At 40.2% G+C, this 144179-nt stretch overlaps 4 protein-coding genes and 1 long non-coding RNA gene across 8 annotated transcripts; 2 read left to right on the forward strand and 3 right to left on the reverse strand.

The window, feature by feature from the left end:
• Positions 1-3822: 3822 nt before the first annotated feature.
• Positions 3823-5242, reverse strand: LOC147180924 (uncharacterized). The gene is made up of 3 exons (XR_015094345.1): positions 4787-5242; positions 4648-4710; positions 3823-3918 (listed from the first exon to the last, which is right to left on the reverse strand). It is a non-coding gene; the product is annotated as an uncharacterized LOC147180924 (long non-coding RNA).
• Positions 5243-7713: 2471 nt separating this feature from the next.
• Positions 7714-63911, reverse strand: LOC147180925 (dynein axonemal heavy chain 8-like). Of its 2 annotated transcripts, XM_086074951.1 has the most exons (93): positions 63889-63911; positions 62958-63039; positions 62737-62868; positions 62067-62151; positions 61846-61988; positions 58297-58474; positions 57728-57888; positions 57462-57638; positions 56375-56488; positions 56188-56295; positions 56014-56112; positions 55772-55918; positions 55022-55219; positions 54620-54696; positions 54426-54525; positions 54234-54353; positions 54008-54143; positions 52464-52651; positions 52300-52380; positions 52058-52174; positions 51711-51830; positions 51494-51632; positions 48237-48313; positions 47882-47988; positions 47732-47801; positions 47353-47479; positions 47120-47292; positions 46809-46935; positions 46015-46250; positions 45839-45943; positions 44577-44690; positions 44435-44497; positions 44240-44340; positions 44035-44172; positions 42852-43092; positions 42556-42755; positions 42213-42366; positions 41719-41882; positions 41013-41115; positions 40746-40850; positions 40466-40627; positions 39859-40083; positions 39597-39769; positions 39320-39498; positions 37897-38084; positions 37735-37821; positions 37552-37659; positions 37246-37380; positions 36065-36226; positions 35745-35991; positions 33897-34138; positions 33181-33324; positions 32887-33118; positions 32403-32545; positions 31820-31954; positions 31524-31646; positions 30947-31160; positions 30762-30871; positions 29328-29491; positions 28679-28871; positions 28474-28596; positions 27211-27341; positions 26433-26586; positions 26181-26345; positions 25126-25352; positions 24911-25029; positions 23517-23620; positions 23261-23437; positions 22310-22477; positions 22027-22242; positions 21711-21848; positions 21502-21629; positions 20221-20389; positions 19985-20140; positions 19761-19916; positions 19157-19339; positions 17973-18078; positions 17641-17893; positions 17331-17521; positions 16028-16149; positions 15836-15951; positions 14592-14794; positions 14434-14507; positions 13985-14137; positions 13031-13186; positions 12174-12290; positions 11995-12096; positions 11632-11792; positions 10282-10438; positions 10048-10200; positions 8946-9135; positions 8344-8465; positions 7714-8078 (listed from the first exon to the last, which is right to left on the reverse strand). In XM_086074951.1, the coding sequence occupies exons 2-93, from the start codon at positions 62985-62987 to the stop codon at positions 7791-7793; spliced, it is 13599 nt and encodes a 4532-aa protein (XP_085931077.1). In that variant the 5' UTR covers positions 62988-63039; positions 63889-63911; the 3' UTR covers positions 7714-7790. The 2 variants fall into 2 exon arrangements, with proteins under 2 accessions (XP_085931077.1, XP_085931078.1); XM_086074952.1 differs by lacking the exons at positions 57462-57638; positions 57728-57888; positions 61846-61988; ... (2 more) ...; positions 62958-63039; positions 63889-63911 and having other exon boundaries at positions 58297-58410.
• Positions 63912-64726: 815 nt separating this feature from the next.
• Positions 64727-68714, forward strand: calr3b (calreticulin 3b). Its single transcript, XM_086074953.1, has 9 exons — positions 64727-64912; positions 65167-65268; positions 66434-66637; positions 66715-66809; positions 66890-67099; positions 67261-67374; positions 67613-67756; positions 67826-67918; positions 67989-68714. Exons 1-9 carry the CDS (start codon positions 64816-64818, stop codon positions 68151-68153), a joined length of 1224 nt encoding a protein of 407 aa, XP_085931079.1. The 5' UTR covers positions 64727-64815; the 3' UTR covers positions 68154-68714.
• A 1336-nt stretch (positions 68715-70050) lies between these two features.
• On the forward strand, positions 70051-94714 carry eps15l1b (epidermal growth factor receptor pathway substrate 15-like 1b). Of its 3 annotated transcripts, none has more exons than XR_015094858.1 (23): positions 70051-70175; positions 70476-70517; positions 70616-70705; positions 71818-71865; positions 71971-72066; positions 73704-73763; positions 73893-74018; positions 75124-75183; positions 75258-75500; positions 77537-77694; positions 79588-79765; positions 82249-82331; positions 83451-83523; positions 83623-83784; positions 83857-84054; positions 84785-84943; positions 85030-85138; positions 85206-85276; positions 85347-85407; positions 87582-87667; positions 88341-88404; positions 91235-91379; positions 93303-93425. XR_015094858.1 is itself a non-coding variant. In XM_086076318.1 (23 exons), exons 1-23 carry the CDS (start codon positions 70149-70151, stop codon positions 93447-93449), a joined length of 2376 nt encoding a protein of 791 aa, XP_085932444.1. In that variant the 5' UTR covers positions 70051-70148; the 3' UTR covers positions 93450-94714. The 3 variants fall into 3 exon arrangements, 2 of the variants coding, with proteins under 2 accessions (XP_085932444.1, XP_085932456.1); XM_086076318.1 differs by having other exon boundaries at positions 91345-91379; positions 93303-94714; XM_086076330.1 differs by lacking the exon at positions 91235-91379 and having other exon boundaries at positions 93303-93454.
• A 2159-nt stretch (positions 94715-96873) lies between these two features.
• klf2b (Kruppel like factor 2b) lies at positions 96874-99080 on the reverse strand. The gene is made up of 3 exons (XM_086058926.1): positions 98750-99080; positions 97699-98623; positions 96874-97591 (listed from the first exon to the last, which is right to left on the reverse strand). The coding sequence occupies exons 1-3, from the start codon at positions 98819-98821 to the stop codon at positions 97416-97418; spliced, it is 1173 nt and encodes a 390-aa protein (XP_085915052.1). The 5' UTR covers positions 98822-99080; the 3' UTR covers positions 96874-97415.
• Positions 99081-144179: the final 45099 nt, after the last annotated feature.

Genomic DNA, 144179 nt, shown 5'->3' on the forward strand with positions numbered 1-144179 from the left:
AAAACCAACTCGGATTTATCCGACTTGCGACCATTCGCGAATGCTACAGAAGTCTCTCATTTGGGTTTGAGGCAGCCATTTTTCAGTCATTTTGCCATTTTTCAGTCATTTTGCCATTTTTCAAGGATCCATCAAAAACATAACCTGGCATGAGCCAGATTGATATTGTGATTCACTCAAGGAAGTTCTCCACAATATCAATCTGGGGCCGCTCCAATGTGATCTTCTCAGCAAAGGCGAGACATTCAGTACAAGATTTCAAGCTGATTGGGCATTATGCAACTTGTGTACGTCTACTCGTCGTATAAGGTTGAAAAAAATGCATGAACACTTGAACCAGTTAAAAATGCATGAAGCGCCTCTCGCTGTTCTTCATTCAACAAGGAAACTGAGTCATTCTGCGAGAACAGAATTAATTGCAGTGTCCATGCTAGAATTTTTTTGTTTCCCACGGTTTCAGCGCATATCCCTCCCCCCAAACACAATACCGCTTGGCAGGTTTGGCGCGCTGGGTCATGAAACTTTTTAGCCAATGTGGCAAAACAGTATAAAAATCTCTTAGCCACATTTGAGTATAGCTAGCCACGACATCACATGTTTATGTGGCGGCAGTGCCACCTATTTTGCCGCTATGTCATTACGTGCACTACTCATGCACGCACACGGCAAAGACATTGTAGCCCAACTAACAAACACACTTCTAGGAAGATGGATTTTTGGAAGGGGGTTCTGGGCATAGGTTGATGACTAACTGCACATTGTAGTGGTAGGTTGGCGTGGGTTCGCCTCGCCGCCTAGGAGACCATGTTTGTATATATGCGTGTTGGTGTGAGTGAAAAAAACAAACATTGTAGTGGTAGCAATGGGCAAAGTTCTTAGAAATAAAAGTAGCAATTGTGCCAAATCGCCACAGATGAAAGAAATGAGAGCACTTTTTCTTGGTTGCATCAGCTCATCACCATTTTAGCCCCACGCAAAAAAATTTAATAAAAAATATATTTATTTTTTTAAACACTCACACACACACAAAACGGACAATTGAGAGAGAGAGAGGAAGTTTCCCGAAATACCTCAGCTATTCCGCGCTAAACTGATCTTAGTCTTTGCACCTTTTTTTCTTTAAAAATATTTAATGTATTAACAAAAAATAAATAAATAAATAAATAAAAATAAAAAATAACATCTCATATGCTTTTTACAGGTAATTTAATGTTTAGGGTTTTATTTTTATTTTTTTTACATTATCAATATTCTCAATACATCCGAAAGTAATCGGTACACTTATTTTCCTACACTCAAGTACAGTGTTAATGTGCATGTGTTGCAGTGGTCTACAATAATAAATACAAGCGTATTTTAGGAATAAAACATCCATCCATCCATTTTCTTAACCGCTTATCCTCACAAGGGTCGCGGGAGAATAAAACATCGACCTATGTTAGTGTATTAAGATGCTGATCCAAATGGTGCAACTTGTAGAATGATACTTTTTTTTTGTCTGTATACCGCTATATTTTTTGCACATGTAATTAAATGTAATTAATACATACAGTAACGTTTTGTCACGATTACTGCATTATTATATTCAACTGCAGTTGCAACTGAAGACAATTACGTCGCGTAAATCGGGGCTAGACTTTATATGGGAAAATGTGCGCACTTGACGACACACGACAATAAAATGAACCGGTTACAAAACACAGTCCACGTACCTGTGATGTTCTACTTCGTGCACATTATCCGGTCCCACGGCGAGCCTGGCCGACTTCCCGCTCGTAAAAGCGATTACCCTTCTTTTAAACACTTCACCAAAAATGTTAGCATATTCCTCTTGTTAAAGCTAGGCAAAGATTTGACAAGGGTGCGCGTCCTGGACTGGCTAAATAGTTCGTCTGCCGTGTCATCCTTCGGCTTTTTCCCGACATGTGAGCGGGCCCGGCGGCAATTCACAGTTGTTTTACGCGACTCTGGGGTAAATAGACACAATATTCCATCCTTCCTCGGGTCGCGACAGAACGGCTTGCTTCTTAATGATGCTAATGCTCGCTAGCATTAGCATGCAGCTACCGGTAGCATTGCTGTCATTGTTGATTGTACTGGAACCAATCGTGTGCGTCACTGGACACATCGAGGACTGTGGGATAACTGTATGCAATTTACAGACGGTCTTTTTTTTTTTTTGCATACGGACACTCGTGCCTGGTATATCGATATTCCCCCAGTGCAATTTGGACAAAATTGGCCGCGCCAATGTGGCGAGCGTTGGGGATATTTACCTCGCCACTCCTTATTTCACCTCGTCATTGGCGACGTGGCGAACGGAGAGCGCGCACCCTGACCTAAGTGGCATTTTGAGATTCATCCGTACAAGAAGTGTACAGATCGATGAAAATCAGCGGGCTGGGCATGAGAATTCAAATTGCGTCGTCAAGTCATCAAAGGCAAACTACTTGATATTTTGTAAGATTACTGCTAAATTTGAAACATGTATACTTGCCAGGTAAGTCACAGACGGTGAAAAGTGAGCAATTTAAATTTTTGGGGGGGCATGGTGGCAGACTTGATGACTCAACATTCTCTGAAAAAATGTTATGCATTCAACAACATACTACTTAAACACAGCATTGAAGATGTATCAATATTTTTGATGAGTCGCCTGACAAGAAGAGTTTCAAGAGCTCGAGCCTGAAAAGCCATTTTTCTTTTAAGCAGACATTTGATGGTAAAATTCTGTTACTTTGTAGTATCACCCAGAATTTTTGAATAAATTCAACCTGCGGAGCCCATTTAAGTCAACAACATGAAATTTGGCAGGCTTGTCTTTCCTGAGTAGACCCACAAAAAGGACTCATGTCCCAAAAGACCAGGAAGTCTGACATTTTGGTTTGAAGCAGCCATTTGCAGATTCCGTCCAATTGCTACTCAATTTGAAACATGCATACTTGAGAGATGGACGAAGTTCAACTGTGAGGAATTTGAGTTCTTGTATGTGGGTGAAGTACAGGACCAGAGTTTGACCATTTGAAAATTTAGTCCGTTTTCCTGTAATTTTTAAAGAATTTACCCCCTGAAGCCAATTTCAGACACAAAATGATTTGCACATGAAAAAAAGTCTCAAGAACCCATGCCCCAAAAGACAGTTGACCATTTTGGCTTGACCACAACCCAACAAGAGGAGGCCTGCCGCAAAGTTAAAGAGTGTAATCTGGCCACTCGGAGTCTAATTTAAACAGACAAGCCTGCCTCTTAACACCTAATTACTGCTTTTAAAGCGATTAAGTCCAGATCCTCAGTCATAGACGGAATGTCCTCAGATGCCCCTGAATAAAAAAAAGCCTTTTCATGACCTGATTGTCAGCCGAGACCCTTTAGATTAATTTTAAATGTGATTATCTTTCAACATTTAGATGATATTTAAAATGACAGAATCAATCACAATAAGGTTTCAATGTTTTCGAGTTGTATTGCATTATTGCAAGTCTGCATTACACAAGTGGGAACAAAAAGACAAAACAAAGTTACAGTAGCTCCACTGTAAGCCTTGTTTTTCTTGATTCGGCTGTTCTTAATGAGAGGCCGTGTACAATGGGTGGGATGGCGGCCCACCATGGATATTTGCCAGGCTGTTAGGCAGATGAGGCTCCACTCCATCAGGCCCGAGAGGGGGTGTCACAGGAACCCCCATCCGGTCCGCTAATTGCCCTCCGATAAAACTTCAACCACCGGCATGTTGTTGTCCATTTTTTTCAAAAAGTTATATCTGTCCTAGAACTTTTGTTTGTACACAAAGACTAAATAAAAAAAAGTAATCAATAGATATGAGATCATGTTCAAGTCATTTTACCTCCACCATCCAGAAAAATGGACGACTTGTTGGGGCGGAGCTTATGTGACATTGCGTCATTTTGGTCCACTGATCTGAAGAGCAAAGGCGGAAAAAATAAATAAATTAAGATTTATAACAACAAATTAATCAATATATACAAGGTCAGAGACCTTTATATTTGCACTGATACTTGTGCTCATTTTTTTATAAAAAAAAAAATCAAATAAATACACATCGTTAAAATCTGAAATAAAAATACTGAAATTTTATTAAAAAATTAACGTGCTGATTTTTTAACTTACCAAAATGTATCCAAATATAATAATTTTTAAAATTGCTGTTTTGTACAATAATAATAATAATGTTTCCCAATTTTATGAGTTTTTACATACAAAGAAAAACAATTTTGTCATCAAATTTGGAAATACAATACACGAATATTGTCATTGCTCTAAAAAATGGTGGTGAGTTTTTAATTAAAAAAACGTGCACATATAGGTGCTTTCTTTGTGATATGGACATGAAAAAAAACTTGCAATATGTATGTATCTCCAAGTTTTCAATTTTGATTGGAATGCACAAAGATATTTTCACAATTTATGTTCCTATCAAATAATCTAAAAAAATTGTTTTAAATTGTTTTGACTTTTTTGGGAGAACATAAATTGACAGGTGAAAATATACAGTATATATATATATATATATATATATATATATATATATATATATATATATATATATATATATATATATATATATATATATATATATATATCTATATATATATATAAAGAATAAATAATATCCAAGTGTTTCCATACTTTGATGTGGGGCAGGCAGGAAGTTTCCCATTTGAGCTTCAACACTGCAGCCACAGGATTCTACTATTAAGAGGAAAGAATGAGGATTAGAAAAAGAGTCAAGATTGGTCTAAAATTAGTGAAAACTCCACAAACGCACCTTAATTTAGCAACAGGCTCCATTAATGACGCACGCGCAGTGATGTTATTTGCTCGGCCGAGCGTGAGCCGGGTCTCCAGTTAACAGGCCCATGAGCAGACGGGGTCCGCGGTGCAAATAATGAGAGAAAGGAGCGGAATTAATCAGGTTTGATGAGGAGCACTTCTCAAAGGGGGACACCGGTTGACATAATTGGGGATCACTCAGGAGGGTCGGGGAGCGCTTGATGGCTGGCGCCACTTGCATTTCTGCTGTCCGGTTGAAACACCAAAACAAAAAATGGACTGAGGACAAAAATGGGGTTGATACTTTACAGCAAATCACCGCAAAATAATAATAAAAAAAAGGCACTCTAGTTCCACTATATCATGGAGTTAATAAAAATATTTTTACTTTATGTTAGCGTAGATTGTTTTTCATCCAGATCATTCATGGTGACTCGTAAAGGTTAAATTGAGGCAACTGAATTTGTTGTCTTTTCATGTTTTCTGAACATATTCAAAAATGACTGGGGCACTTATGCTATAAGCCAAATGAAACAGCTCGTAGTATGATGCAGTGCTTTTCTACACAACTGCAAAATGTAACCACAACTGTGATCATGTTTTGAATAGGTAAACTTTTGACGCAAATATTTTTTTCCCTATAATTTTTCTAATCTGAAACAAAAACTACTGTATTTGTGTTAGGTTGTTAACGTTTAAAAAAACAAACAAATCTGTGACAATAACAGCTGGCTTGCTACCAGGAAAGCCGGCCGAAGTAAAAGAAAAAACATGCTTTGTTCCGAGTTTTCCGCCGGCCTGGGTGGGTGGGGGCCATGTTTGGAGCATAAAAAAAAAAAATGGGGGTGTGGGGTGCTTTTTGGACAGTAGCAACATGCTCATATCTCCAAATTTGGTGTCTTAAATAAATAAATAAATAAATAATTAACCATCCCAAACACACAGAAAATAAAAAAAGTAAATTAAAAAAAACAGGAAAAAGAGTTTCCGTGTGATACAAACACACTACTTGGAGATACGTAAATGTTTTTCTTTTTTGGGGGAGGGGGGCAAAATTCCCAAATTTAGCATAAAAAAAACCCAGATTATTATTATTTTTTTTAATAATTAAAGAAATTTAATTTTTGGGGAGATACATGCTTTCGGTGATTCAAAATGTGATTTTGTAATCAATAAATCAAAAACCAAATTTTTAAAATAGAAATTAATCTATTCACAATCCAACCCACTTTTCCACTCTTTTTAATTATTATTTTTTTTAAGATAGGCATGTATCCCCAAACTTTCCTTGTATTTTGTTTATAGTATTTTCATCCCAAACACAAAAGGAAATGGGGGAAAAAGTTAGTTCCAAAAATAAAAATGGAATTTTTCAAATTGTGAAGGTTCATGCTTTTGTTTTTTTTTGTCTGGAGAGCTCAGTATTGTTCATTCGGTAATTTTACCCATTTGACATGTCATCATCATTACTCTCTTTTTTTATTTTTTATTAATTTTTATTTTGTATTTTGTGCAAGTGCGTGTGCATGTGTGTGTGCGTATGAGTGTGTATTTATTAGTTCACCTAAAGCCTATTAAAAATCCCATACCGTTCACCTAAATTGAATACTTCAGAATCCAGTCGTGAGGTTGTCAGGAGACCCGAGGAAGGATCAAAGAAAAGAAAGGAAAGTGAAATCCAGCACCCGACCAGCCATTACCTACTACCCACCGGGTTACCAACCAGAGTCTTTCACCAACCCCAGAAACATCTAAATTCCAACAAATTAGGGTGACCTCAAGAGACCAAAGGAGAGACTGAGGAAAGGAAGGAAGGATAGATGAAGCAGGGTGAGATCCACAGACATCAGCCTCCACCGATTCAACGACCAGAGGAAGAAGCAGATTGTGTTTGAGTTTCGATAGATGCTGGTGTGGTGGATCTGGCATGCATGAAAATCTCCACCAAAGAGGGGAGCCGTCGACCCCGGCCAGGACAGAGCAAGCGCAACATCTTAGGGCCCCTCAGGCCACGGCAGCGCCAAGGGACAACCCCCGGGCCCCGCAGGGGCCACTGGCCGGAGAGCAAACCCAGGAGCGCCCCCCACCCCAACACGGCCCGCGCCCCCAACCCAACGCAGCAGGACGGGGCACGGCAGGCCCGCCAGGCACCCCACCGGTCCACAGCCTCCGCTCCCCCCACGACATCCCCCCACCCCCAAGACCCCCATCCACCCCCGCCATCCATCCCAACCCAGCCCCAGCCGCCCCCAAACCCCCAGACACCCCCAATACCCCCCCACCCAGCCAGACCACCCACCCCCGCCCCACCAACCAAGCCGCCACCCCCCCAACCAAGCCGCCACCCCCCCAACCCCATCCCCACCAACCGCCAGCCACCAAACCCCGGGGACTCTCCGTACCCAGGCATCGGGGCCGGACAGCGGAGCGGCGAGAGCACCCGCGCCCACCCCACCTTCTGCCGCGTGGAGGGACGGAACACCGGGGGCAGAAGGGGAAATGGGGGCACCGGGGGACGGGCGGCACCCCCGAATCCCAGGCCCAGCGGGGAAAGGCCCCGGTCGTCACTCCAGCGTTCATGCTTTTGGTAACTCAAAACTGTGATTTTGCAATTAATTTTTATCCGAAATGCAAAGAAAAACATATTTGTTAGAGTTTTTTTTTTTTAAGTGATGATATGCATGTATTTCTGAATTTTATGAGTTTGTATTATTTCACTTTTTAATTAACCCCTGGGTGGTATTGTGACTCGTTTTGGGCTTTTTGATGGTTTTGACCAGGCCATTTAAAAATAAAATACCACCCACTACTCACAAAAATTCAGGATACTAGGCTTAGACTAATTTATGATGAATTGCTGTGACAAACACGTGTAAAGAAAAGCTGTGCTCTGCACACAAAACACATCGGGCGGATGAGGAGTTGGATGAATATAAACCATATTTAATAGAATAAGCTGACAAGAAACAACGAGACAATGAAGACTGATGTCCATACACTCATTTGATATCGCAGAGGAGGGCGACGCCCCGCATGATCCAGTGGTCGGGCGGGTGAAGGGTGCCCAGCACCACGGCGGTGATATAATTGAGGTCGGTACGCTTGGGTTTCTTATAAATTGGGCACACGTAGTATTTGGGGTCTGGTGGGGCGGTGGAGTTGATGGCGAACATGTGGATGACGGGCAAGGGCGTAAAGAGCACTTTGGGCGCCGACTCGCAGAGGACCGACTGCTTCTTGTCCCAGTCGGCGCCCTCCAGGAATAGGCCGTGAACGTACACACCTTCCTGTTGAGCGGGGGCAATCGTGTGAGTATGAGTGAGGAATTTTCAAACTTGGAAACTTTCATGGGAATGTATGTGAATATATTATATTAACAGTAATAAACTATAACGTAAATGAAGTGACCCCCAATTCCCACAAAGACAATGGAAAGTTACCTTTTTTTTTCCACCCATGAAAATTTACCGGCAACTTTCCAACTTCAACAGAAATTGTCCTCGCTTTTGCAACCCTGGTTGATCGTCATGTGTTTGTGTGTGTGTAACTCACATCTGGATCAGCCTTGAGCTCCTCCTTGGTCTTCTTCAGGACTTTGTTGTTCAGCGTGACCGAGTCCAGAGCCCAGCCTTTGTTTGCCCGAGTCACCTCTTGCCTCATAGCAGTGAGGAAACCTGCACCGCACATGGACATTAGAGGGTGTGAATTTGGATCAATTTACCAGAAAGTTCATCTTTTCAAAAACTGCTTTTTTAAAGTTATTGAGATCTATCTATCTATCTATCTATCTATCTATCTATCTATCTATCTATCTATCTATCTATCTATCTATCTATCTATCTATCTATCTATCTATCTATCTATCTATCTATCTATCTATCCATCCATCCATCCATCCATCCATCCATCCATCCATCCATCCATCCATCCATCCATCCATCCATCCATCCATCCATCCATCCATCCATCCATCCATCCATCCATCCATCCACACAAGAAAAATATGATTTTAAAATCAAGTCCTCATATTTGCCTTGATTTAGTGATTTTTACAAGAAATGCAACTGTAAATGTAATTTCAATTATTTTTTGGGGTAAAAACAAATCCTGATGTGTAGTTTACATCAGTAGTTAGTTGAAAGTTGATCCCTCACCCTGCGGGTTGAAGAAGCCAGTCATCCAAAAGGTTTTGGGCCGCCGGTTAAACACCCAGGTGTGAAACTGTCTGTTCCTGTCCAGGAGCTCGGTGAACCAAAAGCCGATTGTGGTCGACTCCCATGAGAGCCTCCTCCACAGATTGGGCACGCGGGCGTCATAGATGTTGTCCAGGGCGTCACGCAGGGTCTGCGAGGAAAACACAAAAGACAATTTTTTATTATCGTGGGATAAGCCCCTTGAGATGCAACATTTCCTTTAGGAGGATGTCCTTCACAAAAAAAGTTAAATGAAAATGTAAACTGTTTGCGAACATCTTTTCAACCTTCAGTGTTGGGAAAGTTTCTACACCAACTAGTTCAAAGTTCAGCTCACAAATTTTAAAATTAACTAGTTCAGTTCACAATTGATAACGGAATTTTTTTGGAATAGGATTTAAAAAAATGTCTGTTCCTGACCGTGTTGGCCTCTTAGGGGCAGTGTGGTGCCGTGCATGCATGGAGTACACACTAACAATAAGATAGAAGAAAGTTGCATTTGAGCTCTATTAATATAACTCGTTTTTTAACAGATCGAGGAAAAAAAACATTGTGCTTTAGTGTTATCTAACCTGTGTGTATGTGTTTCCACAGCGTTTTGTATGTGAATACTCGTTATTTGAAGGAATACCACTCCTGGAGTCGATGCTCATTTCCCGTTAGCATTTGAATGGGATCCTCCAATCACTTTAGCATTAGCGCTAGCGATGTTTTATAAACGAAGCATGTTTTGTTTTTAAAAATACAATGTGTGCAATTATTTCTTGTTGTGCATTTAGTTTTACAGTAAACTCCAATTGGGGTGCTAAGCTTAAAGTACACTGGCAGAGCAACATCGGGCAACCGCGCATTATATCTTCATGAAGTATGCTCCTGTTGGTGTATTTACCCAAGTTTTGTCCTTAAACATAAATGAACTGTGTTCAAAACCATTCCTTGGCCCCAGAATGAGCTCGTTCACAGAAACGTTCACTAAGCAAAAATACACTACATTCAGTTCTGTATCCATCTGCAGTGGAAAAAAAGGCCACAAGCGCAAACATAATGACCGTTGTGGACCAACCTCGCTCATGATGATGGTGCCCTCGATGGCCAGCTTGAGGTCCTGCAGAGTGCTGCGCACCACAGAGATAATCCTCTGCATGCGGTCCACCTCCTGGCGCAGGAAGATGTTCATGGGGTTGAAAGCCCCCATCCTCTTCAGACAGGCTCGGACCTGGCGCCGGCAAAGACGCACGCTTGAATGACAACATCGGCTCCGGTGCCGACATTTGTGATGAAAGCAAGCCCGACCGACCTCGTGAGGTATGTAGTCGCGCGGCAGCTTTTCCAGCATGTCCTCCGCCATGCTGTACACGATGCTCTCTCGGGTGGCCCCTGAACCGCCGCCACCTTCCTTGGGCTGGATGTTGGTGATGGTGTCAAGCACCTCGGCAGACGTATTTCTCTGGTAGCTGATGGGAAAAAAACGCAAAGGATCTTTTTTTTTTCATTTTGATTTCAATGTAAAATTGTTGGTTTGTGTTTTTGTATTTAAAATGTTGAAATTACCTCATTATTAATTAATTAATTAGTTTATTTATTTATTTTTGATTGGAATTGTACTGTATTTCAATGTAAAATTGTTGGTTTGTGTTTTTGTATTTAAAATGTTGAATTTACCTCATTTTTATTTAATTAATTAATTAATTTTTTTATGGAATTGTACTCTATTTCAATGTAAAATTCTAGGTTTGTGTTTTTGTTAGAGCTGTCAAACAATTAAAAATTTTAATCAGATTAATCACGTCTTAGAATTTTGATTAATCACGATTAATCGCTTAATAAAAATGCTTTTTTAATCAACATTATTTGCCCGCCAAATTTAAAGAGCATCTGTTATGTGTTACTGCTTTTGATATTTAATGTTATGAGGACTTCTTCAACAATTTTTGATCCACTGCACACATCCTCTTTTTTTATTCAGTTATTTACTTACATAATTTAAAATGGGGAAAAATGACCACAATAGTTTGACATGAACAAATACTGTGAATGTCATACACAAACATGTATTAAATGCTTTACTTTAATGCATGTAGTTATGTTTATTGCTTAAACACAACATGTGCTACCTTTAACGTAATCATCCGTAAAGGATCATCTGCGGTCAAAAATAATAGTGTGATTAATCTGCGTTAATACATGATTATTGCGATAATTTTTTGTGATTAATTATTAATTAGTTAACGCTTTAACTTTGACAGCACTAGTTTTTGTATTTAAAATGTTGAATTTACCTCATTTTTTGTTCTTTGATTTATTAATATTAATATTTATTTTTTTTAATAAAAATAATATATATTTCAATGTAAAATTGTAGATTTGTGTTTATGTATTAAAAATGATGAATTTACCTCATTTTTAATTCATTTATTTATTATTATTATCAATATTTATTTTTTAATTAGAATTGTAATATTGTATTTTAATTTAATTCATTTAAAATTCAGTATTATTCTTCATTTCTATTTTAAATTGTACATTTAAAACAAATTGATTTAAAATGGCTAAGTAAATGTATTTTTATTCAAAATGTTTAAATTGTAATTTTTTTTTATGTTTATATGCAGTGTATTGTATTTCATTTGAGAAAAATCTAACGTACACAATGTCAGCGTTGGGGTGCAGCCCCAGTGCTTGCGTGGAGTCCACAGCAGGCAAGCCCTGAATGTAGTCCACGTACTCCTCGATGGTCTTACATATCGGGATTTGGTACTCCGTGTAGAAGCAGAAGGACGGGTCTAACATTTTCTTACTGAACCATACCTATAATAGGGAACACAGGGAAACAAGAGTTTTACTAAGTAAAAAAATAAATACAGAGACAGCAAACCTTTTGAGAATGCTTGTTGCAGTAAAGTCATGCATTTTATTTGACCTCACTGCCAATTTATTTAATGTATACATCGATGATTATGCCCACCTCTAGTATCTACAGATAGGATCAAAAGTAGAAGGAGGTTCTTACCCGGGCAAAACATTTGAGCAGGCGTTTGTCAAAGTCGTCAGTGACCCTGCCTCCGTACTGCACTTCAGCTAGCATGTAGCGCAGAGTCACCCAGGAGACATCCTTAGTGAGGGTGGAAGGTTATGAAAAGACGGTAACAAAAGTGTGGCATTTTCCCGTGTGTCCATGTTTGTGTTCACCTTTCTGGGCCCGCAGTCATCCAGGTGTCTCTCCACAAACTCCACGCTGGCTGTGAAGTCCGCAGAGTTGAACTCGTATGGAATGTTCCATCCCAGCGGTCCAAATTTACGCCGTTCCTGCGACCATCAACTCAACGAGTAAACAATTATGTCAAATGATGAGCTTATTATAATGTTTTCACACAAAACATATGAGGTAAGGTGCGAGAAGTGAAAATGCCAGCCATACGTTTGTTGTTGTTGTTGTTGGTTTGTACAAATGCAACTTCCAGTGGCATTTAAACCTCGACCTGGCTCTTCAGATGGAGCCAAAGTGTGATTTAAACAGTCTAATAATTTACTGTTGCACTTGCCTATCTGTATTTATGATTAAATTGTATATACTGTATTTGTTTTTTATTTCTTGCCTCCTGCTTTATTTTTGTGTATGTTGTTAATAACTGATTCCTTTTAATCATAATTAAATCTGTTCCCGTTTGCACAAAAGTTACGCAGGTTTCTTTTCGCACATTTTGTTCTCACACTGAACCAAATCAGGAAGTTATAACCCTTAGTGTTGGAATAGATTTTCAGTTGAGAGGGGTAAAAAACAAAACAAAACAAAAACGCGGAATCAGAGGGCGGCGCCGCGCACTGCGCTTCCCCGATTGCCATGGTGACTCGACGAATCGGGGCTCCATTGATGTGGTCTTTTTAGTGTAGTGGCAACGCCAGGTGAAACTACTTCCTCTCTCATGTCATGTCAACTCAGCTGTTCAGGATTCGTCTCGATGTTTGTTGAACATGCTTTGTGAAATGGACCCCAGAAGATCTAAAAGTAGTCGTGTGGCTAAATAAAGCTCTGCCGAGCGTGGTACCTGAACGGCAGAGTGGAGAAAGGCCACGCCGTACAGCAACGGCTTCCATGTGGGCAGGTTGCTGACTTCCAGCTGGTTTTGTGAGATGCTTACAAAGGTTCGCTTCAAGCTGGCGCGAAGTCCCTGCGGTGGGTCGTTGGTAAATTTGATGGAGGACTAGAAGGACACACATTTCCAAGTCAGGGTTGTGTTGTGGCAATAGTGTCTATATTAATGCAATAAACATTGGGGAATATCAAGCGTCATCTTTGTAGTCTATCCCTTGGAAGTAAAAGAGATTGCACATAACAAATGCGGTAATGCAGGATACAAGATCTTCAAGGACATACACCAGGAACTTTCAGTTTATGTTGATTACGGCGGCGCCATTTGGACAAAAACGGTAGTGTTTTGCCTGTAGGAAGACCACATTTCCCATGAGGACCAGCGCATAGCGTCATATCCGGGTAGCCCTTTTTTTTTGTCTCATCAGACAAAACTTTTCAGTTATTTTGCAGATTCTGCTCTGACAGCAGCAATAGCACAAAGACGTTTGAATTGTCCGTCTTTGTAACGAATGATGAAAGGGGGACGTGACGTAGGCCGTAAAGCAGTCCACGTTTGTAGCTTTTTTTTGTGTGGCAGGGTCTCTGCCACCCTCCCCAAAGTTGCTTAAAGCCAGTAAAATTGATAGAGACTCCCTCAGAAGAGGTTGAAAAGTTCCCAAGTGAATAACATCCAAATTATCATTTCATTGTGTGACAATTTTTTTAACTTGCAAAATGTAGACAATTATTGGAAAAACTCATTGCTGTAGGACATTTTTTTTACTACAAATTTGGAGAGGAAAAACCTAAAAACAAAGAATATATACGTGTCAGATAAAATGAAACAACAACAAAACTATTTGTGATTATAAAGATTTCATTTATCCTCTCATTATTTGATCAATACAAAATATGATAAAATGTCAACCTGTAGGAGAGTGATGGAGAAGAAGTCGTGTGGTTCGGTGGTGACCCACACCCTGAAGGTTTTGTGGACTGTCTCTGTGTATATGACGGTCTCCAACAATTCATCCATGAACTCCAGGCCCAAGTGACAGTTCTGCAGGAGCACCCAGCCTCCCTGCAGACACCAATGTGGGGATAGATGAGCCATTGAAAACACTGGTTCATGTCACGTGACAATGAGGTGAAGTGCTTCTATAAATATATTGTCATTTAAGAAAACTCTCAAAAACATAAGAAGTCTTTTTTTTTTTTGCTTAAAGTGGGTACGTTAAATGTTTTGTGTGCTTTATGTTAAGATTAAAAAAAATGGAGGTTTGAACTAAATCATGAATATAATTTGTGACAAGCTTATAAATGTAGCCGGAAAAATAAGAGTATTTTTAAGTTGGTCCAAAGTATCATTACACATACCTCTGCCATTGAGCAATTAACGAGCTTCCTCGCGTGCACCTCTTGCCCTTGCCCCATGGAAATGCCCTTACATCCTGGGAGACACAAGGGGACCATGACATAGGAGCATGACTTAAAAAAAAGAAAGAGATATACTGCATAAAACTCAACGGACTCACCAATATTAAGCTTCTTGGCGAGGGCTTCTATTTGGTTGGTGGGATCCGAGCCCATTGAGAGGAAGCAAATGAGCGGCGTGCGGATGTCGCTCTCTTCCCACGTGCCCTGCAAGTTGAGCAGGACAGGCTCGGCGAACCTGGCGCCCATGGACTCACCCACGTACTTCCTGGCCTGAGCCAAAGTGCGATCTGGACACCAGGACCTGCCGAGGGAACCGAGACTCTTTTTCAATATGTGCATGTTCTTTATAAATATGAGAGAAAATTCTGGTTCTTTGTAAATAGAGTATTTATTGGTCCTTTTGAGCAAACAAAACTTATTTTTTTTAAATCAACTTCCACATATGACTTTTGATTTGTGTCATATTTGATACATCCATGCACAATGCTTTAAATTCGTACATTTATAACTGTCAAAAATATTATAATAAACAGACATATCAAACATATTAGTATTCCCAAAAATCAGAAAGAACATTTCCCACGATTATTAAATTTAGGTGTCTCTCCTTTCTCAATTGGAGCGATCTTGCAAGGTCGCTAGAAAAGCCATCCGATGGGTGATACTGCCCTCTAGTGGATTATACATGCAATGCATGTGTCAGATCATATACGTCAGGGAATGGGAAAACCAATATTATACTCAAATAGAGGGCTCTTGTACTTAACTCATTTGCTCCCAAAAACGTATAAATACATTCTATTTTAAATGTTTTAAGTGTCCCAAAGACATATTTATACATTTATGTTTTTTTTTTATGGTAGAGCATACAGACGGCTTTGATGCAGCGTCTCAACTGCAAAGAACAGTTGAAGAAATGGTAGTTATTACACAAACGGTTAGCAGGTGGCAGCACAGCAAAAGAGATCAACCAGGGCCATGTTGAAAAAAAAGCTCCTTTACTCACAATTCTAAATAGATTTGTGAATAATGATGAAACTTAGCTATATTCTAATGCTGCAAAACAGAAACAAATAGAAACATACTTTTTTTTTCCTGATGAAAGAAGAGACTATCTTTCTTTTGGTAGGTTCCATGTTTTTATAGCAATAGAACACAATATTCTGTGGGCCTTGCAAAATCAGTCAAAATCCAGTAAAACAGCCAAAAGTGAAGGGGGTTGCTTCAGTGAAAATGGCTGGGAGTGAATGAGTAAATATATGTTTGGCGTTACATATTTGTTGAAATTGAAGCTTGGGCTGCCTCAGTTACTAGGTCTGTTGGCTGAAAAAGATTACAGTACCTTATTAGCATGAGTTTATTGAAAATGTCCAAGTTGTTGTAATTCTCTGGGATGACAGTTTCCTCCGGGGCATCGCCGTTGACCCAAACTTTCCAATATTTTCCACTCTTAGACACCTGCAACACGGAACGAGCGTCACAGTGTGACGACACACTCATGGAATCGGCAGCTGTGAAATCCAGGAAAATCCACCTGATTGAGGATGTTAGCAAACTGAGGCAATTTACTGAGTTCCACAAGGTTCAGCCACACAATGTCGAGGACCCAGCTGTAAGGCTTCGGGGGGCACGCCTTCAGGTCGAGTGCAGCGCCACCTGCAGGAAAAACACTTTGTTAAATGCTTTTTGATTTACATTTTCAGCTTAACACAGTCTTCCTCAAATAGTGGCGTGTGCCCTATTGTGATCCTGGAGAATGCACTTTTTAATTTTTTTTACTAGGATAGTGTAATTGCACTACTACTACTATACAGTAGATGGCAGTGGTGCTCATTGTCAGCATGTACACAAGGAGTGCTAAAGATCTCAAGCAACCGATCCCCACGTGCATTTGTTTACGTAGGCATGCTGGCAGGATAGCGGCGGCAGGCGAAGGATTTACAATAGATAGTACAGTAGTGATCAAATTTACGTTTATTCGGTAACATTTAGTCCAAGTGAATTCAAATCTTTAATGAAAAAGGACATAATGAGATACATGTGCAAGCTGGACAGATTGGATATTACAGATCCCTATCAAGCGCCAGGAGTGCTTTTTACAATGATCACAAAATGGTGCGTCCTTGTCATCACCCCGCTTTGAATAGTTGCACACTGCAATTTCTCATTTTGATAAAAAAAAAAAAAACGGCATAAATTGTTTTATTTGTTTTTGTTTTGTAGGTTAAAGTGTTTTAAATATTTTGTTCCTGAGGTAATGTTGCTGTTCAATTTATATTTATAAATAATTGATTTTATGAAATTTTGTTTTCAGTATCTTCTATCAGTTCAATTAGCTGGTCAAAAAATGTTTATAGCTTAAATAGGGATTTAATATTAATTAGAATTTCAGGCAAATTGATGCATTCTATATATTTTGTTACAGACAAGACTTTTTTTCTTTTTTCCATTTTCTTTCATGTTAATAAGGATCTAATGCTGAGCTGCACTTGCAACACTTTTCCTGACAAATGATACTCTAGCTGCGGTGGAGAGTTTGGTGGGGGTTCTCCAGAACTCTTCATCCAATTTTCTAAATTCTTGCTGTATTGTACTCAGGCTGAAATGGCCAGACTTTGAATTTTGACACATTTTCCTTTAAAAAAAAAATCCTACCCCAATGCCAGTTTCAGCAAATTTGGAGATAAGCAACCAAAAACAACCAAAATATCTCATTGTGTCTGCGATAAAAAAAATGTTGATGAAAAAAATATATATATATGTTTTGCGTGTTTGGAGAGAAACTAATTTAAAAAACAAAAAAAATAATGACAGATTTTTTTTTATAGCACCCATACCTTTGATAAAAGTTTGAAATTGGCTGTGTTGTATCCTGCCATTCTGCAGGTCGATCTTAAGGGCCATAAGCATGGTGAAGATGAACTTGTGGTTTTCGTACAGCCCACGCACCGTGTACCTGAAGACTTCATACGTCAAGTATTCAATGATGTTGATGATTCGTTTGGACGTTTTGGACGACTTTTCCGACCTGCAAATTTCACATTTATTATCAGAAACAGTAACAAAAGTGGGACAAAGGGGAGACAACATCCTCCCACCGGCCCTCTAGCATACCCCATCCCCACCTCCCGACATGAGCAACTTTACCTGGCCAACGAAATGTCGAAGATTTTGAGGAACTGACTGAGGGAGGTCTGGTACATGACGTTGACCATGCTCATCTCGGTGATGAGGAAGTAAAGGATGCTCCCTCGGCACGCCACCGGACGATACTCCGACTGAGCCGCCTTGATTTTCTCCTCCGCCTCGGCCGCAATGTTCAGCTTTATGCTAACCTCGGCAGCCGTTTGCTTGGTAGTGCTCAAAATGCCGATCATGGAGTCGTCGTCCACCAAAGAACCTGCGGGCCACACGGAAGGAGAGACTCCCAAACATATTGCTACTCTTACAAGCAGGAATCCACAGGAGTGATGTTGGACCTTTTGTGGTGCTCAGTTTGTACAGCAGGTTGTCCTCCAGCTCCTGCATCTTCCTCTTGTTGGAGGTCACGTCCTCAATGAGCTTCAGCCTCTCGTTCTCGAGTTCCTGTCAAATGCATCGCAAGAATGTAAGGCAGCTCAGAACAGCACATTAAGCATACTTTATAAGGTTGGAGATAGACAGAAAAAAACAATAAAAAAGCCAACCAAAATGCCAAAAACAAGAACAAAAGCATTTGTATTTTTTTAAAACTTTTTCTGGGTGGTGGAAAACCCCTGCAATATCTGAAAAGAAATAACCAAAAAACATTAATTCCCCTATTTGTGCTTTTTGTTCTGTATCTTGAGCTACCCACTAAAAAACTCACTTACAGTGGTGTCTTGAGATACAAGCTTAATTTCTTCCATTATCATGCTTGGAATTAAAAACAACTTGTATCTTTCCTCTTTGAATAAACAGAAATTCCTTTTAACAAATTGTAGTGTGTTTTAACTTTTTTTTTATTAATAAAAATTGTACTCTGTGGTACTTCATAAAAAACTCAGTAATAACATATTTAAATAGAATATAAATAACTAAGCTTTTTTTTGCCATATTTTTTGTTTCAATTCAATAGACATTTTACTGTTTCTTATGGTGTGCCTGCCTTGGCCACCAGGGTGCAGTATAATACAGAAATACAGATTACTAAACCACAGTAACATTAGCCGTTCTTTGCAGATAAAGAAAATATGTCCGTGAGTATTATATCTGTCTACATGTTTTGCTCTACTGTTTGTGGTCAAATATCCGTCTATGGTGTTTTTCATTAAGAGTTAGCATTAAGCTAACAGACTTAAATTTAAAGCAAAGTTATGTGAGTGTGTGCTATGTGTTGTTTTAAATATTCAATGCATAGTTCTCTTTGTTTTATGTTTAGTATGACAAAAAAAAAATCAGCTGGGAGTGGCAATAAACAATTTGAAGGCTCTTTTTTGATGAATCTGCCAGACTGCTGCTTAATGTGAAGTGAACCAAATTCACTGCCACCATACAGCGCTCGTATCGTATGTTTTTGCTCGCAAGTGAAAGCAAAAATTCTGCCAAACATAAAAAAATATATATATAAAATTAAAAAAAGATATACTTTTGATTAAAGATGAAACAAAATATGGAGAGAATGGATGTTGGAAGATGGACAAACCTTCTTCTCAGCGAGGATGACACGGCCCAGCAGCTGGTCCTCCAGGCCTTTCATATTGACAGTGAAGTCAATGATGGACGTCTTGGCGCTCACCTCTGGAGTGTACGAAGGATTAGGCAGTTTGGTGGTAATGTAGAGCCGGAACTTGTTTGACACGTCCACATCCTTATCTCCCACTTTCACCTCCACAGAGACAAATCCACAAGATTCCTTTATATAGCACAATTTTTGAACTACCACCGACAAAATATGTGTTTGTTAGTAGTTTACAGAAACAACACTGAACTGATTTTGATTTGAAACAACCCAAAAATAAATACGTTTATGTTGTACTTTGTACCCCAAAAAAATGAAATAACTGAAGAACTACAAAAGTAACCTATCTTTTTTAATGTAATGAAACATTCCCCAAAAAATTGAGAGGAAATGATTGGTGATTTGGATAAAAATATATTTGGAGACGACTGTACACCTGAAAAAATACTAAAGTACAGTATTATATCAACACTCAAACGACAAACAACTAAGTATAGTATCTGTGTGTCAGAGAAAAATATAAAAAACTCACAAAACACTCATCTTAGAAGGCATTAGATAGAATTACCTTCAAGTTGGAGCCAGATTTGAAGAAGTTTTTCTCCAGAATGTTGTCAAGAGCAGGGTCCAGCTCCTCACCCACATCCTCAATAAGTAATGGTCTGCCCAAGGATATGGAGTCCTCTAAATGCGTACGAAAGAACTTGTGGTTGAGGGACGTCATCTGGAAGCGAAACAACACTCGGCGTGAGATTTTAGAGTTTCATTTCAGCTGTGGTGAATGAACAATACCTGCAGGGAATTGGCCTTTTCTTTTGCGGCGATCCAAGTCTTTCCTTGAGTCTGCGGATCGACCAGGAGAGGATACCTTGACGCTTTGGTGACGATAATGCCATTCTGCACTGAAAGGTCATCTCCTGGAAGCCCTTGAAGATTCCACTCGCTGATCTAGAACAGAAAAACACACTTTGTTTCCCGCCCACCCACACCAATGAATCCAACTGTTGGCTCATTTTTCTTGTTTTTACTGTGGGAGCGTCCACCAGCGCGGAGATCAGGTTGAGATTTTCCGTGAATGGGATTTTATTGCATATGAGCTCATTCTTCCACATGTCCAGCAACATGTCGCGGAAATTCTGGTTGAAGGGGCCGCAGTATGACAGGAAACCGGTGAGCTGCAGGATGTCGCCCACCAGTCTAACCAATGAAAAGAAATTCGGCTTTAAAGTCTTTCTGAAGAGTCCTGCTAAATGTATAAGGGAGCCATCGTTTTTTGCTTTTCCTTTCATTTTTTTGGGTGAGTTAGTTGTATTCCAGATAAAACGCAACATTAGAGGATAAGTGAAAACAACAAAATATTATAGATTAAAAACGCTCACAAAATTCAAAGAGACGCAAAAAAATTTTAACTAACTTTCTTTTTGTTTCGAAACAAGCAACATACAAAAATTGGAAACAACAAAAATATAAGAAATAAGAAAAGTTCACAAAAATTGAGAGAAAAAAAAATGTTAGCCCTTTGTGTTTCAAATAATACTTATCCAAAATAAACAATTGAAGGAAACAATGGAAAAATAACATTGTTTTGTGTGTTTTCAGTGGTTCTCAAATGGGGGTACGTGAAGGCACTCCCGGGGTATGCAAGATTTTAAAATACATTTAAAAAGTACCATCGATGCCAAAATCATTTAAAAATAATTATTAAATTATGTAAATATTTCAGGGAAATATAAGTTCACAAAATGAATTTAATAGTGAGTAGGCTATTCAGTTGTCTCCTCAAACCAGAATGGTTCAACCCAACCTGTAATAAATAATAAATAATAACGCATCGGATTTATATAGCGCTTTTCTAGACACTCAAAGACGCTTTACAATGGAGTGGTTGCATTATTCATGCACTCACACATTCACACTGTGGTGGTGGTAAGTTACTTAAGTTGCCAAAGCTACGGCCCCTTCGACCACCACCAAACATTCTCACCTTCCATACACCAGTTTGACTGACTAGCACTGGAGGCAATGTGTGTGAAGTGCCTTGCCCAAGGACACAACGACACAAGACTTGGGGAGAACTGCACTCTTTCTGGGCGTGATTGGTGGTATATAAAATTAAACAGTTGAAAAATAAAAACATTTAGAAACAACTAAATTGAATATTCGTGTGTCAGACTAAAAAACGAAATACGCATAATTTGTTGAAAAACACCCAAAAATCAAACAATCATTTTTATGTTTGGGATGTAAAAAAAAAAAAATCCCAAATTTGGATAAAAACAGCTAAACCGATTGTTCTTCTTTCTACCTACCTCTTGATCTGAGATTTAAATTCTTTGCTTTGTTGAGTCCAGCGAACCTTCTCATTACTCAGCCCACCAATTAGATCTGAGGCGGCCTGCATTTTGTTCTTACACATCTCGGAACGATCCAGCAATTCCTGAAAGAAATTGTTCCAAGTCAAAAGTTATCAGCAGGATGCACTTTCGCTACCATAAAGTCTATCAGTCAAGTTGCCTACCTGCTTCTCTTTACTAGCGGCGTCACTCTTCGCCTGCACCAGGGCCAGCTCGGCTTCCTTTTCAGCCAGCGTGGCCTGGGCCGCCATTTGTTCACCACTGGCTTTTCTGTAGCGCACTTCCTGAACCGCCAGATTAGCCTAAGAACAACGAGTATGTTCAGAAAATGCCAACACTTCGCTCTGTTTGTTTCAATTGTGCACGGTGTTGCTAATATTTCGTAAGCTAGTGGTTATCATGCTTGGGAGTGCAGTTAGTGATGCATTTCATGCATTTGTGTGTGCTTTGTGACTTAAGACGCTGTTGTTTCAAGCTTACTTTGAGCGGCAGCACTTCCTTGTTGATGTCGAAGAAGGTGGCCATAGCCCTGGTCCACGCGAGCAGACCGGCCACGCTGCCGCACACCTTCTTGGCGTTTTCCATGGTGTAGTCCTCCATTTCAAAGTAGGGCTGCAACAGCTCCACCGTCTCCCCGTTGATCTTGTCCTTGACGAACTGCTGCAGCGACGCCAGGAAGCCTGTGCTGCCCATAAGCTGAAAGACAGAGGAAGGTGAGAAACACAGACATTGGGAACAAAAAAAGAAACGGGATCAGACGCACCCTGAGGGCATCCGGCCACGACGGCTTAAGACAGGGCAAGTTGGGATCCACAACGATAGTCTCCAACTTTCTTTGGAACAGCAGCAGGCAGCAGTCCATGATCCTCATGACCAGATGTGGTGGCTTGGCCAGTTTCCTCACAGTGGCGATATCAGCAGGTTTGATGGTCTGTGGGTCACCAACAAGCAACTCAAAATATGCCTTGAAAATAACATTTTATTTTCTGACCCAGATGATACTTTTTTTTTTTACGCTCTAGAAAAGCAAATGACAATGGCATATTCAAAACTTGGGTGATGTGAGTACTTTATTTGGGAAAACTATACGGATGGGAATCTTTGAATGTCTCACGATTGGATTGGATTCAGATTTTTGGGTCTGTGATTCGATTCAGAATCGATTTTCGATTAAGGACGATTTTGGATTCAAAATGATTTGATTGACAATGATTTTTGCTTCAATTTATAGATGTTCAAGGAATCATAATGATCTACTGACTCGCTAATGCTAATTAGTGCTCTACTTGCGGCCCTTTTATCACTCAAAAGAACGGCTCCACTCTGCAAAAAAACAAAGTTTATTGGAATAACTTGATTGTGACTTTTTCCTTCTACTCTCTAATGTGGCTACAACTTAACAGTGTATCAGACCGTGTGGAACCACACTGCCCCTAAGTGGCCAAATCGGGTACAACATGAACAGCGCTCCAAATAAAGGCACACACAAACAAAGGGAAGACAGTATAAAATAATTGAAATGAAATCGATTTTGGGGCATTTAAAATCGATTCTGAGTCGTACAAAATGAGAATCGCGATTTTTTGGCACACCCCTAGTAAACTATATTATCATCTCCCTCTTTGTCAGTATGTCGTCAGTGTAAACACTGCGGTTGATGTAATCGATTAATCGCCCAGCGCTAATTCAAAGGATAAAAAGAACGACGACTCACATTGAGTGCATTTTCAGCCTCCTGTAACGCCGGCTTGGCCGCCTCCAGTTTTTCCTCGGCGATGGCCCTCTCAAACGTGATTTCATCCACGATCATCTGGGCTTTATCGCTCACAGTCTGGACCTCGTTCTTAATTATAGTGGCCGCCGCGGTTCGGACCATCACCTCGGCTAACACCTAAAACATACATCTCATGTCGTTGTTGTGAAAAAGCAGAACCCGTGTCTCCCTCTGGTGATGAGCGTTGTTTATTTACCTTGTCAGCTTTGGCGGAGGCCACCACCAACTCTTTCTCACTGGCTTCCAGCTCTTTGGCGAGCTTAGCCACAGACACGCTGGCCTCCATCAGTTTGCTCAATCCTGACATTAAGATGTATAATAAGCTTATAAGAGAGACTTGGGACATTATTTTGCAATTCATTTGAGCCCCAGGTTGCTCAACATTTGTGGCCCCCAAACTGTTACTGCCCCTTTCTAAGATCAGCCAAGTGTGCGGTCGACCAATGCATTCATCGTGTATGTAAGACTGCGGGTGCACGAAGTGGCTGTTTTACACTTGGAATGCGCCACCTTTAATTGAAAAATGTTGAATTCACTTTTTGTTGGACCAGGACTTTTCTGCATGCCAACGATACGAAACCAACCAGGAGAAAAGAACAGGCCCTGAAGTCATCTGTTGTTTTCGAGCATTTGTTCATGTAGCATGTATACTGGACGACTAACACAAGTTATTATGCTTATTTGCAATTGCCATTACTTGAAGAATGTGATATTCGAGTGCTTTATTAGTACTACATGATTTTTTAGGGGTGAAAGTTAGGCATATTTATTTAGAAGTTACTGAAGCCAAATTGTATCTGAGGCTGCATTTCCATCTCAACTTCTAAGAACTTTTAGTTCTTTGTACCTTCACTTTAAGGGAAAATAAGACAAAACAAAGTATGAATTGTGTCTTTGGATCCCTGTACCTTCTGATTCTGTACCTAATGTTTCCTGCCAGTTTGTCCTTTCTACTGTATTGATTTTATGCCTTTTGATTTTCGATTTTTCTCTGCCCTGTAAAGTGTCCTTGGGTGTCTTGAAAGGCGCTGATAAATTACATCTATTATTATTACTATTATTATCATTATTACTATTACTTGGTCTGTGGCTGTATTTTGTCCTACAATCTTAGGCACTTGTGGCCCTTCACAGTAAATTTCCTAGAGTACATTTTATTCTGAAAAAGACTATTCGTCCCAGTCCAAACAGAGTAATATTATATATAATTAGGGTAAAAAAAATAAAAATAAAGGAAAAAAACCCTCAATGGTTTAGGAACAATCCCACAACCTTCAGCATGGGAAACGGCCACTCTATCACTTGAGCTATGCCATGCCGACTGTTGGATAACATTGTTGGTGTGTTCAAAAGGAGACCAAAAATGGTGGGAGGTATTAAGATTGGCCATCTCCCAACTTGAAAGTTCTGTGGCGCGTTCCTCAACCCTTGAGTGTGTTTTTTTTTTGTGTGGAACATTTTACTCTCTTCCAAGTGTAAAGTTTACTCTAGTTTAGACTGGGACCGAATATAGTCTTTTTAGAGTAAAATTTACTCTACAAAATGTTGGTGCGTTTGGTTTGGGGTTTCTGTCTTTCTAATTGTCCTTACCGACATTCATGCGCTGGGCCAGGGTGTTAATGTTCTCATGGTTTTGATGATAGAGTGTCTTGTAGCCGTTGATGAATGAGAGGTACGATTTGGGGGTGACATGAGTTCTCCTCCTGAATCTGTAAAAAAATAAATAAAAAAGACATGGTTTCAACCTCTCCACCCCATCAAGATGAGAAAAACTTCTCGCTGAATTGCATCAAAATGGTTGTCACCGTTCGAAGTAGCTTTCACACGTCTCAGACACTTTACGGTGGTACACGCCCATGGTGGTCACCATGGAGGCTTTCACCTCTGGAGAGCAAACCACGGGAAACTCTGATAGGAAGTGATGAGCCACCGCCACCAAAGCCTCCTCTGGCCATGGGGCAAACCAGTCCATTGTGCAACCAGATATCAAGCCCGGGAACTTCAGAGACCTAGAGCGAAACTTTGGTCCCACCTGTATGGTTGATAGACAGATAAAATCCTTGCTGCAGTTTACACACTGCAAAAAATAAAATCTTAAGTAAGTAATCATTTCTTAAATTTAACCTAAATTTGCTTATTTTGATTTGACAAGTTGAAATGAAATTGTCAGGTAAGATCATTGTGCTCATTTTAAGATACTTATTCCTTGATTATCTTATTTGATCAAGCAGTCTTGGCATTGAGTGTTAATTTTAAGTACTGTGAGGATTAAAACAAGCATTTCCCACATTTTAAGATGACAACTAACCAACATCAAAGGCCCTGAACTGGGGTTTCATAAGTTTTCTTATTTTAAGATTTTGCATAACCTAGTAATAAGATAAATGGAACAAAAATACAAATATGAAATATGGTTCATTTCGTTATATTTCCTAAGCTAATTTTTCCTTCTTTCAGTACCAAATGACCCAGCCAGTTCAATTCCTGGCTGGGTCATGACAAAGAAAATGGGACCTGTTACCTCCCTGATTGACACTCAGGCTAAGTTATCCAAGCATAAAAAATAATATTCATGTCATTTAAGAAAATAGTTCTATTTATTACAGCTTGAAAAAATTACATTACTGGTTTTTAGTCTGAAAATATTATTTTCAATACCGCGGTGGTTGATATGGGCCTAGTATTATTGTTTTATTTTTCAAAATCTTACAGGTAAATTTAAGTAAAATGTTCTTGTTCTGTTGGCAGATATTTTACTATATATTTTTTTTAATTCTACAGTCCTTTTTGCAGTGCATTCATGCATTCTCTCTCTCTCTTTCTCTCTCATACATAGTATTCATGTCATTTGAGCTTTTACCGGGGAGAAGCACAAGACAACGTGCAGATTCTTCCGCGCCCGTGATATGAAGTAGTCGTAGAGGTTGTCGAAAGTGGGTGGAATGCGAGGAAATTCCTTTTTCATTACCAGGACCAAGTTTTGTGTAATCTCTTGGATCTCGTCCTTTGCAAAAAGGTTGGAGACCTACACAAAGATGAATGATTGGAGGTGAAGACAGATCAAAGAGGACATCATATAAAAGTGAAAATATTCCCTAAAACGGGTAATCACCTCTCCGGACGACAGAACGTTGTTGAGGTACTCGAGGAAGGCCTCCTGTTTTATTTCATTGTCAGTAAAAAGGAAGGTGATGCCGCGGCCTTCGGCCCCGCTTGATTTATACAACTTTTTTAGATCATCCATGAAATTAGATATGTTGTAAGACCTAAAGGGAAAGACGGAAATTGATTAGTACGTCATTCATAAATAAATTGAATACATTTGCACGTGATGCTTGAGTTTTGTTTCATTTTTAATAAATTAGCAAAAAATTCCCCCACTGTCATGAGAATTTTGTGCAGAATTTTAAGGGTAAAATATATGATTAATTTGTGAATACTGTATGGTTACAGCATAACCTATTCTACAATTAATTCATTCACTGCCATCGACGGCTATAGATGTCAAAAATGTATTTGAACTATTTCTATTAGTTTAACATTTTTCCCACATTTTTCCTGACGCCCCTAATTTTTTATAATATTTTCTTAAAAAAAACACACACACAAAAAAAAAGATTATTTAAAATTAGGTGCATCAGGCGATTAAAATTTGTAATCGTAATTAATCGCATGACATCACTAGTTAACTCACGATTAATCACAAACTTTATATCTGTTCTAAATGTACAAAAAATAAATTTCTAGGCTTTCATACTCTTGTTAACAACAATTTAATTTTGTTTTGAACTAATAGAAATAGTTCAAATTAATTTTTGACGTCTATTGCTGTCAATGGCAGTGAATGAGTTAAATCCTAAAGAGTTTAGTATATTTTCTGTTCTCCTTACTTGGTCAGTGTGATCTGGTTCACTTCGTAGCCAGCAATGTATGAAGCAAGACGAGTCAAACTCTGCTTCCCGGATCCTCCCACACCCACTAGAAGGGCGTTGCCAGTGTCCGTGCGGATGATGCGTGAGATCTATGGAAAGTGGCAGGAAGTAACAAAATATATGTACTTTGTTACTGTATTTAATAGGGGTGTCAAAATGTTTTATCCGGCAATATACCGCGATATTACGGCGCAGAATTCTCACATTGATTCAACATGCGGCTGAAATGGTACATTAAGCCTTAATATTTTATTTCAATGCTGTTCAAAAATGAAACAGATTGCATCCTGTTTGTTAAATACAGTGGCTCACAGTTATACGCCTTAAGTCTTAGATAAATAAATACATTTTTATACAAATCTTACAGTGTGCATGTACAAGTTCACTGATTAGTATTGTCTAAATTTGAGTAAAAAAAATCGCAATAATCGGTTTATGGATTTGTATCGGGATTGATCGGTATCGAATCAAATCGTGACCTATGGATTGTGATACGGATTGAATCGCCAGGTACTAGGAAATTCACACCCTAAGTATTTAAGTAGATTTTTCAGGTATCCATATTGATCTTTTATTTATATTTATTTTTCTCAGAACTTTTTCCTTTTCCTATTGCCTCTTTTCTTTTTGTCCCTGCCTGGTCCTTGACGACCTGCGCCGTTGTACCGTGCTCTTGGCCGCAGCACGCAATGATCAGGCGTGGTCTGATCTGTGTCAGATGTGTGGTGTGGCCACTTGCCTGGTCCAAGATACACAACAAATGTATCTGGTAATCTGGCATAGTGACCGTCATTAACAACAACAAAAGTTGTGTAGTTTGAGCTCAGCATAAGGTGTTTTTTGAGTTATTATCATTTAGCTAATTTCTCTTTTTTTGTTAGTCAATTTACAACATTAGCAAAGCTATGTGAACATGCTGTTTTCATAGTGATTTTTTTCCCTTTACTGTACGAGAACTATGCATGCTAAAAAAAAAAGAGTGAAACTATTAATATTTTTCCCAGTTGTGCCAAATTATGAAAGCTGGTATTGTACAATAGTGACAGTAAATATTCATTTGTACTTTTTCTTTTGTATTTTTTCTCTTACTTAAGTAAATGTGTTGAATCAGTACTCTGACTTTTACCAATCTTTTTACACAAATACTCTACAGTAACTGTACGTCTACTTAGTACCGAGTGTGAGGACTTTTGCCACCTCTGCATGTGGACTTAATCTGACCTTGACGAGGTGAGTCATTGCATCTGTGAAGAACACCAAGTCCATTTGAGCGCCCCTCACTTCCTCGTTGTGCTTCAACTGATAGAACCTTAGCTTCTCCTCTAGGAATTCATAAGACGGCACCTGACAGAAACATCACCCAAGTTGAGGACGAACAGTCGGTGGACACAAAACAGTCTGAATAGCAAAGGGGCGTTTTTCATACGAGCTCGTAAATTTTGGGGGCGTCTAAAGATGCGCTTTCATCCTCCTCGCCGGTCGGTTCGGGAGCCTCTCGCATGAAGTCAACAAAGTACGGGTCCTTGTGGATTGATGCGCCGAGGCTGGTGTCAACGTGCTCTTTGACCACGCGGGTTATAGAGTTCTCAAACCAGTCTTTGTCCTCAGGGCAAATGAACCTAAAAAGACAAGCAATAACAAAAACTTTTCAATCTGACTTTCCAAAGGGAAGGCCTGATTTAACATAAACAATGACCCCGTGCGTTGACCTATTTAGTTCTATTGGGAGAAATGTCAGTTATCATTACTAACTAATGTGAGAAGTGATTAATTCCGACTAGTAGATTGACTAGTGAGTGTGCTGTGGCCTTTATTTATTTTTTATTTTTTTTATTTTTTAAAGCGCTGACTATCATGAATAACCGGGAAGAGGATTACGCATTACATATGGCTGAACCTATTGTGCAGGGTGGTGGTTATCATGAAATCTTGCAAGCCTGCCAGGTGTAGAGAAGTGCGCCCCAATCTTGAGTATGAATCAGAGCACACATGCATGCCAAAGGTGCAGGCCATTATGGGTTACGTGGGCTCGAGCGTGGTTCGATTGGCACAAGCAGGTCTACCTATCTGTCTACCTGTCAGCGATGACGCGCGTGCATTCGCACTTGAAGAGGGACACAAGGGTTTTTAAGTCGTTGCACTGATCTGCCTCCACCTTCAGCATTCCTTGCCAGATCCTTGACAAGTCACGCAAGTTGAAGATGTAGTGGAACTTGGAGGGTGTGGGAAGCATCTTTATCTAATGTAGATAGATATACACAGTACATCAGTAATTCTCAAACCTTTTACGCCAACTACGACCTCAAAAAGTTCTCAACTCTCCAAATATTGACATATTGCAATTAGTGTAGAAGGCCCAATTGTTCATCAAAACAAGGTAGAGAATAAATACACTTGATATTTGTGTAAGGTAAGCCACTGTTTTGTGCACAACTTTACAAAAATTGCAACAAAAAAACAAAAACAACTGAACTTAAATAATAATTCAATCAAAATGTCTTGAATATAAAAGTTCAAAAATTTGTTTTTTGCTCCACCGTTAAAGCTTTATGCATAACACTAGTACTTTATGCAAGTGAGGTGCAGGTGTTACCGTACCGTATTTTCCGGAGTATAAGTATCACTAGGCCAAAAAATGCATAATTAGGTAGAAAAAAAAATACATAAGTCTCACTGGAGTATAAGTTGTCTTAAGTATATATAGAATATTATAGTATAAGTCTAGAGTGCCCTCTTGTGGCTGTCTGTCAAATTATATCTACTACAACACCCCCGGAATATATATATATATTTTATGAATAAGTCGCTCCGGATCGGAATGTAAAAATGGCTGGCTGGAAACTGGCTAATCATTAGTCACTCTTGGCTTGGTGCGGTACACAGTAGGTTGTGTGCATGTATGTGTAATATATTTTGTTCCTTTAATTCAATAAAGCAATTAAAAGTGCACCGGCAGCAGTGTCTATCCTTCTACTGGTGAAGGGATTACAATTTGTTTGAACTAGAGGTGGTAGGCTAGCTAATGATGTTTACTTATTCATAGATGTGAATTGGGGAACTTAAAGGGATACTTGACTCATTGAGCCATTTTCAACAGTAACAAGATAAGATTTTGTGTATAATTAATGTGATAACTTCATTATTTTTCATGAACAGTTAATAACCTTTAAAAACGAATTTTGCAACTTAATATGACTTAAACCGTGCTCAGGAAACAGGTAATGATTATGGTTCAGTTTGCTGACCAATATACAATATGGACATCTTTCATTATGAAATGTGAAATCCCAAACTCTGGACACTTCTTCCTCCTTGCTTATGCTTATTGCTTTGCAGTAACAGTCTGTGTGGAAAAATGATCACCGCAAAATCCCGTGATATAGCAAAGAAGCACGATAAAAAAAAATACAATGCAGTAAAGTCACAAAAAAAGTGAACCGCAATGTAGAGATGAGATCACTTAATACAATTTCCATACCAAATAAAAGAGCATTTTTGAAAGAAACTACCTTGGTCCACTGCCATAAAATCCTCCCAGCTGACACAAGCTTCTTCACCATGGCTGTTATTTGTTCCTTGAACTTCCGGCACTCATGGAAATAGCCGCAGCCGACCACACCTGCGCGTCACAGTAACCGTGCCAATTCGTGAAAGTTGCCATTTTAAAAGTATAATTTTGAAGACCGATAATTACCAAAGATTTTGTCAATGGAGGTATTGGAAGGCAGTGTGCAGTTGAAGACGGTAAACTGCCGCTTGAGTCTCTGCGGGATGTCGTTTCGCCCGCCACCGGGATGAATCATGGCCGCCAGCATTTGCACGTCCACAATGGTGATGAAGTCACCCGGTTTGTCCAGATTGTACATGCCGTTCATTTCCATCATTTGCCGGACTATCTCGTTGGTGATCTGCGAGAAATTCACGAGTATAGTTAACAAATAAATTTTTAACATTTGAGCTCAAAGTGACACTATAAAGTGCTAAAAACCTGTAAAACAAATGGCTAAAAGATACCAATAAAAATATACTGTACTCACTGGAGGTGCACGGATTAATCAATGAATGGGCAACTAATCGATTATCAAAGCAGCCAACTAGAGACCGACCTGTGAGCAGGGTAGCATCAAGTTGTCTTAGCAAGATGAAAAATCTGCATCACTCAAGATGTTGCACCACCCTTAAAGTCCTCTGTCTTAACTGAGGTGTTATCGAGCATAACATGAATCCATAGACACATCACACAACCCCCTTCTATATAAGTAGAAACACACCTGATCTCCCCATTCGTTGACAAGAGGCATATTGATGTCATCAACAAAGACTGACATCCTGCGCCCGCCTGGTGGTCCGTACGTGCTGCCGATTCTCTTCTCGATGTAGCTCTCCACAGTGCGCTGTTGCAACACACAATTGTTATGCCATACATCTATCATTTCACAGTATGCAAGAAAATATTTGTTTGCAGTGGTGTACACGTGCACTGCCCCATACATTCGGACATTTCGAGTCGTTATTAACTGATTTCGCATTTTATGACTTAATTCAGAGAGTGTATGTGCCATTCTACCTGAAACATGATGGGCTCTGTGGCTGAGGAGAAGTTGAGCGACTTAAACAGGTCCGTCTCGGGGTCAAACTTCTTGGCGTGGCTTTTGATCATCACCGTCTTGGCCGTCCCTTGCTCACCAATGAGCAAGACAGCCTGTGGAGTTTTCAAAATGAGTACATTTGACTCTAAACTATTTGGTCCCACTCTAAATAGAGTAGAATTTAAGAAGAGAATAAAATATTAAATAAAATAAAAACATTACACAAGGGTTGAGGAACGAACTCACGACCTTAAGCTTGGGAGACTACCACCTGAGCTACGCCCCTCGTACTGTTTGCTTATATCCAAGAGGACATCGTTTTTGGTCTCGGAGTTAGTAAGATTCCAGCTGACACGTGCGATATACTAACACACAGCTGGAGCTGCGTGGCTCATGGAGTAGATTGTCTCCTCAACCCTTGAGTGATTTTTTTTTTTAACTCTCTTCCAAGTGTAAATTTTACTCTATTTAGAGTGGGCCCAAATAGACTCAGTTTAGAGTAAAATTTACTCTACAGAATTTACTGTAGTACTCATACTTTTTAAACAAACCCCAACCTACCTTGTACTGCTTAGCAATAATTTCTAGCAAAAAAGCGGTCCTGGTATTATCCACGTTGGGCACAAGGATGGAAGCGTAGTCCGGTACGTGATCAGTGGGATAATCGTACTCCCCTACATGTTCATTCCAGTGACACCATTGACCTGGATGTGGAATAATTATTATGATTATAAAGATTTTTTCCATAATTTTAACATGTCTGTGACACAAGGTCTGCTAAACATTTGAAAAAACAAAATGGGCAACAAACAAAAATATCACATATTCCACTTGATGCCTGCGACTGGCTGGTGACCAGTCCAGGGTGTACCACTCATCTTGGCCCAAGTCAGCTATATTTATTTAAGTATTTAAGCGGTATAGAAAAAGGCTGTATGGATTTCACTTGATGGGTGGACAGGCACTCCCGAAAAACTATCGACTTACAAATTCAATTTCCCATCATATGTTGCCTTTAAGAGCTGTTTATGTTTTGTGAGCGTACCATCTGCCCCGACCATGTATTCAAACATGGTCTCTCCCTCCTGCGTGCGAGGCAGATCAATGTGGCTGCTGTGCTCTCGGATAAAACCCTCCATTTTGTCGCGGTCTTCCAATTCCAAAAGGGCCCCCAGACTCCACATCAGGCCGAAGACGAAGAGGCGCTCCAGGTGTTTGTCATTAGCCAGGCCCCCCATCTGCTTGGTTGGGATGAGGCCCTCCAGTATATTGCAAGACTGCGGGATGACAAATGAATCAGAATCAGTGAGTGGTGGTGGTGTTACTTTGGTCTCCGTACCTGCATGATGTAGTTACACTCCAAAAACGGCATCTTGGGTTTGAGGTTCTGCCTCATGAATGAATACGCGTCCCAAAATATCCTGTCGTACAGGTTAATGATGTTCTCAGCTTCTTCCGCGTTACTACGCTTGTTTGTCCATCCCTAAACAAAGCGGACAAAAAGATTTTAAATGTGCCAAATTGTCACTGCCAATTGAGTCGTTTGGTGTTATTTGATTTCAGCCTTTCACAAAACATTTTAAGCCGTTTCACACACTGCTATGGAGGACCAAAAATGACAAAAAATAAATAAAATACATAAATAAATAAATAAATACGTATATAAAAAATATAATTCAAAATTTAAAGACAATAAAATACATATAAATGGAAATAAAAACAACAAAAATATATACAGTACATACAAAAAGAAATGAAAAAAAAAACGAGATGCAAAAAGTAAAAATAAATATAAAAATAAATGTGGAAATAAATACAAAAATAAATATAGAATTAGAATTGTATGCCAATCTATGAATAAAAACATTATTAGTTATCATTAATATTTAATTATATTTTTGTATCCGTTTTTATTTTCACTTTTATTCATTTATTTTTAATTTTGGCATTTTTGGTTCCTCCATAACCGCTGGCTGTGTGATGGCACTGCTTTCCTTCACAAATCTGTCACTCTATCAATTCTCCTTCCAAAGTGCGGTGTCTGATGTACTGTACCTTGAGGATGGGTTCCCAGCTCAGAGCCGAGGAGCTCATGAAGACCATACCGACACGGGACACTGTGGCCGGGGAGGCATTCTCAATGTTGTGCACCTCGAACACCAGCTTGCAAGATGGCGACATTGTGATACGGTCACCGTTTGCCAGTGTGAGGGTTTTGTTGTCATCCAGCACGGAGTTGAGGTTTTCAATCCAGATGGCGTCAACAGGACCGTCCAACAGGATCCATATGATCTCCCCTATAGGCAAAATTCATTAATATTGTAACCTATTAAAGCAAAGTTTCTATATAAACTATTTACAGTGTACCTTCAGTGCCCCATTTCGAGGTATCAATGGGGAAACGAGCAATAATGTTAGGTTTGATAAATATCTGGTGTTCCCATTTTTGTGTCTAGTCTTGTATTTGCTCAAATAATTCCACTAGTTAATTTTAATACTAGCTGCCATGCTGGCGCAAATGGGATAGCACCACCTTGTCAGGCCATTACTCGCACCCATTAGTTACTACTGAGTGATATGCCAGATCGCTTTCCTATGTAAATCTGTCATCTCGACTCAGATATTTATTTGTAAACGGATACGACTGACAGGCTTCCAGCTTGCATATGGTGGGAGATTGTATTAAGTTCAAAAAATTTCTGTCTATTTTTTATATTTTGGAACATTTGGCAACTAATAATTTGTTTTCCTTTAATGTTTGCATTTTTTGTCTAATATATTTTTTTAATGTGAGTATTTTCGTATCTGAGTTTGACATTTGTGTTTTTTCCAATCGTTCTTCCAATATTTACTTATTTCTATCTAATAATTTTGTTTTTTTTAATATTTAGATTTTAATTTAATAATATTTTATTTTTCCATAAAATATTTGTACATTTTTTCTGCAATATAATATATATTTTTTATTCCTTTAAAAAAAGTTACTTCATAATTTTAAAATAATACTAAAAAATAGAAGAAAAGTATTTTTCATTACATTTTCTCCCAGCATTTTGTACTGATTTAGTTTGAAAATACAAGTATTAATTTATTTTTACATGTATATTTTATAGAGCTGTCAAACGATTAAATTTTTAATCAAATTAATCACATTTTAGAATTTTGATTTATCACGATTAATCGCTTAATTAAAAAAAAGGCTTTTTTATCAGCATTTTTTCCCACCAAATTTGAAGAGCACAGATTATGTGTTCATTCTTTTCACATTTAATGTTATGAGGACATCTTCAAAAAAAAATTCCCACTGCACACGCTCATCCTCCTCGTTTTCTAATCAGTGAATTACTTGCATAATTTAAAATGGAAAAAAACACCCCAATATTTTGACATGAACAAATATTCTAAATGTGATATGCAAACATTTATTAAATGCTTTACTTTAATGCATGTAATTATGTTGATTGCTAAAACACAACCCATGCTACCTTAAATTTAGCCATCCGCTGTCACGCTAAAGGATAATCTATGGTCAAAATTAATAGTGCGATTAATCTGCGTTAATTTATGATTAATACGATATTTTTTGTGATTAATTAATCAGTTAATGCTTTAACTTTGACAGCACTAATATTTTTATTGTCAAATATTTTTTGTATTGTATTGTATTGTATTTTGTATTGTTTTTAATGTAGATTATTTTGCATTATATGAGTTTGGCTCTCAACAGCTTGTGCAACCATGCTGTACTTTATATTTTGCTTCGTGCCACCCCCATTAGCAGATCTCTGATATGTTCCTATACGTTATCAATTTTCTCACTATAATTGTGATGGGGAATTTATATACAGTCTGTTAGTGGGGCTAATGTAATAAAGGTCTGTTATAATTAAATATGTACCTCACCTTTCTTGGCCTTGAGCGTCCTCCTCCACAGAGTGGAGAAGATACCGTCAGTCCAGTCGTTGGTGGCAGCGTCGAGACGGCCAAACATCTGTGGCGCGGTGATAGCCTTAGGGTTCATGCGCATCTCCCTGTGTGGTGTTCCGCACTCTGTCAGCGATCGCATAAGGATGTTGATGACAGCCGTCTTACCCGCCCCGCTCGGCCCCAGGGTCATAAGGCCGTGGCGCACAAGGGAAGCCTCATAGAGCTGTTGTCAGGAGTCATAACAGTGGATTAGCGTCAAAATCAGTTCTGATAAGCAGCAGTATGATTTGTGATACCTGAACCAGTTTTAAGTTCCAGTTGGGGTGGTTAACTAACGCAGCTAGGTCAACTTGATTTTTCACGGCAGCCTGCAGTTCATTGTAGGTGCTGTTATCCAGCTTGATGCCAGGGAACAAGTCATTGATGAGACTGAGAAAGAGAGGCTCGTCCTCATCCACCTGAAACAGTATTTTCATTTTTGGTCTCTGTCTATAGAACTTTTTTTTTTTTTTAAGGCTATACATGCAGGGGTACACATAGGTGGTGCACATTGTGTTTGGCATATGCACAGTTTTGGGGGGAAGGTTATTTTAGTTAACGAGAACTAACGAAAAAACTAAAACTAAAATTCAAAAAAAAAAAATCGTCACACGAAATTAAATATAAACGAAAATGCTTTTTAAAAAACAAAAAATAACTGAAACTACATTTGATGTTTACAAAACTAACTACAACTAACTAATTATAGCGCAAATGAGCCTTTGGGGATCGTTTTAAATGTGATTTTAAGTAGATTTATTTTGATATTAACTGGAATAAGGACGTTTGAAAGTGTGTCACGCAGAAGTGACAACATCTAGCAGCAGCCAATAGAAAAGCACCTTCGCTCTTAGGCGAGCCTTTTTCATGCTCGACTTTTGGTTCCAATGGCTCAGCTTGCCTGCTTTTTCCATTTAACTCAACCGAAATGCAACATTAGGTAAGAAATGTGTTACTTTTTTAATTTTACCATGGTGTTTTTTTAAATATTGCGTACAAGTAATACACTTTTTTTCATTAAAAGTGACACTAACTAAAATTTAAATAAAAATAAGTATTTTTTAAATACCTAAAAATAAGAAAAACTAAGTATAATGAAAATTCCAAAACGATAATAATCCTGCTTTAGAGATGCTCACTCCACTACCACCCCCAAATCTAGCTATGTTCCTGCAAGTAGTTATCCACCACATATTTACAGTTGACTATTCACGAATTCACTTCTGCACAATTTACCAAAATTCATCAATTCCAATTTTCTGTGCTCTTTCTGAAACATACCTTTTACAGTGATTTGGGCCTACTATTTCACCCTTTGACAAAACTGTAGGATTTTTATTTTTTTTTTAAAGAAAAAAACATTAAGCCCATGTTGTCTTCTGAAAAAAGAAAAAAGCCTTATGTACACCCCTGTTTTGTTAATGCGTTCAAGTGATACCAGTTTAGAGAGATTCATGTCACGCAGCACTCTCATGACAGTGCTGGACTCAGAGTCATCAGGCCGTGCTCTCTTGCAGGCCCCCAGTGTCCTCAGCACAGACAGGATGTTCCTCAGGCCAAAGTCATAGTGCACCTGAAACACAGCAAAGCGGAGGCACTAACTTTCTAGTGCACTGGATGAAAAAAACATAAATTTCACTCATCCACCAAAAAAACTTTAAAAACATATGCAACATCAATTTATAGTTTTGGAGCCCTTTTTAGGGGATCTGGTTGCCTTATTTGTGTTGCTGTTGTGTCTCACCTGCTTTGTAAGTTGCTCTTCACACAGTTTATAGAGCACAAAGAATTTCTGGGCTAGGAGGACATTTTCATTGAATCCACAACTGGCCAGTTTGACCCTCATAATGATCTGCCAAAGATCAGAGGCAACAAGACTGTTATATGAGAATAAATACTGTGAGTGGGAAAAAAATCTTCCGTGTACCTGTCGATCAGGCACCATCATGGAGACTGTCCTGAACTGCACTTTCAAGTTCTCAGGAAGTTCCTGACGACCGGCGTAACCGGGGTTCTAGGCAGGGAATGATGACATGTTGGTGCACATTTTCATGCTCTTAACCCTGTCATTTGAATTGATCTGTCTTACCATAGTGATAAAAAGGCCAAACTCTGGATTCAGGTCAACAAGGTCCCCATCCGTGAAGATAAAAGAAGTTTTGTGCGTCTTTCGAGCTACCAGAACGATGTAAATTTGCTGAGCGGCCACAGACAACACCGGCAGGTCGATCCTGTTGAATTCGTCAAAGCAGCCCCACGAGCCAGATTGTGCAAGGCCTGACAAATAAATAAATGCATAAATAAATAATTATGAAATGGCTTATTTAAACCAAAATTGCCATCTTGAGATGTTTTTGTGGGTCAACTCATGTCATGTCATGTCATGCCACTAAATAGCTAGCGTCAGGCCGAAGCCTCCTATGTCCAAAATTTTGTCAATTTTTGGTTATTGGTCAGTCTCCACATGGGTATGTTCATTTTACAAATAACTGACCAATATTAAGTGTTGAAAAGCTTGCTCTCTTTGACATTGCAATGTTAATGGCACAACAAACAAGTCGTTTTTGGGGGTTTTCCTGAAAAGGGATAGTTTTGAAGATGCAAGGATTCCGCCCGACAGATTTCATGCTCCAAAGTGAAACATATTTTTTTGTTTTAATATAGCTACATCATGTAATGTGTTATGATCTCAGGTTTTGGACAGACCTACTGTACAGTCCAAAAGTTTGGATACATCTTCTCATTCAATATATTTGCTTTATTTTCATGACTATAAACATTGAAGATTCTCACTGAAGGCATCAAAGCTATGACGACAACTGTGACAACTATCGAACACATTTGGAGTTATGTATTTAACAAAAAAAGGTGAAAAATAATCAAATCAATACATAAATCAATAGCCACCCTTTTCTCTGATTACTTTATTGCACATTCTTGGCATTCTCTCGATGAGCTTCAAAAGGTAGTCAATTAAAAGAGTTTTCCAACAGTCTTTAAAGAGTTCCCAGAGGTAAGAATGCCAAGAGTATGCAAAAGATAACCAGAGCAAAGGATGGCTATGTTGAAGAATCTATAATATAAAACGTGTTTTCAGTTATTTCAACTTTTTTTTTAGTACATAACTCCACTGCCTTAAGTGAGAATCTACAATGTAAATAGTCATGAGAATAAAGCAAATGCATGGAATAAGAAAGTGTGTCCAAACCTTTGGCCTGTACTGTATATAGGAGGGTGTTTTTAGGAGAAATCTCAAAATAGAAAAAAAATAACCATGCACTCTATCTTTGTTTATTACCTCACGACATATGTAGGTCACAAAAATCAAACGTCCTGTGTTTTCTCAGGCCTACCAAATTTTATGTTGATAAGTGCATATAAAAAATAGCTTCAGGGTCTGAATTTTCCAATCATTCCAGTAGGAGTAACATATTAAAGGCTTTCCTCTGCATGCTGCAGCCCTAATAAAGTCAAATAAAAAGACAATAGCACGGCGCAGTGTCTTTGAATACCTTTGTAAATCCTGCCGAGTCCCCTGAAGTCCATTTGGTCAGAGCAGTTGAAGACCACTACATACTTTCCCAAGCACCGACCCATGTCTTTCGTGGTCTCTGTCTTTCCTGTGCCGGCCGGCCCAGCGGGGGCTCCTCCCATGCTCATGCCCAGGGCCTGGGACAGTGTAATGTAACACCTGTACACGAGCCACGATGACACAAAATCAATGACACAAATAGACAAAAGAATTCTCCAAAAAATGATGACAATGACTACACTTATTTGTTGACTTGCCTGTCAGTCAGTGGAGTGATGACCAGGCGGTCTGTACAGCCGAGGAACTCGTTCTGATAAACAAAGTCCACATTTGTGATGGACACGATGACCTTATCAATGCTGTCATTGTAGTAAAACCTGCTTTGCTTCAGCCATTCAAAGTCATTGGTAGATTTGACTGATTTTGCCACCTGAGGAAAAAAACAATATCAATGTGGTACCTAAAAGCAAAAAATATATAAAAATAGTCATCTAAACTATGAAGCAACAGTGAGTATACCAGCTCTTCAAAGATGTCACTCTGGTGCACATGGATTGTGACCAGAGTCTCGTACTTGACTCTGTCAAATTTGGTCAAGTCATAGGTGGTCTGCTTGATGAGAGTTCGGAGAATGTTCAGGAATTTCTTTTTGGCGGCGATCATCACCTCCTTGCTGAATTCGGCATTTTCAAGGGCTTCCTCCGAGTCCTTTGTCCAGAGCATTTGGATTCCAAGCAGGCCCACCTAAGAGAGGAAGTGGAATCTGAGCTAAATACCAAAAATACACATCTTCAAGCAGAAGCAGTGAGGTTGTGACAGCCTGCCATCCCAAAATATGTGTCAATAGCGCTTGCCCTGAAGTAAAAAAAAAACAAAAAAAAACAGAGAGAGAGAGATAGAGAGAGAAAAGAAAAGGACCATCCTGCAACATGATATTTGGTAGGCACATCTATGGTGAATAGACCAGCAAAAAAAGTCTCAATATACTGTATGTATTGTATATAGCGCTGAACCAGCTGTCACTGTATATAAAACCCCATCGTTGCTAGCTGTTACTTTGCATGACCCTAACTTGTTGACTTAAGTTGAGGTACTGGAGTGACACGTTTTTCCCCAGATAACAGACCTGTGCTTGGAACCTGTCAAGAAAAGCTATGAGCTCAAAATCTTCGTCGTTGATCACGTCTTCAGCCGCTTTGATGACGGTGTGCAACGATGACTGCTGCTCTATCAGTAACTTCCCTAGCCAGAGCTCCACAGGACCCTGAGCCAGGACGGGTTTGTCCAACTGATACAGCACAAAAAGACAATACAAAACAAATTAGAAAATGCATGTGAGCATTGTCTATGGATTCAATTATCCCATCGTCAAAGACAAGGTCCCTATCAATGATTAGCATACGTACCGATAGTTGTTCTGATTCTTGAGACAAGACAGCCAGAATGCTGTCGTACTCATTGGCGTCAAACCCAACTTCATTGACATTGTCAAACACTCCGAGAAGATGCGCCTGAGGTGGGAGGGAATCTGTCTTATTTTATTCATTTTTGACAATATTGTCATTTGGCTTTCTCAGTCTTTAAATGAATCACCTTGTACTGTATGTTAACTTGTCAAGTGATATTTTTTTAGGGAGACAATTGTGGTTATATAGCAAATTAAATGTGCTCACCTGAATTGTGTGAGAATCACTCGCTTGCCCAAGGATTTCCAAGAGGGACGGATCAGACACGAAGAAGAACCGTGGGAACAGGAGACGTTTTTTCTCAAGGTACCTGCAATGTTTGCGCAAGTCATGTATAATTTATTAATATTGTCATTATGTATCACCAGAAGAATGTTTGCAATGCAAAATCATATCATTTAACGTTTACATCTTTACCCCACTTGACTCAAATGTAAGTTGACCAATAGGATCAGTGAAAATGCTCGACTTGATGTTTTTGTCCAGACCCGCACCAAAATGTTATGGCCCGTGTGTCACCCTTATACAAAGTTTCAATGACTTTTTTTGGGAGAACCAATCATCTGTTATTCACTGGGGGAAAAAAATCATCTATTTATTTTTGTTTTTTATGATCAGGCAAAAGCGATGTCTAATAAAAATAAGACTTTGGTGTTGAGCTGAGGGGAGAATTTTCATTCAGGCCTGAGACTTGCTAGTAGGAGGGAAAAAAAGTGTTGTGCCGCCACCTTGTGGCATCTATCGGCAATTCCAAACCTTATGGGGTGGGTGTAAAATGTAAACTACTTGCCAATTATAGCCACTGACACCCCCACTCTGCCCCCTCATTCCATGTCCCCTGCCAATAGCGGGGTGTTCACTGTACTAGTTTTTGTGTGCCTAATTAGGTGAAAAAATACAAGCAAACATCTACCCTGTGAGTGACTTCTGACAAAAGTCCAGTTGCTTCTGCAGATCTGGCAGGGTCTCGGCCAACATTGGGTCCCCGACACAGCACTCCACGACATTCGGGACGTCCCGCGCTCGTCCCATGATGTTGATCCATGTTGAATCAATTTCCTGAAAGCGCTCTGCTTCCTACATAAATGGGAATGCACGTTTCAGTGCAAAATAGTCATAATGATTGAATTCATGAATGTTTTTTCCTCAGTAGTGTTGCGGGTGAGCGTTTGTCTATTCCAGGAGTCAGTGGGCTAGAGGAACACACTGTGGACTGGTTACCAGCCAATCACAGGGCACATATAGGCAAAAAAAACCATTCATATTATAGAGTATAGACCACTGATGAGCAAAGGTTGAATAATGTGTTGTTGTTTTTTTTAATGAGAATGACTTATTTTTCTATTGTTTTACCTATTTGACCTTTTTGGGGGACATTTTCAGATTAAGAGTGACAGGCAACTTTACCTGAGGCAGGTCTTTGGCGATGTCACCCCCAACAAACACGGCCTCTAAGTAAATCCAAAGGTTTTGCACGATGACCCACTGCTCAATGACATCTGTTGACGTGGACAGCTTGGAAACCCAGTCCTGGATCTCAGCTTTATAGAACGTGCAGTACCTGCATATTAGCAGAAAATATCACTATACATACATACATATCATAGCTTAATTGCAATTTTGGCGCAAAACTACAATCTGGCACAAAGAACAGTGTCAATGGCTCGATTGTGTGTAAGAAACACAGAATAAATTAAGTTTCTGCGTGAAGGATGCAGCAGAAAAGTTGTTGACTTGACTCTCTTCTCACCGATTGCTAAGCAGCGATCCCAGCACCATAAGACTGTCCTCCAGTGTGGTGAGGATCTCTGTGGTGTCACCGCCTCGCAGCATGAGTTGCCCTCTGTCCTTGAAGTCGTTCAGCGTCAGGTTTTGGTCATGCCACACCGTTTTCACACCCGACAACTTGGCCTCGATGTCCCTCTCTTTCACCGCGGATATGCAGATGTCCTGAAAGATGCGAATAGTAGAAGGTTGCGAAACAAAATCAGCAAGCTCGGCGGGGCGTGGGCGGGGCTATGAGAGACGAGATTGTCGACCGCTAACCTCAATGTCGTCCTTGTGCTTCAACAGCGGCGCCGCCGTGATGTTATCCAGCGTGCAGGTGGGCGACTCAACCTCAAACTTGTGGCCAGTCATGTTGGAGATCTGATCCCAGTGCCTGCGGATCATCGACTTGTTGGTCATCATCTCGAGCAGAGGACACAGCTCGCTGAAGTCTTCGATGGTCTTCTTCAGGTCCATGAAAGCCTGCCACTCCTTCAGGGCCTTGGGAAGACGTCGGCACCTAAAAGTAGACGTTTCACTTGCTGCAATTACGGAGGCATATTTTGCATGGGGGTAACAGTTTATACAGTAAAGTTTTATAATCAATGGTGAGAGTTGGTGTACTTAAGTAGATTTTTGAAGTAATTGTGTTTTACTCAGAGGGATGTTTACTTTTTTTTTGTTTTTCTTTTTTGAAACCACCACATCGAGGAAGAACAACTTTTTGCATTTGTATCACTGTGATGATTGTCAGGCGTCTTCAAAGGGCATGTAGTTTTACTGTATTTTAGTAATTGTACCAGGGTCATTCAATAGATAAGGTGAATTTTTCGGTATAAGGACTTCTAATACAGATAGAAGCTTACTTTTTTATATATATATATTTCTGTTTTAATTCTTTTTCACATGGATTGAATTTATTTTGCAGATAAAAGAAAAACTGAGAGTTTTGCTGATTAACAAAGATGGCCGACCAAGAAGCATGGATTGAACAACGGTCAGTTATCAAGTTTTTGGTTGCCGAAGGGTGCAAACCAGTTGAAATTCATAGGAGAATATCAACTGTGTATGGTGCCGCATGTTTAAGCCGAAAACATTTCTACAAGTGGGCTAAATTGTTTAAAGAAGTTTGAAAGTGACGATGAAGTCAAAAATGTTGTGAGCGACTGGTTGAGACATCAGTCCAAAGATTTTAACACTGAGGGAATAAGGAAGCTTGTGCACAGATGGGAAAAGTGTGTAACTGTGCTGGGAGACTACGTTGAAAAAGAAAAGAAAAGTAAGCTTCTATCTCTATTAGAAGTCCTTATACCGAAAAGTTCACCTTATGTATTGAATCACCCTATCATATATTTATATATTGCATATATAACATTGCCTGTACAATTAATAAAGGATTTATGATTGCAATTATTTGAGTTTTACTAATTGGAAGGTGTTAAATGAGATACACAAGTGGAACCTGTTCTGGAAGTCCATAAGCTCAGAATTGATCTTCTCGATATCTACTTGTGTCCACAGGAGCTTGGAGTGACCACTGATGGTCTTCATCACAGTGTCGTACAGGCCGTAGAGCTTCTGAAGCAGTTCCAGCTCTTTCCTAGGAGAGAAATACACATTTTAAGGAGATTTTGTTATGAGGGTTTCAAGCGATGAGCCTTTCGTACTTTTTATTTTGAAGACACTCATAATCAGAGACGGGCAGGCCAAGGAGCTGTTCGCCAGAGTTGTATGTGGTAAAGTTTCGCCACAGCTCGGAAAACCTGGCCTTAGATGGGACACATACACAGGTAAAATTAATACAACTGACTGGATTGGAATGACAACTGATATAAATAATAATAATTAACTAGCACAAGTACCTGGAAGTTCTGAAGCCTGCGGCTGGCTTCTTTCGGTTCTATTCCATCAGCCATGGGGCCTTCCTGTCGTGCATTTACAAATCAATTACAGTATACACATATCTTGTCGATCGATAAATAGATTGATTGATCTGCAACTTACAAGGTCGTACTCGTCCATGAAAGTGTCGACATCTTTTTCAAAAACGCCGACACGCTCCATCAGGTCTTGCTTGAGGTTGGGCTGCATGCAGAAAAGTTGATCCTGAACGGACATCTGAGAGGGGGAAAATGTTATACAGACGATATATAAAGGATGAAAACATAATGAAAGCAGAAACGAACTGGATCTCGTCGATAGTAAACCTATACATTCATATACATAACTTTCAAAGATATGAATTAACTCCCATGCTGAAAATCAGCAACACAGAATGCCCTCTTTTTACTTTCAATTTTTTGATTTTTGCCTACAATATAATATACACTATATTAGTCCATATACACAGCACTACTACATGTATACTCTAACCGTCTAATTGCTTCTGATGGTGCACCATCAGCAGGTGAATGGGAAATGTGAAGTGCTTTTAGTGGCTTTAATACACATGCGTCAAGAGTCCTGCATGTTTTCGAGGTTTCTCTACTCCAACGCACCTGATTCAATGATCAGGATAATTATCAGGCTCCTGCAGAGTTTGCTGATGAGCTTCAATATGAATCAGCTGTGTTGAACGTGGGAAACCTCTAAGGGCGCACTCACACTAGGGCCATTGTACGTAACGCGAAACGTAACCATGACGTCACGTACGTACGTGCGAAGTATATAGCGAGCGACCTGAACTGTTGACCATACAACAACCAGAGTGTCCCTAGCAAAGAGATGGCAACAGCAAAGGGCTCATGATCTGGTCTGATGATGAAGTGCAGTCCCCCATGATGACGTCTTCTTCTTGCGTGAATCAACGTGATGACATATATTCCGGTGGCAACTAGGGGCACGATTTGGTTAGAGTAATTTGAGTGCGGGCCGGAGGGGGACAGGGGAGTGGGGACATTCAGGCTTCAGTACGATACAGAAGAAATGGCCCTAGTGTGAGTGCGCTATAAAATATGCAGACTCAGGCCTTTGAGGACCGGACTTTGACACCACTGCCTTAATAGGTGGAAATGCGCTATACAAGTGAAAGACAAGTTACCAAGCAACAGCTCATCACCCGGAAAACATTTAAATTGGTGCCTTCGTAAACCAAAGTACCACTCTACCTAAACAAAATCTGCTTGATTTGGTAAAAATATATTTCACTAACTATTTAAGTTTCATATTCGTTTTGAAAATACATAATTTATTCTTGATTATTCCCATAAATCCCCATGGAAAGTTTCTAACTTTGGAAATTCCTGCATTTATGAAACCCTACTTACAGCCTTAGATAGAAGCCTAGTGAAGAAACGGCTCAGTCCGTACACCTCGCCTGGTTCCTTCTCAGTCATTTCGGCTTGGTAAAGAATCAAGACTTCATAGGCATCCTAAAAATAGGGAAAACGTGACTTGTCGGTTCTAGTGTAAAATAAAAATGGAAACAAAAAGCTTTTTGTACTTGAGTGGAAACCAGCGTTATGTCCATGCTTATCTCAGAATCTCGCAGGTTGGCCAGTGTCTTCATGGAGCAGCGAACGTCATCCAGATTTGTAATGGGATGTGACAGCTGCGTGAAGCTCTTGTGGGTAAGCAGGCTGATGTCAATAATGTTCTTTCGGCATTCTATGCGCAGGTATTTGCACAGGAGCTTCTTCCAAGCCTTAGCCTCAATCATGAGGGATTCCTTTAATGGATCTGAACAAGAAAAACATATCTTACAAAATTTGATATCAGTTTATTTTCCCAACAAAAAATAACTACAGTGATGCCTTGCCCTTGAAACACTATAAATGTTTGTTTTGGACCAAAGAAGATTTTTTAAATTAGTCATTTTAAAATAAAAAAAAAGGTGCACATATATAGATTTAAACAACTCAAAATTAGTATTTAGTAATCTTTTATTTTTGTTTACGATTATGCTGATTTTGTAATTGTGGAGTGTAATAATTGAAATTGTAATTGAATTTCAATTAATTGCACAGCCCTAGCACACGTAGGGTTTCAAGTTAGGGTTTCAACTCTGGTTATAGCTTCAAGACAGTTTTATTTTTTTACTATTTCAAGAGTTTTAAATATTGGTCAGGCTTTCAAACGCAGGTTAGGGTTTTCATGGCAGAGTTATCAGCTACGGTTTCAAATGAGTATTTCAAGACAGGGCGAGGGTTTCAATTTGGACTTCAAAATAAGGATGAGGCTTGAAACTAGGGTTTCAAGCCACGGTTAGGATTAAAAGTTAAATATGCTTGATCTTACCTAATGACAGTTCAATCATCCCAACAACGATGACGTTCTGGATTTCGTCAATTTGGCCCTCAAACATTTCGTAGTGCTGCAATTTATCTTTGATCTCAATCAAGGACGGTTTGGTGTCAATGAAGGCCTTTAAAAAGAAAGTCCAAGTGTCATTCAAACTCATCACACCCCTGTACATTAGTCTCTACTGATGTACAGGGGCGTCGTACCAAAAACTAGGCCCCCATAATGAATCATTAAGAAGGACCCCAACGTTTGTTAACATGGGCTCCCACCATATCAATGCCCCTGCCTGATGTACTTTCCAATACCTTGATAACGCGCTCCTTGTCATCGCCCCACAGCTCCTTGAACTTCTTAAAGCGATCCAAAATAGCGGCGGCATTGTCCCTCTGCAACTTAAGGGCCGACTTCAAGACGAAAATGACCGCTTTGACATCGTCGTGCTTATTGACGCGACTGAAGAAGTCCAATTTCTCCCGGCCTGTGAGCGGGTTAAGCATTACTCCAACCGAATGCATTGTTTCAATCCACGGCTACTCACGTTCACTCGATGGGCATTCATGTCTGTACTCAACCTCCCAGCATTGAATGCCCTTGTTGACTTCCAAGATAAATTCAATGATTGCATGTATGGCGTGATGAATTTGCTCTACCGTGGGGACCATCACCTGTGGACAACCACAAATCACACAGTGTTTGCTGCCAATGTCAAAAACATGACGTGGAAGGGTTTCAACTAGGCAGGGTTAGTTTTCCAAACAAGGCGTAGGATTTCAAATGAAGGTTTTGGGGCAGGGTTAGGGTTGAAAATGGAGGTTACAGGATGGTTCTTCATTTGGCATCACATACTCCTACGATATTTAAATATCAGTTTAGAATTGCTAGAGGTGGATTGCTATTATTTCCTGTGGGTTACTTACCACATTGGGTGCATTCAGATGGACTTCAGATTTCATCATGGGGACCCAGCCGGAGTCAGCTCTTTTCTGGCTGCAAATCCCAATGTTAGCATGAACATTAAAAAACCCAGGTTGTAATTTCAACAGCGATGGAGACAGAAGATGCCTTACTCATAGCCACAGACTCGCCTCTCCACAGTCTTCAGGGACAACTTGGTCATTTCCACCAGTGCATCTAAAACCCTCGCGCCGAAGGAGTCATACTGCTTTGTGAATTCCTGAAATGTTTGTTTCAAGCTTAGATAGATAGATAGATAGATAGATAGATAGATAGATAGATAGATAGATAGATAGATAGATAGATAGATAGATAGATAGATAGATAGATAGACAGACAAACAGGCAGGCAGGCAGACAAACAGGCAGGCAGGCAGGCAGGCAGGCAGGCAGGCAGACAGGCAGGCAGGCAGACAGACAGACCCTCTTGAAAATGTACTATTGTCGTGCCGCTTGTGAGCAAACAAACCTTTTCAAAACGTGTCGCTTTGTATTTCTCTTTGCCCTCTGATGTGGCATCAGAGGTCCTCTGGGTATCCTTCTGTGCTGCAATGTCAAATTAAAACGTTACATCAAAGACATACTTGTAGGCCATAATATAACCCTGATTGATGTGGCCAAGGAGTGTGTATTACAGTTTTTTTCAGGCGCTTTGGTACATTTCTCAGATCAGAATTGAAGTGGCGGTGCAAAATGAAACAGACATTGCGAAAGGTACAGGATAGGTGCACGTTTTTAATTTTTATTTTATTTTATTTATTTATTTATTTTTTGTTTTTTTTAATAAATTTAATCAAAGCAGTTCTGTACCCAAGCATATGTTGTACGATAGAAAAGATTTTGACACATACTGTAATTATAGTTTCTGTGAGAGCAGGTACGGTTTATTTTTATTGTCTTTCGAACAATGTGTGGCCATTGTCATAGTGTAACACGTTTGTAAATGTGTATTTTTTTTAATTTACTTGCAATTGACTTATATTTGCTTTGTGAATTATTACTTTTGGTTTTGTATTTATTTTAGTTTTACATGCTGAAGTGTTTTGTGTACTGCGCATGTCTTGAGCGCAGAGAGAGAAGAGAGGTGTAACCGAGCGAACCTCGTTTGAGAAGAGACTTAAAGGCACTGTCCAACGTTTTGACAATCTACACCTCTGGGCTTCTGTTAATGTGTGGTTAGTGATTTTGTCCTCAACCCCGACCCACCCAGCCTGTATTTTGCAATTTTGTGTTTGTTTTGCCAGCACCGGGACGTTCAGAGTGTACAGACAGTTGTTTACTCTCCAGCCAATCGCAGAGTGGAGGGTGGCAGGTGGGGGCGTGTCACTGTAGGCAGACGGGATGTTGAGTTCAGTGACTCGAGTGAAAAAAATAAAGTATACCACAACAAAACGTGCAGCGGATAATGCACGGTCGAAAACGAGAGTAAATCTTGGCTTGGCATTTACCCGCTTCCGAATTCTGAAAGAGCGGCTTGGACTGAAGAGCGACGCAGAGTTGGCCTGCTTGCTATTCGACAGGTAAGTGCCAAACAGAAAAGAAAATGTTAGCTTGCTGATTTAGCGGCATGCTAGGTTAAGTCACATTGACAAGGGTAACTCGGCAATATAGAACGAGGGTCGAACTTTTTTTTATATCCTTATATTTACACCTGGCAATAAGTGAAGCTAAGCCAAAAGGCTGTAGCAACCTTTGGGGGTGGGTTGCGGGTTGGGTAGTTTCCGACGCTCTGAACGGGCCATGAAGGCATCACAGTTTTTGGGGGAAGCTACGCGCGCTATTGGCTGTTTTTGTTCTTGAAAACTGTTGTTAGCTCCACACTTGTCCTGATTATTTCACCATCGTTACAAGGCGAATGTCGTTTTGAACTATTATCCCTGTCGGTTATCGCGGATCAGCAATGTGACCATTTGCAAGATACCTAGTCACTCACTCATGCAGCAGAAATGGTCAAAACTCCGGACAGGGCCTTTAAATAAGAGAGACGTACTCAAAACTTTTTTTGTAGCTCGCCTTTTACCCAGCCTCCGGAAACAACAACATCTTAGGGTTACAATAGCATAGGGGTTGAGACTGGGTGAGGGGTGGGGGTCATTTAAAACACACACACCGCAGACCTACAGTAAACTATAACAATGCAGACTCACTGGAAATATAATGAGGTCAAAAGTAAAATGTTCATCTTTAAAACGTATAGGATCAAAAGTTACTTAGTTAGTTACTTTAAAATTCATCAAGAACCTAAGATTTTTTTTCATGTATCATTTTACGAGCCCGCAATTATCACTCAGGCATATGAAGGTATTTTGTTCTAGTGTTGTTGCCGTAGTTAGCGATCCAAGATGGCCGATCTTCCGCGCATGTGCGTCACAGATCGTGCAGGCGTCACAGATAGCGCCTTGACACTCCATACTCGTCGCTTTTGGTCACACGGAAGATGACCCGGAATTACATAAACTCGTAAAAAAAAAAAAACGTCCTCTCACATAAAAAACGTTTGCGTTATTTCACAAACATTACGAGGAAATGCAAAAATATTTTTACCCCTACCATGTCACCTTAGGGGCTCCGTAGGATTCTGCATGACGCAGCCTTTTACTGTACACTACACTCTCAGAAATAGGGTAATGTAAGGGTCAATTTTTGTTCTCTAAGGTAGAGATTTTAGTGATTTTGCAATAATTTTCACGTGACAGATGCATTAACACTCCATTTTGGTTGGTATATGAAACTCCATCTCTACTGTATGCCCACGTTAACCTCTGAAAATATAAAAGATGATCGCACCAATAATTTGTATTTTATAGACATTAAATGAATGAGCGAATGACGTAGTTGTCGTCGACGTCTCCGTTCACTACAGCTTAATGGCACTAAATGAGGAAAACGCTTTTGGACCTCCTCAGTCCAACCTCGCTTTCTGATGTCATCTTTCTCGCAACTGTTACAATATTGCCGTGTTCTTGGCGCAAATCCATTGCCATGTGTGGTAAATCAGGCACAAAATTATTCCCAGCTGTCAAACTTTGTGGGCGTGTTTGCGCTGGTATATCATCAGAGCAATATCCTTAGTGAATAGGACGTTAACAGGGCGCAAGCTGCGGGTGCAGATGTGGAGCAATTCTTAGTGGATTTGGCCCTGAGTTTGCAGTGTTAAATGGACATACCATCTCACACAGCACTGCATAGCACAAAGAAAACAAAACGAATCAAAAAAATAGAAATGTAAACATGGCACATTCTCCTTGGGGAAAAATGTAAATGCATTCGTACTTCCTTTGAGCCACAAATTCTCATCCACATCACAATTTTCTTCACCTGTGATGAGCTATTTCAGAAAACTGGTTGATCATTGGTTGATGTAACATATCATGACCACTTGTTTCTCCATTTTGCATGTAAAGATGTATACGATTAACTAATGCCAACATCTTGTGGGGTGTGAGACAACCCTTTCTAATAGATTTTTAATCAGCAATTGATAATGTCAAAAACAGCAGAGAATTGTATATAATCATTTGCATGGATTTGCCAAAGCATTAGCAACTTGTTCCAAGAAAGGAGAAACTGCTTTTTTGATGTGCACACAATAATGTCAAAACTAGACAGGTAGTTTTGAGAAATTCAAATCTGATCTGAGAAATGTACCAAAGCAAAAACTGTAAATTCCACTGCATTGGATTTACTGTACAATCATTTGGAGAGGGGAAACAGATGTGCACGTACCAGAGCTGAGTCCGTCTGCGGTCATCTTGGTTTGCTTGGACTTATAAATGGCATTGAACACTCTGCCCAACTCGTTCACTGCTTCCTTCACGTGATAGCACCTGAGGTCTAGTGTTGTGACCCCCTTACGGCACATACTCTAAAAAAGAAATTAATTGATGTTAAACGCTTTACAAGAAATGTTAATGCAGCAGTATTCGCTAAGGTGGCCTTTTACCTCAGTGAGGTCAATAAGGGGATCAATTGCAGTGGCACGATCTTCAGGCAGCTCAATGAGAACAGTCTCTGAGATCTCTTTAAGGTAATCGTCAATATGAAACTTACAGATGTTTTGTACCTGGAAAAAGTGGATATATGACTTGAGGTCACAAACCTAAAATCCTAAGACTGACTTGAAAGCCTACTTTTACACCCTAACCTAAAATCCTACTTTGAAACCCTGACACTGGCTTGAAACCATACAAGAATATCAATCTTAGCTTTTTTTCCAGATTAAGAGATAATGAAGTTTGTGATGCTGAGGAACGACGAGATCCAAATTTGAAATGGAGGTACAGTACATACCTTAGTCAAGATTGTCGTGAGTTCACACAAGGCATTGTCAATATTTATAAAATATTTGTCCAGAAGCAGCGATGACCACATTACCATCACTGACCCAAAGCGAAGCAGGGACTCCATCTTGTAATTGACCACAAACACACATTGTGACTCATGAGCAACTCTCCAAGCACAGCAAAATTGTGTGTGGGTTGTTTTTTTTCTTCTCGGGCAATTCTGAGTCTATTGCACACAGAAGAGCTTACTTGTGTGGTCTTTGATGTCATCATGTTGTTGAAGTCCGCTGGTATGTTGTCACAAGTTTGCTTGTAATCCATCAAAATGGTCTGCAGGGGAGACACACAAGGACATCGTTAGGTTGTTTTCAATGTACAGCGAGGACAGCAAGTAATGACAAAAAAAAACTTACATGAAGACGATGGTGATAGGTCTTCAACTGACCCTCTACCTTGAGGAAATGCAATGCCTGCTTGGGAACATCCAGACCCATCTTCACCAAACTGCTGGCCTCCTGAATGGCTTCACTTATTTTGGGATCAAAGTTGACCAGGTACTTTCCCGTTACAGTGCAGCGAATCAAAAGTGTTGTATTCAAGGCTGTAGAGATACAAAATGCAGAATTTTACCCAACGTATTGTGTGCCACGACTTATTTGTTCTTTGAGTCTGTTGTCTCTAGCCCCTTTCATGCAGCCTTTCCAGGAAATTGGAAACATGCATTTTTTCGCCCGTGCTTTTCAAAAAAAACTCAGAGGTGGCAGTCTCCTGTCCATGTGTGCACATTAGAGCTAGCCTTGAACAGACTAGATGACTAGTCGCTTAAGCGACTTGAGCACTCCGCAAATAAAGGTTATAGTTAGGGGTTGACAAAAGCAGCGATGAAAGGGTAAAATTTAACGGACAAACAGAATTCTCAGCTGTCAGCGAATTCACCAAACGCCCTTCTGTAACAGTAAAAAGACAGACAATATACTGCTTCAGGATAGGGGCCCTCAAGGACCAGAGTTGGTGACACCTGCCACACAAAGTATCTTATATGGCTGTCACTATCAAATCTTTTTAGAATCTACTATCCTATGGACTATTAAATACATACCGATGGGCGATATATAGAAGAGGAAGGGCATTTGGTGTAAAAACTGTGCCATATCTATCACATCTCTGTAGCGACCTATCCATCCATCCATCCTCTGTTCCTCATTGTGGTCGTGTTTGCCGGGTGGGCTTGGAGTCATTCCAAACTTACCTGCAGTATCAACTTTCTGCCAACCGAGGGTGCTAATAAACTGTTAATAGGTCTTGAGTAGTTTAGCTGGAATAGGACGTTTATCTAGACTGGAAACGTCTGTGTACACACTGCCAGTGAAGCCTTGTGGCAAAAAAAAAAAATGTGTCCACCTATTTTCCGGTAGAGTGGCCTGTGTGAAAGGGGGTACATAGGTGCCTAGTGCCTACAATGCTTTATTGGAGGCCACCGAAAATGAAAACAACCATTCATTATTGGTACCTTTACCTTACACACGCAACATAAATCTAGGGGAAATAAGGTTTAGGTGGGCAGTGTGAAAGGGTCTACACAGTGTTCCACTTCTGCTACTACTTTGGCGATCGGCAAATTCACTGATCAAATTGAACCTAGCACTCATATCTTACACAGCGGCATTAAGTCTCTGATAAGCCTTACAGGGAATTGGAAAACTACCTGAGTCTTGTGAGCTTGCCAATATAGGGCTAAGAGAGGAAATGAAAAATAAGGGGTGGTAATTATTTGGATTGGGATTAAGTCTGAAGCCGGAGAGTTCACAGCTCAACTTCACCCTTACATCCTATACCCTATACCGGTACCTTTTACACAGCACAGTGAAAAGGAAAACAGCCATCTTAAATGTCCACTAGGAAAAGGGCTACCATTTCCCATTCGCTTCCCTTATGACACAATTGTCAAAGAACAAACCAAAATCCAGCTTTGACACTTCCGCCGTCCAAGCTTTGTGGTTGTCCGACTCGAAGCGTTGCAACACAGCTGTAGTCTGATTGTATAGTTTAACCACAGCGCGTCCCTCAGGGGTGCTCAAGATGTCAGAGTTTTCCTGTAAGGAGAGAAAATTAAATAAACCCACCCTAGTAGAGGCAGGATTTTAGAATGAATAGCTCTTGAATTGGAGCTCATTCCATCTTACACGTATGTACGATATGGGCTCGTGTATTTTTTTGTAGAGATGCCGGGCCCAGCGAAGCCTCCCAGAGACAGGTGGCATATTTCGACCTAATGGTGGGTCCTCGTTTTGCTTCTCAAAGATCTGCAACAAAATTAATGAACATATGATATAAGCATGACATCAATAGAGCAATGATTTCGTACAGTAAACTACCTTTGACACAGCCTCCACTTCTGAGACGTAGAGTTGAAGAATAGAACCCAAAGCAGCGGGCATTTCTGCCTTTAGACAGGGAATGTTTAGTTTCTGAAAACTACAAAAAGAAACGAAAGACATGAAAAAAATTGTGCTTTAAAAAATCCTGATAATAAAAAAAAAACATTGTGTATCGCCTCATTTGGACTCACCGCTGTATTACACCGAGAGCTTGCTGGGATGAGTCAAACCTGGCAAAGCTGGAGTTCATGAACACCTTTAGCTGTTCCTGTAAATGATAGGAATGGAAGAAACAATTTTGTCAAACAGGACCTAATGGCAATCAAACTGTCACCACCTTAAAACTTTTATTTAAACGGGTCATTTTTTTCAGGCAGCGTTTTACCATTCTAAATTGTCATCCAAGTGTAAAATTAACCATGACGCAAAAACAGTAACATTTACCATATTTTTGTGCTTTCTATACTCATGTTGCTATCTTGCTTTATTTTAGCATGCTATCGGCTGTATGTTAGTATGCAATACCATACCATACCATACTACCATTTTATCAATTTTCATTTAAAATAATAGGACTCAGATTCGCCACGTACATCTAGGGTGCTTATATGAGCCATGAATGCTTCGTAGTCTGCTTCGAACGCCACCGTCCTCGACGCAAAGACGTCTGCTTGCTTGTTCTTCAGTTCGGTGGAGACTTTGCGGAACTGACCGGCCAGAGTCTCGATGCCCTCAATGTTGGACTTTGCCAGGCACTCGAATGTCTTGAACACTGACATTATTTTGGTGATCTGCAAATGGTATATGTTAGCTTACTAAATGTTAGCATGTTTGTGTTTTAGCACAGTCTTAATAGCCTATGAAAAAGTCAGGAAAATATGTCAAATCCTTTTCAATGCACCTTAGTGCGTTCTGTAATAAGGATGCCACTTTGCTGTATGTTAGAATTCCAACTGTTGCCATGTTAGCACCGAGACCACCAGGAAATATGTAACATTTTCTAAACTCAGGTTGCTGTCGTGCTATATATTACCTACTAATTGTTAGCACGTTATCAATTCTCGTTTAAAACAGTTCCAGACAACAGGGAAAGATGTCAAATCTTTTTTTAGCGAATTTACCAGTGTCTGTAGGGTACTCACTTGGCTATTTGTTGTACGTTACCATACCAAATGTGAGCATGTTAGCATTTTATCAGTTCCCATTTGTTATTTGAATACAGTACAGGGCCATGTAAATTAATATCTAATGTACTGCGTGTAAGTCTATAGATAATTGTTTATGGATTTGCTAAGGTGTCTTCTATATACAGTATGTGAATAAAAATCACAGATAAAACTTACATGTTCAAGGCGCTTGCAGAAGACCTCAAACTTCCGCAACACATGCATCTCCGAAAACCCAAAGGGCCTCTGTCCTGGCATTTCCTTTGCTTTTTCCTGTGTTTTCTCCAAGCAAGACTCATACTCACGATACAAACCAAGGCACTCCTTTTAAAACATCAATTTAGACAAAAAAACAAAAAACAAGTGAAATGTTTACTGCATATCGGATGCAACATAATTGGCATGGTTGCCTTCCTTACCTGTATTTTCATCACAACACTTCTACAATCTTGGTCCCATATTGCTGTGCCGTTGTTGGCAATGTATCGCCTGCATGCTATGATCATCTGATTTGTGACCTGATTGTATATCATATTGGATTAATGTACTGCAATTGCAATCTTTGTGTGTGTAGTCCAATTGGATTCACGCACTTTGATGAAGATGGACGATATCTTTTGACTGGTATGGTAGTACCGTGACACCGTGTGGATCATCTGAACCGCGTTAATGATGTTCTGCACGCTTTTCACAATGGTGGCCTGACAGGTACAAAATCAAATCATCTTACAATGACCTTTCCCAAAGCACCTAATCATGAAAATAAATGAAAGTACATACCGGGTCGCTGGTATAAAGAGGTTGGCATACTTTCTCTAGCGTGTCCAGGAACTTGACATTGTCCCTGGCCTCGTTGTAATTGTCTGTCACCCTACACTCCAGCATGGGCCACGTCTAAACAAGACAACATGATGTGAAGCACTCAAAAAAAACAATTCCATAAACTTGTCCCAGCTCCACATTGTCCTCCTTCTGGTGTGGATATTTTAAGAATATCTTATTTAGTTATTCAGTACTGTATTATTTTAATAATTGTCAGTTTTTTACAGTACAAACAGCATTTTGTTACAGCTGTCGTTAAAGTGCTGTAGAAATAAAGTTGAGTGGAGTATTGGCTGGCACCATCCAGCAGTCGTATGTCAAATTTTTGCTCGCATGGCATGTACTGTAATTTTATTAACTCATAAGTAGGATCATTTGTAATTAATAAATTATTATTGTTATTTCAATATTGCCATCAAATGTAAATGTATATATCAAAGGGTAGGTGTTCTTCCAAGTACACATAATGTTATGATAAACATTCCTACAAAAATAGAATCAAGTGAAATATTGCTAAAATCTGTATATTTCAAACAGATGGGGACGTAATAATTATTCTCATTTTTAATAAAAACAAAATACCGACAATAATATAAAGAAACACATATTTGTATCAAATATTTTGATTATTTTTTGTTTAAATTTAAAAAATAAAAAACTTCGATCGAACTGTAACCAATGATTGTAGGCTCAGATGAAAATCAAACCGCTGTTCTTCCAAAGCTGATCCATTTAAATTTAAACATGGAATATTCCACTTTATGCTTATATATCCTTGTTGATCTTATCCAGTTGGTATTTGTTGTGTTTGGTATTATATTTGCTCCCTTGGATCTGCTCTAACTATTAAGAGTCACAAAGCTGAGGGTAATCGAAACACACTTGATGATTCTTGGTGGGGCTTTGCACTTGCCGTGCTTTTGTTAAGTATTTCTACTATCACAGCTGATAGTTCATCCGTAAAAGGCAAACATGTTTCCCTTTAGAAGAGCAATATTTCTGATCTGTTGTACAATAATCACTGTGGCCAAGGGAGTGTCCATACCTTCAGTGCTTTGGAACGGTTAAGTCTGAGCACGTTTAAAACTGCCCTGCACTTTGCACCGTTGATATGACTGAGGATGGAGTTGAACTTCAAGAATGCCTGCCTCCAGTAATCTAGCTCGCTCAGCGGCCCTTCAGTCACGAGACCTTGCTTCAGTGCTTGAGTCTCCAGCAGGACCTACCCGGTCATCACAGACAAAGTGGACGGTGTTTTCTACACTGAGACCCGCTCTATGCCTTATCGTAAAATTCTTTTTGACACCATACCTTGTCAATTTGCTTATACCACTGTATCAGGATATCCTCCAGCTGTTTAACCATGTCATTGTCGGCTGCTGCTAACGTCATATCTTGAATGGATGCCAGTTTATTGAAATCAACGTTCTTGGCTTCTGCTAGTTTAACATTCTGATAGCTCAACTGGATCACTGGGGTAGAAACAAGACCAAAAAAACAGCAAATAAGCCATTTAGGACTATTTTAATCATACCACTGGGCAGGAACCTTATAGGGCTGCTCAGATCGATCGTTTTGTCAAGATGGCCCCGATTTCCTTAATTTTTGTAAGATCAGTGGTCAGAGGTATGAAAGTCAGCCACTGTCATGCTGTGAGATGACTAATAGGATATTCATTTTTATTGGAAAGAACTGCTTCATGTGCCGTTAAAACCCGTTAATTTTTTTTCATAAGTATTGTTCAATGATTTACAATAAAACAAGAATAAATTTTGAAAGTGTATGCTGTTGGTTAGGAAAAAAATGGTGATCGGCTGGTCAGACTTTAAAGATTGAGGATCGGCCAACATTTTGTGATCGGTGAACCCTTAGAACCTTACCGTCTAAGCCCGTCACACAGTGCTTGAAGATGTGCTCGAAGTTTGGCTTAATCTTGGCTCTGCGCGTGGACTTGTCAACTTTTAGCAGTGCTTGGAAACTGGGCAGAAGGTTGTTGAAGCTATTCTTGATGGCTTTATAGAAGCCTTCCCGGGCATCAAACATGGAAAAAAAGACCTCCTGAAAAGCAGAAGTAATGTAAAGAAATTATTTGATACCCAAGTGAATGAAATCTTGTGAAAAGTAGCAAGATCAGGCAGTAACATTGTATGTGACGTTGATTATTAATTGAGATGTAATTTTTTGCTTCCTACAGTGCTGCTATTTTTGCTATCGTTCACATTTACATCTACATAAAAAGTATGTATACTATAGTATAGTATTCTACAGTCGATACATGATTTACTTATATTTACTGTAATTATCAGTCAATGCTTATAAGCATACATGTATTTTTTCACATAAAATGCTGCTGACCATTCTTGCTGCTGTTCACATTCACATCTGCTCATATAATATTTACAGTATACTGTAGTATTGTTTATATTATTTATCGTTGAAGAGTTGCCAACCCATACATAGACTATTAATGCATTATGTTTATAATAATAATAATAATAATAAATTATATTTATAGGTGCCTTTCTAGACACTTAAGGACACCGTACAATTTTTTAAACAATTTAATTAAAAGCACTGTTAAAAAAAAAAGGGATGGGGGGGTTGGGCTGGTGGCAGTGTAAAGTGGCATTAAGTTGGGTGGGCAGTTTTAAACAAGTGTGTTTTGAGTTGTGATTTAAATTGTGGGAAAGAATCTATGTTTCTGAGTTGTGGCGGTAGTGAGTTCCATAGGCGGGGAGCACAGCGGCTGAATGCTCTGCTCCCCATGGTGGTGAGACAAGCGGGGCGAAGAGACAGGTGAATGGAGGAAGATGATCTAGGGGTGCGGGAAGGAGTGTGTACTTGCAGAAGATCGGATAGGTACGGGAGGCGAAGTTATGGATGGCCTTGAATGCTAACAGAAGGATTTTGAATTGAATGTGAGACTGAACCGGGAGCCAGTGGAGCTGGTGGAGGACAGGGGTGATGTGTTGGGGGGAGGGAGTTTGAGTTATGATGCGGGCAGCTGAATTCTGGACCAACTGAAATTTATGGAGATATTTGTGAGGGAAGCTGAAAAGGAGAGAATTACAGTCATCAAGATGGGAGGTGACAAGACTGTGGACCAGGATGGCAGCAGTGTGGGAGGTCAGGCAGGGGCGAAGACGGTTGATATTACGTAAATGGAAGTATGCAGACAGGGTAATGTTGCTGATATGGGATTGGAAGGAAAGTGTCACTTAGGTGGAAGGTTAAACAGTGGAAGGTTAAACAGTGGTGAAAAGCTGGTTGTTTTTGAGAGAGTGGTCTTGGTGCCGATGAGAAGAAATTCTGTTTTGCTACTGTTAAGTTGCAGAGAGTTGAAAGTAAACCAAGTTTTTATTTCAGAGATGCAGTCTAATGAGAGAGGTGGGTGGTAGGCTGGATGAGGGTTTGGTGGAAAGGTATAGTTGGGTGTCGTCAGCATAACAATGGAATTGGATATTAAATCTACAGAAGATATTGCCATGGGGAAGAAGGTAGATGATGACAAGGAGGAGCCCCGGGACAGATCCTTGGGGCACACCTGAGGTAACAGAGGAGGGGACGGATTTAAAGGACTTGAGTTGAATGAACTAAGTGCGGCAGGAGAGGTAGGATGAAAACCAGTTAAACGGTGTGTGTGGGTGATGCCAATGGAAGAGAGTCTGTTGAGGAGGACGGTGTGACTGATTGTGTCGAAGGCCGCACTCAGGTCGAGGAGGATGAGAATAGTGAGAAGTCCAGAATCAGCTGCTATGAGGAGGTCATCCGTGATTTTGATAAGGGCTGTTTTAGTGCTATGAAGTGGGCGGAAACCAGACTGGAACTGTTCATACAGATTGTTGTGGGGTAGGTGAGAATGGAGTTGAGCAGCAACTGATTTTTCAAGGATTTTGGATATGAAGGGAAGGTTGGAGATAGAATGGAAGTTGTTGAAGTTGGAGGGATCGGTACCGGGTTTTTTCAAAATTGGAGAGACAGCCGCAGTTTTGAGCGATTTTGGAACAATTCCAGTGGTGAGAAAGGAGGGAATAATGGCAGAAATAAGTGGTATAAGGAAGGGGAGGCAAGCTTTGACAAGTTATTTGGAACATAGAACGCTGCTAACTACTCTTGCTGCTGTTCATATCTTGTATATATAGTATGCATAGTTGTGCTGTATGTTTTCATATATTTATTAACGTACAGTTACCAATTAATGCTTACATAAAGAATATTTAATATGTGTATCTCGTTTAATACTTTATCCTGTGCCTCTAACTATTCTTTCACTTCTCTATCCTGTAAATATTATACACCAATGGAAGGCCAGTATGTACTAACACGATTTAATCCACTTCCTAATATTTATCTATCAGGTAACAATTACAGAGACCATCCATATCATATGAAAACTCAATATAATGAGTCGGCATGCATCATCTGGAGTGGTTCAGAATCAGTCCATCTGGCATCTATCTATCCATCCATTTTCCAAACCGCTTATCCACACAAGGGTTGCGGGCATGCTAGAACCTACCTACCCCAGCTCTCAATGGGCGGGAGGCGGGGTACACCCTAAACCGGTCACCACCCAATCGCAGGGCACACATCGACAAACAACCATTCGCACCCACAGTCACACCTACGGACAATTCAGAGTGGTCAAATGGCCCTGCATGCATGTTTGGAACGTGGGAAGAAACCAGAGTACACCCACGCAGGCACGGGGGGAACATGCACACTCCACACAGGAAGGCCGAAGCCAGATTTGAACCCTGCACTTCAGAACTGCGAGGTGGACGTGCTCCACCGTGCCGCCCGTTCAGAATCAGTATTAATTTTTGATGACAAAAACCTACATTTTATTAAAACACACCATACCTCTGAGATGCTGATTATCAAATGTATTAACCATGTGCAGACCGCTGCAGTTATTTTTTGTATAGTTCCCAATCCATGTTGATAGACTATAAAAGCATGAATAGTGTATGGCTTCTTACAATGCTACTGATTGTGAACTGCAGTTCACAATCACATATGTATGAACAGTATAATATGCAAAGCATTTAATTCACAGACACACACTCACATGCATGTATAGTTTTTGGTTACATGCAATGCTGAATATTATTGCTGCCGTTCACATCTGTATTTTTGGACTATGCTAGATGCAAAGTTTAGTATTCTGCTTATATGTTATTTATTTTTGGGTAGTTGTGAATCCATACTTTTTAAATATTAATTGATACTTGCATAGCTGTTTTCTCCATATAATGCTGCTGATTATTTATTTTGCGGCTGTTCCCATTCACATCCACATGAAAAAGTATTCAATATGTATATAAAGTTCCACTTACAGTACTGCTTTCACTGCCCTAAGTTGTAAACAGATACTACTGCTTTCGCTGCCCTATGTTGTAAAAAGATAATTTTGGATTCCGTCCTACCTGGTGTATGTTGTCTGGAGTCACAGCGACATCCACTCGGACCCGAGTGAAGGCGCAATATATGCCCGTCAGGGGCTTCTTTGATAAATCAGCGTGGATAAGTCGCAGTGCCTTCCGAGGCTCAGGAATTGCGCGGCCACACTCTGAAGTTAAATTCCAAATTATTCTAATGAGATGAATGCAAATGGTAAAAATTATCATATTTCAAGAATGACACCTACCTGTCCCAGGATGTTTTGCCTCTTGATACACAAAGGCAAGGGTAGAACGTCCATTTACGGCGAACAAATCGTTAAAAGGTGCCAGCTACATGCAAAGACAGCGAAAATACATCAATTCATCCGCATCAAGATAAAAATACACTAAACATAGCACAACTATTAAAGTGGTTAGAGTCCAATTCTTCTGTTTGTTGTGTGAAACATATGTTTTCTGTTTTAACAAAAGATAAATGGCAAAGAAAACAATGTCACACACTTTTTTCTCTGCAATCGTAGATTTTTAAAAACGGTGGGCAAAGTACAGTTTTACCGCACGTTATGTTTGGTAAAACTTCCTCAAGTGTTTCCTGTTCTTGAGACCAATAATAGAGGGGAGTGATTGGGTAGGATCAGTAAGATGTTTTACAGAATAAAAAAAGACAACCCTAGAAAGTACCCGAATTGTTAGGTAATCCACTTACACACATTGAATTTCATCCTAAAACCCTATATTTTCCTCAGCCTAACGGCTAATGTCCCTTTTATTCATTTTTAATTCAGTGATTATTTTCTGCCTCTTCTTGCAATCAATACAAGAACATGTGATGCATTTTAATTGGCGAGATAGTTTTTTTTTTGTCAACTGTGCAATGCCAATTTCATGCAATATGTTGGACCTGTATATCCTCACCGGGTAGTCCAGAATGAATTGTTCCACTGCTGACTGTGTCAAGCCCAGCCTAAGGGCCAGCATGTTGATCACATAGCGGTGTGCAGGGCCCAAGCGCTCCTTTCGCTCCTTCCTTGCATGCTTGTGATTTTCCTGGGGATAACAACCATCATGTTAAGTACATTTAAGTAACAGTAATGCCCTAAAGAAAGTGTGGTGGTCATATTTGCACCATTCTGTACCTGGCTGATCCCTTCTTGAGGTTCCATCATTCAGACCTCTGCAGAGCTGCAACTTTGAAGGGACTCAGTGCTACAGTTTCTTCTTTAATTATTAAACATTATTATTAGCCACTCATCCTTACTACACACATGGCATTCAAATTAAGATCAAGACCCAAATGGTTCCCACATAGGACTGAATCTTAAGCACAGTACAGTGCTGTGCTTACACTTGTACTGATAATAGAGTAAGAACACAACATATATGAACCAAAATAATCAAAACAATTACAAGCCAATTACATTCTCAACTCCACTCATCTCACCCTAACTTTCTTTATAATGCACTTAAAAAAACAACTGCAGTCCGCAGCTGTAACAATGTGCTACAGTATACATGTACATATCAAACAAAATAAGAAGAATATTCTACTGATTTTAATAAAACTGTACAAATCAGAGCTCCCTTGCATCATAATGATCAAAATTTTTAAAATAATTGCAAAATACCTTACAGCGTTTCTACTGACAATTAGCGACAAAATAACATTTTAAATGAAACTGATGACATCTAATTAAGTTCTAACCTGGAGCATGTTGCGTTAGCCTTACGCTAACGCTCGGTATGCTATCTTTTCTATGCCCACAAAGCGGAAATGTATTGTTTTCCAATTAGCAAATTCGTGTGAGTAATATCTGCCAGTGTAAGGCAATTGAATTAAATAATAATAATAAACGTGTTTTTGTTTCTGCATTCAACCTTGTGTCTCGGAACACTTCGTCACCGTTCTTGCTACTTACGTCGTGCTTGGTTTTTTTTCTTTCTTTCTTTTTTTCTAAAATTGGAATGTGCAAGTTTTGACCGGTACGTTTTATGTGCGCATACTTTTTATTTGTTGTTTCGGAAGGTGTGCGATTGTGTGGCGTGTCTAACATCATAAATCACACTTACGTCATACTTGTGTCGCGCTAAACTAATAACTACGTTTTCTTTCGGCGGTATTACGGTAGTACAGTACTGTAATCAATCCACATTCTTGTTTATCGTCACTACACTTGGTGCGTTCAAAGACACCGGGAAGTTGGATGTATATTTTCCACAAAATGAAATCTGTTAGTGTACTCGTCCGTCGGCACTTGTTATGAAAGTAAAAAGGCCATTTGAAAATATATATAAAAATATTGATCTGTATTTATTGGCCACACTATAGTTCACCATTTATCATAACTATTCTACGTTTCTATATGGAAAGTGTTCACCACTATAGCATCTCTTGATAAAATTCCGTGATTTTGTTTTTGTAATACAATGCTGTAACGTATTTTTTTGTTCTCGAGCCAAGGGTTGTTTGTTTTTGTTTTTAACTGCCGTGCCTGGTGAACTGTGAGTGGAAGATTTCCTGCTTCCCCAAATTTTTGAATGTAGCATTATGACAGCTCGGCATATGCCCCACTCCTGTTGCTAAATACCTTGTACCTTTGTTATTACAAAACTACGTTAATGTATGCATGTGTGATGTTACTATACATTGTTTTATAATTGTACACACTTGACTTTTGTAACAAGAGCACAATTAGATTGAGATCGTAATCAACCAAACTGATTGAACCACGTTCAGAGGTGGGAAGTTGCGACCTCTATCGGTGTACTGTCAAATAGCGTGAGGCTATGTCATAAACAAATTGCTGATCCTGGGTCAGTCCCCGGAATCAACCTATCTTTCGTGGTCCACTGTGATTGGTCGAGCCGCGCCTTGTGCTCGTCCTATGGCGTGCGGACATCTGTTAGCTTGAGCCTGTCTTGGAAAGACACTCCACTTCAACGCGAAGTCTCTCTGCAAAGACCCACCAGGACGTCAAGTCTGTCACGAGAAAAAATATGAGCAAAATGCAACTTTTGGCCGCTGTTACGGTCCTTCTAGTAGCATATTGCGTCCAAGCCAAGGTGTACTTTCGGGAAGAGTTCTCGGATGGCGGTAAGGTTGAGGCAAAACTGAAAGTTAATGTCCAGCTAATAAATCGAATGTGGAATTAGCTTATACTGTAGCTCGTATTTGACACATATTTGACAGTGTTCTGCAAACCGATTCAAGCTTACAAAGGTGTTGCCACCCAGTTAGCTAACGATGCGTCGCCTCTGAAGTGGGCGCAAAGGATTTTATTGTGTATTCTCGTGCAAAGAGTTAAGTCATTAATCTTCCTGATTACATGTGTTGTGTTTGCTGTTCAGATGAATGGAGAAGTCGCTGGGTGGACTCCAAACAGAAATCTGACTACGGCAAATGGAAACTGACGTCTGGAGATTTTTATGGAGACGCTGAAAAAGACAAAGGTGAGGACGATGTCCCTTTGATGTTTTGATTCTGTGTAAAATGATAAAGATTTAAAAAAAAAGAAAAAAAAGTGCTCTGGTGAGTGACTGTTGACTGTGTGCCTTATCAGTTGTACAAAGAGAAAGCAAAACTTTTTCTTAGACTTTGAGGAAATAAGGTGTAATAAATTAACAAAATGCAATTCTCATTTATCCATAAGTTATTATTGGCTTTGAAGAAAAACAATTGTTAATAAATGATATATGTGGGCTTTGTCGTTAAGGGTATTGACCTCATGCACAGTTCAATTACATGATGAATGCTATGGCGTTCAATGTATCACGAACATTTGTCAACGGTGATCATAGCGACGTATATGATGATGAAAATGTTGACCTTGTGCACCATCCACAATTGATAGCATAGGCCAGAAAGCATATCAGTTTACCATCTTTGTTGTCTATGGTACCTACAAAGTTGTAACAGGGGCTCACCTGGTCAAATCCCAGACGAGTTATGAAGGTGCATGCCCTGAAATTGGCAGATTCAAACCAAAAATGGCTGACTTTCTGTTATCAGATATCCTAGACAGGTGGCTGGTGCTAAATTGCACAGTCGTTTTCCATCTAGTGTGTGTGGAACATGGTGTCATCAAGACGTGTGATCATTTTGAGGATTTTCCATGGAAAAAGTGGGTGTGAGGGACTATTCACCCCTGCTTTAAAAAGTAATCAAAAAACATGGCTAGTGACCTAAAGAGGTGCTAGAATAGAAGTATGTTAAATAATTCTTAATATGGATTTTACAAAATAACTTTTATATAGCAATACATTGTATAGCGGTGATCACGGCTTTTAATGGAAAACATAAATAATGGTTGTGATGAAAGGTGAAATATAGTACAAATAATAAATGTAGAAAAACATTTACTGACACTTTACATTCACAACAGGCAGCATCTTTGTGTAGTGCAGCTTTAATGGTGACTTAGTGATGATTTCCCCATCCCCCTTGACACCTGGTACTCTATGTGCTTAACAACTGCAGCCTGTCACTATTTTAGGCAACAGTCATCCAAAACATAGCTAACCTGTGACCCTATTGTGGAAAAATATTTAAAATAATAATATATTATGAAAACCTTACAGTTTAGCATTTTGTGTGTTATCGTATACTTGTTTTTAGGTCTCCAGACAAGCCAGGATGCACGATTCTACGCCTCCTCAGCCCTATTTGAGCCTTTCAGCAATGAAGACAAGAGTCTGGTCATCCAGTTCACCGTAAAGCACGAGCAGAAGATAGACTGTGGCGGTGGCTACGTCAAGGTCTTCCCGGCAGACTTGGATCAGACCGCCATGCATGGAGAGTCATCATACTACATCATGTTTGGTAAGTCACAGCCCTACCAACCCAAGCGCTGAATCTAGGTGCAAGCTTTAGTCATTGTGATCATTTGCTTCACACAGGCCCGGACATTTGTGGCTACAGCACCAAAAAGGTCCATGTCATTTTCAGCTACAAGGGCCAGAATCACCTCATCAAGAAGGAAATCCAGTGCAAGGTAATTTATTAACATATTTAGGAGCTGACTTGCGCCAAAGCCCTAAGAAACAAGATTTCTCATCGAACTCCCCCTTTTAGGACGACGAACTCAGCCACCTGTACACGCTGATCTTAAATCCCGACCAAACCTACGAGGTGAAGATCGACAACAACAAAGTAGAGTCCGGCAGCCTGGAGGAGGACTGGGACTTCCTACCCCCAAAGAAGATCAAGGACCCCGAAGCCAAGAAGCCTGAGGACTGGGATGACCGCGCCAAGATCGACGACCCCGAAGACACCAAGCCCGAGGTGAGAAAGAAAAGTATAATTTTAGCATTACCTGTCATACATGTTAAAATACAATTACAAAGTAAAACTAACTACCTTTTGGATTACAGTAAAAATAATGGCTTAATTACCAAGAAGTGGCCAAATTAACTGTTGATGTTGGTAATGCGATAACTCATCAGGACTGGAACAAGCCTGAAAACATCCCTGACCCTGATGCCAAAAAGCCAGACGACTGGGATGAAGACATGGACGGAGAGTGGGAGCCTCCCATGATCCCCAACCCAGAATACAAGGTAGATGATTAAAACTGACTCTTTTTTTCTTCTTCTTCTTTTTTCATTTGACAGCTGCCTTATTTGGGATTCAGACACATTGTGGGAAATGAGCATCTCACAAAAGATTTACTTGGTTGTTAAATTCAACATTTCATTGGTGGCCAGATGTTCCATTTCCCACTATTGTCAATTTTCCATATGTCCACATTATGAGACTTTTTGTTTTGCGTACAACTAAATACCTTTTATGTTGCAGGGAGACTGGAACCCCAAGCAGATGGACAATCCCGACTACAAAGGAACCTGGGTGCATCCCGAGATTGACAATCCCGAATATAGCCCTGACTCGAACATCTACAAGTTTGACAACATTGGTGTGATTGGTCTCGACCTGTGGCAGGTAGGATAGACAAGCGTGCTTGTAATGCTAACACATTGTCTCCAAGCTGAAACTCAATTTTGCGCTCAGGTGAAATCCGGCACCATCTTTGACAACTTCCTGATCACGGATGATGTGAAGGAAGCGGAGGACATCGGAAATGAGACTTGGGGCGTCACAAAGGTATTGGGCGTATTCTCATGGAAAGTCAAATTACGAGATTCTCAACCTAATGTCGTGCATTCGTCTACAGGAACCTGAGCGTAAAATGAAACAGGAACAAGACGACCTGAAACGCAAGGAAGAAGAGGAGAAGAACAAAGAGCAGGACGCACACGCGGATGAAGATGAAGATGAGGATGAAGATGATGATGAAGATGATGATGAGGATGACGCAAAGCCCAAAGATGAGCTCTGAGAAGGTCTGCTTTGCAGAGAGAGAGAGAAAAACTGTGTACATTCCAGGGATATCGTGGCTGCTGTGCATCCTCACCCTAAAAGAAAAAAAGGCATCAACAAAGGAGCATAAATGGCACTTTGGCCAGTGTCAACATTGCGTCTCCATACTACTGGCGAGACTCACAATTGCAATCATATTTGTCTGAAACTCCATCTTGTGCAACTAAAGAGGTATCACCTGTCACTCATCACATTTGGTTCGGAGTGAATGGTAAACATGACACATTTGTAGCCAATTATATTTAAGCGGTAACATGTCTTTGTTGTGGAAAAACAATTATCACTGAATTTATCAAGGATGCTATTGCAATGTTTCCCATTCACCCACCCTTCCCAGCGCAAATAGAAAATGCCCGAATGCAATGCCTTCAATGATGTGAAATCACTGTCACGTTTTTAGTTCTAGTGCGATCTAAGCTGTCTTGTGAAGCGCCCTTTAAATCCCTAACCTGGTGTGCTGATTTCTTTTGGTTTAAATAAATGATTATACCAAAGTTTTTATTAAATGTTTATAACTTTGTTTGGGTGTTTTTTTCTCCAAAATAATTTTGCACTGGTTATGTCCACGTCTATATCAAAGTAAGAAGCTTAATAGCAGAGGGAATAAAGGACTTTGAATACTGATTGGTTTTCCTTTGGGGCACATTATAACACCTGCCTGAAAGCATAAGAGAATTCCTGAGATAGAACATAGTCATTTTGGCTAATAATTCTTTTTGCTTTCTTAGCTTTCCAGAAATCTACTGTATGTTGAGATAAAATGTTATTGCATATCATACTGTCACATTTAAACAGGAAATGAACACATAATTATAATATTCATGTTTAACACAACCGTATGAGCCTTTCATATAAAACAAAACAGAAATCAAGATTTAAATAGGCCTACTGCATAAGTAGGCCTATTTAAAATACTATTTTATTTAATAGTAAATAATGTTTACACTGACTCTACAGTACAGCCCCTTTCTCATCATTCAAAAGCTATGAGATAACGCTTTAAAGCTTACTTACATTTATTCGCACACGTTTAGTCAAATCACTACCCAAACACGAAGGCAAAGATGCAAAGCATACCAGTTAGAAATTAAATTAGACAAATAAACGAGCACTTAAGCACAAAAATACAACACAAAGCCAGATTTTCATTCAAACAACCTCATAAAAGTGTCTATTTGCATCTGTTTAGCTCATGGACGATGCAATGTAACTACATAAACACAAAACATATAAATAAAATAAAAATAAAAAGGACGAATTTTACCATCAAATCGCTTAATGAGATGTTAAAGTAGAAAAATCCAAACATTACTGCAGCTTGCAAGAAGTGGCGTCGCGATGTAAACTAATAGCGATAGCTTGTTTCAAATAGACCGCGTCAACTTTGACCCTGACCAAAACGTGGCTGCAGTACCACCGCCAGGGCAGTTGAGGCTCAGGTTCGATTCCTGATCAGAGAACATTTTCTTTTTCCATTGACACAACAGCTTGATGCGCATGTTGTTTAGACAGTTGAAATGTAACACCTTTCATGTAGCAACACAACAAGGGACACGTATTAAATTTCCTCACTTGTCATTTCCGCGTGTAATGTTTGAAATCCGCCCACTGGTTGACGAGGTCCAATCAGGTTCACGCAATAAGTCTTTCCCTTGCGGACAGAACTTGTCGGGTACGTCCTAGAAAAGACGTTATTTTAACTTAAAACACGAAAATTGAATGAACTGTACAAAATGCTATTTAAATAAATTACAATGTGATGGAAAATGGAAACATAATCGTCAGTATGCAAGTGTGTGTGTGTGTGTGTGTGTGTGTGTGTGTGTGTGTGTGCGCGTGCGTGCGTGCGTGTGTGCGTATGCGTGTGTGTACGACGACTTTATCTCAGTGCGGGCCGTTCGTGCCCGCGCACTGAAGGGGTGGATGGACGCGCGCTCCTGAGACACAAGGAAATATGGCGGCGCTCATGACTCTCAACCAGGTAACAACTTAACTAGCGTCGAAAAAGTCATTGTTTTTCGCCTTTGTAGACCGCCACATTGACACCACAACTAACTCTATATAGAGCACTGTAGTCTGACATGTATACGTCGCTTTCCTCGTCTAAGGCGAGTTGTTGGTTAGTTTAGTCGTTGTGTATAGCCGCTCTACTTCCTTTCGTCAAAACGTCAACGTTCACACGCTGACAGACAAGAAACGTCAAAGCGCGACGAAACGCCATAACCGCCCAATTTTTTAAGCTTAACTCCCTTTTTATCAACTCTGTTGTGCTTCCCCACAGTTATCTCGTGGCACCCCAGCCTACGAGAGCTACTACAGACAGGTACTAAAATGCCACAATTTCCTTTTAAAATAAGAAACTCGTGCCATTAAAGTTATTGTGTGCTATAAACTAATCATATTGATTTCTTCTTTTTGTAGCTGGATCCAGTAAACAGTGGCAAGATATCAGCTGGGGATGCTGCTCAGTTCCTGAAAAAGTCGGGGCTGACAGACATAACACTCAGAAAGGTTTGACTTCCATAATGTACTGCAGTGTTTCCCAATGAGGCACCTTTTTTACATTAAAAAATTGTCATAGCACCCCACCAAACTTCTCAACAAGTAAAACTACTGAAATGATGATCCCTGTCTCATTTCAAATTTCAGAAATAAATTTGATGAAATCAACATGTTCTTGTGTAATAAATATTTAATATACAATATTTTTTAGTAGGGATGTTCAATGGCACTTTTTTTTTTTAAACAGTACGGTATATCGCCATATAATTGCCACAATATCGTTGTTGTCATGTCACAATATTTAAAAGCAACACATCTTAAAAAGGCATTCTGTATTCCATATGTGCAGTTCTAGCAACCTCTGTGGTTTAGTTTATTAGTGCAGTTTAATTTTAATTAGGAATATTTTGGTCACTGCCCGAGTTATCACTCCCATAAGTCAATCATACAAGCAAATATTTTTAAACATCTCCGTAAAAACTTTACTTTTCATCTTCTTCAGCCAAACACAGGATTGTGAACTTCATAAACCATGATACTTTGTGCCTTTTATTTTTTTACAATGTCATGCATTTATGCAGTTTTGTGAGCTTTTTTTTTTACATGTCGTCAACCTCTCCACAATATTGTGATATTTATTGTATCGTGAGGTTCATATTGTGATAATTATCGTATCGTGGCGTTTGGATATCGTTACATCGAGAGTAGTCACTGATACCGATTTCAAGTACCAAAATCACTAGTAGTTTTGATACATAAAAAAAAAATTCCCCTAAAAACAATGACTGATAATTTAGAACTATATATCGCAATATAGCATTTTTGCTTAAAATTGCATGATATTAATGGCAATTTTCTATTCTTTTCATTTAAAATTTCTAGTTGCTGTGGCCACAAAAGGGGCCGATACTGGTATCTGCCTTCGTCACAAGTAATGATGCCGATAAATAAGGCTGGCACTGGTATCAGTACTCGCCCATCCCCAATTTTTAGTTTTATAAAATTTTATTGATCAAACACATATAATGGGGTTTCATGGCACAATGGTTGAGAATCACTGCTATCAATACACACACATGTACAGTAGTTAAGCTTCAATGTTGTTTTTTTCCCCCCCAAAGATATGGGATTTGGCCGACTCGGAGCGAAAAGGCTATTTGGACAAGCGGGTAACACACAGACTTTCTTTTGTACAAGTTGTGATGTCATTGTGTATGCTGATGTGTGCGCCAGTCACTGGGTTGTTCTCGCTCTTCTCTCATATTCTCCTTCAGGGTTTCTTCATTGCCTTGAGACTGGTTGCCTCGGCGCAGGCAGGGCATGACGTTAGCATTAGCAACCTCAGCCAAACGGTGGCACCTCCTAAATTTGTGAGTAGCAAAAAGAATGATGTCCACACCTGAAAATAAATCACAAGCTGGATAATATTGATACATGCATAATACAAAAATACTCAAATTTTCATTTTGGGTGCATTGACAGATCTAAATTGACCATAGGTGTGAGTGTGAATGCTTGTTTATCAATACAGTAAGGATCGTCTTTATTGACTCCAGGACACACACAAACCTGATGAGGACTTGTGCTATAGAAAATGGATCAATGAGATCCACTATCAGAAATTCCATTTACAAAGCTAACAATAATGCTCACTTTTTGGAGATGTTAATAAGTAATCAACATTGCAGGCTGTAAGTGTTGTAGTTTTCAGTAGTGTTGTACTGCTGTTATGTTGTGGGTAAAATTGACCCGTAATTTATTTTGGGATAAAACACATGCCTGCAATAAATGTCAAGTATATTGCTAGTAATAGTGTTGCAAAGGATTTTTAAAATTTATTTATTTACGTTTTATGATTTAATATACTGCAGGTCACAGTGGCCCATGGACGTTTATGGTGTACGAAACAAAACAAAAAAAGGACTTTTAATCATTTTAGTCTGGCATTGATTTACTAACATGAAAGCCTCCATAACATTTCTAAACATTAAATCCACAGTTTTAAGGTCTACATACACAGTAAACAACAATTTGTTTGTGAATAATTTGATAGATTAGTTGGAATTGAAGTTTTAGAATTGAACAACTAGCATGAAATTGCATTGAAAACCATCATATGTTAACTATAGGGTGCTCATTTGACCTGCATTTTAAGGGTTGGAAACATTGGTGTGTTAATCAGATCCTCCGAATACACTAGCCAAATTACTTTAATGGGTCAAAATTGACCCATGCAGTCAAAAATTAAGTTGCTTTTCTTTGCTTCTGACATTTTCTGCTTGACTTAGAAACATACTAATATAAAACAAAAAGCATTTGTACATTCAATAATTTGTTTGTAATGAAAATGAAACATAACGTAACAATATAATAATTGCTCATGTTTTAGCATTTTCAGTTTTGTTGCTCGTATTTTAGCACATTCACATTCGATAAGTGTTGTGAATGTACCATAATTTGATTTCATTAACCCACCTTGTTCTGTATCAGGATACATTAACCCATTGTTAAGTAATAAAAATAAAATAGCAGTAGTGGTTTTAAGTGTAACTGACCATAAATACAGCGCGTGTATAATATGTGTAAATAATGAGATATACACAGTGGTTATGTTTTTGTTGTTGTTGTTTTTTCATTTGTGTTGCTTTTGCATCATTCTAACACTTTCTAGAGCAAATTAATCCAATAATTATTATTGCTGTTCCTGACAAATGAGCATAATATTGGGGCTAAACCAGAAGATAACCTGTGTACGGTGATAAAACTTTACCAAAAGATGACCAGAAATTCTCTCTCAGTATGTTGGGGTGCAGTTGTACGCCATTGTGAACTACAACCACACTAGTAATCATATTAAATGAATACCTGTCTAAAAACTGATCATTATTCCATGACCTTTAATAAGAGCCTTGATTTGGGAGTGGTCTACCTAAATTTGTGACTAGTAGTTGCACTTCACTTAATATCACTCTCCATATAAATGCACTGAACTTCATATTTCCTCCAGCGGGACACCAGCAGCCCATTATTAAGCACTTCAGCGCCTGACTTGCATTGGGCAATAAGGGTGAGTTTAAAAATAAATAAAAATATATATATATATATATAAAATTTCAAGTTACCTTTGCCCAATATGTGACACTATCATGCTGTATTTTGTCCCCTGTCCTTTTTACTCGTCTGTTTTGATTTCCAGCCAGATGAAAAAGGTAAATTTGAGGGCATTTTTGAGAGTCTGAACCCTGTGAAGGGCCTCCTCTCCGGCGATAAAGTCAAGCCCGTCTTGATCAACTCCAAGCTACCTCTGGATGTGTTGGGGAAGGTGACGTTATCTTCTTAAAATGACGACTCCTATCTTAGATCACTTGATAATGTTTGTGAATTGATGCCAGGATACTTCCGGTTGGCAAAAAAAGTATATATTAACGTTAGCCTGAAATAAACTGAATTTCGCCATCAAATATTGTCTAAAAGGTTAAAAAACAACGACTTATTATCGATTTGCTCAAAAAAGAAAATCTAATTATTATTATTTTTTAAGAGGGTGAAATGTTGGAAACTGTTAGACAGAGAAGATTGCAAGACTGCCCGGCAGCATAATAGGCACTTCTAAAGGGACAGATGAGGAGCCAAACCTCCATCAGTGTGTTTCGCACAGGCACTGTATGTGTAAAATGATGCATAAACAAAGAAAATTAACAAACATCGCTATATTATTAGGCAACAGACCATACTGCCTTCCAAGTCTGCCAAGCATAGCACTGAGCTTCAGCTTTTTTTTTGTTTGTAGGGACACACTTAAAAATAATCCACATTACATCACATCTCCCAAAAAGTTTCATGTTTCCCGTGGTCTAATCAAGAAAACACAGTTTCAAACTTACTTTCATATTGCATTTCCATAAGGCCGCAGTTGTCGTGCCAAAGTGCAATTTTTGTCTTTGACTGATATAAAGAGCCAACTTGGTTTCCTCAATTTAAACATGTAAGATCTGGAATTTTTTTATCAGGGAAATGCACACCCCTAGTAAGCGCACATCTGAGCCATTAATCAGAGACCGAAAAGTCCAATGAAAACTTTCTGATCATGCCAACGGTCTGACTTTCCATCGTAACAATTATGGAATCAATTCATCTGTTGAGATGTAAAGTACAGCCTCTGTTGCAGCTCTGAGAAACAATTGTGACACTGACACTCTGACTTCATACTTACAAACTATGGCGGTACAGAAAAAGGCTGAAATCCTCATCCAAGTAGTTTACTCTGTTTCACTATCGCCCTGACTCGGCCAAATGACATGTAAAGGTTTGTTTACTTGTGATGATGTGAAACAATGTCTCTTGCCACCCGGAAGTTCCTGTAACGTCAAGAGGAAAAGGTCTAAAGCAACAAGTTAAGTTAACCGAGTGCTTTTATCGTCGTGCAGATTTGGGACCTGGGTGACGCAGACAAAGATGGCTACTTGGACAAAGAGGAATTCATTGTGGTAACTTGCACACTTGTCAATGCACATAAAATGCATCTTTCCTCTTGTCAACACAGCTTATCTCAACATTTTAGGTCATGCACCTTGTGTATCGAGCCATGGAGAAGGAGCCGGTGCCGGTCACCCTGCCCGCGTCCCTCATCCCGCCTTCCAAAAGGAAAAAGGTGGCAGGCACGATACCCGGTGCTGTGGCCGTACTGCCTTCCAGGTCTGCCTCGTTTGCTCTCAAGGACAGCACGAGAAGCGTCTCTCCCCACACCAGTGCCTCTCCCTTTGCCAGCCCAGCGGCAAAGCAAACCCCAAAAGCCAGCAATCGGGTATGTCGTCCACCTGCCATATGTACGTGCTTGCACCCAGGCTATATACATTCTTTATATACATATACATTACCTGGCATAACACCTCATGTAAGCACATGGCTTATATAAGCCAGGTTTACATGGAGCCATGTATTCCGATTAGAATGAATCAGAACGACCAAACGGAGTATAAATGCTCCATATAAACTCCTCAATCGGAATGAAAAACCTGAATCCGAATGGAATTTCATTCGGAATCACAGGGGTGGCGGTATATTCCTTTCGTCATTCAGAACGAGTGTCATGTAAACACTTCAATTGAAATGGCGAGGCTGCGTGCGGCATGCGCATGCTCTGTCTTGAAGTAAATGCGTCACTAAAATGGCGGCGTCACCACAAGCGCTCGTCTGCAAGGGGAGAACTTGTTTTTCAGTACTTGAAACTTGTTTTTATCAAGATGTTGCTTCAATAAAAGTGTTAAAACAATCACAACTACTGTGCTAAATGACAAAATGAACTCCATCTTGATAAATCACATGATCAATGTCGTCCTGCGGCTGCCGCGGGTCTGATCCAATTGAAGGAGGGAAGCATATAAACGGCAAATCGGAATGGCTCTTGTTACATGTAAACGGGTGATTACAGATCTTCATTCGGAATGATTTCAATTGGAATTACTAAAAAGTCTCGTTAACAGACACAATGTGCGGAAACGACAACGTTACGACACATTTACGTCAAAACAGAGCATGCGCGCATACCGGACGCAGCCTCGCCATTCCGATTAAACTGTTTACATGACGCTCGTTCGGATTGGCAAAAGGAATAACCCACCCTTGTTAATCCGATTGGAATTCCATTCGTATTCACCTATTTCATTCCGATTAAGGTGATTATGTATAGAACATTTTTGTTTCACGAAAGACCAGCTGGTAGTGTGGATTTATGTACGACACAGGTGGCCCAGACCCGCGATATTGTTTTATGTGGCCCACAAAAGCAAATTATTGACTTTTTCTTGCTAAAATAACAAAATTGAAATTTGTGTTCAAAAACATTGAGAAATTGTAACGATTTTTTGTTACCAATCCCTCTTTTGAAATAAATGTAATATTTGAAGTTTGAACAGTTTTTATTGGCCTCTGATTTCAAAACTAGTTATATCAACGCCTTTTTAAAATACAACAAAAATAATAGAAGGCTTACATTTTTAATTTGATGTGCTACATAGTTTAGCAAATCAATCAATAAGTAATATTAATTGATAAATAGACATTTGCTTGTTTAATTGAAGGTATTTATGTTGCCAATTTGCCATTAAGTAAATGAAACATATTTATTAATTGCAAACAAAGTTCCTATTCACACTGGTTAAATATTTTGCAAATATAGTAACTCAAGTCACTGGTAATCTTTACTGAATACAAAACTACATTACACCAATTAAAATAACTATTAATCAGCATGCATGGATGTGTGTATGGTCTTGTTTTTAGTTTCCATTGCTGTCGTTGTGTTGTTTACTGGGTGAAATTTAACCGTAAGTGTATGTGGATGTCATTGTGATCTTGAGGGCATAGACGGCTTAGGTAGCGAAATTGACCTTTCACACATCAGAATTGTATTCAGTTGCTAACCAAGTGGCTGAACTCGTTTTGCCACTTGTGCCATTCCTCACTCTTTTCCTTGTTATTGCTTAAGAGGGCTCTTTCACTTGTGACACTTTGACAAACAGGTTTTACCATTGGCAGGAAGTGAGGCCTGCATATCACCTTTTCCCACCTGTTCCCTCTACTTTGTCACTTTGATTTTGTTACATGACTTTGTCAGTGTTATTTTTAATGGGACAAATCAGTAAAAGTCACATATCCTACATTTTTAAAACCAAAGTTGTGCTACTGAGCTGCCAAGTCACTCCAGACACCCACGTTTTTGTGTACAATTAATTAAAGAGTACATTTTTGGATACTATGACTTTTAAGCCCTTTTAGGTGTATTTTAATAACATTCATGAAAATGATAATAGTAGTAAACTTTTGTCTGGTGAATTCCAGCCAGAGCAGCAGTGGGTGGTGCCGTTGACCGACAGGGAGCGATACAAGGACATCTTCAAGAAAACTGACATAGATAACGACGGACTGGTGGACGGAACGGAGGTCATCGAGATCTTCATGCACTCTAGCCTCTCCCAGACCATGTTGGCACAAATCTGGTGAGGGCGTGTCTCTCTTTCGGTTTGCTGATGTGTCCTAAAGAGGGGGGAAAAAGCTTGACTTATTATGAAGAGCACACACCTGTCGTCATACTGTACGGTGACCCGGCGGTCCTGTAGGTGGTGGTAATTCACCTTTCAAAGTAGGTTGTACCTGTCATACACAGCCACCTTGTACCTAGGCGTCATCTGTTGGCTCAAAACAAGATTACTTTCACAACAAAATAAAGCCCTCAATTTTTCTACATTTTGCTACCGCCTTATTCCAAAATTAATAAAACATTTTAAAATTTTACACAAAGTACCCCATAACGGCCAAATAAAAACCGAATTTGAGAAATGTTTCCAAATCTATAAAAATGGAGCATGGAACTGTCAAGAACCTCTATGGACGTGGATGGAAGAGTCTTCAACGGTTGGTGCGAATGGTGGAAAAAAACACCATGTTAAACATCCAAAGACCTGGAACAGTCTGCGCATGGTTTTAAGAAGTACCATACGCCACACAGTGAACCAAAAATAGGGTTTCATGGGCGAAGACCATTCCTGAGACAGACATAAAAATGAATGGCTAACTTTTGCCAAGGGGTACCTGGACCAACCACAATTGTTTTGGGAGTGTTCTGTGGACGGATGAAACAAAAATAAGAGCTTTTTGGCAATGCGCGCCATCAGTTTGTTTACAAACGGCTCAATGAAACTTCCAAGGAAAAGAACACCCGCCCTACAATTAAGCATGGTGGAGGATCCATCATTCTGTGGGGCTGCTTTGCTACATCTGGTACTGGAGGCTTTGACCGTATCACAGGGATCGTGAAATCAGAGATTTATCAAAACATTCTAGGTGGACATGTCCTACCAAGTGTTAGACAACTTGGTTTGAGTTGAAGGTCATGGATCCTCCAGCAAGACAAAGACCCAAAGCACACAGGAATGGTTCAAAAGGAAAACAAATACTGTTTTAAAATGACCCCTGATCTCGATCCGATTTAAAATCTTTGATATGAGCTTAAATTGTGTCATTGGGAAAAGAATCCTGCAAACTTTCAAGAGCTTGAACAATTTGCAAAGGAAGAGTGAAAATACCAACGGAGAACTGCAAGAAGCTTAGCGATGGCTTCAAGAAGCGTTTGGAAGCTATCATCACTGCCAAAGGGTGTGCAACCAAATATCAAAGAGGGGTGGGTGCCATTATTGCTGCACATGCTGTGTTTTCTATTTCTTCTTTGGAATTACATTATACAAGTTGAAAAACAATTTCCTTTGTTGAATTACATTGGACATCCAATTAAAAGGTCCCAATGATATAAATTTGGTACATTTCCATTTATTCCCAAATACATTGTAGAGATCATTGTGGAAAAAAATGAAGTGGTGCCAATAACAGTAAGCAGGACTGTATAGGGACTAAATAACACAAAGACACATACTTATACAAATAGACAGCCACGCAGCCAACCAAGCAAAGCAACTGTATCTCTTTTAACCATAGGTTGGTGGCACTGAACCCTATTTGGCAATCGGCTCTTCGGAACACCGTATACTATAAAACCCAAATGCTAACTTTTTTGCAAATGTATTGAACATTAAGAACAAGCATGATGTCATACAAGACAACAGTATGCATTCAAACCCTTTACACAGTTTGTTGGTGCAGCACCTTTTGACAGATTTAATAGCCTCAACAATAGGTCAGATGTTTCCAATATATTGATAAATAACTGCTTTTTTAAATACAGGTATTGATAAATAAGTGCTAATATTCGTATAAATGGGCAACATGTCTGGCAATTCAGCAGTTCAACTATTGAAGCTCATTTGTGAAGGGATATGATTACCTTTTCAGTGCACTTTGGTTTCCCTTCGGTGACTTATGATGCATCTCATGTGCAGGGGCCTCGCCGATACCAAACAGACGGGCAAACTGACCGAGGAGCAGTTCTCCCTGGCCATGCATTTGATCCAGCAGAAGATCACCAAAGGCATCGACCCGCCAACCAATCTCACACCAGACATGATTCCCCCCTCTGAGAGGTCGACAAGTACGGTGGAGTCTTCGGTGCCGCCCCCTGTAAGTCTTGATTTGAATGACCCTTGATCGCTGGGTTGAATGAAGTACTGCACTGGTTTTACCGCTGCTTTGTTTTTAAAAGGTAATTTGTGCTTTCTGGCTCTGCCTGGCTAAATTGTCCTGCTGTTCTTTTGCATGTTTTTGTTTTGCACTACTTCCCCTCCTGTTTGACAGAGCTTTGCTGAGTTTTTTTCTGCTGGGAGACCTGACTATGAATGTGCTGCACTCGCTCATGCTCCCACAGTGAGCATTCTGCCAACAGGGGATGCTAGTGCTCCATCTATATATTCTACACATGAGACCGCATTCTTGTTTCATCTTTTCCACCTCCTTTTTGTATTTGTTGTATGTGTACATTTGCAGCTTGTTTTGCCCTTTTTTGTGTTTATTAAACTTATTCATACTTTATATAGAACAAAAAAAAGTAGTGCCTATAATGAACCATATGTATGATTAGATTATTAATTTAACAAACAACTTTTATGGAATTGAATAGTATGTGATTTAACTTCTTGCACGTGACACAACTTAAAGGGCCTGAATTACATAAGCTTTGCACGTGCAAAAACTGGGCACAAACTTGATTGCGCACACAAACAGGTCAAAGCTGAAGCTGATCTACTGACCACGTCCAGTTAGTAGATGAGTAACCAGGATTGCATCTGTCAAACGCACTAAAATGCCGCACAGTTAATTTTTATGTGTTGTGGGTGGAGTATATTCAAATGGCTTAATTTAACACAGCAATTTGATTTATCAAACATGTGAGAAAATACACTTGCAGTTTTTGTGTCGTTAACTAGTGGGTCTGAAAGGTAGGTGCAAACCAGCACCCAAAGCAGTGCCACCTTAGCACAGGCAAAATGTGAGAAAGGGCAGAAAGAACACATCATGTAAACATTTTCAATATGCCAACAAAAATTATCCCTGCCTATCATCAATTAATCCAGGGGTGGGCAAACTCGGTCCTTGAGGGCCAGATTACTGCCGGTTTTCGATGGTTACCTTCATCACTGGAGGAGTATCCTGCATATGGTGTCCAGACGGATGCTTACGGGGTGCGTTTTGAAATCTTTCCACTCAAGCCCAGTTTCAAAAGTGATCGGTTTCAAGCTCTGAAACTACACCATCATGTGGACAAACGGCCTAAACGTTAATAAACTTGTGAGGATACATTAAAACTGGCTTTGGTGTGGACGGGGTCTAAGCCTGATAATGATCCTGTTCATTGGAATCAGTTGTGTTTGGTGAGGCTATTAAGCAATGTAATTTTGGAGCTCCTAGACTGAGGCCCCGTCCACACGAAAGCCAGTTTTAATGTAAGTTTCTTACCATTTAAGTCGTTCGTTCACATGACGGCGCGGTTTGGGAGCTTGAAACAGATCACTTTTGAAACCGGGCTCCTGAGTGGAAAGATTTCAATACGCGCACCGTACGCGTCCGTCTGTACACCTTATGCAGGATACTCCTCTAGCGATGACGTAATGGCCGCAGCTCAATGACGATGCATTGTCGCAGATTGATGATATGCTCCAACTCAGTTAACTCCCTGTGGCTGCGCTACAGCGCCATTCCAGACTTGGCATATACATTACAGCCATTACACATCCTCAGTGTCTTCTTTTGGATACACGCAAGTCTTGAAATTCTTCTGTGTGTATGAGATTTGTTTGAGGAACGGGGCCTGAGAAATCGTGACAAATTTTCTGGCCTCTACCAGAACAGCTCTAATAATAAATAAATAAATAAACTAATAATAATAAATATAATTGTGATTCTAGCACGGCCTGGTGAATGTTTTAAATAGTAAATGTGTAATGGACAAGAGTATCATCAACAATGGTAACAAAAAAATTATACACACGCATTCCACCCTGATGCCCACCCGTTACCGCCCTCCCTCTGTTCCAGGCAAAGTCAGTATATCAGATTTCGCTTCCATGTGTTATCCTGGGTGACTTTACCAAAGCAGAATGGCCACATATCCGTACATCCAGTTGCTACCAATCGTGATGAGAAAAATCAAAAAAAAAAATGCGGTTGCCGGCTTTCCCTATAATGATCAAAGCGATAAATTTATTTTCTGTAACTTCTTAATTTGTTTGCCTCCCTCCTGCAACCATTAAACATTACAGTCCCTTTGCTTCTAACTGTGATTTTCTTTTACTTTAAAAGTTCCAACGCTACTTTTAAAATCAAGAGAGGCATAAAATGAAAAAATGGTCGATCGCCATCAAACTTCCTCGAGCGGCATTTGCCATGACATCATAATTCAAAATTGTGCATTTCTTTGTGTCGTCTCGTCAGAGTGCTTTTCATATATTGTGCGGCTGTTCAAAATGCATTTCCTTCCTGTCTTTTGTTTTGCTGCACAAAACAGCGGGGAGCTCCTTCACTGATCCCAATCCCTTATTCATCACCCGTTTTTCTAACATTTCTTTCTCTCACTTTGTTTTTTTTTCTGACTTTCCATCCCACCACAGGACTTCACCGCCTTAGCGCCCGCAGAGGTGACGGGTATCAAAGAGCTGGATGACCTCAGTCAGGAAATAAGTCAGCTGCAGAGGTGAGCCCCTCGAAGCGGCAGAGGAGAGATTTGTTTCTCTTCCTTTTGGGAAAAAAAATGGTGGTATGAGCTCCATGAAACAACAACCTTTTGTTTATGTTTTATTATATCAATATTTGTGAGCCGTGCTGCTGCTGCTTCTATCAGCTGTTTCATAAGAGGGGCGCTGCCAAGTAAAGCAGTGTCCAGCAGCAGTCTTCATTAGAAAGTCAAATCACCCAACTGTTTTTTATTTATTTACATACTTTCAATCACATTGAGTTTGCTGCTTAGTGGACACAACTTGTACAGTACAAGAGATGTTGTTTTAGAAAGTTTCATAAAGTTTATGAAGCTCAATTTTGTTTGAAGTCTATTTAAGTGTTTTTATTATCATTATTTTACACGGGCTGTAACGGTACATGGGCAGCACGGTGGACGTCTGCCTCGCGTTTTGGGGTTCCAAGCTTGGTGCCAGCTTTCCTGTGTGATGTTTGCAATTGCGTGTTCTTCCCGTGCTTTGGGGGGTTCTCCGGATACTGTGGCATCCAGTCACATTCCAAAAATATGCATTTTAGTTTCACTCAAGTTAAGTCTTTTCGTTTTATGCTAGTGTTATACTAATAGTCAGAGCTTCTCTGTAGTTAACTTCAGATTAGATGTATGCTATTGCTCAGGCTGTTACATTTCCTGTCTTAATATGTATCATGTGGGAACTTGGTACACTTCTGTACTGTATCCAATGTTTCAGACAAATGCATGCGCATACCTCTACTGGTATACATTAGTTTACATATTAGATTATAGCAATTCCTCAATTTATGGTGGTTGTGACATTTTGTTTTGACGTTTCGAGATTATAAATGGTCCCCAATTAACTAACAAAGAATATGTCGTCACTCGGCACAAGAAGTTTTTCATTTGATCGTTTATGGTGTAGAAGTGTTTTTCATGTAAATATTACAATTATGACTTTAATACCACGTTAACAGTAGATAACTGCCTGCTTCAACGCTGTTGTTGTAAACCAAGGACATGTACATGTATGGTACAATACCATTTCCACCCCTATTATAAATTATCCTATCAAGTAATTAATAATATTCACTGATTGAAATCTCTCGTGGGGTTCCCTTACAGAGAGAAATTAATCCTGGAACATGAGCTCAAAGAAAAGGAGGAAACCATCAGAAGGCAAAATTACGCTGTTCAAGTAAGACAAAGCCCAAAAATACGCTTGGGAGATTAAAATCAGGATATACACATTCATTAATTTGCCCAAATTTACTGTAAAATGTTGTTCTGCATTTAGAACATGGACCATGACCTGAACAGGGAGAACAGCAACTTGCAGGACATGGAGTCCCAGAAGCATGACGCCCACAAGCGTCTGGGTGAGATGGACCAGCAGCGCTCTAAGCTGGAGGGGATGCTCAACAACATCAAGCAGAAGTGTCAGGAAGAGTCGCAGACGGTTAGCATTGTTTGTTTGTTTTTCTTCATAGGAATAGTTGTGAAATATCAAATCCTTTCCGTCCCTTCGTAGATCTCCACCCTGCAAAGCCAAATCCGTTCCCAGGAGAATGACCTTCATAGCCAGGAGAAAGAGGTCAGCCGCACCAAGGGGGACCTGGACCGCCTGCAGGACGAGGAGTCACAGCTGGAGCAGAGCCTGCTAATGGGTCGCGCCCAGCTCGACAGTATTGTCAAGTCTCTCAAGAACACCCAGGAAGAGATAAGCCAGGTGAGAGTGGACCTAGACAACACATTCACATAAAAGTGGAAATCCTCACTTGGTTGGTCAACCTCAGCTGGCTCAAGAATATCAAACTCAATAGGATTCGCTCTTTGACATGATTAAAAAGTTCCATCTGAACTTCTGTCGGTTCTTTCATCTTCAATGCTCGCTATATTAACATTAACCACCACAAGATTTTATGTTCCCACTTAGACTATTTAATGGATCCCTGGATGGCCAAGTGCACAGGCACCTGAAGCCTTTCTACCGCACAGGTGCAGAGGAAGGCCTAATGTCTCCAAAATGATTCCTGTTCTTAGTCTGTCAGGTCACAGCAATATAACAGACTCGCTCAAGTCACTTACCTAATTAAAAGATGTAAATCTAGATTGGCAGGCAATTATGAGTGCTGAAAATGTTCATCCTTCATAACATTAGCCTTTTGTGGAATATAATCAAAATTGACTACTGTCCAATGTGTTCCTGTTTACATGAAAGAAAAGCACTTTGATTTTGGATTTGTTAAAGTTTCCAGAAGCCCCCTGCTTTTTTGCACTGACTAAATAATGATTTATGAAAGTTTGAATAAAAATGGGTAAAAGATGGCTAAAGAAGAAAGAACGGGGTTGACTAAGGCCAAATCGTTCCTCATCCTGGAGCGAGGCGGCTGCAATAATAACCTGTATGTTTGTCTATGTGGATGAAAGTGTTTTCTGTTTTCCTGTGGTGCTTTCAGGCTCGCGGCAAGCTGTCACTGATTCAGGAGAACCAGAAGGAGTTCACCAAGACAATCGAGCAGTACGACAGCGCTCTGCGAGACCTCGCCGGGGGAAACATGACAGACACAAACCACCTATTCTCAGAGAAGGAAAACGGCGGTGTCAGGAGTGTGACGGTGCGCAACCTACTTATAATATGTCGTACTGTTATCAAATATATTGTAGGTCTGACTGTTATCCCCCCACCCGCCACCTTTTTCAGGATGAATCATTCAAGTCAAGGATAGCCATGTTCAACATCAACGCTGCAAAGGGCCCTCCAGCAGACCCCTTCCAGACGGAGGACCCCTTCAAATCCGACCCCTTCAATGGTCCTTTTGAAGAAAGAGAGTAAAATGCAACTGAATTTTCATACTCACGAGCTTTCTGTCTTTGTAGATCCTTTCAGGGAAAGCGACCCGTTTGCATCCTCTGACCCATTTGCAGAAAAACCCAAGCCGCCAGTAAAGGTGACATTTGAAAATTAAGGTTAAGGTGGCCTTGAGCACTATCACTGAACTTTTGCTTTGTTCCTCTCAGCCTGGCTCCGTCCGCGCTCGTCTCGGGTTCTCATCCACCAGCCCAAAACAAAATCGTTCAGGTACCAGTGTCACTCACTGCATGCCATCACACAGGACCAATGTAGTGATGTAGAACTGCCTTTTTCATAATTATATCCAGTTCTGAACCCTCTCAACAACAGGCTTGTGCTAATAAACCCCAAGGATATTGAATGACAGCACACTTTACTCTAGAGGCGCAACGATTAATCGACAACTCATAGCAAACTAAGTGATAAGTATTTTTGTAATATCAGATTTCTGTATTCCTGCATGAACGTAGACTTACTATGTTTGCGTTGAACATAAAACATTTGCAAACATCTGCTTCTATTTTGGAGAACATGTTACGTACCAAATCATTAACTGAATCTTAATTTTCTGCAGTCTATTTGAAGTGATGTCCTGTGTTTTAATAATGGAGGTGTAAACGTTATTATTATTATTATTTTTTTTAAACCTGTCCTTGAAATTTGCCTTTTTTGAGGTAGTGGTTTTGTCTCAGGCAAAGTAACCACTGCTCACCCCGTTCCCCTCTACAGCAGGGCAATTTTGACTGTTGTTGCCATAATTACTATGGCTGAAGCTATCAGGTAACTATGAGTTGAGCTTTCATAGCTTATACGTGAGTGCATTAGAAATCAGTTCAGAATTTAAATCGAATCAGGTCCGGCTTGTTTCTTTCCACGGTGTGTAAAGTGGCAGCTCTGCCCTACTTCAGTTCATTTTTACCATACTGTCCCACTGAAAGCATGCTTAAAAGTGGCGATTTATGGGTCACATCTATTACATTAACCCATTTTACACTACGTCTTTTTTGTTGCCAACACTGAAGTAGAATACTGGGGATGAACTTTACACCTTTGCGGTAGTTTCTGTTTGCGATGGTACCCACATAATCCATTAGGGTTACAAATGTCATGCAATGACCTAATTGTGTGAAAATATGTGGTCAAATAGTACAAAAAGGTACGCTCAGTTCTGCCATACTTATATTTTTCTACTGTTTTTAGTGCAATTACTTATTGTAATTTTAACTTGCTAGCAAATTTTTGATAGACTATGGTGCGTTCTCACTTGCATACAAATTTGAGTTACGTTGCCAACCTAGGAATGGAGTTTTGTCATAAACCTAGGACCCGCCGTATTAGAGGTGGGAGGGATTTCTACGTTGTCATACCAGGGTGGGAAGTTTAACACCTGCTTTTCACTTCTTCCAACCTGTTGTCTGACTACCAATATCCAACATTTTCTTGTTTCAATGTCAGCTTTGTGAGTGAGGGCTCTGTAAAAGAGGCTTCTGGAAATGCATGATAATGCAGGCTGAACCATGCTTTTTGGTGAAAGCTTTTGCTTTTTTTTCCTCCCATACATATATGCAATGTAATGCCTCTTATTCACGTAAAGGAACATTGTGCAACATTCATTGGGTGACATGTTAGAATTGCGTTTTTTCTCTCCATGGTTTCAGATGTTCCTGTGGTTTGAGGCTATTTTTAGATGAGGGCCTACTCATTTAACTCTGGGCAAACTAAAAATAACCCCTCTCATCCACCTACCCTGGAAAAACAGGAGTTCGACAGGAGCTGAACACAACAGAAAGTCTGTGACTGTAACAGGACACACTGTCACTCCTTGAAGCGTTCCCCCCACCTATCATAACGCTTGCTGCACTTGACTTTCTTTATGCAGCGCGGAAGTTGCTTTAAGTCAGCTGACCGGTGCGTTGCCCGTCATCAAACGAACACAGAAGCAACTGTGGACCTGCGTCGGCTAACTGTGCCAGAAAGAAAACACACTATTTACCTCCACATGAATGGGCCCTCTTGTGGTTGTGCACGCACAACAAACATATTCACTTACAATGTTTAGTTTTTTCACTGTAACTATCTGCACGTTTTTTCCCCCTCTCTTTTTCATTAAGCGGCATACCACAAAGCTTCAAAACAAGCCGGGCACAGTTCTGGTTTAACAGTGCTCCAACTGACGCCTTTAATTAGCTAATCAGATGCATACGTCAGGTTAAACAGAACCCCCCTCTGCTCTTTAGGATTTGGGCAAATGTCATGGAACGTTTAGCAGCCGTCGGGCCCTAAAAATAGCACACGGGTCCTCAGCGGAATAAAGTGTAATTTTAAAGCAAGTGGTCTGTGAGTGAATTTCATTTTAACTTTTGAAAATTTTCCACAAGTGTTTCACTATGCTTCTTTTGCAGAGTCTGTCCGTATGCCGAACCACCTCTTTGGAGGCAACGCTTTGCGGAGCAACGCTGGATTTCCAGATTTTAGCCCGTTGTCCAAGGTGAGCTTCAAACACATTCATGGATTTACGCTTCATGGTTTGAGTGACACAAATCTGTTTTGACAGCTGTGAGATGCATCATGGTACTGTGAATACAAAAGACTGGAATATGAAATGAAATTTAAATTAATTAAAATTAAAACAGGTCAAGACTGAAATGATAATATTCTTAATTTAATCCCGCTCTCTCTTTTCAATTTGTCATCAGTTTTCCTCAAGTAAAAAAATAAAATAATAATAATTCTGTTGAACCACTTTTCAGTGGTTCATTTTCATTAAATGATCTTTTATCACTTTTGACGGATTAAAGATATTTCTGTGTTTTTGTATTTTTTATTTTTATTTTTTTAACGGGTACATGCGTGTGTATTTGTGTAACTGTATGTGACAATAGTATAAATGTGAAAAGACGGGAGACATCTATTGTAGCCCGGTGACTAATTGAGCCATGGCGTCTGTTTGAGGACATACGTAATCTTTACAGTAATTTGTTTCTATTTAAACTTTCGGAATGCTATGTTCTAGCAGGGCTCTCATCATGCTGGTTTACTTCTCTTCAGCCTCAACCACATGTATGAACATTGTTAGTTCGATGCCAGAGGCAGTTGAGTGACGGTTGTTGATTTAAAAAAAATATATATTTTTTTTAATCGCTATTCTTATGTGTTAACAGAAGTCTGACAATCCTGTTCTGCCGTCAAAGAAAAATGGGCCTAACCGGCCTGCCCCGCCCTACGGTAAGCATGATTCGTGTGCGTCTGAGCAGGACTTACTTGCAGACTTACGCAAGCACTGGTTCGTTCCAAATACACTCTTTTTGTTAGCACGTTACACAGCAAGCCCGAGGGCTACATTGTGACGGTTCTCTTAGTACAGCATGCTAAATGTGCCAACAAAAAGTGCCACTTCCCTAATTACGGTACAAGAAAAGTAGTTTCTTCTTTTGACGTTGACAAAACGGGAAACCTGCAGCTTTGAGATATCAATGAGACTTAACAGAGACTTAATATGACAAACTGATTTGTCTCTGGACTGCCTGCCCGTGGATTGTGTGAAGTTAATCAAGTCAATAGTTTATCGTCCTAAGCGTTCCTGAGCGTGCCCTTCTAAATTTTGCTAGGTTGTGACATCACAATCCATCTGATTTACATAACCTGCATACTCACATTCATTTTCTGCATCCATGGCTTGCCAGGTGAGCTGGGTGATGATTCGACAGTTTTAAGCAATGGCTGGACTACATGAAAAGATGATGTCATAGCCAAAACCTAGGTAGAGCTGCCTTTTAAGGTTAACAGCATTATCAACGTTGGCCTCTGATAAGATTCATGTACTTAAATGGTCGGCAAAGGGGGGGTGGTGATGTGTCCGCTGCATGTGCCACATGCACTGATCTGCTGCACTAAACGACTATTGTAATCTGACAGCTTTGTCGAATCTCCTAATTGCTGTGCTGGTTAATTAAAAATGTTCTCAACACTGGACAGAGAGCAGAGGCTCATCTGCATATAAGGCATGATCGCCTCATCAAAAATAGGCTGAGTTCATCGAGGCTAAAAAATAGGAGGAAAGTGGCCTTTAATCTTTATTCCTTATGGTATTTTGATGAACGCAAATGTTAAGATACCTGGGAGTCGGGACCCAGTGGGGTAGTGCAAGGTATACGTGGGCCAATACCACCCATTTTTTCTTAAGAATAGTGAAGCCATGACCCTTCCTCCTCTACCTCTAATAAGATGGTACCCCCTGCCTTTGCTGATTAGATTGGCTAACTCTGGACATAAGGACTGATGAGCCAATCAGAAGCCGATTAGGGCGGGTCATGCAGAGGAAAATATCCTAATAATGTCCAGAGCAGTGACTGTGGGCTGAAATTTTGGCTCATGGGAAATGCTCTGCCCTCTTGGTCGCGGTGTGGGTTCGATCCCCGAGGTGGACGCCGCCGGTTGCACACTAACATACATGATCTAGTTTTGTTTTATAGTAGCTAGGGCTGGTAGTTGAGTTTAAAGTAAGTTAAACAAGAATGGGGACAAATAGTTTTTAAGATTTGGCCTAAAACAACATTGAGTTCTAATTTATTTGTTTATTTATTATTATTATTAGTAGTAGTATTATTATATAACATTGAGTTCTAACAAGACAATTTTTCATCATTATTGTTAACTGCTCACTAAATATTGCATTATAACTTAATGTGTTTGTCTCATGATGAATACATTTTACTTTCATTCAGACTGGTTGTGTTACCAGTCATAACTGCAAACTGCAACTGTGTCAAGTCATGATCATTTTATTGTTGTGAGCAAGTCAAGATGATGGCTCTTTCTTACGTTTGTAAAACCAGTTGTTTTTCCGGACCACTTAAAAATAAAAAAAATAAAAAAGTGTACTCTCTTCTGCTGGGACCTGTTTCAAATTGTCAAAAAGTATTTTTAAACACTTCAATAAGTCTGAGACTCACTCTAGTTGACACACACTTAGTGTATGTAAATGTGTGTTATCATGTAAAACCCTCAGGCCGTGCCCATTGCCTACCCTTCCACTGTGACCTGACACTTGTGCTTTTAAGCAGAAGCGGTGGCGTGAGAAAGTTGCTGTTCCCCTTTGCTGGACCACGCCGAGTGGCAGAGGTGTGTGTGGCCTCATGCGTTTTGGGGAAGCGAGAGCCCCAAAGCCGTGGGTGACATAAAATATAGTAGGGCACTAATAATAGCGTCCAACCTCCGATGTTAAAAACAAGTTTTCACCATTTGAAATAATGTGAATTGAAATTATATAGTTCCAAACTCGTACTTCTTTAACTGTTCAGGAATTTATTTAGTAAAATTTTACCTGCCTTTTTAAAACAATAGATATTTCTGGAATTTTGAGCAAAAAAAAAAAAAAGCAAAACAGGCTTGTGGAGTTAACCCTTTGGATGCTTGCTTTATGATAGTACCTTTTGACTTTTGGGGCATATTTTCCCCAAAAATCTTCGCTTGAACTCCAAATTGTACCACCCAGGTTCCACTATAACAACACTGCTAATCTTCATCTAGCAAATGATTAAGATCATGTTATTTCCTCTTCATTTGTTGAATGGTGCTGACTGGGGGACAAAAAAGACCTCCACCAAAGCCAAAAAATTGGATTTGCACCTCTCTTTTTTTTTTTTTTTTTCCTGATTCTCTAAAAAATGTCATGTTTTTGTTGACTAAAAAAGGCAGACATTAAGTGTGAGGGATTGGACACAGAAATATCCATTTATTCTTTTTCACTGTAAGTGTTAATGGATGGGGATGCTTTAGAGTTTGTACATTAGCTTTTTTGTTTGTTAGACACCTATTTTTTGGATGCAGATTCTCAGAATGTTGCAATTCAGCCACTAGACTCACTTTCCATTTGAACCCTCTCTGAAGATTGTTTTGTGTGTGTGTGTGTGTGTGTGTGTGTGTGTGTGTGTGTGTGTGTGTGTGTGTGTGTGTGTGTGTGTGTGTGTGTGTGTGTGTGTGTGTGTGTGTGTGTGTGTGTGTGTGTGTGTGTGTGTGTGTGTGTGTGTGTGTGTGTGTGTGTGTGTGCTGTCAGCTGGCCGCACTTTTCTTCCTGTCAGAATTGTGTAACTCAGTATTGCACATCTGGATTTAAAGTGCCGCCCCAGAGCGGAGAGTCAAGTATCCTCTCTTTTGCTCCGGCAGGCTCGGGTAGCGCTCCCGAAGGTGGTCCTGCCTCTGTAAGTTTGTGCTTTTTTTTGTTTTGTTTTTTTTGCATGAGCCCAAGAACCGACTTTGCCATTTTTGAAACGACAACCAGCCGGCATCGTTAACCATCTCCGGCCCTGTGCATGACTTTGCCGCCTCTCATTTATTGGCTGTGTTTGTTATTGAGGTGAATCGACGCCTGCATGACACCTTGGCTCCCGTCTGGTCTATGATTCCACCAAGCTTGTATAGTTGCATTGTTTTTATAACATTTCGGGAGTTTACTTCTCTCACAGAAGAAGCGTCAATCAAGACTCTTTGCTTTTAACTGTGCTACATCTTTGTTTGGGTGATGCTGTTTCAAATAAGTACGCGCTGCCACAAGGCTATCGCTAGCCAGAAGTTGAGCTACACTGTATTTGTTTACACTGTAGCGTGTTGCTAAATTGGGAGGCAGATAGATCTTATCCCATACTTAATATTCTAAAGGTCTATGCATATGCCATCCCCTAAAAATGTCAATAATTCCCTAGTAATACTGTATAGAAACCCTAAGTATACCAGAAAGCAAAGAACCCAAAATACTATCATTTCAAACTCAACTTGCATTACCCTTAAAAATAAATGGCTTACAGACAATTTGATTGAGAAAATAATGCAAGTACGGGGATGCTGGTGTTCATGTTCAAGGCAGACTTTGTATATATGGTTTCCCAAGCAAAATACATTTGTGAACAGGTGGCATTGTTGCTGAGCAAACTTGAGGTGCTAAGCAAAGGCCCACGTCAGCTGATGAGCTGCTAATGTCCACTGTTGGCAATTATGATTCAGACCTTTCTCTGCATTACCTTGAAGTGTACGTCCCACAACAACAATATGACGAGTCATCCCCTCGCTGTTTGCTGTCAAACCGGACAACTATAGCTACTCTTCAATTAACATGGAGTTTGGACTGCATCTTAAGCCTTACAGAAAGAGTACACAAATACACACATGCGGTGTGTATTTCAGTGAAATTATATTCTACAGCAAAAATGTTAGTAGGTGAGTTTGTGGGTTTGCTGTTGACATACCATTACGACACAAATGGTAGTTTTGGACAGATGTATAAATGACTGCCAAATTTAAAAACTTGGAATTATTGTGAAATTATCTGATATTGAAAAATGCTAACGTTAGCCACTTAGCATCGTGGGAACATACACTATATCACAACAAGAAAAACATTGTAAATGGTTTAAGAGGTGTTCCCTAGGCTTCATGGACTAGTTTTTCGTACGTTGGCGAGTGGATTTTTTGCAGTTGATGTACAAAACCAGGGTTTGCTGTCCTGATTCATGGGTGAACTGAAACGTGGTGGAAATGTGGCTTACGTGAGCTGAATCAATCAATTTTTTTCCCAAAATCATGTTCTGAAGTGACTTAAATGTCGAATTAATGGGTTTAAATACACTCTCTTATTTCGAGTGGCATTTTGATGCAAGGCGGCCCCGTCTTTGTCTTCTAGTTTGTTTTTCTAATCTCATGAACAACATTTCTCCCCCTTGGTGTCAGCATGAAGAGTTGTCAAAGGCCTTCTGTTTTGCTTTTTTAAATTTCTTGCCAGGATGTGAAGATGACCAGGTAAGGTCGATGAGACGGTCTGCTTACAAGCTTTTGCATGTGCCGTGATCATGAACACGACCCGTTTAAAACAAATGTTCTCGAGTTCGCATGTACATGGGGCAACATCTGGTGTGCTTTTGTCAGCTGTATTTCTTTGCTTTTTTTTTTTTTTTTTGCTGTATCATCAATCCTAATGTCCTCTAATTCTGCTAAATCATCGCGGCCGCGTTTTGGTTGTCCTTTTTCTGCCAAATTTGCATCTAGTGTTCAGTCCTGTCCTCTGGTCAGCATCACCTTTTTAGCCTGTGCTTCGCTTCCGCGGCTAACCTCTTGTTGTTTGGCTCCTGCAGTTTGGAAGTGAAAGCCAGCAGCTGGAGTGGGCCAAGCGGGAGAGCGAGCGCGAGGAGCACGACCGGCTGCGGAGACTGCGGCTCCAGGAGCAGCGGGACCTGGAGCTGGCCATCGCGCTCAGTCGGGCCGACGCTCCTGGCTCCTAGAGGGCCCACCGACTAACCCCCTAATAAAAAAACCCTCCCTGCAGACGTTTGCACTGACACCGACCACACTCCCAAAAGCCCCTCCTTGTGCACGATCCCTGTGACGCCTCCGCCATGCACTGGCCTCAAATGACTCCACATTTAGCATGTAATCTATGTTCATTGCTCCCAAACGACAAGGCAACTATAATCATGGCCAGGATGGATCTCTTGATGTCAAGTGTGGCTTCATCTGGACACAACGTAGCGATTTAGGGAAAACACGAAGCAGATGGAGACTCGACGCTGCCTTATTCCGAAGCCTGCACGGAAACTAACTTTTTTTTTTCCCTTATGTTTTACTGTATTTATAAGGAATGATATGAATGGGTGTGAAATGCACTAAATCAACAATTTGTAATTCTCTTTTAATGACCCAGAATGGTTACTTGTTTGCATCCGATATTCCACTTTCCACTTGAACTGTATTGCTGCATTACACCTATTGCCATTCTTAATGAGATCCAGCACAAGAGCAATATCCAAAATGTTGTACGGCGATATAGCCTGAAAGTTACACTCACCACTCCAAACACAATTCAAAACACATTATTATCTTTGTAGGGTCACAATTTTATGACCGCGCTTTTGTATTGGACCTCATTAGATTGTGCAGTTATACCTAATGAAGTGACCAATTTGTGTTCGAGCTTGGATAATCATATTGACATTTGTTTTTTTTTGTTTTTTATTCCCTTGCACTACAAAGTAGTTGTGCCTTTTGTATCTGTTAGATAATGCCTTAAATCCAAAGTGAGTGCAAGTGTTTTCCAATTCGCTAGCATTTTAAGTCTTAAAACTATACCAATATTTGATTTATCAACAATATTAGGATGCCAGCACTAATCCTGTCTTCATTTTTTTTTTTATGTATACTGTGGATGAAACAAGTTCCATTGCCGACATACAATGTGTAAAAACACAGACTGGTACTGTTACATTGATCCTCATCACTTTAACCTCAAGGGCTGCACACTAATGCTGTTACAAGGTCACCTCTTCTGTTTATATTGATTTGAAATCTTTGTTTTGTTTCCTTTGTCCGACAATGTTGAAACTCTTAATATTAATCAATGATTTGGCACATAAGCGTGTTCATTCCTGGACTTATCAACATATCATATACAGTATGTGATAACTATCTACTGGAATTTTAAACTGATTTATTTAATGCTGGAAGAAGGTCATGTTTATCTTGTCAATAATAAATCTGCTATTTAACATTGTTTTGAGTGAAATTGAACACTTTTGTCGCTGAAGTGCACACGATGGGTTTCATATTGGAACTAAAGAAAAAAGCGAAATGAGAGTGATAAATTTGCATCGAGCACTTTGGGATATTTTTTGACCCTGTGAGCACTTCCTTCTTTTTAATATGAACAATGTCTTGTTTTTTCAGAATAAGTATAGCACTACTCCAGACCAGCTGGTGCGTCTTGGAATGGATGAGACTGACATGCAAAACAAATGAGTGAGTGGCCTTCTCCTTTTGATGTTGTACTGGAGACACGATATTTAGTCAATGACTAGTCATTTACAAACTCCACCACAATAACATGTGATCCTTGTGGTGATTTTAAACTTTATTGTTAGAGGTTTTACAAAAATGTACCATGCAAGGATGACACTACTTGATGGGAATTTTTTTTTGAGGAGCAGAAAAGTTATGCAACTTTTGATTACTTTGAATTACTTTTGAGAAATAATGCCCATTTTTAATAAATGTTCCTGACAGCAAATGGCAAAATGGCTGTATTTTGCTTCATAACTCATATTCCACAAATGTAATATTAATCCGAATGTCATGTTTAGACTAGTGAGGTGACATTGTCAAGAAATGTTTAAGGTTGCCTTCCCCTTTAACACTTAACTTTCATCTTTTGTCTCTGGTTTCTCTTCCACCCCCCCCCCCCCAAACAAAAACCATGTCCGTTTCCAGTGAGTAGCAGTGACCGCGCCGCGGACACAAAATTTGGATTCGCTGCCATGGGGTGCGACACGGTTGTTGCTGCCCGTTGCTCCTCTGGGAAGCGTTAAATGCAGAGAACAAATTTGCTCCATCTACAATGAAGAGGCGCCTTCATGAATGTTAATAGAGGGTTTACAACAAAGTGCAAACCACTGGTAACATTGAAAAAGTGGAAAGCCAGGTTAGACTGCCAGAAAACATCAAAGAAATCAGATACTTTGGACTGAAGAAAACCCGGGTCAACTTGTATCAAAAATGATGATGAGAGAAAAGGATGGAGAAGGAACGGATCCAAGGCATACCACAACATGCAATGGAGCCAGTTTTATGGCATGAGCATTGTGTCTGGCTGTCTGAGCAAGTTTCAAATGTATACTAAAAACTGATGGGACATGGGCCTAAATAGTGGTCTGATCGCAACCCAATAGAGGATGTAATTCACTTACTGAAGACTAAAGTGAGATGGCAAGACCTACAAATAAGGATTTCCATCTTATAGTTACAACCTTAGCACTTTGTCTGAATGCTTCTTGAGCCCTTGCAGAAAGAAAAAAAGGTCTCATCAAAACTAATCAACAAGGTTTTCTTTGATTTTAAGTAATTATTAAGTCTTAATTCAATTCTTAAACTATCATGATTATTTCAAAATTACTTGAAATAATTTGCCTTTTTCATGGACTGCCTCATTTTACTTCATGTGCCGACTGGATTCGGGAAGGCGATGGCAAAATAAACTGGCCGGCGCCGTTTGTAAGTTTGAAGCAAAAGTTAGGTTGAGCAAAATGTCTCGCATCTTAATTGAAAGCTCAAAGTCTCCTTCAATCCCAACTTTGATTTGTCGTATTTCCAAAAATCTGTCGTGGTGGTGTATCAACTAAGGCGAAAAGACAACTCTGTCATTGTCCAAATACTAATTGGCAGCCTGCTTGGGTGCACTTAATGCTTGTGAAGTTGCTCTGAAAATGACACCGCACAGACGTCGCACGCATGAGCTGGACTTGCAGCAGCTTTTCAAAGTGCACTGTGTAATTGTCGTATTAAGGGGCCTTTTTGATGTGCGGCTATAATTGGGAGGCATCAGGAAGCCGAGTGGAAGACGGGCTCCCTGATGAGGCTTTAGTCGTGTACCCCACCCCACCCCCCCTCTCCATGTCCAGACGGCTCCGGGCTCCCTCTGTAATTACCGAGATGGAGTGTTTGTATTTATAGGCTAAAGCCCGCAAGTGGCTGCAGCTTGTGTGTGTGTCTTTTGCAGCTGCAGAACATCACAGCAGTGGAAATCAAGTGCTCATATTTTAAAATTGAATTGCTTACACAATGGCAACATGTATAACCCGCTTCAGTGCCGCTGCCGTGACGGCTTGCAGGTCCATAGGAAGCGATTTTTGGAGTGAAAGAGGCAAAGCAAAGAGGATGTTCAGTTTCATTTTTAATATTTACAATAAATACACATAACAGTATAAAATCCATGTACATATTTATATAACTTTAAGTAGAAAATAATGCACAGGACGTCAAGCCCTGATAGTGTACAGAAAGGGCTGGATTCAGGGGAGGGACAGAATTGGCACAGCTGTTCAATTCATCCTTGGAGGCAGTTTTCTTTGGAGAAAAACGTTGTCTATACACTGTGTGCATTTCACTCCTGTCAACATGATTGTCTTCTAAGTGGCGGTGTCGCCATCAGTTATTTGTTTAAACAGTAGCAGAGTCATAGAAAGGCACTTTTTCTTCTGTGTGTGTCAAAGACATTCCAGTTCTAAGTATACACTGTACAAGGGCCAGCCCCTTATTGGTCTGCTCTCAAAGAACCAAAGTAGTACCAGCTACATGATTGGAAAATAATATATTTAGATAGATTTAAGGGGGGAAAGACTTTGGTCATGTGAAGAACACTTTAAATAAAAGGAAAAAGAAAACATCACAATAAGTCTCTTTTGTTGTTGTCCAGGCTCCTTTCACATGTGTCGCTTCATGTGCAGCGCCAGGTGGTCGGACCTGGAGAAGGCGCGCTCGCACAGGTGACACTGGAAGGGCCTGTGTCCGGTGTGTTTCCGGAAGTGACGCGTCAGCTCGTCGGAGCGCGCAAACTTCCAGCCACAGCCTTCCCAGCTGCAGTGGTACGGCTTCTCACCTGGCAGAGGAAAAGAACATATGATTAATTAACCGGTACTGGGAGAGACGTAGGGCCACGTGATGCCCGTGCGTAATTGCGCAAGGGGTGAGTTGAGGTGAACTTACCCGTGTGCGTCCGCAGGTGAGCCTTGAGATGCGAGCTTTTAGTGTACGTCTTCCCGCATCCGGCGAAGGTACAGGTGTGCGCGGCGGTGCGCTTGCGCGGCCAAGTGCGTCGCCCGCGCTTGGGCTTGGACTCGAGCAGCTCCAGCGGCGAGGAAGGCGGCGTGAGCATCGCTCTCTGCGGCTGCTGCAGACCCAACGCGTCGTCGTAGACGCTGAACGCCGGGTGTGCATGCGCGCCGTGGTAGGCCATGTGCATGTGTTGTTGTTGCTGATGATGATGGTGATGATGCTGCTGCTGCGGGAAGGAGGCGTTGTTGTGGTACTTATGGCTGGCGAAGCAGCTCATAGGCGTGCACAAGTCCGAAGCCGCCGCCTGCTCGTCCGGGCTGAGCGGAGGCGTCATGCTGCTGCTGGCAGCCCGCGGAGAGATGGCCAAACGCGGCTGCTCGAAGGGCATCATGCACGAAACGTTGCCCTCCTGCTTGATTTTGCTGCAGCTTTGAGGCACCATGCCCAACACGGGGCCGTAACTGTCCATGGGCGGCTCAACTTTGATGACCTGTCGCGGGAAGTGCGCGGCGTAAAAGCGGCCCTGCACCGCTTGTTGGGGGCTGCGCGCCTGAACCCCGTAGCCGGCGTCGGAGCGCAGCAGCTCGGTCATGAGGCTGGCGGCGTACGGGGGCGGCGGGGTGCGGTGCTCGCCCGCGGGGTAGGCTGCGGGCGCGGCGGCGTCCGTCGCGGCGTACGCGCCGGGCTCGGCCGGGGCCACGTAGGCTGAGGCTCCGTCGAGGATAAAATCCAGATCTAAGTAGTTGCTCAGATCCTCTTCGTCCTTTTTGGGGAACAGGTTGTCCGCGCCGTGCACCATCTCCAGCATGGAGCAGCTGCCGGTAAGGAGCTTGTTGTCATTCTCCGCTTTCCACCTCTGAAGCGTCAAAAGAACATTTATTTACAATGACATTAATTTCAAGACAGAATAGTTGTCATTCGAACAAAGGCTGAAATGAAATGTGCTACAACTTTCCAAAAAACGCCAGTTAAATTAACTTACGTTTTCCCAGCTTTTCTCCCTTTGGTTGGTGAACGTAGCGAAAGAAGGTAGCATCACTCCCGATAAAGCCATGTTTGCTTTGTCGTTTTGTTTCAAGAAGTCAGTCCCAAAAGTGGTGCGCGCAATCCGTGCGCCTCAATGACTCGAATAGTGGCTGGGGCTCCACCGCCACGCAACAAGTGTTCTCAGTGCAAGTGAGTTTCCACCCCCACCGTACTCGACTCTTTATAAAAGTCCTCTTTAGCCGCCCAGGAAACCACGTCGACGTCGCGTAATTTTAGCTCTTTATAAAGCGGGACTTCTCTCGGGCCGCTTCTTCCAGTCTCACGCGCGCTGCTCTGTGCTGACAGCCGAGCGGGGTTCCTTTAAGCGAGAGAGGGAGGGGGGAGTGGGGACTGCCCACGCGAAATGACGCACACGCTCTCGGTGGCCACGCCCACTTTGGACCTGGAAAAAAGTGTCAAACACACACAAGCGGTTCATATAGCAACCGTAGAGGATTACGTAATTTGGCGCAAGGAAGAAAACGGCGCTGCCGGGACATCATCGTCGTGATTTATGCACTTTTCAAGAAAATGAGAACATTTTCAAAAGCCCACGCGCATAAATTAACACTTTAATAAGTGCAGGCGCGCACACAAACGTAAGTCACCGGTCACAACGTTATAACATCACGTCTGAATGACAGCCAAACGCATGGCTTGACCGAAACATGTCCAGTATCTGTCCGGGAGTGCACGTGCTCCTCCTCGCACGTCATGCGTATGGTGCTGCGCGCGTGCGTGCGTGCGTGCGTGATGAGGATAAATGGAAGCGGGTTTGTCGTAGCCCAGCGGGCTTGTCCAAACAGGCGCCAACGCGCTAAAGAGCAGCCGCGATGTAAACACAATTTAAGGTAACATGACATTCAAGTGCTAATAGGAGCGGTGGGGGAGGTTATTTCATGGAGGGGGGTCCAATTAACATCACAACTGCACCGAGTTGTGCTTTCGAGCGTGTTTTCTCTGCATGATCGATACTAGTATTGATGGCGGTACACTTGCACAATCCCATACAAATACTTGCACATTAAAAATAAGTTAATAAAGAATTGTCAAGAAATGAATATGGGTCACTTTTTTAGGTACACCAGCTGATGCAAGAGCTATCAAATAAGAGTCAGACATGGTGACACATTATCAATCAAAATGTGGAAATGCAATATTATAAATAAAAACATTAATTTATTTTTATTCTCACAATACATTTTACAGTATTGCCATCAAATGCCAATTTAACACATTCCGTGACCACGTTGGTAAATCAAATCACATGTAATTCAAATCACCTTACCTCATTGAAATCTGTTCCCGGACCACCATAGAACAGCAAATTAAAAAATACAATGTGTTTTTTTTTTTTAATTAAAAAATAGCACGCTTTGATTTAATAATTGATTTAAAAAAAATACAGTACGGCATAATGAAATAGTTTTCAGTCCAGTGCACATTTTGCTGCTCATTCTGCTTTGCACACGTTGGCCACCCAGGTACGTTTTCTGTCTGCTCGTGTTGCTGCACTGTTAGTGTCCACATGTCTGTTGCTTAAAGGGTTCTAGCACAAACCATCCATCCATCCTCACTTGTTTTCCCATCCTCTAGTGGGGGGGGGGGGAAGCTCAGTTTTGCACGGCGGTGAGAGAAGTGAGCGGTCAGCGCCATGATGTAAGCAAACAGACGGACAGCTCAAGCTCGCATCCAGCTGTCATGTTCAGACATCAGCTGTGAGCTTTCCACACCATTTTCTGCGTGTGTGTGTGTTTCTGTTCATTGGAAAGTTTACCACACCACGCGGATCCGGTAAGATCAGATGATGGATCGCGCCTGGGTCATTTAATTTTGCATAATAACGCTTGGAGAAGTAGCACGTGGTTGGCTAGCATGGCTGAACGATGAGTTGCAAATCTTTTCAACGGCGCTAATAATAATGACTCATCTTGTGTTTACTCCTTTTGTTAGTCAGTTCAACAGCTGCTCACTTTATAATTGTGCTAACGTCTTGTCAGGTGTTTGGAAATGTCAAAACACTTTTCATAAATGTCAGATGAGGATTTTATATTTCTGCTTATATAGGTTTCCCCTACAGCTGTGAACTGACATAGTTTGTGCTGTGCGCAAAGTATACAATCAAGAGTTAGCAAGGAAGAACTTATTGAATTTTGGTGAAGAGCTATTTTTGTCATTTTTAGTCCGAATCTAATTTAGTCCCCACACACACTCACAAGGGATGCCAGTGGTAGAATCTTGTCTGTCTGTCTGTGTGACATAACTATTCATGAACCAGAAAGCATAAGATGTGTTAGAATGCTTTATGAAAAATAGCAGAAGGCAGCCCACGTGACGGCGGTGTTTTTCTATTTGTCATTTTTGTAACCCCCCCCCCCCCACACACACACACACACAATAATTTGGTGTTTTTATTTTTCAAGCATGCTTTCAATTTCCCCAAATATGTTTTAGTCCCACCAATATATATTTTTTTGCCAAATATGTTTCTATTTTTTCACAAATAGGTTTATGTTACTTGCCAATGTTTCTGTATTTTTTCATACTTCTGTATGTTTTTGCTAATATAGGTTGTATTTTTGTCTAATATTTTTTTTTGCATTTTTCATCTAATATTTCTGTTGCCATAGTTTTGTATTTTTAAGAGTTTTCATGTGTCCTTATATTTTTTTATATTTTGTTTTAGCATTTTTTGCCAATATTATTTTAGATTTTTACATTCATTTTTTTGTAGTGCCTTAGTATTTTCCTAATATTTTGCATTATTTACAAATATGTTTAATTGTTTTGTATTTTTTCTGATTTGTTTCTGATTTATTTATTTATTTAGCCAAAGAGTTTTGTATTTTTCTTCGGATATTTTTAACATTTTTGTTTTTACAATATTTGTACATGTGTTTATTTGGTATTTTTTTTATATAATAGTTGATATTATTTTAACATATTTTTGTGTTTTTTCCCCACAATTAAAAAAAAATCCTATTTGTATTTTTCTTTGAATATAATGTTAGTAATATCTGTACTGTCAATATCTTCCCATTTTCCACAATATTTTGGTTATTAACACAACAATATTTTGGTTATTAATACAATATTTTCTCACCCAAATATGTGTATTTTTGCTTCTTTTTTTTTTTTTTAAAGAATATTTTTAGCACTACATTTTGTATGCAAAATGTTCAAGTGTACCCAATAATTTGACTTGTCCCTTTCCCATTTAGCAAATTCCTATATTTATTTTAGCAATATCGTGATAACACTTAAAACATCACCAGTAGAATGCCGATGATGTAACATTTTCATGAGGTTTCATCTGGAATGGCATCTTTCAGTTTTCTGTATACCGTCGACATTTTCAAGAGGGGGAAAAAAAAAAGCAAGGTTGCGTTGCTTTAATGTTGGCAAAGCAGACTAACTGGGATTTGGAAGGGTGGAACCATCTTTGGGATTCATTTCATTAATTCCCCCCAGGGACATTTTTTTCCCCCCCATTTTTTTTTCTTGCGCTAGCCTGGAGGCGTGAGGTCAAGAACAAGACAAACAGCTTGTCGGGATTGAGTGTCAAGTTTGGCCTGTTGACCCGGCCGTGCTTTACTCTGCAGCCGTTCCATCAGAAAGCAGAAGCCGTGGCTACAAAAAGTCAATGAGCAACATTTCTACAGAAGCTATACTGCAGAACGTCTTTCCCGAACGCGCTTTTGCGCAATTGGCTTGTCGTTGGGCAACCCGCGTGTGTGTGTGCGTGTGCATGCCTGTGTGAGCGTGTGTTCAATCTGCTTTTGTTGTATTTTTCTGAGTTAAAAAAACAACAAATATTTTCAAATGTTTAATGTTTGGTTTTGTAATCGATTTGTATTCTTTTGTCAAGCATTTTTTTCATGTTTGTGTTGCTTTCAAACAGTTCTGTTTAAATATTGCAGTTTTTATGTATTTTGTGTGTGTGTTTAAACAGTAAAAGCACAATGATTGACTTGTCTGCGCTATCATCGCGCTGTCACGCGGCTAAGCGAGTCGCGAAGACGATGACGGCTCTTCACGTCGGCCGCCCATTTCTTGGAGGTGCGTTGTTTTCTTTTTTGGCCGGCTTTCCCACGAGTACATTTTGTATTGGTCCGAGGCGTGCTTTCAGGAATCTGGGCGAGGCAGATGGCCGCCCCACGCGGCCTCTGCTTAAAATTCAAACTCATCTAAACAAGTCTTTGACTAAAACTTCCGGGTACTTTTCGTTCTTGGACAAAAGTATTGGGACACCTGCAGGAAATGAAAATGAAAGAAGACACACCTTTTATGGACCTTTCTTTTCGCCTTCCTCAAACTGTCCCCCACAAACTTTACCGCATTTCCACTGAAAGTCCCCGGGACCTTCCAGTTCTTGATGCTTGTTCCAATAAGATCCATTGCATTTCATCCCCGAGGTGTTTCGAAGGGATTCTTATGCACCAAAGTCATCCAAACGCTCCTTTTTGGACTTTCCCAAAGCTGACTTCCAGAAAAAGTTCCAGAAACCTTTACTTGTAGTTACTTGAACTCAGACGTTCCAATAAGTAACGTGGAACATTCCTCGAAGATTCATGGACCTCTGAAATTACCGGTTTTTTTTCACACTGAACTCTCCTCAAGTCAATCTTATTTGTAAGGCACTTTCAAAACAATCATAGCTGAATCAGTGCTATAAATAAAACTCAAATATAAGAGAATTGATCATAACATAAAATATTGCCTAAGTCATATTTGAACAAAAATGATTTTCTTGTGTTGAACATCTCATGAGGCTGGCCACCTCTGATATTCTCAGCTACATCCTTAGTTCAACAAAACCTTTTAGTTCTACCCCTGAAATGTACGTATTAGGGCCACATATATATATATATATATATATATATATATATATATATATATATACATACAAATAAATATAAAGTGGCAGATTTGCGGGAAAAAACTCAGAAACTTACGACAAATACACGTAGCGTAGCTATAGTCTAATGTGAGGATTTGTTGGTGGTTAATGGGACACTAAAATAAAAAAGGCAGGATGGAGATGGATTTGTTCTTAATTTAAACTTGACATGTCATACACGGCAGCGAGAGCGACAACACTTCCTGATCCCCTATCAGCTGACTAACAATAACCAATCAGAAGCTAGCATACTTAAGGTAAATGCAAGTGAATGACGGAGAGCAGCAGATTGGACACATCAACTTAGATACTTGCACACACAAAAATACTCAAATGTATCAATGTGTTATAATTCTGGAAACAATAATGTGCAAGCAAATATACATTTTAACAAAATACAGGGAGTCCTCGAGGTACGTCGCCCGCGAGCTACGTCGTTTTGACTTTACGGCGCCCGTGCCTCGTCCGGAGCACCTTCTTTTTCGTTCATTTCCCACAGTAATGCCGCCATTTTCAAGTTATTTAAAGTTGTGTTGTTGTTACCTCCAGCAACGGACGTCCATCGAGCAGGTCAGGGTCGCCATCAGGCGCGTCACATTTCCGTGTTTAAGCTTAAATTAGCTCCGCTTTTCCGTCCGTCAGCAATGAATGTCTGTGCCGAAACATGAAATATGTTTTTTTAAAATTACTATACAAAGTATTTTGATGTAAATATCGACTTTAGCGGGGAAATCCGACTCAAGTTGAAATTCGGGTTACGTCGCTAGCCGTAACTTGAAGACTTCCTGTAACTTAAATGTTTGATCCTCAGGGTGTGGACCTTTGCAAAGCGAGGCGCATGTCACCGGCAGCACCAAGCAGCCATGATATGAGATTATGCATGATATGGTTAATCTCTGCGAAAGCAATTACTATCTCCTTATTTGAAAACCCGACCGAAAAGTATTGGCACAAACATGCGAGTAGTATTTCTTGTAAGTTTCTGATTTTTGTTGTTGTCCCAAATCTGCCACTTAATAAAGTCGCGAATTTGCCACTTTCTAAAAAATAATATATATACGTGGCCCTAATACACTGTTGCAGAAATGTAGTTATTAATATAATATAATCAGTCACTTTTTTTGTGTTTTCTAGAAAAAAATGATATAACGATAGGCCGTAATTGTCTCGGTAAGTGAAAAACACATAAGACACTAAAATAAGGGCTCAAGTCAGGTGCCATGTTGAACACCAAATGAAATAAAAATGGGGTTAAGCAAACGGCTCATGTTTTTCTTTATTTCCAAACTATCCTGAAACTACTTCCCAAATTTCCAAAATACCCTTTTGAATGAAGTTCTTACACAACGTGACTTCCGGGAAACCTTCTGTTTACTATCTGTAATAATTCACCACTTTGAACAAATAAATTGCCAAGATATATATATTGACAAAAGTATTGGAATAGCTTCAGGAATTGAAAAGTTTCAGAGGCAGATGCTGGCATACAAAATAGGCTGATGGGCTAATAAAATGCTGGGGGAAAACCTGCATTGATAATTACTTTGATCATCAACTCATTGTTTACAGACCTTGTTTTGTTTAATATAAACAAAGAACATCGTATTTAGCAAGTATGTTGACAGTTTTCTGTCAAAGTTCATTGGTCGATCAAATTACTCAATATGTGAGTTGCAACCAATCGCTCCTTCTTTTTTTCTTCTTCTTTTTTTTCTTGCAGTGCTTCATTCCAGTCAGGTTCAGCCGAGGCTGACATGGCAACACATAAAGGCTGAAATCTGATTGGACACAAAAAAAAAATGGAATATGCACTTACTGGAAGCACTAAATTGGGACTACATAATTACTAGAATTGTTGTTGTAAATGTAGGTCATTGGTGACCCCCCGACCTCCCACCTCTATCAAGAGATGTGTCCCAAAACTTGTGCAGTGATTTGACGCCACATAAATGCAAGCGACTTGTATGAATTGGAGCGAAAAGGAGTTGGTTGAAAACTTGATGGCGGCCTCATAATTTCCATGACGATGTTGTTGTTGTCGTGGGGTTCACGCCAAGCATGCATCACGTCTGTGTCAAGTCTGCGAGAAGGAAGGAGCCTTCCGTCACCTCGGCCGGGGGACCGACCCGCTTGCGTTACTACAACGTCCATGGAAAATCAGTGTGTGTGTGTGTGTGTGTGTGGGTGCGTGCGTGCGTGCGCGTGCGTGCGCGCGAGAGCACACGGGACGTCTCGACTGGAGTGAGAGGCAGCGAGCGTTTGAGTGCGAGCGGGCCCCGGCGCTCGGGCTTATATAGCCGGTTATTTTTATCCGCCCGCCCCTCGCTCATTACAGCCGTTTCCCCCTTCTCGGACCCACTCAGGAAGCACGTTTGGCTCCTTTTCCTGCTCGCACGCGGCCACATTCAAACGCAGGCAGAGAATGAAAGCATTCAGCCTCTTGTGTGCCCCCGTCCTCCTCCTCCTCCTCCTCTTTGGAGTAAGAGAATGTTTAGCCTAAAAGATGAAGCACGTGCCAACAGTCTGACATTCCAATACCGCTCCAATTTCACTCAAACATTTGGCACACCAAAAAATGGGGGAAACACAGATGCTGAATAGACAGGCATATCATATCTGGACATAATAAAATGATGTCTGTATATATAAATTCATACAAAATATATGTGTTTTTAATATTTATTTCCCCATTGAAATGAACGTTAATGTCAATTTTGTTCCAGCACCCACGAAGAACACGTGTACCTCATCTATCCATTTTGGCGTCTGCGTTTACTTAAAGAACTGCCGGGTTTTTTTCTGTAATTCAAGATATCTATGTAGACAGAAGACATAACAAACATGTCGATACTCTCTGGAAGAAGTTTCGCCGTTCCTATTAGCATCACCAAAGACGAGCACAGTTTCACTCTGAGAGCCACCAAGCAGAAAGCAGCAGTCATCTTAATTGCGCTTATTTGCATAAATCCCAACTTGAAAGCTGCTCTCAGCAGACTGTCTCATCGGTGAGACGAACATCGCTCCAGGCCTTTTTTGAACTCTTTGTGTATGTTTGGCTTACACAGTACAAAGTGTCGCATATAGACTCATTACAACATTATTATGTGTTATTAAATCCCCATAGTATGTCAGCTTGGATAGATACTGTACACTGAAAACTGCCAATTGAGCTATGAAAAAAGAAATAAAAACAGTAAATGTGTAGAATAAAAACGTCAAATTACATAATGGTTGATGATTAAAAAACGTTCAATGGATAAGATAAAAACTGATGATGGTTATGATAAAAAGTGAAACAATCAAATCTGTCAATAGGTATGATCAAAACTGTCGATAGCTACGATAAAAACTGAGAAAAATAAGATTTCTCATTAGGTACGATTAAAAACCGCATACCTTTCATTGTATTTGATCTGTCAGTGGATGGGATCAAAACTGATAAAAACACGTCAATACGTACCATTAAAACCTGTCAAGAGTCACGATAAAAACTGGCAAGATGAAAACTGTTGACAGATACAAACGTATATGCTGGGTACTAGGGGTGGGAATCTTTGAACGTCTCACGATTCGATTCCGATTTTTGGGTCTGCGATTCGATTCAGAATCGATTTTCGGTTGGGGGCCATTTTTGATTCAAAATGATTTGATTGACAATGATTTTTGCTTCATTTTATAGATGTGCAAAGAATCGTAATGATCTACTCCAGTCTGACTCGCTAACGCTAATTAGCGCGCTACTCGCGGCACTTTTACCACTCAAAAGAACGGCTCCACGCTGCAAAAAAACAACTTTTATTGGAATAACTTGATCGTGACTTTTTTCTTCTACTCTCTAATGTGGCTACAACTTAACAGTGTATTAGACCGCGTGGAACTGCACTGCCCCCGAGTGGCCAAATTGAGTACAACATGAACAGCGCTCCCAATAAAGGCACACACAACAAAGGCAAGACAGTATACAATAATTTAAATAAAATCCATTTTGGGACATTTAAAATCGATTCTGAATCGTACTAAATGACAATCGCGATTCTTATGAGAATTGATTTTTTTGGCACACCCCTAATGGATACCATCAAAACTGTCATCAAAACTGCGGATGCAGCACACTGTCTGGCTGGCTAGCGCGGCTGCTAATAGTGTTGTCTGCATGTGGATATCATTGAGCCAGTGAAGCACTTCAGGGGCCCCAATTTACTAGCTGTTAACACAGGAATCATACCGGCCCACCACACACGCGCACTCACAAATGCACACACAGCTCCACTTGCTGTAAAAATGTTGTTTTTTTTCTCTTCTAAGTGAGAAGAAAAGCGCTTTTTACGTGATAAAACAGAACTGGCAGACGGGTGGGCGGTCTCTTGGGGTCCTGAAGTGGCGCATTTGCTCTCTCTCTCTCTCTCTCTCTCACTCTCTCTCTCTCTCAAACATAGGCCTTTGAACACACCGCTGTGTGAGTTATTGTACAGTTGCTGTATGCTATGCTATGCTATGCTATGCATGTCTATCATGAATAGACCTACATTAAAGTCTTCAGAAACAATGTTTGAAATGACACAAAGTCGGCCATTTTGGTTTGTAACAGCTAATTTAAGGTCATTTTTGGGTGTTTCCAAAAGTCCTTTCAAAGCCAAACTACTCCTAAATTGTATTCGTTTGTTGCTGAATTCGAACTACTTATGTACGCTAGACAGATGGGCGAGGCTAAATTGAGAAATTCAGTTTTTCTCATTATGTTTAGTAGGAAAGTAACAGCAAAGTTTTGGGACTTTCTTCATGAAACTCTTAAAAACGACAAAAATTCTGCCACCAAGGCCATCTTTATTTGGGACCACGACATGTTTATCATAAGTAAACCCTTTTATTTTTTTAAAGTCTCAATAACCCAAGCCAACGGGAAGTCTGCCATTTTGGTATAAAAATAAATAGACCCTTGTCGCTGACGTCACTTTACCCAGAATGCTTAGCTACTGTTTACCCTCCTGTTGGGCAAACAATCAATAAAAATACACGGAAAGAGGATTGCTTTCGGTTAGCGTTTCGTTTAAAATGTGAGAAAATATGACAAATGTAGCAAAAAAACGGCCCTAGTAGGAAAGTAGATTACTGCGACTCAATGGAACCAGCCGTTCTGAGCCGCTATCTCCAAAAGCTGGAGTTGGTTGGAGGGCAAGATCCCTATGTGTGGACTTTCACCATCGGCCCGGAAGCCACTACGTTCCCCTTAGTGAGCTACCACAACATTTTGAATTATTTAATTGTAAAGACGAGCGCCTACACAAATGTAAATGTAAATGCAAATGTGGGTTCTATTGTATTGCTTGACACGAGTTACTGGTGTAAAACGGCATTCATTAAATCGTTTGTGTCCGGATAAACTCGTGGAAGCCTTTCAAGCTATCTTAGCTTGCTAACTGCAAACAAACATGGCAATTAAAAAAAAAAACAAAAAAAAGATTTTTTTTCACAACCAAAATTTGCCAAGTAAACTTTGATAAAGTTTTATAATAAGAATGTTTGCAAGACCTACAAAAAAATGTGTAATAAATCACTGTGAAAAATTTGGAATTATAAATAAATGTTGAATATTCCAACATTGGGTACATGTTTTATGTGCTGAAAATAACATGTCCCACAGTTTTTAAATTTTTTAGTAAACCTTTCCCCCTGGTTTAAAATCACCGCCGGTAGCCGAAATCTCTGTTTGCCCGATTAGAGGAACCGTAGGCCGCGCAGAAGTTTACCATTGCATAAGTCGCGGATTTAGAAACTTTCACCTACTTTCAAATCTTTCTCTTTCACTCGCGTTGGCGGCCTGTCCTCTATCTAGCATGGGCGGCACACAAGTGTGACGTCACACTAGAGGGTTCTATTGGCAGCATAAACTAGAAGCCAGTTTAATTTAGCGACATGAAGTTTTGGAATTATCTATCTGAAGTTGACCATTTTTGTTTGAAGTGGCTATTTTGGGTTTATTTTGGCAATTTCCAGGGGTTCTTCAAAGACAAACAACTCCCAGAGATTGTATTTGTTTCTTAGCAAATGTCAACTGTGTACACTAGACAAGTGGTCCCCAACCACTGAACGGGCTGCACAGTTGAAAGAATAAAAAAAAAAACGTACTGTACTTCCGGATAATTCATTAGCTGAGGCTTAAAAATATTTTATTTTGAAAAGTGACAGGATTCTCTCTGTTTACAACGGACCCTTGACGTGTGTCATGATGCTAATGATCTCAGTCGCGTAGCGCTGATGCTAATCGACAAGTTAGAAAAAATGAGTAAAAAACAGACATAGTTGGAAAATTTCTTTGCAACGGAGAAAAGGCCCAGTTATGAGACAACGCAGGAGCCCATGACCAAGAAGAAAAAGAAAAGTGCATGGACTTACAGCTACAGCTGATTCCCGCGCATGATGGCCCACGGCTCTTAATTTAGCGTTATGGTGAATGAGTTACTCATGGACTTTGCTAATATAGCTACATAAAAATGTGGCTTCACATTCATTTGTGTTACTCGTATCATTCATAAGCGTTACCATAGTGACCTCACCATATTATTATTATCCTTGTTATGGTGTTTGTGTTGCTAGTACTTAAAAATACATAGTGGATTTGCGTTTGTTGTTGTTGTAGCCTTTTATTAATCAGCCGCCGAATAGCCAAGCACCCCCCCCCCCCCCAACCCACCGGGTTGCCGGTCCGCGAAAGTTGTGACTTGTGTGAACCGGTCCGTGGTGGAAAAAAGGTTGGGAAGCACTGGACTAGACAGCCGGACCCCGCTAAATCGAGAAACATTTATTTTTTTCTCATTGTGATCTGAATGGTGCGAATTCCAGGGCTCTGACCAAGTCCTACTTGGGAATTTGCCCAAATGAGCCCCAATCTGAAGCAGATATTGGACACAGATGGACGCCACGACATTGATCGTCATTCCACGGATTTGCCATGAAGGTGGGGCCCTTCCTCGCTCAGTTCTCAGTTTTCATTTTTGTTTGCAATAATAATGAAGTGACTGTATTATAAAAAGGAAAGCTGTCCACTGATATGTTCATGATCAAACTTGAGTGCAGTGCAGTGACAGTATCCAATAAAAGTAGAGTCCATTCTGTTATGTTTCTTTCCACGGCTACTTTTGAACATGCCGAGCTAAACTGTGCCAGCTGTCCAAATAGCGCAAGCCACCGGGGCCCGGGACACAGGTTCCCCATTGAAGCCGCTGCTTGCCCTTGATTGAGCGATCCGGCCTGCAGGGCACTTTATAGTGTACACACCTCCGAAAGGCGACATTTGTAAAATAAAAATAAAAAGAGGCTAATAAAAACATTCCTGCAGCGTGGAATGCTCCAGGTATTTCCTCCCCTGCACCTGGTTACGATTCCTTGAGTGCACTGGTGTGTTTGCACATGACCGCGCTCTGTCAGAGAGGCCTTGTTGTTGCTGCTCAATGTTGTGCTCAATGCCGGTCTTGGACAAACACAGTAGCGGGCCCCGCGTTTGAGGCCATTTTGATGGGCAGGGTCTCCTTGTTGTGACTTAAAACCGACAAATGGAAGTTTATTTGTACAGTTGACTTTTGATCTCGGAAACGTGTAGAATATCTTTGTTCAAAAGGAATCGCGTTCTCGCCCTGAAAAAGAGAATTCCCAAGCTTTGATCTGAGCTAATACAGCCATGTTGGCCAGTTTGCCCCAGAGGCCGCTAGACCGAGGTCCACCGGGCCGGTCGCTCCGGAATAGAAGCTACAAGGTCAGACAGATTCCTCGGAACATCACCGATGTTATCTCAAAGGAGCACAGGCACATTAACCCCCGCCTCCCCCCGTCCAAAAGCTGTAAAACACTCTGATTTAGTGGTGGGTGCAGGGTGAGAATGATGATGCTATCTTCTTCAGTGGACTCGGTGTCAGGGACTGGTTCCACCCTGTAATCCAGCTATCAGATTGAAGGTTGACGCATGTTCTGGATAATGCGATGCCATTGCATACCAAGTTATTTGAATCCAACAAAAACTCAGCAGGTGCAACTTTGTCTGCTCCAAGGTAAGCAATGCACATACATTATCGTGCACTGCTCACCATGCATACCGCTACCCACATTCTCCGTCCTGTCTGCGACCAGGTCGGCATTGCACCACCGCACCAGCATCTAGAGAAATTCAAACAGAATTTGCTTCTCCCACTGGTCGCTGAATCGGTGGAGGCTGGTGTTTGTGGATCTCACTCTGCTTCATCTATCCTTCCTTCCTTTCTTTAGTCTTTCCTTTGGTCTCTTAAGGTCTCCCCAATTTGTTGGAATTTAGATGTTTCTGGGGTTGGTGAAAGATTCTGGTTGGTAACCCGGTGGGTAGTAGATGGTGTCTGGCCGGTGCTGGATTTCATTTTGTTTCATCTTTCTTTTCTTTGGTCCTTCCTCTGGTCTCCCGACCTATGCTGTCTTCTACATATTCATTTCAATTAACAGGTAAACCTTTGTTTGCTTAAAGGTGAACAATGTATTAGCCATTTCTCAATTGGATTTCCTGTCCGTTATTATGTCCTGGCAAGCTCGTGAAACGTCATCCAAGTATGCATAAACCAAGAAGGCATGGAAAACCTGGATGCGGTTCTTGTCTGCTAGCCTAAACCAAGGCTGCATCCGTTTGTTATTGTGAAGAGTTGGCTGGGAAAATATCCCAAGATGCAATTTGTGCTACTATCAAAATGTCTAATACGACAACGAAAGAGAGGACTGACATTTGTAAGTTTAAATGTAGTCACTTGATATATCTGTGATGAAATACAGAAATAATTTAGAGCCAGTGGGGAAGTTCATAAGTACATGGCTTTTCCAATTACAAAGAGACTCGCCTTCTTAGGACGCACATTCTTATGTACGTACGTATGTATGTATGTTCTTGGGAAAACCTTACACGCCGAGTTCACAAGACCGTACTCTGCATTCTTATTACTGAGAGAAACATCTAATTATCCCTAAAATAATACTATGCTGTTATTAGCTCCTTAGCCAAAATGCTACTTTGTCATGCTACAACATTACGCCTTAGCTGCTGAGCTGTTTATAGAGGTCTATTTCTTTGGGATGACTATAATAGTAAATGGGAGCAGGGTTAGCTTCCATCTTGTGATCTACTATCAACTGCCTCAGCAAAAGTGCTGAGGCAGCAATTTCTGGGAGGCAAAACAATCTCGTTTTAGGTCGGTTAATTCAGTTAAAGGGCGTATCGCCACCGCTGACTAATATGGTCACGATCGGTGGTCGGCAAAAGTGAACGAGATCCGGCGCGGCGTGGACGGCAGCATGAGAGGCGGCACGCGCGGCGTTTCGGATTCTGATGTGGCAGGAAGTTGGTGTGCGCGGCGGCTAACATAGCTTTGCTGGAGCGCAGTTTCCTCTCTCGGTGTCAGTTTGTGATTTCACATTTGACAATGAATCGCTGCAGCCTTTTTCGCTTGAGTGCACACGCACACGCACGCGCACGCACGTAAAAGACTGAGAAGAAAAGCCTGTCGGCTTAGCTTGCGTACCTAATTGATGCGTTTACTATCACTACTTAACACTTCAACTGAAGGGGGCTGTTAAGCCGCTGTGATGGTCTCCCTGAGGGCTCCTTGCTGCTGCTCTTTAATAACCCGTGTCTCTCTTCGGGCTTCCTCAAAGGCCTTCACCGGGCTCGTGATTTATGGCCCCCTTATCATATCTGGAAACTGGAATGATGACGGCTTGATGAGAACGCATGCAACTCTGTTTCCATTGCAATGCAACTACGTCAGTCATCCGCACAGCTGTAAGCGTATCTCACGGGACTGCTCAGAAGGTCAAAGTTCAAAGCGTCCCTGACCTTTTGACTCAAGTAGATCTGCAAACCCGCCTTTGCAAACTTGACCACGTTTACTCTGCCTTTGAGAATGGGAAGTCCAAAAAAGCTAGCATTTGTTTTGTTGATTTTCCTTTTGATGACGTATTCCAAAACACTGTGAAGTTTTCATACCTCTGACAAGGAAAAGTGCAATGGAACACGACTCAAAGTTTTGCCTTTGTTTTGTCCCGATATTACTCAGATCGCATCCTGGTGTCCCGTTTTTTTGCCATGTTTATGTCAAGCCATTAAAAGGGAATTTAACAGTTAAATTCCTTCCAATTTACATTTGCGTTCTCGTTCTCATCCACGTCTAATTGGTAGCATAGCTACTTCTTGCTTCTATGTCTGAGAATCATGAGAAATGTAGTCCTACTGCTGCGGTCACTGTTTCAGAGTCAACGCAAGCTGAGCTTTTCTGGTGGTATATTTCCATTGTTACAATGCGGGACCGGCGCAAGGTAAACGGCACAGCCAGCTTTCAATAGCTACCGGATTGCAAAAAATGACTTGTTTAGTGCTGTTGAATTGTTAGCCTAGCTAGCATTTAGCATAAGCTAAAGTAATAACCCCGCCAGTTGTTGAAAAATATTCGGCACATTTTTTTGGGAGCTGAGGTTGCACTGCATGAGGTAAGTGAAATGTAACTATTTCTTAGCGGTCTTGAATTCACTATTGATTTTCATAATCTGCCTCAGTAGAAACTCTGATTTAAAATGTCGTCCGACTGTCCTTTTTGGATGAGAGTGCGAAGTCCAAAACGTTCAATTCGCCCAAACGCGCCTTTCACCTCCCACCCGTCACCTCACGAGCGCTTCGTCCTCGGGTCACGGCGCTTCATTCATGCCTCGCCTGCTCCCATTCCCATCTAAACTTCTCCGGCGAGTGTCGGCATGCCGGGAAGCTCAAGTCGCGCACTTCAACCCAGTGGCGAGGCGAGGGACGAACGAATGGGGGTGGGGGGGGGGGGGGTTGCGTTTAAGCACTCTTTGATCCCCACCAAATGGCATCTGCTGCATTTCACCTGGAGGAGAGGCATAATCCCGCTAATCTACCTGCTCGGCATTTTTTAGGCGCCTGGCGGATTCCAAGGCCAAAGGGCCTTGGTGTTTATGAACAGCGACTTTCTAACGCGCTCATTGAGGAAGCGCATTCCGAGACTTAATAAGGCGTGAGTGGCGGCTGGCGCATCTCATAATGGCAGCTGAGATGCAGGTGTCCTCCACTCTTTACGCTCCGATGCAGCGTGCAGATGCTAACCACTTCCTGTTTTTCAAACAGTGAATCTTCTCTGCAGTTCGGTCACTATTTCCTGAAATGCGTGTGTGGTGAGTGTGTGCAAGCCGAGGTGTGCCGCATGCACTCTGGAGGCAATCACAGATCTTCTCTGCTGCAAATAAGACGTTTGCAATATTGTGCACCCGCTGCAAAAAATGCCTCCGTTATGTCAGTTTGTAGGAGAAAATAGGCACACTCTGTACTTTAATAGAAGTCAACCTCGAGCTGGGGAACCAATATTTACTGAGTCCCCCCCATAAAACAAAACTACACCCACCTTTCAGAATGGCCTTTTATTGTGGCCAGTCTAAGGCACACCTGTGCACTAATCGTGGTGTCTAATCAACATCTTGATGTGGCACACTTGTGAGGCGGGATTGATTACCTCAGCAAATGATAAGTTCTCACTATCACAGATTTAGATTGGTTTGTGAACAATATTTGTGAGAAATGGTGATATTGCGCATGTGAAAGAAGTTTTAGATCTTTGAGTTCATCTCGTAAAAAAATGGCAGCAAAAACAAAAGTGTTGCGTTTGTATTTTTGTTGAGTATACTTTTTATCATGGCCTAAAAATGCCCCGTACAGTGCAAAATTATTGTCTTATACTTTTTTCATAGCCCCAAAAAAATGCTCAGTAAAAGTACAAAATAAATAAAATAGCCTATGTATTTTTTTTTAACTTGAAACAATTTGAAAAGTTGATCCAAATGTACCTTGTTGATGCATGAGGGGACGATAATGGCATGTAATAGGTTGTTATGACACGCTTCATTTGAGTTGCATTCCTTCCACGATGCTAAGCTAATGCTACGCGTTCCATTACATTCGAAGGGGACTCTCTCTCCCTTGCTAACATGGCCACCACATTGACACGCTTGTCTCTAGTCTACTGCAAATTCTGTTTATCTATGACGAGAGAGCGGCGCTAGCAGGAAGCACGCGACCAGTCTGTTGTTGGCTTGCGGCCAATTCTGGAACAAATAGACTTTGAAAAGTACTGTAGAAAGGGGCGTTTTGAGTGTTTTTTTCCGAGATTTGTTGGTTCCGGGGCCGTTAAATCGAGGTTCAACTGTACAGATTAGGAGTTGAACTGATTAGTCAACTAGTCGCCATGTTGAGTATACTAACTGCATCAATGTTGATAGCTTAAAAGTAGCTGCTAATCGCGTGTTTTTGGCATCTCATCTTCCGACACGCCCGTCTTCTGTCGTTGGCGGACTGTAACGCACGACGGAGCAACCGCCAAGGCGACACATTTTTCAGACAACTGCGCAGGGTACAAAAATGAGCTGGTTGTGGCTGAGAGTAGCATTTCGTGTAGCTAGCTTTAGCTATTCCGCTAGTCTTGATACTTTGCTACCAGCAGCACAGATACGAGGAGTGAAGTTCTGTCTTACTAGCCCAAAAATTATTATTATTATTATAACAACACGTACTTATTACAATCACTACGTTCAGCAAAGTGGTGAGTTGGATTTCTAATCATTTGTTTTGATTCATTTCTATGCTTGTCGGTTGAAATATGACTTTAAACGAAACAGGTTGCTAGACTGAGCTGCAAATATTAGCATCATAATCAGTTCAATCGACTCGACTTTCATCACATTTGGTCGACTACAAACAATCTTTTGTCTTTAGAGGGGAAGCAGATCCGAATCATGTGATGTCACCAAGGCAGTCGCGCGCACTGCGCGCACACCACAGGACATTCCACTGGAAATAAATCTCCCTCAACGTCTGTTTGCGGGACCGCGTCCACCGACGTCGCCACTCGTTTACCTGCCACACGACGACGCTCCGGCAGGAATGGGAGACATTTTGCGAAGCCCCCCTAAAACCCCGATGCTGAAATAGCCTCATCATCAGAGAGGGGCTGTAATGGAGATGGATGGCGGGGTGGGGCCTGGTGGGTGAATCCCACTAATTATGGGGGGAATTGTTCTCATCCACAGATGCTTTTTTTTTTTAGATTTGGATTGGTGATTATATGTTTAGTCAAAGGTGGTGACCGCATGGGGAAGGGGCCTGCTAACGTTTGAAGGAAGTGATACTTGACTGGCAAAAGTATTGGGCGGGGGGTGGTGGGGGGACGGGTCTTGAACTCAACATTCTTTATATAAAAAAAAGCGCATTTTCATCATAGAAGGTCATCTTTGTGCTTCAAACAACCCTAAAGATCTCAACCTAACAATTTTGGAATTGAACACCAAATATAAGATTTATGTCACAAAATATAACATTTTCAGCCTAGCGTGTCAGCCATCTTTGAGGAGTGTGTTTTGGTGCTGCATCAAGCTTTCGACCCACTGACGCATCATTCATTTGAAATACTTTTCCAGGCCCTTATTGAAGCCTCTTTCAGTTCTTCTTTGTTCCTGTGGGTTTCTCCCTTCAATCTCTTCTTCAGGTAGGTAAAATGCATACTCTATTGGGTTCATGTCCGGTGATTGACTTGACACTTTTTACCCCTGATGAAGTCCTTTGACGAGTTGGCACTTTTTCAATCATTTTTGTTGCATAATGAAACTTTAGACTATTTAATTATGTCACAATGTTATGTGTTTTTAATGGAGTGCTATTTTTCCTGGATGATTTGAGATAAGAGTATTTTAAGCAACGAGTATATTTCTTTTAATTTTTAATTATTTATCATTCAAGGTTTTTATTTCGAAATTATGTCTTTACTAGTGCTGTCAAAGTTCAAGCGTTAACTGATTGCTTAATCACAAGAAATTATCGCAGTAATCATGAATTAACGCAGATTAATCGCACTATTAATTTTGACCATAGATTATCCTTTAGCGTGACAGCGGATGGCTACGTTTAAGGTAGCATAGTTTGTGTTTGAATAATAAACATAATTACATGCATTAAAGTAAAGCATTTAATAAATGTTTGCGTATCACATTTAGAATATTTGTTCACGTCAAAATATTGGGGTTATTTCTATTTAAATAATGCAAGTTATTCATTGATTAGAAAAAGAGGAGGATGAGCGCGTGCAGTGGATGCAAAAATGTTGCGGTGCTCTTCAAATTTGGCGGGAATTTTTTTTGATAAAAAAGCCTTTTTTGTGAAGCCATTAATCGTGAATAATCAAAATTCTAAGATGTGATTAATCTGATTAAAACATTTAATCGTTTGCCAGCTCTAGTTTATACTCAAGCTTTGTTTGTTTACAAAATGATTGATATATTTATTAATTATGAATAATAATTAATTAATTGAAATTCAGGACCTTGCTTTGTTAGTCCCACCAACATAGGACTGTCCAAAAAGTCTCCAATTAAGATTTTAAAAACAATCGAGGCCCGTTTGATGACTCCCCCGATCGTGAGATGCTGTAATCGTGTTTTCTTTTTTTTCCCCCTCCTCATGCCAACAGAGACATTATGATTTAATCAGCCACAAGCGTGCTGATATCATTCCTCGGTGAAGCCTTTGTGTCCCCGCCACATTGCATTGCGTGTCGTGCTTTTCTTGGAATGTGCACTTTGATTGTTCTCTTTCCTGTGAGGCCCTCTCGTTTCTTTTGTCTGCCGCTAATCAGGGAGCTCCGACACAGCGTCACCGTATGATATTTTTGGCCGTGAAGACAAACAATAAAAGAAAAAAAGAAAAGAGCTGTGTGAGGCTTCTGACCACCTCTGTAATAACACTGAAAAAATACATTTTTTTTCTCTTTTAACCACCGTGTGATTGACGACTGGGCGCATGGTGGCCTGACTGGACTGCACGGGTGGCTTCTCACGCCTCCTCAAAATGTGTGAGGAGGAAGTTGTGGGAATCCAAAAGGTGGCAAAATACTGTAAAAGTACAGAGAGTTGTGTTTAAAAGGTCTGTGGTAAATGTAGAAGTAGGGTGGCGCAATTCATCGAAAATTCAATCACAATTTCAATTATGACACTCCACAAAATCAGCATAATCGTAAAAAGAAATTATACTAATTTTGAGGTTTAAATGTATATTTTTTCACTTTTAAAATGTTAAAATAACGAATTTAATACATCTGCGATTAGCTGGCAACCAGTTCAGGGTGTACTCCACCTACTGCCCGAAGCCAGCTGGGATAGGCTCCAGCACCCCCGTGACGGTTAAGAAAATGGATGGAATTGAATACATTTTGTTTTATCAAAAAGGAACTTGCATAATACTAGTGTTTCCCCCAAAATTTTTGTCTTAATATTAACGTTTTAACAGTTTCAGGTTTTGTACCAAAAAAAGTAATTGATTTGATTTCAATTATTACAAAATAATCATGATTAATATTTTCTTCATAATCGAGCAGCCCTATGTAGAAAATACTGATTCAATTATTTTACTTAGGTAAAAATATAAACGTTTCTAAATGTCAAGATTCCCACCATGATTGAGCAAAATTTGACATGGAAAAGCCTCAATGTGCACAAACTTTGTAGCACCCGTAGAAATTAATGGCCCTTGTCGTCATTTTTATTTTGGTGTATTTTGGGTCACTGTAGTGAAAGAATGGCACGTATATGTATTTGTTATTGCTGTCAAATGTCCAAACGAATCACATGACCTAAACTGTACGTGCTATAAGAACAGTAACAAAGCATTTGCACTCTGTTCCTTCCCACTGCTGTTGAAAAGTTTGCTTTCACAGCACCAATGAAAGCAGATGTGCTTACTCATGCTTCTTCTCTCAAGTGTGAGAACGTTTCGCTGTCCCAAGACCTCTTTTATACCGCCTCCTAAAATAAGCCCCCCATCTATTGGCTGAGAACCTGTCCAATCACGTCGGGCCAATTAGAGAGTAACACTTCCCGTGCCGCCAAAGATGTTTCCTGTTGATAGTAAGTGTGCGGCAGTGGACATGAAGGACGGCAAAGGGAGGGGGGAGGGCACAGCCAGAGGTGCTGTTTCCGCAACCTTTGGGACCGTCGTGTTGGAAAAAACTGATGGTTGGTGTCCGGCTGAAGTGTGTGTTTGGACTATATGTGTGTGTGTGTGTGTGTGTGTGTGTGTGTGTGTGTGTGTGTGTGTGTGTGTGTGTGTGTGTGTGTGTGTGTGTGTGTGTGTGTGTGTGTATGTGTGTGTGTCCGAGCCACACAGGTTTTGGTGAAAAGTGCTGCCTGAGTCACCCCCCCCCCCATCCCCCCCACACACACACGTCGTGACTCCATGATGATGGCAGATCCTGACGTTTCACATTTCTGTTGAGAATGTAGTAGAATTTTGTTGCAAAAGGAAAAGTCACATTTTTTTACATCAAACGAGGAAGTTGCGTTATCGTCTTTTGTTGTGATTGTGATGCCAGATGATATGAAAAGTTACAGAGAAGGCATTTGTCACCTTATTTCCTTGATTTGTTAACAATGCGTGTCGTTGCTAATGACAAAAAAAAAATTCAGGTATGGTGTTGATGCTGAAATTAATTTGGTTTTGTTGGCCTTGGCGGAGGTCAGCGCTTTACTGAATGCCATCCTAGTTTGAGTGAGAAAAGTCATTTCAAGCGTTTTGTCCGTTATTAAAGTGATACTTGACTCATTGAGACATTTTTGGCAGTAAAAAGTGAATATTTTGTCCAGAATAAATTTGATACAGTCATTATATTTCATGCACAATTAATACCTCCAAAAGCAAAATTTTCCACTTACTGTCGACTGAAGATGACATAACCTGTGCTGAGGAAGTAGGTAACGACCAATCATGGCTCACCTGTTTTCTGGGCTTGATCAGCAAACTGAGCCATGATTGGTCGTTCCCTACTTCCTCAGCACAGGTGAGGTCATCTTCAGTGGACAGCAAGCGGAAAAAAACTTTTTTAAAGGTATTAATTGTGCATGAAAAATTAGGAAATTGTCAAAATAATTCTGGACAAACTTTTTTTTTTTTTATTGCTGAAAAGGGTTCAATGAGTCAAGTATCCCTCTAATAGGCATACAAGTGAACAATTAGCCTCTATGTGGTGGTGTTGTTACCCTTCAAACAATGGATATCTAGGCACAAATGATGCCCCAACGCATTTAGACAAAACATATAAGGATACTATCAGGCATATATTATTTATCCTCTGTGAAGAACAACTAACGTTGCTGCCGTACTAACACCCCAAGAGAGGAGCTGAACCTCCAGTACAATCTATCCATATATCTTATACTGCCCCGAGGTGACCAAGGCAGATTGAGTAGCACAATTGAAGGGGAAGGTGTGACAAATTTGTGTAATTCTTTTTAATTGTATTTAATTACGCCATTAATGTATATATATATATTTTTAAGTATAATGGACTTTAATGGAAGTATAATGGATAACAAACAGGACTGTGCTTTGTTTATTTAAAAAAACACATATTACAACAATTTTGAGGCGAGGCTGGAACGGATTAATGGCATTTCCATTCATTTTAATGGGAAAAAGACGATTTGATATACAGTATGAGTGTTTTGAGTTGCGAGCACGGTCAAGGGACAAATGAAACCCTTATCTCAAGGCACTACTGCATTTTCAGCATTATACGTTGGCCATCTTTGTGGAGTGTGTTGAGCAGGACTCAACCCATTAAATCTTACCCTTAATGCTTATGAAATATGATGATTATTATTTTATTTTATTTATTTTTACAGAAAATCTAAACATTTTCTCTTCAGCATGCCGGCCATTTTTGTGGAGTGTGTTGAGCAGGGCTCAACTCGTAAAATATATATATATATATTTTTTTTTTTCAGAAAATTGAAGCATTTTCTTTTCAGCATTTTTTTTCGTGGAGTATGTTGTTGAACTTGTTGCAAGATGCAAACTAATCATTTTACCCCGTTTGAAATGATGACCAAATAGATATTGTTTGTGATTGAAAATAGCATGATCACATCCATCTTTGTGGAATGTGCTGCAACAGGACTGAAGCCTGCCTGTCTTACCCAACCTGCTTTGAAATTGTTAGCATTTTTTCTGGTAACGTAAAAATGTTTATCATAACACGTTGGACAGCTTTGTGGAGAATGTTTTGGTAAGACTCAACTGTAACAAATCTACTCAGACTTTTTTGAAATTGCCACATATATGACCTTTATTGTGGCATTTCCATCATGGCATGTCGGCCATCTTTGGGTTGGAGGAGGACTAAACTCTGATAATGTTTCTATTTTCAATGGTGGGGAAGTAAATCATTTTCATCATGGTGTGTCGGCCATCTTTGGGTTGGAGGAGGACTAAACTCTGATAATGTTTCTATTTTCAATGGTGGGGAAGTAAATCATTTTCATCATGGTGTGTCGGCCATCTTTGTGGAGCGTGTTAAGGAAATACTCGCCATAATTTCAAATGTTGTTGCCTTGTTTGCTGAGGATTACTGTGAAATAAAATGGCCAGAACATCAGCCTCTCTCTGTTTTAACTCATTCACTGCCATTGACGGTTATAGACGTAAAAACTTCATTTGAACAATTTTTATATTAGTTAAACATTTTTTTCCACTTTTGTTAACAAGAGTATGAAAACCTAGAATTTTTTTATTGTACATTTAGAACAGATATAAAATTTGTGATTAAACGTGAGTTAACTCATGAAGTCATGCAATTAATTGCGATTTTAATTGCCCGACGCTCCTAATTTTTCATTGTTAATTAATTGCATGACATCAATAGTTAACTCACGATTAATCATACATTTGATATCTGTTCTAAATGAACAATAAATAAAAAAATTCTAGGTTTTTATACTCTTGTTAACAAAAGTGGAAACAAATTTTAACTAATAGAAATAGTTCAAATGAATTTTTGACGTCAATAGCCGTCAATGGCAGTGAATGAGTTAAAATGGTGGCAGAACTTTAGTATCATTTCAAAGCAACATGTCGGCCATATTTGAGGAGTGTGCTTCCGTGAGGCTTTTTTTGTTTTGTTTTGTTTTTGGTAGTATTTCCAACTAAATTCTACATTTAGAATTGGAACCCATCGACGTGAACTGTTTAGTGACAAAGTGACAGCTTGGCACCAATCATCGACCGACCCCGTCTGAATTTACACTTCTGAGGTTTAACGCATGGCTTTACAAATCTTCACCTGTGTGTGTGCGTGTGTGTGTGTGCGCGCGTGTGGATATGTGCCTCTCTCGTAAGGTTTTCTGGAAGCGAGGGGCCCGAAGCTTGCGGCCACAGGTTGCAGGAATGTCTACCGTCTGGACGGGAAAACGCAATCAGCTGAGATCAGCGAATTAGAGGCCGCTTACTTTCTGCTGCACACACACACACGCCCACACACACACATACACACACTTGGATGCTTTCAGCTGAGGAAAAATGACACCTTTTCTCGCAGCTATTTCCTCTGTTTTTACATACTTGGGTCTGGGGCTAAAGAGGCGCGCTTGTGTTTGTATGTGACAAAAACACATAGAGGTCTTTATGGAGCGGGCAGAAGGTGAATGGTGCAATTCATCACGCGACTTTCGGGTCTCGGTGGAGAGAGACGCTTGCTATCTGCGCTCAACAAGCGGTGCCGTGGACTGTGAACTTTCACCTCTGTGTGACATGATGACCAGCATCCTGAGAGCTGTTTGATTATTTTTTTCTCCCTAAGCTGGAAAAACATTCCCGGTGCATGTCATCAAAACAGGGCATGTATAAATTAGGCGTAAAATGGCCAAAAGTGCGATAGATAGACAGAGGAAGCATCTTCACTAAGGTCACGTCTTTCAATGAAGAAGATCAATTATTGCTGCTAGTATAAAACAAAACAAAGATTACCGGATCTTTATATGAATGTGACGGGACCGATCAATTTATAGTGATCTTTAATGATTGACAAATAGACTTACCAATGCTTTCATGAAGACTAAGTTACCGGTATATAACCATCCGATTTGCTGTGCTGCCTTTAACAATTGATATGTAGATTAATCAGGGTTATAATCGTTTTTTTGTTTTTTTTTCATTTTGGTTGGTTTTTATTTAATTTTGACTATCTTTTTAATGAAGATAGTTTGAATTTGTTTTTAGAAGAAATTTGTTAGTTTTTATTTATTTCATTTGACATATTATACTATTATAATATTGTCATATTGACAAAGATGAAAACGACATTTTCCTTCAAACTTTTTTTTTAAATTAAATTAAATTTTACGTCATGAATGAATATATATATATATTTTTTTAAAGTTACTTCATTACTTTTTGGTAAATATGATAACCTTGAGACTAACTATGGATGGGCGAGGTTAATAGGGGTGCAACGGTTTCAGATTTTGGTGTACGATTAAAGTCTGAGGAAAAAAAACGCGGTTTTACGGTTATTCTTAAATCGTGAGACATTCAAAGATTCCCACCCCTAGTTGTACCCTCTTTTTCTTTCATCTTTCAATTTCTTTCCATTTCAATCATTGAGCGGAAAAAAACGGTGTTGTTGAACGGCTGCGGTATATAATATAACTTAAAAACCCTGGTTAATCGTAAAACCGGTTAATAGCTATATCGGGCCGATACATGGCCTATTTCAAGGTATCGATACTTGCAGGAGAGCCGAAACCGGTATTGGTTGCCCACTTGTAGCCATTCTATGATCAGAAATGAGAAGAATAGAAAATAAATAAAAAAATAATTAATTTAATTCAATTTTAAGGAAAATGCTATATTGGGATGTCTTTCTTTAACATGAACTGTAAATGTTTTTTGGAGGAAATTTTATGTATTAAAAGTACTAGTGGTATTGGTATCAGTGACTACCGTACTCTACAGTTGGTATCGGTATGAAAAAAAGTTGTATCGAACGTCCCTAAGTCTAACTAATGCTTACATGAATACTAGGCGAGGGCACTGACCAATTAAGGTGTTAAGTGGTCTAATGAATACATGAATGAAATAACTAGCCAATGGCTGCATGAACAGTGACTGACAGAACCGGGTCATTTGTGGTACTGCGAGCGATAGAACTGACCAATCGCTGGTTTTGCCTGTAACGACGATGTCGGCTAACCAATGCTTTGCATGAGGACTACGATGCTGACCAATCAGTGGCTCTGCCTGTCACGACTGAAGCATCACATGACCACTGAGTGAGGAGTCCGTTAATGATGGTACGGAGTCTCTACATTTAGATGGCAGGACCTCAAAAGTAACCGCGTCAACTATTTGACAATCGTGGACATATGCTGCGGCCGCCGTCTACGTTTCATCTGGCAGAGAATGGGATTTGTTTTCCCCATTTTTTGGTCTTCTCCGGGGTCACGTAAACACCAGCGCCAGACCTGAATGGGATCAAAGTGGTCATTAAAGAAGCCCACAACCCTGAGAAACGGCAGAGCAAATAGCGCGCGGCGGCGGCGGCAGCGGCAGGCGAAAAACACTAATTTTGGAACAAGGCGGCACATTCATTTGCCGGCGTGTCTTAGGCAATTGCCATTGAGCAACGGCAGCCTTTTTAAAGCGGCAGTAACAAGCTGCGAGGCTGAAAACAGGGCGGGAGTTTGTTCCGTAAGCTCCTCAGATGTAACGTTTGACGCGTGAGTGAACTTTGCGTGACCTTCGCCCAAGAAATAAGTCACACACGCCTCCAGGACTGATCATAAAACTCCAGCTTATCACCGAATGAATCATTTTCTCTTGAATATTGATGTTGTCCAAAAACAGCTGCACGACCGAAAAAGCGCACCCAGATGTGTTTCACAGAATTCACACGCGCACAAAAAAGCAAAACAAATGGAATAGTGCGGCATGTGCGTCAACAACAACTCTAAAAACAGGGCCTCCTGTTAAAATAACACGCTTGTATGGAAAATATGTGCCATGACACGGTCCCTGCGAGCCACCGAGGTGTCATAGTTTCTGCTCATTTAACAGCTTCCGCCAGCTGTTGTGGAACAGCGCGCCATCACACAGAGAGAGGTTGAATGCGAGCGATTCATCCGCTCGCCGCCAAATTCAAATCAACGTCTGCTATGCTTACGGATGACCGTATTTGGATTTCACAAGTCTAGCTTTTGACAAAATGGCCGCTCGACCTATGGACCGACATTTGGTCCTGTTTTGGTCACTGGTACATACAGAAATGCAGAGGTGGGCCATTTACTCCATTTTGCTGGCCCGCCATTCGCCAGCGCCGTAGACACCCTTCCGCCATCGGCAGTCCATCATTTTATTTCAACCACGCTCCCGTCCTCACCACTATTTTAGGACCGACAGACGAATGTGGCCAATTCCGTCACTACTGACGGACTGTCTGTCATCTGTCAACAAAACGGGTGTTTGTCAGTGACGGGCTGAGAGGTCCGTCGGTACTGGACCCGGTTAGTGATGATTACACTGAGCCGCTTCTCATCACAAGTTTCTCATCATTCGTCAGAAAAACAGACACCCGTCAGTGACGAAGTGCCGGCCTCTGGAGAAAAGATTGACTTTAAGATGAACCAATTTTGGTGTGAAAATGATGTGACACAATTAAGGACGTAAACGTCACAATGCGATAAATATCACGATATGAACCTCGCGATGATAATTATCACAATATTGTGGGGTGGTTGGCGATATTACAAAAAAAGCTCCCGATACTGTATAAAAACTCGGGGTGTGCCCAAAAATTAATTCTCCTAATAATCGCGATTCTCATTTAGTACGATTCAGAATCGATTTAAAATGTCCCAAAATCGATTTTATTTAAATAATTTTATACTGTCTTACCTTTGTTGTGTGTGCTTTTATTGGGAGCGCTGTTCATGTTGTACTCGATTTGGCCACTTAGGGGCAGTGTGGTTCCACGCGGTCTAATACACTGTTAAGCTGTAGCCACATTAGAGAGTAGAAGGAAAAAGTCACGATCAACTTATTCCAATAAAACTTTTTTTTTTTTCAGCGTGGGGCTGTTCTTTTGAGTGATAAAAGTGCCGCGAGTAGCGCGCTAATTAGCATTAGCGAGTCAGACTGGAGTAGATCATTATGATTCCTTGCACATCTATAGATTGAAGCAAAATCATTGTCAATCAAATCATAGTGAATAAAAAAATCGCTCCTAATCGAAAATCTATTCTGAATCAAATCGCACACCCAAAAATCGGAATCGAATTGTCAGACATTCAAAGATTCCCACAACTAATAAAAACTCAATTCAAGCCAACAGCAGACCCCAGGGCGTTTCTGTCATACCAGCCAGCTAGCGCTAAGCTAACCTGGGAGGGTTCGTCTCTCCTGTCCTTTGTCCAAGTTTGCAAACTCTCTTCATGTCGGACGGCATCAGAGACAAAGGTGTTGTATTTGTTTAGCAGTTTAGTAGCTGGCTAGATGTTCCCATACACGTGCAAGCATTTCCAAGTGTGACACTTTCGGAAGAGCGCACTTCACACGGCGCTGTGCACCCCCCACATACGTACGTACGACATCACGTGTTGCCATTGTAAAATTCCAGTGGACAAAATGCTATGATTCATTCCCTCAAATCCGAAAACCTGTGGTTCCGCCTGTTATGACTGACCGGTTACCTGCCGGTGACTACAAAGAAGATGATCGAGATGGTAATGTGATCAATTGTGCTATAGAATGATGATTGAGTTATTAAAATTCTGGAGTTTTAGGACTTACTCGGAGACTGAAATTGAAAGTAACGAATGTCTGCATGAAGATGAAGAGATGAAAACAATCAGCGTTACGACCTGTCACGGACTGAAAAGTGGACTCGCCGACTGAGGAAAACTGACTACGGAATGTCTTTTTTATACTCCCTATAAAAATAGGACATATTTGGTCAGTTGAATTTGCATCAGCTTAAAACAACAAGCGGTCAACGTACAAGTCAGCATTGGGTCAGGTCAACCAGCGCCGTTGACGCCAAGGGGACAAAAGCTGTTTTTCCCTTTTGTTGTCACCACAAATCGAAGAGAAACAAGCAGCAAACAATCCACACTCATCTGTCAACTCGCATCTTTCTATTTGGGTCGTTGTGATTATGGCCCTCCTCGGCGCGGCCCTGTAATTACGGGCCGGCTCCCCCCCATCCTCAGGCCGGCTTCACGTTACACGTGCGGTTATCGACATGTGTGCCACGGAGAGCGAGGCGACGCTGACGGGGACTCGATCGACTCCATCGTGACCCGCCTTCCCGCTGAGGCAAATATTGGAGAGTTACGCAACACTGATTGCAAGCTTTGTATTAAGCATGGGAAATGCGGCCGTCACAATGCGTTCGTCCGTTTTCTGTAGCTCAGCGCCGGCGAGCCATAAGGCCGCGAAAATCATTTGCAATAAATTAGGTCGTACCTTAAAAAATCACACCCAGGGTTATATTAGTTTTTGTTTCATTTTGACTTTTCTTTTTTAAATTCAATTAGTTTAAATAGTTTTTTAGAGTGTGCTTGTTAGTTTCTATTGACCGTTATTTTTTATAGCTTTGTTTTAATTACAGTGGTATTTTGGAGTTTGAACATAATTCGTTCCTGCGAAGTGTTCAAAGTCCGATTTGTTCAACCTCTGAAACATTTTTTCCCATAGGAAATAATGTAAATGCAATTAATCTGTTCCCAAGCTCCAAAAACAGAAAATTCCCATTTTAATTTCTATTTATGTAAAAAACATGTACACTTTGTGCAGTATATTAAACAATAAAAATACCTTACCTTTTTTGTTGTGGTGTGATGGCATCAGTGGATGATAAATGCTATGTTAATGCTAGCTTTAGTTCAGTGCTGAGTTCATGTATTTTACGTTGGGCATATTGTTAGACTACTAAGCGGTCCTTGTGTGTGTTGTTTAACGTCATGCACGTTGTTGAACAGCTAAGGGGGGTCCTCGTGCCAGTATTTACGGAAGTAGTCACAGTAGTTACAACGGCGCGATAATCTCCTTCCTAATTCCACTGTATGTTTTTCTTTGCTGCCACTGGCACTGTTGTCTTTCTTTGGGCCCATGGCGAAGAAAAATCAAAATGCACTCGCGAGTATGGAGCGCCTCCGGGAGTATTCCCGAAATGAGCAGCGCATCGTCTCAACGACCGCAACGTGATCGGCTACCCGTTTTCAAGGTACGTTCGGCTTCGCTTGCTTTGCTTGGGTGTTCGAACTCCGAAAAGGAGTTCAAACTCCGAGGCATTTTTTACTCAGCTTTTTTGGTTGAAGTCCGAATTGTATAAATTCAGAGACGTTCAAACTCAGAAATTCCACTGTACATTTTTATTGATTTTAGTATTTATTATTATTTTTTATTATAGGGGCATATTTGTGGCGTAAAAGATTTAACAAATGTCACTAATTAACTACAATTCTTCCTTCTTCTGTACGGCCATAGAGTAATACCCAAATAAATACTTTTAAAATAACCCTGATAGCTCATGAATGGAATTAATTGACAGAGACTAAAACAAAAGACATTTTCCCAATAATTATAGTTACTTTTATTTAGTTTTATTAACGTAAAATATTGTTTCAATTAGCTATAATAATAATTTTTCAAGGTAGGAGTCTTCATTCGAATGATTTTTGGAGGCAGTGTAAAATTTATGAATGTTCTTGAAAAAAGCAGCACAATATCCATTAAATCAAATGAGAAAATAGTCTTTTAAATTCTATTTCATTATGTCACTACTGGATGTTTTTATACACCATCTCACTCCCACAGCGGTGCAGCCATCCCTCTCGCAGATCCACTGGCCTGCACTCATCTGTGAAATTACCAACATGAGGTCTAACCTGCCCCTGCACAGAAATACGCTATAAAAATAGAGCCCTTAATGCACACCTTGGTTGGTCTACCTGTCAGTCAATACAGGCAGCGCCACTGATTGGCCAGTTGTATCACCTGGTTCGGGTACTCGCACGCACCATTGATTCCAATAGTTTTCGTGCAAACATGGTTAGTCATCACACTGCTTGAGAGGACCCACAGGGACCAGTTTTCAGATCCTAAGTAACCGCGCGGAAAAGCTAGCCTTGAAGTTAGCAGAAAGAAGGGCAGCAAAGGTGCGACCCAGGAAGCTTGTTAGGCCTTCGCACTTTCGGGTCCACATGTGCTCTCCATTAGGACTCCTCTTTATCACCCTCATCAATCCATAAGTCGAGCACTACAGCTTTTTGGCAACGCGCACCCGATATTTTATTTCTAGCTTGGCCTCGATGCTGAGCAGCTGTGTTGTGTGTTTTTTTTTCTTCCCCCGGAGCGCCCCAACTGTAACCTGCCGAAAAGCCGCAAAGCTCGACGAGATCCTTGTTCTTGGGTTTCACATTTTCTCAAGGAGGAAACATCTGTGGCTTACAATGCGCGGCCGCCGATGAGAATGCTGACATTTTAAAAAGAAAAAGTGGTTTTCAGTCTTGTATTTCAGTCGTCAGGTGTTGAGCAGGAATTGCCACATTCCAAGCAAAGGGATTAAAAGTGCGGCAAAAAGCCAACCGACCGGCAACGCTGATTTCTTCCAATTGTCCTAAACGCGAACTCACCGGCAGGCGGGCGGGAGCCGATCCAGTCCAGCCAATCACTGGGCACTTAGAGACAAATCATGTATTCCAATCACATTCACACTTAAAGGGGAAGTCAACCCCAAATGTTTTTTCCACACAATAATATGTTCTATGCAACTCCACTAGTCTAAATATGGCATTCTGGTTCATATTGCGTTCATATTGCGTTAGTGGAACAAGAGTTATGAAGCAAAATCCAGCCGTTTTTATACATTTTGCCACTTGCTGTCGACTGAAGATGACGTCACAGTTGCTCAGATCTCAGGTAACAACCAATCACAGCTCCGCTTCAGAAAAGTGGTGAGCTGTGATTGATCGTTTCCTGAACCCTGAGCAACATTGATCTTCAGTCAACAGCATGTAGCAAAATGGCCGCCCCCCGAGATGAATAAAAACGGCTGGATTTTGCTTCATAACTCTTGTTCCACAAATGTAATATTAATCAGAATGTCATGTTTGGACTAGTGAGGTCACATATAACATGTTGAAGGTTGACTTCCACTTTAAGGAATGTCTTGGTTTTGGAATGCAGAAGGAAACCAGAGTATCCAGAGAAAACCCACACAAGCTTGGGAAGAACATGCAAACCTAGCCGGGAAGGCTTTAACCTGGATTCGAACCCTCAAGCTCAACAGAGTTTTGGGGTGGACAGCAGCCCTTCACTTTTTACACCAGAATAGATCCACCCCTGTACCGAGCAGCAACAAAATTACGTCCACAACCCGGACCAAAACCAGCCATCCGTACTTAGTGAACTTTAACACTGTGCTGAAAGTGGAACAAACAATTGCAATTCATGCTATTTGCTGCTTTATTTGAATCATCTTTTTTTGGAGATGCTGATTCTCATCCCAACCACTTATGAAGCCTTTCAATGAGAGTTTAAGGTCAAAGGTTAGGAACGAAACCGGCCCAGTCCAACCCTCACTGGAAACAACTCCGACTTACTGCCGGCAATGCGGACCAACCTCTGACACCGGTCATACAGACACCAAACAACCCGTATCAAGGGGTCCAGCACCCCTTACTTCCCACAAGACAGGGTCCAACGACTTCTCCAAGTCCACAAATCGTAGTTTTCTTTTCACCCCCTGATCTACCAGCTTGGTCAGGTCGGAGAACCTCACCGGCCGCTGCGTGAAAGCCCCACATCCTGTTCAAAAGAGGAAGTGAGGGTGTGTGAAGTAGCTCCTCTTCACCGTATGCGGTTGCCTTGACAAACCTGAGAAACAAAAACTACATTCACGCGCAGCACATTGTGCGCACTGACGCTCGACGGGCTGAGCGTCAGTGGCGGATGTGGACGTCGCGATATGACCTAAAGATGGCTGGCATGTTGACACAGTGACTCACGGCGGCTTTTCTTGACTGTTTGCACAAGAATTGAAGAGCATGCAAGTGGCCGGAACAGCAGGATCCTGCTGCGCTCAACTCACGTTCCCACAAACTCACAGGGCAACGCATGCACAAAATATTTATTGTGCTGGTGCCTCTTCGAAAAATCGGTGACATTTTTTAAAGGGGAAGTAGACCTTAAACATTTCTTATATGTTATATGTGACCTCACTAGTCTAAATATGGCATTCTGATTAATATTACATTTGTGGAATAGAAGTTATGAAGCAAAAGCCAGCCATTTTTATTAGGGGTGGGAATCTTTCAATGTCTCTCGATTCAATGTGATTCAATTCAGAATCGATTTTTCGATTAAGAACCATTTTTCATTCTAAATGATTTGATGGGCAATGATCTTTGCTTCAATCTATAGATGTTCAAGGAATCGTAATAATCTACTCCAGTCTGACTCGCTAATGCTAATTAGTGCTCTACTCACAGCACTTCACGGTCACTCAAAAGAACGGCTCCACGCTGCAAAAAAACAACTTTTATTGGAATAACTTGATTGTGACTTTTTCCTTCTACTCTCTGATGCTACAACTTAACAGTGTATCAAACCGCGTGGAACCACACTGCCCACTGTGGCCAAAGCGGGTTCAACATGAACAGCGCTCCCAATAAAGGCACACACAAACAAAGGGAAGACAGTATAAAATAATTACAAAAAAAAGGTTTTCGGACATTTAAAATCGATTCTGAATCGTACTAAATGAGAATCGCGAATCTTATAGGATACGATTTTTTTTGGCACACCTCTAATTTGTATCTATCTCAGGGGGCGGCCATTTTACCACTAATTGTTGACTGAAGATGACGTCACAATTGCTCCAGGCTCAAGCAACGGCCAATCACAGCTCACCTGTTCTGAGCTGTGATTGGTTGTTATCTGAGACCTGAGCAATTGTGATGTCATTTTCACTCGACAGCAAGTGGCAAAATGGCCGCCTTCTGATATTAATAAAAACTGCTGGATTTTGCTACTTAACTCATATTCCACTAATGCAATAATAACCATTAACTAGAATACCATATTTAGACTAGTGGGGCTGCGTATTGTCAAGAAATATTTTGGGGATTTACTTCCCCTTTAAGGACAAGCAAAAACTGATTTATTTTACAATTTTACTATGAATAAAATGCTGTAACTGTAAATGTGAAAATATTAATACTAAATATTAAACTCTCTACCTGACTTAATATTGAATCTTAACCATATAGAGCATCATATTCATAAATATTAAAATATGTATTTTATATTTAATACATATTTGTACATGCAGAAAACACCTGCTGTATTGAAGGTTTAATATTTCAATATTGCTAAAATACATACATTACAGTAATAACATAATATATGTATTTGAGATTTTATATTTGATACAGAGCAGTGCTACATTTGCATATACACCCTGACCATTTTTTTTGAGAAGTCCTAGTTTATTTTACCTAGTTGGTGACACTTATTCCATTGGTCTGTGGGCAACTGACAATTCAGCCGTACGAACTCTGCCTGGCAACAAGTGGCAAACGTGTCACATAAACAAAGAATTGCAGTTGAAGGGCTGTCTGCACTGTAATGTACTGTACTGTACGTTTTTAGCAGACACAAAAGGAATGTACGTCTGTTCCGACCTGCCCGGTGAGTGCCAGTCCACGTGTGCCACATGTCCGTGTGCCAGTGGCCGTGACTCATGCAGCAGACAATGTTTGCCCAAGAAGCCATGAGTCATCACTGCACGCTCGCAAGATCTTTTCTTTGCCTCGACGACGACGCCTGTTTGAGATGTTCTGGCGTTTTGGGCAAGGAATGCTTAGCGTGATCATCTGCACGCCAACACTAAACCATTTCGCCGTTTTGAGCCTCTTCACAAGACCTAAGAGACTCAAGACTACTTTTATGGAAAACGTTAGAAGGATTTTGTGCAACGCTAGCCTTAACAGATCCAATTTCGATTCAATTAAAGAATCTCGTAGCATTTCATACAAATCAATGAACTCAAGTTAGTAGTAACACCTCAAGTAACGCCTCAAGTCTTACCCAAACATTTACATTCGTATATTTGAACATGTTCCTTTGCAACATGAAAAACTGTATGCAACAAGTAAAATCTGTCATCAACATCTTTGCAACCTTTTTCGAACCGGGACGAAAACCCCAAATTAGCTACGTTCATAAAAATTCACCGCCCAGCTTTAAAGTTTCAAAGCAGGTCGAGGGTTTCAGTTTTGGGTTTGAAGCTACTGGAGTTAGGGTTTGAAGCCCATGCTGGTTAGGGTTTCAAATCAGGGTTTCAAATCAGGCTTTTAAGACCTATTTGGTTAGGGTTTCAATCTATTCTAAGGATTTCCAATTATAGTATTTATTTTATTATTATTATTTTTTTTTAAGAATTATAATTATTATAGTTTTAAAGGTACAGTATGTTAGTCTTTCAAGCCTAGATTAGGGTTGAAAATTAGGATTTTAAATTTCTTTAAAATTTGGGGTTTCAACTAAGATTATGATTTGAAATTAGGGTTGTAAACCAGGGTTAGGATTTTAAATTAGTGCTTCAAATTAGGGTTAGGGTTTTCAAAAATTGTTTTCAAACAGGGTTTAATATCAAGGTTTCAAACTCAATTTAGAGTTTAGAGTAAAGTCAAGTCTAGTTAGGGTTTTAAATGAGGGTTTACAGAGTAAGATATTGTTTCAAGACCGGGTTAGAATTTCAAATTGCAGTTTCAAATTACAGTTGGGTTTAATTTGGGCCTCAAACTAAAGTTAGGATTTCAAATTTTGACTTCAAGTCAGGGTTAAGGTTTCAAGTTAACCTTCTGTTGGATCTGGAAAATAATATTACACACACGCACAGAGTGGTACAGGACTGCGAGCGTCTTAGTCATATCCTGGTCAAAGGACAAAGGTGTCGACACGGTGAAACTGATACAGAAAAGTTCTTATCTTTGCCCTCATGGCACCTCTTCACCGCACTTGGCAACTCGAACAGAGGAAGAAGAAAAAAAAACACCCATAAAGCAACACTAGTGAGTGATAGCTGCACCGCGTCTCTAATTAGCGTGTTTTACATGCGCAGTCCAAGAAAAGTCTCGGGATGCAAGGTCATGCCGGGACACGAGGAGCTCCCCAAACGTCCTCATGCCGGGTTCACTTCATTCTGGAGCCGCTGGTGGTTTTGTAAAAATTTATTGTTTTATTGCAACTAATGTGACTAATATTGAGGAGGCGGAGGAGGAGTGGCACGTTTCACAATCATGGCGGCTTGATTGGTGAAACTTTGCTCTGGCAATCACAATCATGTCAATAAAAGTGTTGTTTTATCTTGATTTTGATTTTTCGTCGGGGTCGACGGGTTCACAATTCAGGATGACCTCTCACATAATACTTATTGTGGGAGTATTTCAGTCACGTGTATGAGAGTGTTTCCTCAGTAGGACGTAAGAGTTTGTGAGTGAAAACAATTGTGTTTTATTTGTGTACATGAGCAAATATAATTCAGTAGTGTGTGTGGAGTGGTTCAACACTATGTGAGAGTGTTTCAGTAGTGTAAGAGTGTTTTAACTGCAAGTAAGAGAGTGTTTCAGGAGGCTTTCGGTGCATTTCAGTTGTGAGAATGAGTGCAGAGCCTGAGATTGTTTCAGTAGTGTGTGTGGGTGGAAAAGAATCAATTTGTGTACATTAAAAAATACATTTCAGCAAAATTGTGAGAGAAATTCATACATTTTGCATCTCTGCCCTTTAGGAAGGTGAACATTTATTGTAGAGTGTGAGAGCATTTCAGTAGTGTATGAGGGTTTTGCAGTAGCGTTATGTGAGAGAATTTCAATGTTGTAAGAGAGTTATTTTTTGGGGGGTAAAGCGTGAAAGATTTTCAATAGTATGTGTGAGAGCATTTCAGTAGTATGCATCAGTGTTTAAGTAATATGCAAAAGAGCATTTCAGTAGTCGTGTTGTATCGTCCTGGTCATGTGTGAGTGAAAAAAAAATGGTTACATGAGAGCATTTCAATCATGTATGACAGCATTTCAGTAGTGTGTATAAGCATCTGAGTAGTGTTTCAGAGCATTTCAGTAGTTTTATAGTAGTGTGTGAGTCTTTTAATTGTAATGTGATTGGAAAAAAAAATGCCGTGGTTGAGAGCAATTCAATAGTGAGTGTTGTGGGAGTTTTGCGTGTGTGAGTAAAATAACATTTTAGGAGAATGTGAGAGCATTTCAGTTGTGTGTGAGAGCATTTCAGTAGTGATGTTCATTAATGTGAACTATGCAACTCAAAAGGGGGTCAATTCTGAATGTAGTTTTGACGTGTTAATATTAGCAACACCAAACGTGTTGAATGTTGCTTCCAGGGCTGCCTTCCTTTTCCCTGGGAAAAGTTTGGATCGCGTTTGACCCCGTCGGATTTATTGGACACGCCGCCATGCGCTCAAAGGCCTTTACGACATCCATCGGTATTTCCGAGGGGAATCGCAGCTCCTCACTTTGTGTGATTTAGGATCAAGTTGGAACGCGGAGCGGCTATTTCTCGGGCTGGATCCACGTTCCCACGAGTTAGCGCAGACCTGATGATGGTCTCGTCTACATCACTCGAGGGCCATGTTTGAAATCTCAAACACGACTAATTAAAATGGGCTTTTAAGTTGCTTATTTTTTTCTCCTTTTTTTATTTACAAAAGTAAATCAATCAATTATTTACTCAAATAAATACAAATGTTCAAAGTATATGCAAAATTGACTGTTCCACTATTTATTTTATTTACAATAAATACATTAAGTAAAAAAAATTCAAAATATAATATAAAATTGGTTATTTTATAAATATTTTTATTTATAATTTTTTTATTTACAATGAATACTTTTAATTAACAAAATAAGTTAACCAATTATTTAATAAAATTGAAAATGTAAATATTAGGAAAGTAAACAAATTTATCTTATGCGTAAGTTGTTTACTTATGTTTTCCATTTATAATGTTCAATAAATGATTCAAGCAATTATTTAATATAATACAAATGGTAAATGTGTAAAGAATGTAAAACAGTTTTTACAAATACATTTTCTTTACAATAAATAAATTAGCAAATTCTGTTATTAAAAAAAAAAGGTAAATGTAAAGTATATGTAAATGTTTATCTCACATTTGAAAAAAACATAAATAATAAATGAACATATCAACCAAATGTTTCATCAAATAAAATAATTAAATTAGTTGTAGACACTAATAGGTCTATACATTTTTTTTCTTTTGTTGAAATATATTAACCTATTGTATAAATTATGAAATAAGTCAATGAATATAATAAATAAATAATAATAATAAATGGTAGGACTAGATTCCTACTCCCTTTTGAACATGTAAACTGTAAACTGTAACTGTTTATATGTTCATTAAACCAAACCAAACCCCAAAATGTTTTATATACTTAATATATATAATTATTTTATTTTATTAATTTGAATAAATAAGTCAACCAATTTTTTTAATGATTTAAAAAAAAAAAATTGCATTTCTTTTGATTGTGTAAATGCATGGTGGGCCGGATTATAGAATAGTGTGAATCATGAATACACACATACGCGCGCACGTACCCACACACACACACAAACACACGCACACACAGAATGTTGTAATAATTTTATAATCCAGCAGCACACAAAACGCACCCACTCTGTCATGTGACTGTACAAACATGTCCACGCTTGATTTATAGCTATTAACTGCCCATAAATCAAGCGTGCAAACTCTCCAACGTGGCGTTTTTGACGCGGCTCGCATTGGAGTCAATTCCCATTCGGGTTCTCCCGACGTTGATGTATCAGCTCCAGCTTATCAACAGAAACGGAGATAAGCGCCTAAGTGGAAGAAGAAAGAAAAAGAAAAAACAAGAGCTAATTTGCTGCAAAGTCCCAAAAGGACGAGGCAAACACTGGCCGTGACATCTCTGGAACCTTGCGTACATTTCAGCAAGGTACTTATCAACATCTAGCGTTAACAAAGGAAAGAAAACCCAAACTGAAGTGCTAGCTAGCATCCTTGTGCTTAAAATGAAGCAAATTTTACTCACCTGCCCTAGTGTATTTCTTCCTATTTCCTTTTTTTCTTTTTTTTGTCCCGCTAAGGGACACTGTACTTCTGGTATGTACAATTTACAGTACAAGACATGCAAGTGAGAGTTAATTCCCTTTTGTTTGTGTGAATGACGTATTTAGAATAAAATCTTTATTCTGTACAATTTTTGGTAGACCGTGTTGTGCTGCTCTCATCATAGATGAACGGACTTACAGTGCACTAGAGCAGGCTAAAACACGCGTCAATGTGGCGGCCATGTTGGCAGTGGCAACGTTTTCGTCAAAGGAAATGGAAAACATGAGGATTAGCTTAGCATCGCTGTAAGCATGCTTGCTCAAAAGGTGTCATATCCATGACGCTATTCATTTACACATCTTTAGAACTTGCTATTTTTTGGCACGGCACACAGTTGTTTTTCAGTAAAGTCCTTATGTACTGTATATCAAATCATATTGGAGGTGTACTTTGATGTAACAATCAGCTCTAACAGACGACGCTTTGATCAGACTATTTTTTGCTTTGGCTTGTGAGTGCTAACTTGAGATACAAGCACTATATGATGGCAGTGAACTCAACTCACTTCACAATAAGCAGCACTTAGTAAACAACTGGGGGGAAAAAATGTTTATGAGGACTCGGAGCGTGCTGGGGAGAACTTTTATGCAACATATTTGTGGTCGGAAGCTGCAAAAATGCTTCAATAAAAGATGCGGCAGGCAGGACGTGGTGTGTGTTTTTCAGTCAGAACAAACACAAGTCAAAGTGTGAAGCAAGTTGACATTTGTTTTCCTAATCTCCTCCGACATCAAGTCTGCAGTGGGGTTGACATTCAACGTTTTGTGAAAGTGGAAGAAATCAATGCGATCTTTTTTGCTTTGACTCGCGAGTGCTTAAGTGGCGAATGAGCACTGTATGGTGGCAGTGAAGTCCACTCACTTCACAACCAGCGCAGGTTTGGCAAATAGTGGACAATTCATAAAAATAAAAAAAGAGAGATTCAGGCTTTTTAATGCCATTTCCAGTTAAAATTTACTGGCACACTAAAAATAAAACAAAGAGAATTGAGCAACAAGATACAGTAGCTTTGCTTTAGGAAAGTCTGCTTAGCTTGATGCTAACAAACAATGCAAAATGCCACTGACCTGCTAATGGTTGGCATCAATAGTCAGAAGTTACAGCTATTTGATTACACAGTGAAGCAACTCACAGGAAAGTGACTACATTCTTTATTCATTCTAAATTGATAATATTACAGCATCTCACGGAGTCACTTCAAGTAGTAGTAGAAAAATGAAAAAGGAGCAGCACAATGAATTTGATTGCAGCATTAAATATATACATTTTTCTCGTTGTTGAAAGTATGTTATTACTCTAAATGTGGTGTTTCTTTTGTCAAACGAAATATTTTTTCATGGCAAAATGTTTTTTAATTTCAAAATGTGGTTTTACATGAATATAGTGTTTTTATGTTTATGGCTCCTCATAAAGACCTCAGGCCTCACAGAGTCGACTGTGGTGCCCCCGCGCCACAAGTGGAGGCCTCACAGAGATACCTATAATAATACAAGAGCTTCCCCTCACAATGCAGAGCCCCCCCGTGGACAATGCAGGACTCCTGACGGGGACAAACCAGGCCGGCGCGCAGACGTCTGGGCTGGGGGGATTTAACCCCAGGCCCTCGAGGGCCATCATACCTGACTGAGGGCAACCTGAGACGCAGGCAGGGGGGTTGGGGGATGAGCACACATGCTTGGACCTTTAATAGATTTCAGGTGAGGCAGATGTTCAGGAGAGGTATTGGTGATTTCAACACTTTAAGCGCAGCGGAGGAAGAGCTCTATTGATATAGTAATGTGGCATGTGATTTTGGGAGTGGGTGGGCGGGTTCATAGATTAACAAATCTATGAAACCTGGAACATTTCTAACAGTCAGTCGGGCATTATTTACAGTATAATGGATAACTGATATCCTGAAATTAGCATTGATAGTTGCTGTTTTAGAGGCAACAAATATTTGAACACAAACAGAGAAGCTACTTACAGGTTTTCTATTTTTAAAAAAACAAAATAAAACGAATAATATTACAGCATCTTACTGCATCACTTACAGTGGTCGTAGAAGTGCTATTCTTGAAGTCTATTCTAGAAATCACGAGGTTTTTTTCCCCCTAAAAAGTCTTCTTGCTTGTCTTGAAGACATCATAACTTGGTTGCCGTTAAATTTTGACCTGGGCACACTAGCACTTTACACCAAGTCAATTGTTTCTAACTTGGGTTTTAAGATGGACAGTGGTTTTAAATTTGACTTTTCTTTTAAATGAACACCTTCAAATTGTAATCCATGCTTTTATCACGCGTCGCCTGGATTATTGTAATGCACTGTATTTTGGAGTCAGCCAGTCTTCCATGCCTTTTAGCGTTAGACAAGCCCTCACTGCCACTTTTAAAACTCGTCTTACAACCTATTTTTATTCTATGACCTTTAACACGGCATGTAACTCGGCTCTTTTAGTGCTTATGTATTGGTTTTACTCTATTTTATGTTTCACTATCTATCTGTCATGTTTTATGTTCACTGTACCGTACTTTGTTTTCAGCTGCTGTTGTTTTTAAAGTGCTTTATAAATAAAGTTGAGAGGCGCTTCGAGCATTTTTAGCTGGTAAAGATGTCCGTCCCCCCTTCGACAAGAACGATCACGACATTTTCATCCATGGCCGTGATTGGTCAAAACAAACGTGTACAAGATGCCGCATCATCCAATGAGCTGGAAGTATTGTACAGAATGTCCCGCCTTTCCCGAGCAAATCACAGTGGAGCAGTGCCAGATTGACATTGTCGCAATATCAATCTGGCTATCAGGTTAACAGAACGCAGTATGCTGAGGAAATTGAAAAGGGATCAAAAACACTAACATGCTAACAGTTGGTATGCTAACATATAGCAAGTTAACATCAACAAAAGCTCTTGTGCTGTTGTTGGACTAATCAAATGTTTTCATGCTAACAGATATCGGAACAATGAGCCATTCCTGTGTGGGAATCTATAGCGACGGTTATGCTGAGGAAATGGGGGGCGTACGTAACTGGATCTCGTCATCCAATCTCAAATGTCTGCTACCATTGTCCTCCCGTATTGTGTCACATGGGAATGAGGACACTTGTCCACCTCTTAGATTTGCTACTATCATCACCATGCATATTATATTCACAAACATACACACAGGCACATTCACTTTTGGTGCTCTTGTGGGTGACAGTTTATATGCCCTGCTGTTTTTATTGAATCACATTTACTCCAAACGCTACATAAGATACACAATATGGACAAAAGCATTGAGACACATCTCTCTCAATCTGTTCATGTTCAAATTTGAATGAGAATTGATGAAATGCTAAGACATGCTAAGAATTGAAGTGCTAACATTTTGAGAATAGAAGGTTAGGCAGGTCCATAAGAATTTTACACCTTGCTCTTTATTTGGGTACTACCTGTATTTCAAAAGTGAATTTATGATATGATAGCATGCTAATAGTTGGTATGCTAACAAAGAGACCAAATGGCACAAATACAATAGCAGATCGATTAAAATGTTATATTTAGCCCTGTAGTCGGATACCATGAATCAAATGCTAACACACTAACATAGTTGCTAGCAGTAGCTGAAGTGCATTTAAGGAACTGAAGCTCCCCAAAAAACAACAGTAACAAGCAAGCCGGCAAATAAAAGCAACACTTAACAATTTTGGCCTTTATGCCTCTGATACAAAAAGAACATCTTGCGGTCGTTCCGCTCGGGAGCAAAATCAAAACAAACTCTTTCATTCTTTCATTGACGAGGTGCCAGGTTGTAAATTGCAGCCTTTCAATGACATCCGCTGGCCTCCCGGAGCCTAGCTTAACTCATCTCTTCTCCTTTGTGAGTGACAAGCTGTAATTGCAGAATGTAAAAAGCAGCGCCCCGCAGATGTGTGGCAGATAAGATGAGCTTAACGCAACCCCGATCCGAGGCCTTCCTCTTTCTTCCTCCTTCGGGGAGGGACAACTTCTTCGCTGCCGGAGTCACCTTTAAAACGCGTGGTGCAATTAGTAAAGAACACCACTGATTATGCAAGTTTGTCACAGCCAGAGTAACAAAGTGCAAATACTTCATTGCTGTACTTTTTCAGGTATCTGTACTTGCGTCGTGTTTTCTTGAAATTCTTCTGCTGTGTATCTAACAAATTAGAACTGCGACAAGAACCAGGACTGTTTGCCTTTTAGTCCAATCTAGTCTTTCATTAGCAAATGGAGGTAAATGCGCTGTCATCTGATACCATCTCTGCAAAGTAAGCCACCCCCACCACCCCCATCCACTTGCTCCCCTCCTCTTCTTTATTAACAGAAAATGAAGGGAACGAGCAGCCCCGAGCTCCTTCAGTGGAATGACAATGGCAGTCTCGTTTGCACATCTTTGCTGGCATTTGATTGGACCACAAACGGGGTATGACAGCAGTTAGCTGTCATATATATATATATATATATATATATATATATACTAGTGTTGTCAAAGTTAAAGCATTAACAAATTAATTAATCACAAAAAATTATTGCATTAATCATGTATTAACCCGGAATAACCGCACTATGAATGTTTACCACAGACGATTCTTCGAAAGAGTTGACATATAACAGGTGCTCTTCAAATTTGGCGGGCAAAAAATGTTGATGAAAAGCATTTTTAAATACGTGATTGATCGTGATTAATCAAAATTCTAAGATGTGATTAATCTGATTGAAAACAATTAATCGTTTGACAGCTCTAATATATACATAAAAGAGTAGGAACCGTTTTGGACAGATTGAGCTCCTTCAGCATCTCCCAGAAAAGGGGTCCGCGGCGGTGTGTAAATATGGCAGCCATTAAATAATTCAACTGAGAATATACAGTCTACTTGTATTTACTATTCATTTCATATTATAAGCTTAAAGATAAAACAACCAAAGAAGTTTGCAAAAACTTTTCAATTGATGCCGTGACCCGGATTCAAACCGGGGTTGATTACGGCCCTACGGCCCAGGGAGGGGCTAACAGGGACCAAATTCAAAAGAAGCATATTTTTATATACAGTGGTGCAAAATTGCAGATATTCTTTATGCATTTATTTTTAGGTTAAAAAGGGTTTCACACTCGCCATCACGAGTCACTAAAACTGCAGCCGAGGCAGACTTTTTCGCCGTCAAAAGAAACAGTCCGGTTAAAACCAGCAGAAGGTGTAACCAGCGCAATAAACACTGGCGTGTTTGAGTAAAGTCAAATGCACGTGCGCTTTCTCCACACAGTCTGCCAACCAAACAGCATGTGCCCGGGCAGATGCTAGCATGTGCTAACAGCGCTAATGAGCGAAGCATCCCAGACGAGCTTGCGCGTAAAGAAAAGCGGCGCGTCTGTGAAGGAAAGGTGAGACAAGTCGGAGCAGAAGCAAGCAGCAATTATGCCTTCAAGAGGCTTTGATGACTTTTTCTGCACTAATAAATAATAAGGGAGGGGACCATGTGGAGACTTGTTCTTTAGCTAGCAGCAGTTCCCTCATTTCATAAACAGGCCCAAATGTAAGTGTTTTTCAAGCACTTTTAAGTGTTCTTTTTTTTTTTTTTTTTCAGCTTGAAGATATGACTAATAACATGTTTACACAAGTTTATCTAATACATACACAGAGATTGCATAGCTCAACTCTCAACTCAACTTTTATTTCTCTAGCACTTTCCAAAAAAAAACAACCACAGTTGTAACAAGGTGCTGTACAGTGTACATATAGTAAATATCAAACAGAAAACACCACTGGTAACGAGGAAATGATAATAATAAATGAAATATTATTTTCAAAGTAAAATATGCTTCTTTAAAAACAAACTCCTGCAGTGCCTCCTCCCTGCCTTAGATCAAACTGACACAGTCCTTACGCTGTTAGTAATTTGGTAGTAAAGAAATAAGCGTTTTTTGTTCCTAATAAGCGTAAATTATTTTGAATTGATTTGACTTTTGTAAGTTTCTATTGTACCGATTTGAATCCCTTAAAGGAAAATTCAGTGTTCTTCACTGCCATGTGTAATAATAACAAATTCTTTATAGTTAGATTATTTTTTTAAATAAAGCAATAGTAAAATTGCTAAATCAGTATCATAATACAAATATGGTCTGTATTTGTATTTATTTTACGTCATATATTATTATTATTATTATTAGTGCAAATACTTAATAGTACAAAAATAGCTCAATTTGACTTACTATCAAAACTGTTTTCATAAAGTATAATAATTTAATAAATACATTTGAACAATAGAATAATTGCATTATTTAATAAAAACAAAAGTCTACCTCTGACATTTTTTTCCCCACAAATTAAAATGAAGTAATAAAAAACTGATATTGATATGAAAAATTTCATATTTTCCCATTATTATATTACAATTTTTCTGATTAGGCTTTCTCCAGTTACCTTTGTTT

This window comes from Leptonotus elevatus, chromosome 1, assembly GCF_054856555.1.
Source record: "Leptonotus elevatus isolate MCC_2025b chromosome 1, RoL_Lele_1.0, whole genome shotgun sequence".
Classification (NCBI taxonomy): domain Eukaryota; kingdom Metazoa; phylum Chordata; class Actinopteri; order Syngnathiformes; family Syngnathidae; genus Leptonotus; species Leptonotus elevatus.

Bases quoted from the DNA above. Each gene is read 5' to 3' on its own strand.
- LOC147180925 (XM_086074951.1), bottom strand. From the start codon at position 62,987: ATGATGGAACCTCAAGAAGGGATCAGCCAG. The intron at 45,944-46,014 runs GTACAAAAAGCT...CCCTATTTTTAG, and splicing joins TAACGCTGGTTTCCACTCAA to GATGCCTATGAAGTCTTGAT. The intron at 36,227-37,245 runs GTATCACTTGAA...ATACTGTTTCAG, and splicing joins ACATGAATCTCTCTAAACTG to GTGGATGAGGACGAGCCTCT.
- calr3b (XM_086074953.1), top strand. From the start codon at position 64,816: ATGAGCAAAATGCAACTTTTGGCCGCTGTTACGGTCCTTCTAGTAGCA. The intron at 65,269-66,433 runs GTGAGGACGATG...ACTTGTTTTTAG, and splicing joins AGACGCTGAAAAAGACAAAG to GTCTCCAGACAAGCCAGGAT. The intron at 67,919-67,988 runs GTATTGGGCGTA...ATTCGTCTACAG, and splicing joins AGACTTGGGGCGTCACAAAG to GAACCTGAGCGTAAAATGAA.
- eps15l1b (XM_086076318.1), top strand. From the start codon at position 70,149: ATGGCGGCGCTCATGACTCTCAACCAG. The intron at 70,176-70,475 runs GTAACAACTTAA...GCTTCCCCACAG, and splicing joins CGCTCATGACTCTCAACCAG to TTATCTCGTGGCACCCCAGC. The intron at 71,866-71,970 runs GTAACACACAGA...ATTCTCCTTCAG, and splicing joins AAGGCTATTTGGACAAGCGG to GGTTTCTTCATTGCCTTGAG.
- klf2b (XM_086058926.1), bottom strand. From the start codon at position 98,821: ATGGCTTTATCGGGAGTGATGCTACCTTCTTTCGCTACGTTCACCAAC. The intron at 98,624-98,749 runs GTAAGTTAATTT...TTGACGCTTCAG, and splicing joins GGGAGAAAAGCTGGGAAAAC to AGGTGGAAAGCGGAGAATGA. The intron at 97,592-97,698 runs GTAAGTTCACCT...TTCCTCTGCCAG, and splicing joins TCACCTGCGGACGCACACGG to GTGAGAAGCCGTACCACTGC.